This window comes from Pogona vitticeps, chromosome 4, assembly GCF_051106095.1.
Source record: "Pogona vitticeps strain Pit_001003342236 chromosome 4, PviZW2.1, whole genome shotgun sequence".
Taxonomy (NCBI): Eukaryota; Metazoa; Chordata; class Lepidosauria; order Squamata; family Agamidae; genus Pogona; species Pogona vitticeps.
In genome coordinates, this window is record NC_135786.1 from 59,142,581 (window position 1) to 59,246,821 (window position 104,241).

The 104,241-nt window shown below is 42.1% G+C and overlaps 5 protein-coding genes across 8 annotated transcripts; 2 read left to right on the top strand and 3 right to left on the bottom strand.

Moving 5' to 3' along the window:
* Positions 1-2,125: 2,125 nt before the first annotated feature.
* EBNA1BP2 (EBNA1 binding protein 2) lies at positions 2,126-10,748 on the bottom strand. 2 transcript variants are annotated; one of them, XM_020783203.3, is made up of 10 exons: positions 10,652-10,748; positions 10,160-10,277; positions 8,370-8,453; positions 7,569-7,732; positions 7,067-7,190; positions 4,505-4,594; positions 4,247-4,322; positions 3,676-3,772; positions 2,793-2,955; positions 2,126-2,447 (listed from the first exon to the last, which is right to left on the bottom strand). In XM_020783203.3, exons 2-10 carry the CDS (start codon positions 10,235-10,237, stop codon positions 2,397-2,399), a joined length of 927 nt encoding a protein of 308 aa, XP_020638862.3. In that variant the 5' UTR covers positions 10,238-10,277; positions 10,652-10,748; the 3' UTR covers positions 2,126-2,396. The 2 variants fall into 2 exon arrangements, with proteins under 2 accessions (XP_020638862.3, XP_020638863.3); XM_020783204.3 differs by having other exon boundaries at positions 10,599-10,694.
* Position 10,749: 1 nt separating this feature from the next.
* CFAP57 (cilia and flagella associated protein 57) lies at positions 10,750-40,233 on the top strand. Its single transcript, XM_072997501.2, has 22 exons — positions 10,750-11,216; positions 12,440-12,756; positions 13,648-13,937; positions 14,454-14,661; positions 15,973-16,125; positions 17,564-17,703; positions 18,454-18,619; positions 21,398-21,511; positions 22,300-22,512; positions 23,179-23,352; positions 25,978-26,139; positions 27,116-27,271; positions 27,411-27,504; positions 28,204-28,394; positions 32,754-32,927; positions 33,093-33,251; positions 34,020-34,163; positions 34,250-34,366; positions 36,506-36,640; positions 36,717-36,860; positions 38,088-38,220; positions 39,847-40,233. Exons 1-22 carry the CDS (start codon positions 11,060-11,062, stop codon positions 40,044-40,046), a joined length of 3,741 nt encoding a protein of 1,246 aa, XP_072853602.2. The 5' UTR covers positions 10,750-11,059; the 3' UTR covers positions 40,047-40,233.
* Positions 40,234-56,382: 16,149 nt separating this feature from the next.
* Positions 56,383-58,024, top strand: TMEM125 (transmembrane protein 125). Its single transcript, XM_020783194.3, has one exon. The coding sequence runs from the start codon at positions 56,620-56,622 to the stop codon at positions 57,289-57,291; it is 672 nt and encodes a 223-aa protein (XP_020638853.2). The 5' UTR covers positions 56,383-56,619; the 3' UTR covers positions 57,292-58,024.
* Positions 58,025-68,346: 10,322 nt separating this feature from the next.
* LOC110073714 (E3 ubiquitin-protein ligase TRIM56) lies at positions 68,347-73,483 on the bottom strand. 2 transcript variants are annotated; one of them, XM_020783191.3, is made up of 2 exons: positions 73,403-73,483; positions 68,347-70,746 (listed from the first exon to the last, which is right to left on the bottom strand). In XM_020783191.3, the coding sequence occupies exon 2, from the start codon at positions 70,727-70,729 to the stop codon at positions 68,663-68,665; it is 2,067 nt and encodes a 688-aa protein (XP_020638850.3). In that variant the 5' UTR covers positions 70,730-70,746; positions 73,403-73,483; the 3' UTR covers positions 68,347-68,662. The 2 variants fall into 2 exon arrangements, with proteins under 2 accessions (XP_020638850.3, XP_020638851.3); XM_020783192.3 differs by having other exon boundaries at positions 72,663-73,426.
* A 2,278-nt stretch (positions 73,484-75,761) lies between these two features.
* C4H1orf210 (chromosome 4 C1orf210 homolog) lies at positions 75,762-86,832 on the bottom strand. Of its 2 annotated transcripts, XM_072997503.2 has the most exons (6): positions 86,731-86,798; positions 84,773-84,906; positions 84,319-84,419; positions 81,825-82,326; positions 80,456-80,602; positions 75,762-78,939 (listed from the first exon to the last, which is right to left on the bottom strand). In XM_072997503.2, the coding sequence occupies exons 3-6, from the start codon at positions 84,403-84,405 to the stop codon at positions 78,557-78,559; spliced, it is 1,119 nt and encodes a 372-aa protein (XP_072853604.2). In that variant the 5' UTR covers positions 84,406-84,419; positions 84,773-84,906; positions 86,731-86,798; the 3' UTR covers positions 75,762-78,556. The 2 variants fall into 2 exon arrangements, with proteins under 2 accessions (XP_072853604.2, XP_020638849.3); XM_020783190.3 differs by lacking the exon at positions 84,773-84,906 and having other exon boundaries at positions 86,731-86,832.
* Positions 86,833-104,241: the final 17,409 nt, after the last annotated feature.

Genomic DNA, 104,241 nt, shown 5'->3' on the forward strand with positions numbered 1-104,241 from the left:
GGGGAAAAAGATGAAGAAGTCTTATGCTACAACCTTGAACTTGCCTTTCATTCAAATGGGAAATTTTTCCTTGGTGGTGATTCAAGGAATTCAGAATTTGTACCTGGATCAGTGCTCTGTGGACTGGCTTTGTTCATAGGTACAGCTCATGCTGGGGATCTCCAAGAGGTATGTCTTGGCCATTTCTGGATTACCCTGTAAGCTGACATTAGATAGGCCCCATACAATGGCTTCTGCCATCTTTCTATGCAGAAAAACATTCTCTCATCTTGCAGGCCTGAACCCAATCTATGATGAGTGGGGTTTGAGAGATTTCTTTGCCCAAGAAATACTGCTTTTCTCCTGTCTGATAATAGGATATGCACAGATACGCATTTAGCCACTGTACTCATCTCCGGATGATTAAAAGGGGGGATGCTGGCTCATTTTTAAAACTGCCTCTGCAAAATATAAGATTCTCAGTCCTCCAGGTGTGATTATCTGGAATTTGAGTCATGGCAACTGGACTTCTTTCTTGTTAGGTTGAAATATTTTGCTAATTGGATGAGTAGCAGAACATTTCAACCTAACAAGAAAGAAGTCCAGTTGCCATGACTCAACTTCTAGATGCCTCTGGAAACTTTTTGCATCCTTGGGATTATGGTTGGGATCCACTTGGGAAGTTGGGTTTTGTGGAATGGGTGGGAAATGGGCTCTTCAAAGATTCATGTAGCTATTCTCTTCTGCCTCCAAACTTCAAAAGAGGGATCAGAGAGAAAGAGGTAAAATAATTTATTGGCTTTTTTTTCTTGGTAAGGCTTTATTGTAGTCACCTAACTTAAAATAGCAATTCAGCATTAATTTAACTGTCAAAAGAATTCCTCCTCCAACTTAAACTTAACTCAGTTAGATTTGTCAGCTCACTGACAGTTAACTAAACTGTTAAGATTTGTATACTAACATTCCCATTTTGATTTTTATGGAGTAACTGAAAAAAAATACATCCGTTCCACAGTTACTTGCATGAGCATATGGAGTGGCAACCTATAACCTAAAGCAGTGGTTCTTAACCTTGAGTAAACCAGTGTGAATAGGTTCTTCTCTTTGGGGCAGTCCCTCAGCTTCGGCGGGAAAAGACATAAGAGTCGTTTTAATAACTTTCAAACGTTCTTATTTATTTATGCCTACATCCACCAGCATATCACTTATAGAGTCAAAACTTTTTAACTCAGGCAACAACCCACAAGTGTCTGAAACAAAACTCTTTTCGTAGTCCCATGGACTCAGAGGCGGGACCCCCCACGCCATTCCTTGTACTCGGGTCTCAGGGAGTACTCCGTAGGGCACAAATCGTCCCTCAACATGCATGTCACACCCACCCTGTCTCGTCAGGTCTATCGTAGAAACGATTGTGAAAAGTTTGTAACTCAGGCTGGAGCTCAAGTTCACGTGGTGCTACAATCACCGTCCACTCTCTGGTCACATATTGGGTCGGTTTCTCTGGGTCTGGCAGAAGTCCTACTTGGAGGTTAGGAAAGTCTTTCATAAGGCTTTGAGTTTGAATCCTCTCAAACACCTTTCTACACTCTTTTCGTTTCCTCTCATAGTCAGCCACCACTGAACTGAAACATCTCACTCCCTCCTCATTTATATCCTCCTCCCAGCAAGACACTTCTTGCTCCGCCCACTCTCCCTCTATCAATTCCTCCGTCAAACAAACCTCCGTTTTCCCCGGTCTTTCATCTGATTATTATTCTCCTGCCTTTCCTTTAACTGTCACTTCATTTGTCTGAGGTTCCCCTTTATTTGTCTCTTCCTTTTTTATGTCCTCCACAGCTAGGGACGGCACACTTATGTTCTCTGCTCCTTCACACCCAGGTGTTCTTGGACTGCAAATCCCAAAAGGCCCAACCAGCATTGCTGGTGGTGAAGTCTTCTGGGAACTGCAGTCCAAGAACACCTGGATTACCGGAAGTTAAGAACCACTGACCTAAAGGATGTCATGGAGTGGCTGAAACGTAAGAGCTGCTATTTCAGGTGCAGGTATAGCGCTGCTCTGCCTGTTAGAGAATTATAGGACTCCAAAATCCTTCAGAAGCAAACCAGAATGGATCTCTTCCAATATAAGAGTATAGATGAAGCAACTAAGTGTACACAAAAATGTAATTTAATTGCTATTATCAAACAAGGGAGACTCAAAAACCCAAACCAGTATGAAAATGAGGCAGCAAGACACATGTAGTTACTGTTTTCTATAGAAACACTGGTGTACCCAGTGTCTGGTAGAATGAGATGCTGCTTCTATAGCACATTGATTGGCCAGCAAGTTAAAAAGTGGCACCAGTTCATAGCCATATGCTGACATTCTGGATGACTTCTAATCCCACAAAAGAAAAAACGCCCATTCATTTCACTCCTTATCGTGAACGATTCTTCATTTTCTGCCTCATCTTTTTGCCAGGCCTCTTCTGGAAAGAGAAATAAAGACAAATACATAATTGTTTATCATCTTACTACCATCATCGTATTCTACATAAGAAATTGAGAGTAACAATATGTGTACTGGAATGAATGCTCCCCAAGCAAGAAATTTTCAATGCTCATTCATACTTATTATTTGTAGTCTCTATATCCCACTTTCTTCCATTAGAAAACTCAAGGCAGCAAGTATGGGCTTCCAAGGTGATCTGCCCTCAACATACCTTGTATGACATTCCAGCAACAAAGTTTTATGACCAACTACTTAATTAGCTACAACACAGCCACCTTAGCAAGGGCGAATTCCCTCATTTCTGTTCATGGCAGGTACTCACATTGGCACCCTTTTTCCCTCCTTTTCCAGGACCCTTGTAATGGGCTTTACTAGCACGGAAGCTGGACACATCATCATGACTTTCCCGGGTATTCCATTTTGACCCTTTCTTCTTCCCACCAAAGCCAAATTTCTGATTCTTGTAGCGCCGTTTTGCATTTGGTCTGAAAGAAAAACCATTAGTCAGGCATGATGGATACTTGTTCACCTCTCCTTAGGTATTTCTGTATGTGACCTGCACCTCAGTGCTTTTCTCCCTAACAAATGAATGTATTCCAAAATCTGCCTAACTTTACATGTGTAACAGAGTTTCCAGTCTTCCAAATTTATAATAGCAGTGGCTACTCATTCTGGGCCATGCTGGAAATACTAGAAGCTAGCAGTTTATTTGTTCCTTCTGGGTGCAGAAATGTGAGAATACTAAGACACTACATATTAAGCAGGTTGGTGTAACAAGACACATCTTACCCCAGGTAGTGCTAGTCCTAAATGTTCAGAATCATGATAAAGTTTCTTTCAAATGTAATGATTTTAATAATGAAAATCCTTTGTGCCACGCGTTACTATGACACTGGAACATACAGTCCTTACATTTTCAAAACAATGTGAGAACTGGAAACATAACAAAAATCAGAACCAGAAACTGAACTTCTAAGGTTCAAATTGAAAAGATGTTACCTAAAATATACTGTGAGATATTACTATTCCCCATCCCATTGTTAAGCAGGATGCACAATAAAATTAAAGAAAATACTTTCAGATAGATCAAAAGCTGAAATACCAAACTGTAAACAAAACAGAAAGTGATCAACAGGAGGTCTCTTCATTACAAAGCAAAACAAATAAAAACCTTGCTGGAAATTCCCCCACTTCCTAAGTCTTACCCTTTCTTGACTGGTTGGCCTCCACTGCCCTCTTTTTTCTTTCCCAGAGGAGCTGATGATTTATCCCCCTCTAAGAATTCCAGCTTGTCTGAGAGACCTGCATAAAAGGGAAAACAACCATTAAATTGAGGAGAAATCCAAAAGAGGTGGCTGTATGAAGACTGGTCTGATCCCCCAGAACATGCATAGCTATACAGATCTGCTTTTAAATAGGGTGACACACACAAACATAGAACAGTGTCTGCCCAGAGATGGAACTGGATCAGTGGGATAAAAAACAAAATAAATCACTAATGTATCCTCACTGATTAGCAAAGCTGTAGTTTGAGATTTGCATGAGTCTCCTCTCCATTTAGAGATGTGAAACTGCAACAGAAATAGGTGTGTGCTTTCCCCTTCAGTCTATGGCAGCTCTGAGCTTAAAACTGAGGGTCATCATCAACAGTCATACAGCAGTGATACCTATTTACCCACAAACATGAGCTTCTGCATCTCATATTACACATTGATTCCTGTTCATCTGATAAGATGCATGAAGTGTGTGCATGGAGGGAAATAGAGAACATCTTACCTTTCTGATACTTCTTGATGGCATTCAACATTGTGGACTTCTCTTTCTGCCTCTTCTGAAGCACTTCAATTTGCACCTGTCAATGATAAATGAAATGTGGGGCTCTCTTCTCTATATTCCAGTCTTTTTTAAAATCCCTTCTGTACACATGCAGAGAAATACTGTCACATGCTGCGTCATGAATTCAAATTCAAAAACTGCCATGTAGGGCTCCCAACAATTTGATGAAATATCTGCCCTTGGAACAAATGTCCTTACCTTTTTGCCGTACTTCCTGAGAACACGGAGTTGTTTGGCCCTTTCAGATTTCTCCATTGCCTCCTGCTTACTCTTCAGCTTTTGCCGGATCTAATTAAAACAGAGAAATTAATATGCTCTGAGGCAAACAAAAGCAGATTATGAAATTCTCTTCATTCATAACAAAATTATTCAAAACTAAAACCAAGCCTATTTTGACAGTTCTGTTTTCCTAAAAATGAAGTTTCACCATTACTATAGCTCTTCTTCTCGAACAGGATCAAGTGAGATAAGAAATGGTTGTCAGGGGTTTACAACCCATACCATTATTTTTTTAAACACATGATGATCAGAGAAAAAAGCAGTATCAAGCGATCAATTAAGACCATATGGCAGGTAGAGCTTTATTTTATACTGTCATAGCTATCACATGGGAGAAAGAAAACTTTTATGTTCTCATGAGAGAATTAAAGGATAATTCCCATGGGAGAATTAAAGGATAATTTAATATTACTAAATGCTATGGAAAGAGGTGTTATTATTTAATGTGAAGACTGAAAAACACCATACAAAGTAGCACAAAGCAATGAGCTGCTATGAAAGCAATCCCAACAGTGGAAAAGTTCTGATGGATGAAAGCAACAAAACTAGTATTTGATAAATAATCCCTTACATGGAATGTGTGTAAGCAAGGGTACCTTAGAAACTATTATAATTTAAATGCAATACAGCTATCAGACGCCATGACAGCATCTGTCAGCAACATCCAAACTAATAAATATAGCCATTGGTTTCTGAAAACCAGAAGACAGACTCTTTATATAGCTTACAAAAATAAAAAACCAAAAACTCATAATTGTGACATTTTGTTATTTATTCGTTAAGTCGTGTTCTACTCTTCGTGATTCCATGGACCAGAGCATGCCAGGCCCTCCTGTCTTCCACTGCTTCCCGGAGTTGGGTCAAATTCATGTTGGTAGCTTCGATGACACTGTCCAAACATCTAGTCATCTGTTGTCCCCTTCTCCTCTTGCCCTCAATCTTTCCCATCAGGGTCTTTTCTAGGGAGTCTTCTCTTCTCATGAGATGGTCAAAGTATTGGAACCTCAGCTTCAGGATCCATCTTTCCAGTGAGCACTCACGGTTGATTTCCTTCAAAATAGATAGCTTTATTCTCTTTGCAGTCGAAGGGACTCTCAAGAGTCTCCTCTAGCACCACAGTTCAAAAGCATCAATTCTTCGGCGGCCAGCCTTCTTTATGGTCCAGCTCTCACTTCCATATATCACTACTGGAAAAACCATAGCTTTGACTATGCGGACCTTTGCCAGCAAGGTGATGTCTCTGCTTTTTAAGATGCTGTCTAGGTTTGTCATCGTTTTCCTCCCAAGAAGCAGGCGTCTTTTAATTTTGTGGCTGCTGTCACCATATGCAGTGATCATGGAGCCCAAGAAAGTAAAATCTGTCACTGCTTCCATATCTTCCCCTTCTATTTCCCAGGAGGTGATGGGACCAGTGGCCATGATCTTAGTTATTTTGACGTTGAGCTTCAGACCATTTTTGCACTCTCCTCTTTCATCCTCATTAAGAGGTTCTTTAATTCCTCCTCACTTTCTGCCACCAGAGTGGTATCATCTGCATATCTGAGGTTGTTGATATTTCTTCAACAATCTTAATTCCAGTTTGGGATTCTTCCAGTCCGGACTTTTGCATGATGTATTCTGCATATAAGTTAAATAAGCAGGGTGACAATATACAGCCTTGTCCTTTCCCAATTTAGAACCAATCAGTTGTTCCATATCCACTTCTAACTCTTTGCTTCCTGTCCCACATATAGATTTCTAAGGAGATAGATAAGGTCAGGCACTCCCATTTCTTTAAGAACTTGCCAGTAGATGTTTTTCAGGAACTCTCTGGCTTTCTCCATAATCCAGCACATGTTAGCAATTTAATCTCAACTTCCTCTGCCCCTTCGAAATCCAGCTTGTACTTCTGGGAGTTCTCAGTCCACATACTGCTGAAGCCTTGGAGGATTTTGAGCATAACCTTGCTAGTGTGTGAAATGAGTGCAATTGTACGGTAGTTGGAGCATTCTTTGGCACTGCGATTGGGATGTAGACTGATCTTTTCTAATCCTCTGGCCACTGCTGAGTTTTCCAAACTTGCTGGTATATTGAGTGTAGCACCTTAACAGCGTCATCTTTTAAGATTTTAAATACTTGAATGCCATCACCTCCACTGGTCTTGTTAGCCATGACATAATACATATTAAACTTCTGCAACAGCATTCCAGTTGGACCTTTCAAAAATACTAGAACCACAATGTGGTAGTTATTACAGTTTGCAGATTTTGGAATAACCTTTCAGAATAAGGGACAGTCCTGTGTTTTCAAATCTTTTATGGAAGACAGACAAAGCAATAACAGATTCATTTGAATATGTGGCCAAAGGAGTATGTAAAAAGTTGTTCACAATGCAATGAAAGCCCAGACATCAATTAGGACACTAATAAGTGGGGAACATCTACTACTACTGCTACTATTATTAGCAAATATATGGAAAAACTGAGAAGCCATAAATCTTACCTTCTGCATTTGCTGATCAGATTTTGCCATTTCTGCAAAATAGTCATCAGGCCGCCTGGTAAGGATTTTGAGCTGATGTAACCGAGGCAAGGCTTCTAGAACGGATGCCTGGGCCTGACGGTAACTAAGGAAACAAAAGGTCAACATATGAAAATATTTCCATCTGGTTGACAGCAAAATATGATATATTTCTGTTCTATAAGAGGGACAGATTCTGCTTCTAAACAAATGACTAGACTGCTCATCTAGTAAATTTTTTTAAAGGTGCAAAAACATCCCATTCTACTAGGTATGCATTTGCAAAGCAACTGCAACAATACTGATAAAATCAGTCTTCTACTAAGTTGCTTCATTTATGCAATGGCAATTAAAGTGCTAACAGTATCAACACAAAAATATGTAGCAAGCATGAGATGACATTTCTTCTGCATGGATGAAGGAAGTGAAAGACACCAGGTTCCCAAATACACAGAGAATTTATACCTCATAAATACAAACTTACAAGCTCATCTCTCTCTTGAAGTCATCCTCAGGGTCTATAGCATCTTTGTCAAGAGTCTGATTAGAAGTTGTATGTGTAGTATTTGTCAATGGAGAAGTAATATCTAGCCTTTCAACCCAGGCCAAGTGTTGTTGGAATTCGGATAAGCACTGCTTCAATCCATCCTAGGAACGAGTATATTAATTTAGCTCAAATACAACACAAATAATCTTCACTGATTAGGATATATTTCTGCAATCAAGGCCCTCAACCCCAGTCAGACATCCAGAGCTGTAGTTCTACACATCTGTAGAAACTTTGTTGGAGAAGTCTATGTGACCCAAAATGGCATTCCAGGTCTGAAAATTTCCTATCTATCTTCCATCATACTGCCATCAATTAGATCTTGCAGTAATGTTCCCATCCCGTCCAGCAAATTCTCTTTAGATATCTAGCAGGCTTTGTCTGCTATGTACTTGCAGGCTTTGTCTGCCCTTGTTTCCAAAGCTGCAAGCTCTTCTTATTCAACACTTTGCATAGGAATAATAGAAAGTTATCTTTGTTTCAGTAATCACAATAAAAATAAATACAGGCTGCTTCCCTCAAATTTGAAGAGAATAATGTATAATACATGAATATTCAACAGAATATTTCACTTTAGCTTTGACACATTAGACAAGTTAACAGTAATGTTTTTACTTGCCCCCAGTTCCAATTCACTGTACAAAATGATTGAATTATTTCTCATAACTTTATTCTGGCTGAATACTAAGAATCCAACATAAGCTTATTTCAGGATGGTCACAACCATATAGCACTCACCACATTGTTGAAAGGTTTTGGTCGCCCCTCCAACACAACATTTAAGCCTGGCTTTATAGAACCTTTTGAAAATGCCTCCTGGAGCTGTATTAGGAAAGATGATACATTCAATCTCTGGAGTGTTATTGACACAGGCAATTATTAATATTAGTTCACCTGTCCCCTTGGTAATAACAGAATAAACAACGAACAAACAAAACATCAGATGAAAACAACAGGGAATAAAAGTTTAAACCAGGGATGAAGTGCCTGTGATTCTCCAAATATTATTGGACTGCAACTCCCATCACATTTCTGTATTGTGACATTAGCTGGGACAGAAAAATTCCATTTGAACAGAATCTGAAGGGCAACATCCTCACCCTGGGTATAAACAATGGTGCACAAATTGCAGGGTCTCAAAATGCACCTTTCTGACTCTGCTTTAGCACATTCAGGCACTGTACAGAGTCACTGTGGGATGTTACAATATAACTAATACAGTGGTGCCTCGAGTTACAAACTTAATCCGTTCTGGAAGATGGTCGTAACTCAAAATGGTCATAAGTTGAAGCATTGAAATGCAATTAATCCATTCCCACTGAAGAAAAAAATAACCAAATTTAAAAAATCTCTGCAAGACTCATCAGAAACGTGATTAATCCCTTCTGGCCGAAGGGGGGGGGGGAAGAGAAAAACAATCAAGCATGCAAGACCCATTGCAAATGCAAAGAAAGCAAAAAGCAATCAAGTGTGGAAGACCCGTTGCAAATGCAAAGAAAATAAAACAAAAAGCAATCAAGCATGCAAGACCCATTGCAAATGCAAAGAAAACAAAGCAAAAAACAATCAAGCAGATTGTGCAAGTTCGGAAATGGGGGGAAAAAAACCTAAAAAGCAAACTCCCCAAGACCCATGGGAAATGGGGGGGGACTCCAAAAAGCAAGGAAACCCCCCAAGACCCATCAGAAATGGAGGGGGGGACTCAAAAAAGCAAGGAAACCCCACAAGACCCATCATAGCACAGAAACATAACCCCCCAATCCAAAACCACGCTACAAAACCCACCCAGAACAGTTTTTAAAAAGCAGAATGCAGCACCTTACCTTACCAGGCAGCCTCTGCCGATTGCACTCACTCTAACTGTGGGGTGAAAGAGCTACAAAGAAGCAACCTCTTCGCCACCAACAGTTAGCAATTTGAATTTCCCGCCTTTTTCTGTTCGTAACTGGAAGCTCTGGCCGCAAATCAAAGCAAAAGTTTGCAGCTCCGGAGCTGGTCATAACTCGAAATAATTGTAAGTCGGGAGGTTTGTAAGTCGAGGCACCACTGTAGTGTAAATTGAAACTCAACATCTAAAATATATGGAGGATCAAAGGTTGAAAACCACTGCATTGTGTCACCTTTAAAAAGTTGCTGTTGCTTTAGGCTCAGACCCTCAGCTGCAGTATAAAAACAACTATGCTTACTGGGTTGGTTTTTTGTATTACTGAAATTACATAAGACATTTGAAAAAAGGAAAGTACTTTAAATATGTTAAGATGAAATTTCTCTACCATGTATATACAATATGTAACTCCTACTACATTGCAGCAATAAACAGCCTTGTACAACTGTGAATCCTATGAGCAGTCATTACTGCTTGCTCCACAACCAGAAGCAAAGCTTAACAGTACTATTAATAATCACACAAACTGAAGTGGAATTCAGCACTTATTCTTTTAGGTCTTCTCATCTCTAACTTCATATACCACCAGAATCCTGGAGGGAAAACTCAACCTGTTCGTACTGTTATTTAGAGAGAAACTGACCTCACGGTCGGCGATAACAGATTCGTCAGAATCTGACGATAGTGACAAATCGTCCTCCATTTCTACGCGAGACATCATGCCTTGTGTCTTAGTATCACGGGCCTTCACATCCAGCAAACTGTAGAACGAACCAGAAAAGCCACACAAACATGCCATTTTCAAGAACGTGGAATGAAACGGGAGCAAGACCGCGAGTTTCCCGGGCGCACAGCCGGCAGGGTTCGTTCATCGTTAACAAGGCAGCAACCAGCACAAAAATTCAGTACATGAAATATTTCCCCTCAATTCTAAGAAAGTTTCACCAGCTGAATTTCAGCCACTCTGCAAAATCACGTCTAACTTTACATTAAGCCCAACATGAAGTTTCTGTGTTTCCTCAGAACAGGCTCGTGCTAGATAAATGTCTATACGGTCATTTAAAAGTAAATCCTACTATTACCTCCGGCAGATCTGCATAGCACTGGTAAATCCCCCAAGACCCGCTTTACTTACCTCAGGTGTTACCCAGCCACCATCCTAAACCACGAGGAACGGCACGCCACTACTTCCGGGTTCCGGGATGTTTCTCTCTGGTGTTTCCGGTTCCGTTCGGCCTTTTCGGCTATACATCCGGAATGCCGTCTCCATGACAACCAATTCAGTTTTGTTGTTGTTCAGGGAGACCATTGAACCAGCGAGCCCGAGACTTGGAGGGCAGACTTTTGGGTAGCTAACAGAAGACGGGATCGGGTGCGGCAAGCAAAGAGAGAGAAGCGTTTCACCCGCAGACATTTGCGGCCGAGCCGCTTCCCGGGGAGGGGGCTAAGGAAGAAAAGGGCACCTGTCCCTGGAGTGAGACCATTCAACTCATTGCTTTCTGCCGTTTGCATCTCCCGCTTTCCAGCAAAGTTTGCTTGTGCCATGTCGGTGATTGTGGCACAAGCTCTCCACATTTTTGGGTTCCAATCGCGAGTAGCGAACAATATTTGCTTCTTTGATGAGCAGATAATAGTATATCCCGCGGGGAATAACTGTGTGAAATACCATATAGAGCAGAAATGGCAGAAATTCATTCCAGGTAAATCAGCCTTTTCCCACTTGCCTAATTTACAAGAGTACAGTACTGTTTAAGAAAAAAAAGGGGGGAGAGTGCAGATCCCCACCGAAGTGTTTCCACCACTACCCAAAATCTGAAAGGGCACCCTGTGGTTAGAGTCAGTCTTATGAATGTTAGTTCTTGGAATGCAGAAAATAAGCTAAAATGTGTGCAAAATGTCAAAACATACAAATATGTCCAATACATTACTTAGATTTGTAAATTCAGTTTTGGAAGCAGCTGAGAGAATGTACAGATTTGGATTCAAAGCCCACATAACATATTGAACACAGTACAAGTTAGTATGTGCTATGATGCTTTCAAAATCTTAGTGTTTGCAAAGATTTTTGATATTCATAGTCAAACTGGCCTCTTTGCCTCATATGTTGCTCTTACCAGATTGAGGTGAAATGTAGATATTTTAAGCATAGTTTTTTCCTTACTCAAATTGTTTCCAAATTGCACCTATTCACATTGGCCCAGACTAAACAGAATGGCTCTTCAGCAAACTGTAGATAAACTAACTATGGAGTAAAACATACGTAACATTAAAATATGGGTCATTAAAGCAGGAGGCAAGATGTTTTGGTTTATTCTGATCCTGACTGTAACAGAAAAGAGAGACTGTGAAGCTGAGGCTCACCAGGGCTTATTTATACAATGCTAGGTCAGAGGTAGTACGGCTGTTTTTGACTGCCGCTGCACAGTTCCTTACAATTAGCCGCACTGAGTGGAATTAATGAGAGTTCTGGCTAAAACATCTGCTCAAAAGTTTTTTACTCTTGTGGAAGGCCACACTTTGATGTCACAAGTGAACATAGTAACTGATACATAGTGCAGTGATTTGCAAGTGGGCCAGGAACTAACTAATTATCAGTCTCCTAACAGCCTGTGCATTGTTTTAAACTTTTGTGGAAAAAGTAATGAACATAGTTACTGAGCACTGCATGAGCATGGTCTGGCAATGCTTTGTGATGTGGGTTTTCTGGGTGATTACTTTTATAGGTGTTTATTTATTTAACTTATATGCTAATTGCATTATCTCATAGTTATTTTTGAAGATTTTATTTCAGAGCATTTGAAAATTAAAGGAAGATTACATGAGCAAGCATTGTGTAATTTACTGTTGTTGTTTCCATATGATGAAAACCTAATGTTATACTGTAATGTTAAACTCACAGAAGATTTGTATATGTGCTTCATAGGTTCAGAGAAAAGCCAAGGCATGCTTGCACTAGCAATTAGTCCAAATCGACGCTATCTGGCCATTTCAGAGACACTGCAGGATAAACCTACTATCACAGTCTATGAACTGTCATCTGTACCATGCAAGAAACGAAAGATCTTGAACACGTTTGATTTTCCTGTCCAGGAATTTATCAGCATGGGGTTTTCCCCAGATTCCAAATATCTTGTGGCACAAACAGGACCTCCTGAGTCAAATCTTGCCTACTGGATGTGGGAAAAGCAAAGAACAATGGCCATTATTAAGGTTGATGTTCAGAACAATCCTCTCTATCAGGTAAGTTGGGAGAAAAGCATCAGTACACTGGGACAGGCACTTCTTTTTGACCACATACTCTGATATTAAGTCTTAGTTATTATCATAATTCATCATTGCCCCAAATCCTTCTAACTCTGCATTTGGAGATCAGAACAAGAGAGCTTGCCAAGAAATGGTCTTGTTGCGATATACAGTTCACATTCTATAATATGTTTTTATACCAGTGAGACATAGAAAAATGCAAGAATGAATAAGGGCACAGAATTGCAATGCCTCGCAACACAACTGATAACTTATTTTTCTGAATCTGTCTTTATCTGTAGAAGGAAGTAACTTACCTCAACAACAGACACATTAGATTTATGAAATCTGAGATTCAATCCCCAACATCTCAAATCAAAAGGAATTTCAAGTTGCAAGTCTTGGAAGACCCCTGCTTTAAACTATAAACGGTTGAAGTGGCTAAAGCTAAATGTAGCTTACTGTATTATTACTGTACACTACAATATGTTGCCCTTTGTACTCTTTCTCCAGAGAAAGATCTTTGCCAGTTTTTCCCCTGTGTCCAAACCTTAGGTAATCAACCAGTAATTAATACACTGCCATTATGAAGTGGGATTATTCACTGTAGCTGTAGGGGGGGAAAGTCAAAGTTATGATCTGAAATTGTTTGTAGTATCTTGTCATGGGGATACTATTCCCATGACAAGATACAGTACTACAACCAATTTCAAAGATTATTCTGTTTCAAAAATTTACTATTATGTCTCCTTATTTCTTTTAGCTTTATATTTGCATTGTAATGTTGTGATGGCTTTTGGTCTTAGATTATAAATATCACCTGATTATCAATTTGCCAATTATCATACTTGCTAAGTAATCTCTTATTTAGTGGTGTTTTTCTTACAGGTGAGCTTCAATCCACAGGATAACACTCACGTGTGTGTTACAGGAAATGGGATTTTTAAACTCTTTAGATATACAGAGGGAACCTTAAAGCAGACCAACTTTTTACGGGGAGAGCCACAGAACTACCTCTCCCATGCCTGGCTCTCTGAAGAGAAGGTGATCGTAGGCACTGACACAGGCAAGCTGTATTTATTTGACTCTGGTGATCTTCGCTGGGAAACAAGTATTGAGCACAGAGAGCCAAGTAGTGAAGCAATGAAAGAGGAACAACCACAAGATTCAAAAGAAAGGTGAAGACAGTCTTCAAACTGATTCTATGTAGCCTGCATAATTAAATTGTTAACCACCCAGAGAGTACTTTAAATGCTTTGAGGGGTATATACACAGTGCATTTTGGTATAATTCAATAGATGGTAGCTGAGATTGCATTGCTTAGCACAGTGGGTGGCAACTAGAGTAGGCCCATTTGAATCTTTGCAACTTATGGAGGAGTTGACCCCACTGAGTCAATGGGTTTGCTTTAGTTGTGGTTACACCAAGTAACAGAATTTCAGCAGTGAAATTGAAATCTTAAAAAATATTCTGAGCTTACTATGTAAAGCATGTTTACCGAGAAAAAAGTGCCCCCTGGATTTATGTCCTCATATGAGTCTACAAAATTATAACTTTAAAATCATAAACAGGTAGAGTTTTATGTTAAGCAAGTGTGAAATAATCAAAAATAATTTTTCAATGATATGTGATTTTTTAAATCTTACCTGGCTTCTCTCTTTGCTGCTGATTGACTGACATATTTCTTTTAACAGCCTTGTTCAGTTTCCTCCCACCTCTTCTCCTGAGTACTCTAGTGAAAAAGTCTGTGAAACAGAAGCACAGCAGCAGAAATCTCTGCCCCGTGTCTCTGCTATTGCTGCATATTCTAAGGGATTTGCTTGTGCAGCTGGTCCAGGGATTGTTCTGCTGTTTGAGAAGTCAGATGACAAAGAAGTTTACAGAGAAAGCCGAGAGATACGGGTAAGTATAGTTCTGAGATGTGCAGTGCTCACTGTCTCATACATGAGAGTGCAGCATCCAACAAAGGTGATTATCACTTTCATATGTGTGGCATAGCAGCATCCCTCTCTGTATCAAGCAGTAGATGATAGGGGTGGAATCTGCAGGTAAACTCAAATGAAAATCCCATGAAAGAGGCTCATTCTTTCATTTTCACGGTCTTTTGTGGATTCCTGATTGAGAATGTCTGAAATCGTTAAGATTTGGGATTCCAAAAGAGGATGCGGAAATTTCTGGATTTCTTACATACTGTATTTCCTCTGTCAGGTATTTAAGCCATGTATGTAAAGTTTTTCCTGTCCTGTCTCCCCCACTGCCACAATCCCCATTATCATCGTGCAGATATGATGATAATGGTAGTGGTAAAAACTGTTTGCTAAGTTAAGAAAATTATGCTTGCTTCCAGCAAAAGCCAGCTATGCACAACATGAATTGGCAAATGCTGTTAAAATCAGAAAGCTGTCTACCCTCACCCATGTTGAGTGTTTTACATGTTTTAAAATGTTTATACAGTATTTGTGTACAGCTCATCTGAAGTGTGGTTCTAGGGGAGAAGGGCAGGACAGAAGGTAAGGCCAAACTTTTTATATAAAGACGCCAAAGGTTACATAACACTACAATATTGTAAAGAAAGAACACATGTTTAAGTAGCAAAAATGAGTTTTAAAATCATTCACAATCTAAGTCCTTGTTTAAGAGTAGAGTCCTGCAAAATTACACAAGTGACTGAGTCCTCCTTCCTTTATTTTGGAAGCATGCACAAAGCCCTGCAAAACCAGGAAACATGAGATACAGGTTCATCCTTGGTTGGTGGATTTACACGATTAAAGCCTAACTCATTTTTGCATGCTTGGCCAACAACATTTGCATTGGAGTCAAAAGCAGGATGTGAGGAAGCGAACAGAATTAGAATGCACAGTTTGCTTCTTAAAGCTGGTTTCCAAGCTTTCATCTACAACAGGAAACAGAAAGTAGACATGCCAAGGTCATTTGTTATTCCACAACATCCAGTCCACAGGCCCAAGTGGATTGCATGAGAAATTCTAGCCTATGAGCTGTACAAGTACAATATGTAGGAGGTTGCAGGTTAGCCAGCTCAGCGCACAAACAACAGATTAAGAAGCGTTTCAGCTGGCAATGTTTGAGCATAATGTTAATTAAAATAATCTCACTGCCACTGTGTATGGAAAGTTATTTATCCTTATTTTGCAATAGAACTGAATTTAAAGTGTCTGTGGACAAATAACGTAACTGATCTGGTTTATTTCATAGATTCCACAAGATGAGTGCAGCAATGATCCAAATCAGTCAGACAAGCAGGAAGTTGTATGTATTGCCTTCAGCCCTGCAGAGGAAACTCTCCTCATTAGCACAAATAAAAATCAGGTCTATTTCCTCTCCATGTCATCAGCTGAGATAACCAAAGTGAGTTTGTTCTTACCATTGTGTTCTGAGCAATGAGAGGGGGGTCTTGTTTATCATGGCTGAAATCCCTTTGTGCTGCTATGCAAGAGGTGTGACTTTGGGAGACAAATTGCTTCAAGATAAGAAATCTCCAAAGACATTATCTGTTGCATTCTGAGGTGCGCCACTGGACATGGAACAGATTATGGTTGAAATCCAGTAGTAAGTCACAACTAGAGTAGGCCCATTGAATCAGTGGGGATTTAGTGAATCAAACCCTATGTAAGTTCAATTGATTGATGAAGGAATTAGAAAAGAACATCAAGGATAAAGATGTGTCACTGGAGACTAAGATAAGATCGTCCATGCTCTTGTATTTCCAATCTCCATGTCGGGATGTGAAAGCTGGACAATAAAGAAGGCTGACAGAAAAAAAATTGATTTGTTTGAAATGTGGTACTTGAGGAGAGCTTTGCAGATTCCCTGGAGTGCCAGAAAGAAGAAAGACAAATGAATCAGTCCTAGATTGAATAATGTCAAAACTATCTCTGGAGACAAAAATGTTGAAAGTGAGGCTGTCCTACTTTAGGAGCACCATGAGAAGGCAAGATTCTCTGGAAAAGACAATAATGCTTGGAAAGGTGTAAGGCAGCAGGAAAAGAAGAAGAGCAAATATGAGATAGACTGACTCTTTAAGGAAGCTGTAGGCTTGAGTCTAGAAGATCTGAGCAGGGCTGTTGAGGACAAGACATTTTGGAGATCACTCATTTATAGATTCGCCATAAGTTGGAAGCAACTTCACGGCACATAACAACTCTGGTTATGACTTAGTACTGGATTTCAGCCAATGCCTGTGCAGATTTCTTAACCTGGGGCAATTTGAATCCAAGAGCTGTGCCTTTTACCTAGCAGCACAACAGGATTTCAGCCATTGTGTTCAAATACATTTTGTATCCCTGCAATGAAAGGGAAAACACCTCACCAGTCTGCCAATATGGCCAGGGGCAAAAATAGTAGGTCTCCTTGGGACGCGTTTTGCTATTCTGTTGTGTTGCTTTAAACTATGGGTCAAAGCTTGGGATTTTGAAAGTAAACTTTCAGATGAGAGTACCATACTGGCTGAAATCCTGTTGCACTTAGCTTAGAGTAAAGTTGTACCTGCAGAGGTTTGCAAAGAGAAATTCCCAGGAATTTCACATTGTATGCCCATAGCATAATTGGTTGTGCAACTGATTGTGCAAATAGTTGTAGAACTTTCCTGTGGAACTTCATACTGGATATGCCTTCTGCTTTCACAACTGCAACTTACACAGGTCTGCCGTTTATATCTAGTTCTGTGTGAGTTCTGCAAGAAAAAGACTGTTCCATCCTGGTTCCTTTGCTCTAGGAAAAGTCCAATTTTGCCTCGTATTCAGCTGTCACATGAGCGTTTCTGAATAATACAATTATATCTCATTAGGGAGAGACAGCTCACTTTGAATACTTGAATCATCCAATACATTCTTCTTCCATTACTGGCTTGGATACCTGTATTCGCAAGCCACTTGTTGCTACCTGTTCATTGGACAAATCCGTCCGCATCTGGAACTATGAAACCAAGTACGTATGCATTAATAATCTGCTTGCTTACCAAATGATTTTCAATGAATCTGCACCTTCCAAGAGATATATAAGGTTGGCATACAAGTGGCATATGGAAAGGTAATGGTGGCATCCTACGGAATACTGATGTGTGCCTTCAAGCATTTGAATTGGAAAGCAAGCTTTAAAATAATAGAAGTTTGGCAACTTTATGTGTCAAACACCTCTTTGTTAAAATACACTCTATCAAATTAGAAATTATTCTGGCAGCCTTTCAAGTGAAGCAACCAGCTAAGTATCAATGCAAAAATAAAAAAAAATTCTGAGGAAAAAAGGAGAAATATAAAAAGTCTTGCGGTTCCATAAAGGCTATCAAAGCTTATTCTGCATGAACTTTCATAGAGTGCAGCCTGCTCTATTGGTTCCAATTAAAAAGATTTTGCTGCCACAAACTAATAAGGTTACCCCATCACTTATACTCTCAGAAGTAAGTTTCAGTGAGTAATTGATGAATGCTACAGGGAAGGAGAAGTAATGCTAATATTCATTGAATTTGATTGCCTGATAGTGTAGACTTTGCAGTCACTTCAAATATTTCTTGTATGAAATATGACCAAATAACATTCATTCCCTGCTTGTACACATGGAAATGAACAGACACTGCCTAGTTTCCCACTGAGGTTCCATTTCCCAGCATTTTATTCCCCTAGCACTTGTCGAAGAGGAGGTTATGAAGTGCATTGATTGACATGGCTGTTCTCACTGCAGCTCGCTGGATCTATACAAAGAATACCAAGAAGAGGCATATGCACTTGCACTCCATCCAAGTGGCCTCTATGTTTTGGTTGGTTTTGCAGACAAACTCCGACTTATGAATCTGCTTATTGATGATATCCGGGCTTTCAAAGACTTCACTGTACGAGGATGCAGGGGGGTGAGTTCCTCATGTAGAGAACTGACAAAAGAGCTTAAATGGAGACCACTGAAAGGAGAAGAAAATATGGGGCAGTAGGAGAAAGAACATTTTGAGATTTGGGCCAGAGGAAGAGATTGTTTTGTCGTATTTGAGAACATCTGTATTTATACACATGTCTCCCAATTACATTTCTGTATTCAGGAAATAACCTCCTGGCAAAAACAAATGATTGCAGGAAATTTAGCTCAGATATGCAGAGGAGCCATTTCCTGCTGTGACCGTAGTTCTGCTGGATAACACATTCTTATAGAACTGATTTAGAAATCAATACATATTAGATATACAAAAATAATTGTGAGTAATTTGAATTCCAGGCAGAATTCAAAGTTCTATAAAGCCCTAAACAGCTTGGACCCAAGCTATCTCAAGGATTGCATCTCCCTTTGTTGTAACTTACTGCTTTGAATGTGTTGTTCCTTCTGTTTTTTAATATGATATATGTTGATCCTTTTTAATACTTGTATACTCACTGTTGTTAGCTTTAAATGCTGCCTTTTAATTATATAAGACACGGTGCTTTTTTAAGGAGAGAAGTGGGATAAAACATTTTGAATAAATAATAAACTCTTGACTGTGTAGCATCAATTGTAGAGTGCACATTTAAAGTATTAGAGGGGCAAAGGATACATGATCAAAACATTCCAGAAACAGAACTTTACTGGGAAGGCATAGAGGATAGCTATATAATGGCTAATGGCCCCAGAAGGAAAAAAGATAAATAAGAATGTGTGTGAGTTGTGATTACTTCCACTTCTGGAAGGAAAGCAGGATTATAGTGCAATGAAACTGGGCAAAAGAAAGGAGAAAGGACTACATTTTTCTTTCTGCTTTGTCTGAAACACAAAGGCAGAAGTGAGAGATTCCTTAAATTCAAAGTAGATCCAAAACAACAAAGGAAAAAAGAAACTTCTGGGCGATGGCAAGGCTTTATAAGGATTTCAAGTGTAGCAAAAGTCCTAAAGACAGAAGACAAAGATCAGTTAAGCAGAGTTTATCATAACAAGATGTCTCCTGGAATTATTTAGAGGGTAATTCCTTTGGGACGAGGAGTCAGAAGTACAATAATAAGCACCTAGTTTAGATATCCAAAACTTTGGGCAGGCTGAATATATACCAGCAAACTCCAGATAACATTCTGGAGATTTTGAGACTGAAACATTTTAAAAAACTGAAATTTCTGAAGCCTCATCAAAAGTAACCCCCTGTAGAGCACATTGCAATAATCCAAGTGTGCCATAACTAAGGCGTGTGTCACTGTAGCCAAATCAGACTTCTCAAGGAATGGGCACAGATGACACATGCTGTCCTGGCCACTACTGAAACCCATGCATCCAGGCTCAGGGGTGAACCTAGGAGGTCACTCATGCTGCAGTACTGACTTTTCAAGGGGAGCATATCCCCATCCAGTACATGCTGAATCCCTATTCCCTGATCTGCTTTTTCACTGATTTCTGCCATGTCTGGATTAAATCTGCTTGTTCATTTGATTTGTTTAAGACCTAAGTTAGCTTCAGGACATGATGGTTTGATAGGAGGGTTACTCTTTGCCATTATTTATAAGGTGTTCTTTTACTTTTGATGCATGCCTGAGTGTGTATTTTTTTAATTTGTGTTGCGCTAACACCTGCAAATATCTTAAAATAATGAATGCTGAGTGCCCCACTATTTGAAATCCTCAAGGCTAAGAGAATTTATCTTAATAACTAAATCCTATTAGACAACATTGATCACTAAGGAAGAATTTATTGACAAGAATTAAAATATATATCTGAAAGTCAATTAAGGCTTGAATTGAAAAAGACACAAGATAACAATAGGCATGCATAGGATTTAATTTCATACAAATGAATACTACATTAGTATTTTGATACAGCATTTTGATGGGCACTTTTCCCATATTCCAAGAAAATGTTACATTTTCCAAAGTGCATAAGGGAGAAGAGCACAGTGGCTGAAATTATGTTGCTTAACATAGTAAATCCTAACTAGAATAGATCCATTAAATCAGTGGGCATATGGCGAATCAGTATCTCCAAAAATTCCACTGATTCAGTGGGCCATCTCTAGTTGTGACTTACTGAGCTAACCAACAGAATTTCAGCTCGTAATTATGGAATAGTGATCTCTGTGGCGCCCCAAGCAACTGAGACCAGAAACAGATGTTACAGACCGTTCATAATTAAAGCAGATATCATGTTAATGTTGCAGAGAGGTGACTGGGGCAAGCTTTCCTGGCTTGTAAAATCAGGCTTCAAAGGAATCTTGTGTTTAAAGTTATAAAGTCCAGTCACCAAACAAAGTAAACTACAGTAATTTGTATAATCTAGGAAGCTCATATAGTGACACTCAGTCATTTATATTAGTTAAGGATTAGACCCTTCCCATAATGGGCTGTCTCTAATGTCTGTTTCTGGCCAGTTGCAGAGAGTTATATAAATATGAAAAGTTGAAGGCTGCTTTCTTCATGGCCTTCAATTTCTGGATAATTGATGCTTTAAGAAGAAAAATTATCTATGTAGATAACAGTTCGAAAACATGTAAAAATGCGAGTAGATAAATAGGTACCACCTCGGTGGGAAGGTCTAGTCGCGCTGGCCACGTGACCACGGAAACTGTCTTCAGACACTGGCTCTACGGCTTGGAGACGGGGATGAGCACCACACCGTAGAGTCAAACACAACTGGACTAAATGCCAAGGGGAACCTTTACCTTACTGTCTCTTGCATCTCTCTACAGTGTGCCTTCAGTACAGGAGGTCATCTGTTTGCAGCAATAAATGGAAATGTGATACACATTTACTCTGCCATAAGTTTTGATAATGTAATCAACTTGAAAGGACACAATGGGAAGGTCAGTGAGTGATACTTACAATACAGGTAGAATTGTAAAATGAAAGAGGAAGTCTTCAAAATTCAAGAATATCATAGCTACATCTTAAATTAGGTTTGGAGTTTTGGCTAGGGCTGAATTATTTTCTTTACAAACCAATAGTAACTTAAGAGCAGAAGTGAAATATTTGTCCTTATAGTTAAAAGAAGAAGCTCTAAGACTTGGCTAGAGCTGTTTCAGTGTAAATACAGTTTGAGCCTTTTTATACAAATGGCAGTCTGATTGTTTTATCTACTCCATGCAGAAGCCAAAACAAAAGCAGTTCTAACTCTGCAGTCCTGTACACACCTTCCTGACAGTGAGACTGATTAAATTTACTGAGACTTACTAAGTCACTGGTCTCAATGCTATTGTTAATCATAGGTTTGTATGTTTACTGCTAAAATAAAAAATGTGTTTAAAAGTCCTTGGTATTGACTAAATAGCATTTACAAGGACAACAGCTACTACTGTTAATGTTCATTTCATGTCAACAGTATGCTTGATGATCACACTATCCTGGCTTTGGTTTATAGAGGTTATCCCTACTCTTTTTCGTCTTAACAGTTATATTCATGTTCTTGGGAATGCTTATTTTAACAGCTTAGGACAAGGAACGGAACGAGTTGTGTTTTGTGAGTCTGTTTTATAACAGTTTAGATGCAGAGGTAGTAGGTAAATGGAAATAACAGCAAGTGCTTAGCCTTTCAAATGGCTGATGAACAATTGCCAGTACTGTATTCTGCTTATTGTTATCCACCCTACCCCAGGTGCGCTCAGTTGTGTGGAGCATGGATGACTACAAATTGGTCTCCTGTGGCACAGATGGCGCAGTGTATGAATGGAACCTCCAGAACGGCAAAAGGGAATCTGAATGTGTTCTCAAGTCCTGCAGCTATAGTGGAGTGGCAATATCTCAAGATTCAAAAGTCATCTTTGCTGTTGGATCTGATCATTCTATTAAGGAAATCTGTGATTCTGCAGTGAGCATTTCTTTCTTTATTCATATCAGAGCTTTGCACAAAATGATAGACATATGAAATACTGTATAGGTGAAAACAAAAACAAATTAAGATGTTAGGAAAATTACACTATTTTTGACAATCAGCAAGCTACTTCAATGGCATTATCTCAGCCATTTGCTAGATCTTATTTTGTACACACGGTGGGACATAAATTGCATGCACATGTGTGGATATTCTCATTGGCTTGTAGTGAGGAGGAAAGTGGAGCTATTCTTTTTTTTTTTTTTTGGACTTATATACCACCCCATAGCGCTACAAGCACTGATGCTGTGGTTTGCAGCACATATATGTCCTCTCACAGATGGAGAATCTGTCAATTTCTTATACTGCCAGTTGTTTTCATTGCCCCCTTTTCCTTTGCCAGTGCAGCAGTTTTAAAAAGCCTATACATTTTTTATGCCTTAGTAGATTACTAAAATCCTGCAATTTCCTCCTCAGCAGCAACACTTGGTTTGTAAAGTAGGAATGGGTGGTGCAGAGGGAGGGGAAAGAACAGAATATTCTCTTTCTCAGGTACAGCTCCTAAACAGTGAAACCCTAGCCTCTTTGCAGTTGAAAATCAGACCTTTCTCAGCTGTTTGGCTGCATATGAAGACAACCCCAATCTGTAGAACTGTCTTTCAGATTCTCCGAGAAGTGCCAACTTTTGATGTAGTCTACACGTGCATAGTGGTAGCTCATTCTGGGCGCATGGTATTCGCTGGAACCTCCACAGGGACCATCCGCTCCATGAAATACCCATTGCCTGTGCACAAGGAGTTCAATGAGTATCAAGCCCATGCTGGCCCAGTCACCAAGGTAAGGAAAGGCCAGGTACATGTCTCTCAGGTTCTCTAGATTGCCCTCACTTCTGGGAATCTTATATTTTTCTCAGTCTAAAGATGTACAACTTATGTTACAAACCACAAATGACTATTTAGATTTGTCAAGGACCTTTAAGGACCTTCACTCTCGTTCTTTTGGTGTATCGTGCCACCCAGGAAAATAAATCCCTTGCGGGCAAAATCTACTTTTAAGTCTTTCAAAGTTCTCCAGAGGGCTTTGTTCACAGTTCCTGGCAGCTTTTCTGCAATAGTTCAAGCAATCACACACCTGAATGGATGAAAATTTGCTCATAGTTTTTTTCAAAAAAAGTAGAAGCCTCACTGATGGAGAAAAAAACTATAGATGTGTTGGGTGGACAGGAAGGATGACTGTACACTGATTCACATTTCCGTTAACATCATTCAGTCAAAATAAGAAATCCAAATGAGCTTGCCTCAAACCCATAGCAATCCCCACATTCTGCTCCCTCCCCCATTCAGTCATTACCTAAGTCCCTCTCCAAACTTTGCTTCTCTACATATATCTCCTCATCAAGATTCTGGTGGGCCATTTACAAGTAAATTTTGAACCTCTGACCTTTGTAATGGATATATTTTTTCTAAAAAATCCCAATGATCTTCTCTCATTTCCTAAAACCTCCCGCCTGCTCTCTAACACCAGTATGGAATCAGCATGATACTTTTGACCATCATGCTGTAAATTACCCTTTTATTGTTAGCTGAGTTTTTTCTCTGAATTCCTTCACAAGACCTGTCTAAATACATGTCTCATAAATCATGGTAACTTAATGGGAATTGGAAGATGTCAGACATGATATACTTCACTTAAGAGAAAATGATGAGAATATGTTCTAAATGAAACAGAGATGGGCATTTTGTGGCCCTCCAGATAATATTTGAATGTAACTTCCATCAGCCTTAACCAGCAGGGATCACAGTTTCCCTAACCAGTAGAATTAAAATAATCTGCAATTATCTCAGCCTTCAGAATAAACATTGCTTCTTTCTGCTAATTGTGAAGCCTTTCAATTCAGCCAGTCTTTGAGGTCTGAATTCTCTGTGGAAACATATGGTCTAAGATGAAGGACTAAACCTTTCTTACTTTCTGGCTCTTAGCAAGTCTATCACCTGGTCCAGGTGAAATTTAACATGATTATATCATTTAATTTTATTGCCTCATTTTATTATCTCCTCCATTTTACCTGGAACTTCAAACCAACCCTTCCCTAGCTTAATTTTGCCAAACCACCCATTTCCTAGCTTAATTTTGCACCATCTTAACTGGATCAGTGACCTTGAAAGCCAGCACACTTTTTGTGCCCTTTTTACTTGATTGGATAAAGATATAACCCCAATATGAATTTTGGAATATGTTTAATGGACAACAGGTCTACCTCTGCTTTTTTTTCCTCTTTAAGTCAGCATGCTCCCATAGACTGCAACAATAGCAACAATTCTGATTTTGAATTAGCCTGCATAGTCCAAGATTTTGAAAAGGCATGGGAAACACAAATATGTCTCGGGTATCCTAAGAAAACCTCAGTAAATCACACTTCCTTCTTCTTTATTTCTAGAGCAGTGGTTCCCAAGCTTGGGTCCCTAGATGTTCTTGGACTACAGCACAACTATTGGCGAAGGCTTCTGAGAGTTGTAGTTCAACCTTGGAGACTCAAGTTTGGGAACAACTGTTCTAGAGTTACATCAACAGAAGATTGGTATGTCACATCTGTGGTGATATGTGTGAATTCTGCTCATATTCAGATTTCATGTATTTCATCATGGGGAGAATGTATGAGTTCAGCTTTGATGTCTTGCCCTGGAAGTACAGTGGGGTCTCTACTTAAGAACGTCCCTACTTAAGAATAATTCCACTTGAGAACAGCTCCATTTGCTAAATTTTGCTTCTACTTGAGAACAAAAATCCAAGATAAGAACAGGAAAAAAAACTTTCCTGCTCTTTTTTTAACCTTAGGTCATCTTAGGTTAAAAAAAGTTCTCCCCCTAGTGGTAGAGTACGTATTAACCAGCTTTGCATTAGTTCCTATGGGAACTAATGCTTCAATGTACGAACGCACCTCTACATAACAAAAAAACAGCCAGAACAGATTAATTGGTTTTCAGTCCATTGCTTCAAAATTAGCTTCGTCAGAAGTGCTTCTAACACTGTTCCCTGACCTAAGGGTGAAAAAAAAGAAAAAATATCCCCCTCTAGTGGTAGAAGGCGGAATAGCAGCTTCCCATTAGTTTCTATGGACGGAAAAGAGCAGATACAGATTAAATGGTTTTCAATGCATTCCTATGGGAAATGCAGATTCTGCATAAGAACTTTTCCACTTGAGAACCACCTTCCAATACAGATTAAGTTCTTAAGTAGAGACCCCACTGTACAAGAGCAGAAATTCTTGTTTAAATGAGTACATGTAATGACCAAAACCATTTGCAAAGGTAGGAAATTTACTAAGTAGTGGTTCTGTATATATATTTTTATGAATCTAGAAAGGAAATCTCCTGATTCTTCCCACTGTCCTTCCTTTTCTTTTTCTTTGACTACCCAGCTGTACTTTTTTAGGATTCATTTTGACTTCTTTTTTCTTCACAGATGTCTATAACTGCTGATGACCAGTTCTTGCTAACAGGTGCAGAGGATGGCTGCATATTTATTTGGAAAGTATATGACAAGGAGGGACGGGGACTGAAAAGGGAGAGAGACGTTCCATATTCTGATGAAGTGTTGATCACTAAGACAGACATGGAAGAGAAGGTCAATATATAACATTTCAGTATGCATGTTTGTTTATTTATTTATTTAAATAGAATATATATGTATTGCAATGATTTTTTTATTAACTGAATATCATTGATACCAAAGAACCAGCATGGTTTGATAGATAATGTGTCAAACTGGGAAGCAACTTAACAACACATAATCACACATACATGTGTAGTCAATAAACACATATACATCACCTTGACACACTGTGTAAATGTTAAAACTATTGTATGTATTTTATGCATATCTGAAACAAATTTAGGCTTCAGTCCTAGGAATACATTGCACTGAGTTCAGTGGGACATACTTCTGAGCATATATGTATGAATTGCACTGTATTAATTAGTCATAAAATATAATTCTGGCAAGAGACTGAGGACAAGACTGTTATAATATTATATACAGTATATACGGTATTTTAAGCCTTTGTCAATAATGGGGAAGTTAAGCAGGACTGTGGGTTATTTTTCAGCATTTCAGCATTCAGTCAGGCCAAGGGCCATACACTTAGGGAAAGAAGGCTAATGAGTGTGGCTCAAAAGATCAGTTTGCATGTTTGTTTATTTATTTATTTATTTAAATAGAATATATAGGTATTGCAGTGATTTTTTTATTAACTAAAAATAGGTTTAATTTTTTTTTAAAAGTCAGAAACAGAAAATGATCTCTTGTGCTGTCTAGTGGCAATTGTCATTCATTTGTTTGTGTTATTTGTTTGTTTGTTTGTATTGGGACTATGAGGGACCTCAGGAGTGTTGGGGCCTTTCATAACATGGGGAAATTGTCCCAATGCCCCCAAAAGGCACAAGGTGGCCTTTTGAGCAAAGAAGGAAAATGAGTGGGGGTGTGTGGGCATGGGGGACCAGAGATGTTAGGGGTCTCCAAAATAGCTCTGCCAAATGTTACCCATCTCTGACCTATATGAATACTTAGTCACTGACTGCATCTGCTCACATCTCCCCTATAGACTCAAGTCATGGTAGAACTGAAAACACGTGTAGAGGAGCTGAAGATGGAAAATGAGTACCAGCTACGTCTCAAGGATATGAATTATAATGAAAAGATTAAGGAACTAACTGAGAAATTTGTCCAGGAAATGGAGTCACTAAAAACCAAAAACCAGGTGTGGGTCACACAGCAGCTGCATCTCTCAGCAGTGCTGTATTTTTCATTAAAAACCTTTTCCATTATGCTGTCGCTTGAAGGAAATGAAGGTCAGCATGCTTAGTTTCAGATGAAATTTTCATCTCTATGTATTTCAGGTATTAAAAACAGAGAAAGAAAAACAGGAAGCACAGCACCAGGAGCAACTTACAGAACTAATCGAGAAGCAGTCAAGAGAGGTTCAAGACCTAGGTTAGGCTGAATTTAAGTAACAGCTGCCAACAGAATGGGAGAAAGGGCTTCAGTTGTCATAGCAAAATATGAAGAAAGGATTAAAAAACATTTATAGTGCTGAATGTTTTCTGCCATGTGAAAGGAGTAGCTAAGACAAGTCTCAATATGTGTACTGAAAATATTTTTATTAAACTGAAATTAACTCCAATTTTGTTATAATAATATCTCCTAGTACAGATAGCAATAAATGAAAGCAAAATTTAAAAGGATAAAAAGTGTAAAAATTAATCCATAAGGTATGGTTAGACCCATGAACTTGGAGGTTGGAGATGCTTGGTCATACCACATATAGCCAACGTTTTATTCTGCATTATTTCCCTGTTATATCAATCCTGTTTTGGGTTAGGGTTGTCAGTGGGGAATTTATCTCCTACTTTTCTGATTTTGCCTCTAAAGAGTCAAAATGATTGAGTGGGAAGGTCCTGTGCAGACATACATGTGAAAGTAACACAAGCAGGGCTTAAAGATCTGGTGATGGCAAGTATTCGTAAGCAGTTAAAATAATTACAAGGGCAAGTACAAAGAGATGCCCATCTTTGACTGGTGCTAGTCCGGAGATCAAAATTGACCCAGAGAGGAGAAACCATACTATACATCTCCATAGTGCATTATTGTCTTCTTCATTTTTTTCCTCTTTTAACTTCATCCTCTGGTCAGAATCTGGCAACAACCAAAAGCTGTTGCTGGAGTATGAGAAGTACCAGGAGCTGCAAATGAAGTCCCAGCGCATGCAGGAGGAATATGAGAAGCAGCTTCATGAAATGGAAGAGAACAAGAGCCAGGCAATGGAGGAACTGACAGAGTATTATGAGGCAAAGCTGCTTGAGAAGTCCACTATGCTGGAAGAGGTTTGAGCTGATACTCTTCATCCTCCCTCCCTCCTTCCCTTCCTTAAACTGCATTGAATTGGGGGAACATTCCTTCCAGGATTCAGGACAGCTTTCTAGTCAGTACGGAACGCTCTGATTCCTTGCTAGTTCTTCACTGTATGACATAACTTTAATTGAGATAATTAACTGAAATCCAGCTGTGCAAATTGTTGTAAATTGTGAAATATTCATGGATATTATCCATTGCCTGCTGAGCCACAGGACTTCAAAATAAACTCATGATTGTCTGTATCAGAGGGCCCTTACAAAGAAAGCATTTGTGCCTCCTTTGCTGCCTCCCCTTCCTTGTTTTCAGGAAAGCACAGGATTTACTCAAATTTACAGGGAGCCGGTTCCAAATTGTTCCATATAAAGTAAGGATTAGGGAGCTGTGCAGTTCCTGAGGCATTTAAAAACCACCCCTCTCTCTTAAAAACTGTTCTTGCTTCTCAGATCAGCAGGCAACTGTTTGATGGGAATGTCACCTGAATGTTGGAGCTTCTATTAAGATCAGGGCTTAATGGGAAATATGTAAAGAGTACAGATGCCTTGTCAGAGAGAAGATGGTAATAATACAGGGAAATAGGATTCTCTTTATACCTGAAGTTAGCAGTGACACATGGCTTCATCTTCTGCCTGTGACTGACCTTTACTTGTGGTGGTTCTGTGTGCAGTTCTGGCCATGTTTTCCTGATTGGATGAGCATCCATTCCAATTCCAGATCTTTGATCTTGTCCCTTACATTACAAAATTCTGATCAGAAGTCTTTGGTCATGTTAATCTCAATTACAGCTCTGAGCATTCAATATTTGTCTGGTAGGCTTCATTCTTTGTTCATTTTTTGTAAGCATTGCATTGGGAATTTCTCAGAATTTGCCGCAAAAGCACAAGCCTGAAGTACTTATCAGTTACATTTACATACAAAAATATTTGCAGCAGGTATTGATCTAGCCATGCTAACATGCCATTTCTGACTATAGTCAGTGTGAGGTTTGGGCAAGCCCTCTCCTTCCTTTGAACCCTCCTTTTCCTGCACAACATCAGATGTACACTCATTTGGAACAGTTAACAGTTTATTCTTCATACATTAACATGTTTTCATCTTTAGTAAAATATATGTTTAAAATCTCTAGTTGGGTTCCATAGTTCTTCCATAACAGTGTTTATAGCAACATCTTTGGGTCTAATAAAACTCTCAACAGGTAACATTAAATCCCCTGTTACTGGGGCAGAAGTAACCTCAACATTCAAAAACTGGTTTACTTGTGAAATATCCAACCCAAGTTGGGCTCCCAAATATGATGGCCTGGATCTCTCCTAACCTTGACTGGCAACTGGATCTGACTGATCCCAGGGGAGTCTGGACATGGTCTAGTTTCTTCATAATTAGCTTGTCTGGCAAACCTCTGCCTTTCTTTCTTTCCTGCCTCTCCTCAGTCTCTCCCCAGGAGGGAGGTTTTCTTACTGGTTTCTCATTCCACCCCCTTTTGGCAGCTTCTGGAAGTACTATTTGGGTGACCCATTCTCCAGACCTTGGGTCCTCTTTAACTGTTTTGACCCAATCTTTCTCTTCTCCCTTTTCACTACAGTCACCCAGTACTCTTCTCCCTCTACTAACTCCCCTTCCCTCTCACTTATCTTTTTGTCCTCCTCCTTTCCCACCAAAACAGCATCCTGTATTGGTTCACTCTTTCCTAAGCTTTCTAACATCTCCATATTTAAACCCAAATCCCCAGTCATTCATTTGATCTGCCAGTTCCTTCAGTTCAGCCAGGGTAATGTAATTTTCTTTATACAGTGGTGCCTCGCATAACGATGTTCATTGGTTCTGGAAAAAAACGTTATGTGAAAACATCGTTATGTGAAGCACCATTTCCCATAGGAATGCATTGAAAACCGGTTAATCCGTTCCAATTGGAACAGATTATCCGGTTTTCTCCCTCCCCCCGCGGCTTGGATCTGACCCACGGCGGCTACCTCAGCCATGGCTGGACTCCCTAGAGTCCGGCCATGGCTCGGGTAGCCGCCGCGGCTTGGATCCAAGCCGCGGGGGGAGGGTGGTGGGATTGGAATGCCTTTCAGGCATCCCGGGCTTGGATCCCACCCGCCGCCGGTTACCCAAGGGTAACCGGCGGCGGGTGGGATCCAAGCCCGGGATGCCTGAAAGGCATTCCAATCCCACCACCCTCCCAGCCTCCCCCCACGGCTTGGATCCAAGCCGTGGGGGGAGGTTGGGTGCAGACACCCCCCCACCCTGCAGCCGCCACTTGAAGCCTCCCCATGTCGCTTTCCCCAGCCATTCTCGGACTTCCAGGCGTCCAAGAACGGCTGGGGTAGGCGGCGCGGGGAGGCTACCGCCATCGGGGACAGGGGGGGGATCGGGAAGGCTTGACGCCTACCCGCGCCGCTTACCCAGGCCGTTTTCGGACTTCTGGAAGTCCGAGAATGGCCTGGGTAAGTGGCGCGGGTAGGCTTCAAGCCTTCCCGATCCCCCCCACCCTGTCCCCGATGCTTGAAGCCTCCCTGCGCCGCTTTCCCCAGCCGTTCTCGGACTTCCAGAAGTCCAAGAACGGCCGGGGGATGCGGCGCGGGGAGGCTGCCGGCGGCGGGGACAGGGTGGGGGGGTGTCCGGAAGGCTTCCAGGCAAAGGCCTGGAAGCCTTCGACACTCCCGTACCCTTCCCCCGCCGCTGCTGAGAGCCTTCCGAGCTCTCAAAGGCTTTCTCCAATATCGGAGGGCGCCCTTTGAGAGCTCGGAAGGGAGTTGTCAGCAGGGGACGGTGGCTTCGGGGTCCTTCCGAGACCGCAGCCCACTGCCGACATTTTCCCCCAGCTGAGCGGTGGGACTTCAAAGCTCCCGCCGCTCAGCTGGGGGAAAATGGTGCCTATGGGGAAAAATCGCAAAGCGATTTTCCCCATAGGCAAGATCGTAGTGCGATCGCAAAAGCGATGGCAAAAAAGCCATCACTATGCAATTTCTTCGTTAAACGGGGCACTCGTTATACGAGGCACCACTGTATATATAACATTGTATTAGTTTTTCACTATGTCTACATTTGATTCGTGCTTGTTAAACATCGTGTTACATGGGTTTGCTTATAATTATTTATTTTTGCATCTTGGTGATTTAATCTCTTCTCCAATCTTCTAGCCATTTGTAGAACAAATTCCACATATTAAAGTTTTCTGAATCTTCTTTCTCTCTCAGTCTCAGTGTAAGTCTATCCATTTCTGCACAATATAAAATCTTAATTATCTCTTCTTCTTTTGGCATTTCTTCATTTTTCCAATGCTGTGCAAACACAACAATTCTAGCTGCTGTCACAATATGCAGTGTTAGGTAAACCAATTGCTTATCAAAATCCTCTGGTAAAATACCTAATAAAACAGTTCTGGTATAAAATCTATACCTTTTTAAGCATTTTAACCAACCATGTGTGTATTTTAGTCCTTTTTTTTTTTGCTTTTTCACATGTCCACCATACATGATAATAGGTACCTACTTTTTCTTAAGAATAGATGGCACACCTCCCATCTGTATGTCTATCTCACAGTCACTAGTAGTGCCAAAATCTCACAGTTTCATTTTCACTGCACTCAAAGCTTGCACAACTATATGGCTTAGTCTGGATCCTTTCTTCTATACAGTGGTGCCCCGCCTAGTGACGTTAATCCGTTCCAAAAAAAAGTCACTATCTGGATTCCTCGCTATGCGTGGCAAAAAACCCCATAGGAACACATTAAAACACATTTCATGCGTTCCTATGGGGAAAAAATTCACCGCTATGCGGAAATCCTCCATCCGGCCGCCATTTTCGCCGCCCGGTAAGCGAGGAAACCACGCAAAAACGCTGCGGGTGGCCATTTTGTTTACCCGGCGGCCATTTTGGAACCGCCGATCAGCTGTTTTTAAAACATCGCAATGCGAAGATCAGTAAGCGAAATGCTTACCGATCATCGCAATGCGATTTTCTCCCATTTAGAACATCGCAATGCGATCGCTTTTGCAATCGCAAAATCCGCATCGCTATGCGGATTCGTCATTAAACGGGGTGCTAGCTATGCGGGGCACCACTGTATTCTCAAGTCATTGGTGTAACACAGTCAGTGATTTTAATCAGGCCCTTTATTCTAAGCTCCATATAATTCAGATCTCCACCACATCATGCTGGTTCCTTGACATTCCCAGAGCACAGGCATTCCGTTTTATTTCATGCGCATACTAGCTTGGGGTCTTGCCTCTCTCAGACAATCCTAAGTATGCCCATGTAATTTCCCAGCAGTGTTGTTCGGGCTCCTTTCACTCCTCCCTCTTGCTTTTGCCCATCCTAACTTTCAGGCTCAAGATGATGCAAGGCAACAGCTTCGGGAATTTGAGGAAACTAAGAAACAGATCGAGGAAGATGAGGATCGAGAAATTCAAGATATTAAAATCAAATATGAGAGGAGACTTCGAGATGAAAGAGAATCCAATTTACGGTTAAAGGGAGAGACAGGGATCATGAGGAAAAAGGTATGCTGAGATTTTTCTAGGTTATCAGACTTACAGTCCATCTCATGGCATTTTAATAAGATTTAAACTCTTTTTGTCTGCTAGCCATGTGGTAATTGAGACCATATGCCACATGAATATCTGACATGCGTATAAAAATTAATAAGGTTAATTATTTCCTATTAGTTCAACAGTCTCCAGAAAGAGATTGAGGAACGTTGCAGTGACATTGAGGGAATGAAGCTGGAGCAGCAAAAGCTGCAGGGGATCATTAAGGCCTTAGAGAAGGACATTCTGGGCTTGAAGAGAGAGATTCAAGAAAGAGATGAGACCATCCAGGACAAGGTGGGGTGCTTCAGAATCTCTAGTATGTTCTTCACCTGATTTCCTCTCTCTCCCTCAACCCCCACCCCAATTCTTTGGGTAAAAAGCTTCACTATGGCAGGGATTCCCAAACTGTGCACCGCAGCTCAGTGGGGCACTGTGAACCCCAGACCCAGGGTACCATGGGAAAAGGATGGAATGTAAGAGCTACGAAGGCCTTAGAGCAGCTCTTCATAACTCTATGAACAGCTCTTTAATAGCCTTCATAGCTCTGTGTCAAACAGAAACTGGAAATGCAAGCCATGTTCCTGCCTCTCCTTTTGCTATCCCTATGGTTCCTGGTAGAAATGCCTGCTGGGTGGCTTTGTGAGTTTCCTGCATCAGGACCTGGAAGAAGGTGGGCCCTTGGGGATTTTTGGGGGGAAGAGTTGAAAGGGCTTCAAGATCCTGCCTCCGGTGGGAGAGAGACCCCTAATGGCCCTTCCGAGCAAGGGAAGCTGTGACCATGGCCAGTATGTCAAGGGAGCCACAGGCCAAAATGTTTGGGAACCAAGGCACTAGGGAGAAAGTATCAGACTCTCTAAACAACAGTCCTCTGTCTGTGAGCTTATGCTTGGAGCTCTACACTCCTCCTCCAACTTTGTTCTTCTTTTTCCACAATACCATTAACTCATAAATCACTTCTGATTCCATTTTTCCTGATCAGTGGTCTTAAGGAGGGAGGTATGACCAGTATCTCTATGACTCTTTGGATATTGCTTGTTCACATGTCTGTTTTACTTGCCCCAGGAGAAGCGAATTTATGATCTGAAGAAAAAAAATCAGGAGCTAGAAAAATTCAAGTTTGTCCTAGATTACAAAATAAAGGAGTTAAAGAAACAAATAGAACCACGTGAGAATGATATCAAGGCCATGAAGGAGCAGATCCAGGAGGTGAGAATCACTGAGGCAGCCCATCCTTCTTCTGAGCTTTGTTCAGTTTCCTTCACAGTTTCATCAGTTCTCATGTATCTGTGCAGATGGAGGGTGAGCTGGAACGTTTCCACAAACAGAACACTCAGCTGGAACTGAACATAGCAGAGTTGCGGCTGAAGTTGAAAGCCACAGACCGTGAGATGCACAAAGAGATGCAGAAGGTAAGCCTAGCAGGAGCGAAAGAACCGATAGAGATGGTGAAGGATATGAAACAGATAGTCCAATTTTTGTTACCAGAGGCATAGTGAAGTAAATACTTGGATGTTGTTTTTACAACAGAGATTAATATGTGAAAGTTATCATATTCATGGACCTGCTTGATAGGGGTGTGACTAAGCTGTCTGAACCCACCTTTGTTGTTTGTATTTACAAAATAATATACTAACTGATAAATCCCTGAGAGGCAAGACTGCAAGTGATCAGCATCCCTGCGTTTTATGGGTCTAATATTAATTCATTGAGTTTTGCAGTGAAGTCTTTCCCTGTGACTTGGATGCCCTCTAGTTGGTTATGTATTTCACAAATACAGTGGTGCCTCGACTTATGAACTTAATTGGTTCCAGGAGACGGGCGTAAGTCAAAATTGGCATAAGCCAAAGCACCATTTCCCATTGAAATGCATTGAAATACAATTAATCCATTCCGGCCGAAGAAAAAAAATCACCAAAAAAATTACTGCAAGACTCGTTGGAAATGTGATTAATCCCTTCTGGCCGAAAGTGGGGGAAGCAATCAATCAAGTGTGCAAGACTCATTGGAAATGCACAGAAAACAAACGGAGCAGTTCAGAAATGCAAAGAGAACAAAGGGACCAGGTCAGAAATACACAGAAAACAAAGGGACCAGGTTGGAAATGCAAAGAGAACAAAGGAAAAAGCAAGGGAAGCATGCAAGACCCATTGGAAATGAGGGGACCCAAAAAGCAACCAAGCCCCCCAAGACCTATCGGAAATGGGGAGAACCCAAAAAATAAACAACCCCCCTCCCAAGACCCATCGGAAATTTGCAGCCCGCGGGCCATTTGCGGCCTGTCAGACACTTGTTTGTGGCCACCACCTTGCCTGCCCTCCCCTGAAGCGCCCACGCGCCCTCTGCTGTCAAGAGTCAAAAAAAGCCTCTCAAAAAAAGCCTGTGCAGGCTGCAGTTCTAGATGGAGGGTGCAAGAGGCACTGTCTTTGGGGAGAGCTGGTGAGCGAGGTGTGCTGCCGGCCCTTTTCCCTGAGCGCCCGAGCCACTGCCGAGCGATGCCTGAGAGTGGAGCTTGTTCCATCCTGTCCTCGAAGAGCGCCTCCAAGCCGCCAATAGCAGCTGCCACCGCCACCTCTTCCAGGGAAGCGGCTCTGTGGCTCTCTTTCTCTCTTGGCACCCCCAGCACCAGCCCAGCCAGCGGCCGCCTCAGCACACAGCAGTGCTTCCTCCTCCTCCTTCTCTTCGTCCTGCTTCAGCCGCCTTGGCTCTGGAGGCTACCTGGACTCGCCTTGCAAAGTTTGCTCCTCTGTAGTGATAGGGGTAGCTTCTGCTGCTGAGTGTGCCTTTTTTCTTGAGGGGGCCCTCAGAGGAAGGTTGCCGGACCTCTGTGTGTGTGCATGCGCGCAAATGCACATGTGTGCACCTGTGCCCCCCCCATTCTATTTAATTTCGCAGGTACTGGTGCGGGCTTTTCTCCTTTGGCAAGGCAAATTCTGTGAGGGTTTTTTTTTTAATTTTATGTCATGCCCTCCCCCGCCCCCACTAGGCAGTCGCCGACACTCCCTCCTTTCTCCGCTTCTTCATCCTCCTCCTGCTGGTGGTGGTGGTGGTGAAGAAGAAGGAGCCGGAGGGGGTTGTGGCCAGCAACAAGGGCTTGTGTGCCCCTCCTCCTCCTCGGAGCCCCAGCAGGGCTATGGAAACTCCTGGGCGGCTTCTTCAGGCTCTTGCTCCACTTGGCGGAAAATCTGATGTGGCCCAGCCTCATCCAGACTCTGCCTTCAGCGGCCCCCAGGTAAATTGAGTTTGAGACCCCTGAACTGCTGGGGCGAAAGAGCTACAAAGAAGCATACTTGTCGCCACCTACAGTTAGAAATTTGAATTTCCTGCCTTTTTCCCCTGCCTTTTTCTGTTTGTAATTGGAAGCTCCAGTCGCAAGTAGAAGCAAAATTTTTGCAGCCGGAGCTGGTTGTAACTCGAAATGTTCGTAAGTAGGGACATTCGTAAGTCGAGGCACAACTGTAGTATTGTAGGACCGGGCTGAAGCAGTAAGGCCTAGCCAGCAGACAGTGCATTCTGGTGAATCAGGCTTTTTCATTTTTCTCTGGCTGCAGGAGCGAGACATGGAAGCTCTTGTCAAACGATTTAAAACTGACCTTCACGACTGTGTGGGCCTTATCCAGGAGCCCAAGAAACTAAAAGAAAGCATCAGGGATATCTATGAAAAGTATGTGCAGAAGGCAGACATGGTAAGTCAGCAGTCTTCCTTCTCAACAGTGAATCTCAATCCTCTCTCTTTTGAGCTCACTTCCTTTCCTGCTGCAGGTGGAAATTGTTGGAGTTGACACAGACTTGCATCAGGAGTATACAAGGCAGCGAGAGCATCTTGAGCGCAACCTGGCTACACTGAAGAAAAAGGTGGTAAAGGAAAGCGAGATCCATCGTGCAGACTATGTGCGCATTATGCAGGTACCAGCACAAGAAAGGGGCAGGTCTGCTTTTCCAATACGGAAATTCCATCTGTGCACTGGAAATTCCATTTACTCCATGTGAAATGTTTCTGCATGCAAGTATGAAAAGCAATTGCCAAGTATGTCCTGAGTTGGGAGGTACTGGAAAACAATATGGTGGAACTTTGTTTGAACATGTAATAAGAGCAGGCAGTGTAGGGTTCTGAAGGGCATGGGTTCCCTCAAACCCTCATCTCATTTGTTTTTTAATGCTATTATATTGGAAATGATTGACTGTCACACAACAACAACAAAAATTTATTCTGATAGCCAGGATCGCATAGGGGATAGAATGTCAGAATAAGACTCGGGAGACTTGGGTTCAAATGGCTGCTTGGTCATGGAAACTCACTGGGAGATGGCAGTGGTTAACTGTTCCTTTGAACATTTCACATACCTCAAAAATACCTTTATGGTTGCCATAAGTGAAAAGTGGATTTACGGTACATAAAAGTAGCAGTCGTTATTCAGAGCTGTTATATCCAAAACCACAATGGCTGTGATAACCTCGGCCACTGGTAAGAGAGGAGCAAGAAGGAGAAGCTCTTGTTGTTCTGTATATCAACAAACACTTGCCTACCATGCCAGTGGTATTGAGAGGGAAATTTGCTGCATAAGCACTTGTATACTAATTTATAAATATTATTTCACTAGATTAGTGGGAGCCATGAGCACACAAAAGAAAAATATATGCCACAGCCTGAATTACAAACCTACTACTCTGAGAATACCTTATCAAATGTGATAACACGCTGACCTGGTCACAAAAGGAATTTGTGCCACTCAGGATAGTGGCTTCTCCCTACCACCACCTTCCAGAGGGAACGTCTACCATTCCTCCCTGCAGGTTCCATCACAGGGAGGCTAGGCTGTAAAGGCCCTTTATATACCCAAGCCATGATAGCCCATCTACGATTTGAGCAGGGGCCAGTTATCCATGCAACATCTGGCTTGAAGGACCATGCTGGTCTCAAGAGACATCTATGAGGGCATCTCTGTGTTTCCTTTTGTTATATTAAGGCACCACTTGCTTTCTATTTCTATCAGACATAGAGAACATAAGCTCATTGGAGTTGTGACTGGTCAAAAATCTCCAGTTAGCACAGTAGACATCTCTGTAAGATTTTATAGGGATACTTTATGGAAAAGACACCACTTCAAGCTGTGTTGTATCTTAATCATACAGGAAAACGTGAGCCTCATTAAAGAAATAAATGAGCTGCGGAGAGAACTGAAGGTCACTCGCACTCAAGTTCATGATCTCCAGTCTACTTTGGGACTTCTTAGAAAACGCAAGAAGCAATCAGTACAATCCACAGGTGCTTATTTCTTTCTTCAGCCCTGTCCTCTGGTCTTTGATGAAAAGTATTTCTGTCTTTTCCTTTTTTGTTATCTGTTTTTTGGATCTGTGTATGCTGTTTGAATAGATTCAAGCTTTTTGAGTTACAAAATGGAAATCTGGCTAGTACTGAACTGTTAAAAGTCAGATAATTTTACTAATTTAAATACTTATAAAAACTGTATATAATATTTTTACTTAACTCACATATGTCATGGATGGGGAACTTCCAGGCCGTGGGCCAAATAGACCAACCAAACTGGTTCATCCAGCCCAAGACTTAAGTTGTTATACATGCTTCAAAAGCAGTCTGTACAAAACTGTGGGCTGTGAACAACGCTCTGTTGTTGCTCTTGTGATGTGCCATCATGTTACCTCCAACTATGACAACTAGACATAGGCTATTCATATTTGTAACCTGGGGCATATGAATATGAAGAGCAGCACCACAGGTGCCACAGAGGCCCATTCTCTCCACCCAGAACCAGCCAGTGCACTCACTGGTTGCCACGCAGCACTGGGTCCTTCGTTGTTGTCGTTGTGCCAATCTGGTAAGGAGCCCGGCTGGCACTTCCCCACCTCTCTGCACAGCCGACCGTTCAGCTGAGCAGGAAGACTCCCTGCTGTGGTGCTGCAATTTGTATTCATATCCCCAGGGATACAAATACAAATAGCCTATGTCTAATGGCAACATTATAAATGAGAAATCTTCAACATATCCTGTCCTTAGCAGCCCTGCTCAGTTCTTGTAAACTCAAGTCTGTGGCTTTCCTGATAGCATAAATTCATCTCATATTTGGTCTTCCTTTTTTCTTACTGCCTTCAACTTTTCCCAGCATCATTGCCTTTTCCACTTTGCTACTCATCATGTGCCCAAAGTACAGCAGCCCCAGTTTCATCATGTTTGCCTCCAACAAAGTTGTAGTGTACATGAATGCTGTATACTTTGACACTGATGCACTCTTTGATCTAAAGTCAGATGTTAGAAATAGCCTCTAATTAGAACTGAAATCTCAGTACTGTTTTAGAAAGGTGATTGACGAAAAGAGCATTGACACTGTCCCCCTAGGTTTGTGAAATCAAACCTGAAAGAAATGTCATGCTTAAATCCTGATGAGCAATGACCAAACAAAGCAAATTAATCTGCATAATCCTGAAAGTAATAGAAGCTACACTGTGACATTCAGACACTAACCTTAGTGAAGGATTTTCCTCTTCTAGCCAGTGGAATGTAGTAGATAAAGTGAGGGAAAGGGTTCAAGAGACCTGGGTTTAAATCTCTACTCAGCCATGGAAACTCACTGAGAGATTGCCCTGGTAAAACCATTAAGTTGGATGTTATGTGACAGAACATAACAACATTCATAGGCTATTTCAAACTTCAGTTTCTGGCCTAGGTTACATGGAATGGGGACTTTGACCAGGTGGTTTCCATAAGCCCAGTTGATCTACAATGCTGATTCGTGATTTGTTCATATTACCAAGTACATCAGAACACATGTGTTTCCTTTCTGTCAGTTCTCTTTTTCTGGATGTCTCAATCTGGCTTATTTCAAAGCATTTTCTACAGTTACTATCAAACAGGCTGACTTTCCATTTCTTCCAGCTATCTCACCTGATCGTGAGGGTCCAACCATCCAGCGGCTGAATCCAGAGGAAGAAGCAGAGAGGATCATTGAAATGCAACGGTTGGAAATCAAACACCTTAGAGAAGGACAAGAAAAGGCCCTTGCACACCGACCTGTGTCAGGTGGAAGGCTTCCCATGTTAAACAGGGACAGAAAGAGTGGCATACTTACAGAGTGACCTGTGCAGAAGCTGGCCCACACCATAGCTCTACTGATCTGCTCTGCTCTTCATCTGTAATTGGAGCAAGGACTGACCCTGACCTCAGGCCACAGTGGGTTTTTCTTGGGCAGTCTTTCTTTTAAACACCTCTAACTCTAGAAGGAGGTAAATGTGAAAGGAAACAATAAACAAGTCAGACTGCGTTTATCTGTCTCATACTAATGTGTCACCAGTTTCTAAGGCAAAAGAAACAAGTGAAAGAGCATGGAGAGCTTCAAGGAACGAAGGTTGCTACAGATAATTGAAGTCACATCTCTACTACAGTACATAGCATAGTTCTGTCAACTCAGGGCAAACGTGACTGGAGACAGGGGCCTCCTGCATTACATTGATGCAAACAGACATGTCAGAAAGGACATGCTCCCCACAGCATATTCTCATTTTATGGTCTGTCTTGAACAGGTCTGAGAAAGAGAGGACTGCTTGAAAATGGTACAGCTTTTTCTATTTGCCACCGACCTGTGCTTTGTCTACCAGAGTCCCTGTTAGAATACTCTGTATTTAAGTTTAATCAAGCAGCTGTTCTTGTTAATCACAGAACACTGCATCCATGTATAGACTAACTCACATCTGGGTCTCCTTTGTGGCTCATCCTGGAGTCCTTCACAGTTCACTGCCTACTGCTTCTGAATCTACTCTCCCTTCATGCAATCCATCCCTCCAGCTCTGCAACCCAACTTGTGTCTCCCACATGGACCCTATTGTCAGAATGTAATATTGTCTTACTCTTGGTGCTCTCATTCACCCAATGATACACTCCAAAACTGAGAAAGTGCACAAATAAATGGAAACAATAGTGAGGTTTTCCTAAAAAGTGGGCAAACCATCAAGTTCCCTCATACTTTATAGATTCGGTTCCTATCATTTGACTTTATATCAGGGCTTGTATGCATTAGGGAGCATTGATTTGCAGATCTGAATTACAATGTTTAAGGAAATGGTTGTACAGTATAAGTATCAAAATGTTCAAAATAGGGTATGTGGACCCCACCTGATCTATTCCATGTGCAAATTAAAGCATGCACAACCCTGTATACCTCTACGTTCCAGATTGCTCTGTCCCCTACCTCTGTGACAATCTGTGCATTTCTGAATCTCTGTTCAGAAAAATACCCACAAATGGAGGGCAGAGTGTAAATGGCCATGGGCTGGACCAGAGAGCTATCAGTCCTTAATTGTGTGACCTGTCTACTTAGAGCCTATACAACAATGTTCCTTCCACAATCACATGCACACTCAATCCTAATAGTGTAATGGTATTACAGTTTTAGGAAGGCAAAATGCATTGCATCGGAAGCACTGGGAGCATATTCTAAGCACAGGGTGAACCAATCTAGAGCATTTGATTCAAAGGATATCAACAACTTGGATTCAGATCTACAAACTGGCGGCAGAACACTAATTCAAGACTCCTGGCCAGGACCTGATTTTTAATAGACTGCATTTCACGCTGAACAAGAGCTAAGAAACCTTTTTTTTTCCTTTTATCTGCCAGCCAATTCCTTGCAAACTATTCACGGGGGGGGGGGGGGCTTAGTTTAAAGCACAGTTGGGCTGCACATGGCCTCCAGCAGAACTTTTCCAGCCCTCAGAGCTCATCAACCCCGGAAATTTAATTTTTTTAAAAAAATTACTAAGAACCACAGTTTTGCTATGCTTAAGCTCCCCTCCCCAATTTTCAGGATTTTTTTTTTTTTGCCATTAAGATTTACTTAGAGGGCTTATCCAGTTTCAAAACCCATATTTTTAAAGTTTGACACATTTTTCCTGTTAATAACCTATTGCATCAATCTCTTTGCCATGCCCTCCCCTTTAGCCCACTCATTGGGAGTGCAGTCCTTCAGCTGCCAGCATAACTGGAAAAAATATCCTTCAGCCCCACTGAGATCACCCACTCCTCAATTAAAGTTCTTTTTTTTCCCCTCAGCTTACATCAAAGAAGATCTCTTGAGGTACATAATAAAGGCATCCTTAGGATCTGAGACTGTGAGAGGGGTCGGCTTTCCTGGGAGTTAGATAAAGCTCCCAGGCCCCTTGTTGCCTACATCTATAATTTTTTTTATTTATTTGATTTTATTTATTTACAAGATTTTTTAGCCGCGTCATTACCAATGGTCTCTGAGAGGTGTACAACAATATTAAAACTTCAGAAAACATTAAAGTAGGCAATATTATAATAATACCCTGTATTAAAACAGTCAATTTATCATTAATAAATCCTGCTGCTCATATGGCCAGCTAAAGGTTACAATTTACAATGGTGCCTTGCTTTACGATTGCCCCGTTTAACAATGAAATTGCATTACGACAAAGTTTTTGCAATCGCAAAAGATGTTTCCTATGGGGGAGTTTCGCTTTGCGATGATCGGTTCCCTGCTTCGGGAACCGATTCTTCACAAAACGATGATTTTCCAACAGCTGATCGCCGGTTTCAAAACGGCCTATGGAGGATCTTTGCTGGACGGTGAGTTTCAAGCCCTTTGGAACGCATTAAACGGGTTTTAATGCGTTTCAATGGGTTTTTTCTTTTCACATTACGACGTTTTTGTTCTACAGCGATTTCGCTGGAACTAATTAACGTCGTAATGCGAGGCACCACTGTAATTAAAATGCTGGCTAAACAGAAAGGTCTTTGCCTGGTGCCGAAAAGCCAAAAGTGTTGGAGCCGGGCGGATCTCTATAGGGAGGGCATTCCAAAGTTGGGGGCAACAGCTGAGAAGGCCCTATTTTGACATGCCATCCCCCTCACCTCTTTCAGGAATGGCACCTTCAGAAGGGCCTCTTGGCTTGATCTTAGAGTACGGCAGGCTCGTATCTTAACATAAGAAGAGCCCTGCTGGATCAGGCCAAGGGGCCATCCAGTCCAGCTCTCTGTATCTCACAGTGGCCCCACCAGATGCCTCTGGAAGCACACAAGACAACCAGATACCTGTCTCCTGATACCCCTCCCCTACATCTGGCATTTGGAGGTACCTTCCTTTTAAGTCTGGAGATTATACATCCCCATCATGGCTTGTAACCTGCGATGGACTTTTCCTCCAGAAATCTGTTAAATCCCCTTTTAAAGGCATCTAGGCCAAATACCATCACCACATCCGGTGTCAAGGAGTTCCATAGACTAACAACATGCTGGGTAAAGAAATATTTTATTTCGTCTGTTCTTACTCTCCCAACAATCTTGAACAATTCAACAATTAATCACTGGGTCACAAGGACTGACCACCATAGAGACTTTCAGTTTTGAGTATCATTCAGTCACCAGAGTTCCTTTTCAATTTTCAGTAAGTTCTTTAGAGACTCATGAAGACTCGGGTTGCCAAAGTGTCGTTTGAGGGCCACCTAAGATTGTCTTTGTAATCCCCAGCCCACCTTTATCTGGTCATTCGTACAATTTTTTTTACTATTGTTGGGGGGGAAAGGCTAAACATGAAGTTCTCAACAGTAATGAGTCACCTTTTAAAGCATGGCACAGCTGCCACCACTGTTTAAACCAGCTGTGGCTATCCTGCCAGTTTTAGTTTCACTTTTTGTGGCTTCTCGGAGCTCTGTGCAGCCCTGGGGGGTCCCCGGGAAGAAAACGGGCTCCTGGAACCACCAGGATTTCTAGACCGCTGATTCAAATCATCCAAGCTCTGGTTTGAAAATAATAGATACTAACTAAAACATAAAGCTTCAATCTCTGTGCGCAAAGAAATATTCCATAATAATAATTTTTAATAAATGATTTTGGAAGAGAAAATAAGAGATACTTCCTAAATTATGAAAATATATAATTTTTTAAAAAATCTGCACTAATTACAATACCTGCTATCCAAAGTGCTTGGGCTATCCTCTGTAAACTAAAGGTTGCTACATATGCTTCCGAATGCTGGATCATTTACATTTCATCATCAGTTATTCTTGTGATGAAAGCAGATGTGATTCAGTCATTTGTTGATGATTGCCAAATGGCTGTCATGATCTTCCTCTGACAAGTTTTTTTTAAAAAAAAACACTCATTATTTAGGATTAGCTTCATTGAGATGAAATGCTCCCCTTAGGAGAGTAGTTTTTCCTATGATGTGTTCAGAAGTGTATCTACATGCTCATAGGGACACACACACACACACACACACACACACACACACACACACACACACACACACACATTTCATAAGATGCCACTTCAGAACACACTAGGAGGAGTTTGCTTCAACCTGTTTGGAGAATAAAGATAAACAATGCAGAGCGAAACCCATCTCGCTGCAGAACTGGTTATGCTAGAGGGCAGTATTTGCAAGAAGATTGCTCCTGAATTAGAGCTTGTTCATAAAAAGCTGGAAAATGGTAACATTGCTTTTGTTAGACATGTCAACTATACAACTTTCCTTTGGATTCTGAGGTAGCAGAACAAACCTTTACGCTCATATCATGACAGTACTGCAAGTTGTGTTTTCTAAACAGGAAAGTATGTATGCATTTCTGCTTTGTCTCCACGGGACTAAGAAACGTCTCGCTTTTGGAACACAATTTGCATTTTGATGTGTATTCATCCAAGTATTGTTCTAGTAACACCTGTAGGATTTGAGCTGCATTGAAGTGCAGGTACAGTACTGTTGCAGCTCTGTCACCTGTGAAAAGTCATCTATTTAAATCAGCTGATGTCATTTGGTCTGGACTGCACAGATAGTTCCACAACATGAACATCAAGCCCATTCACCCTCTAGGGGTGTCAGTCCAGGAGGGCTCAATTCTTGACACACCACCCTCCTCCAAGGACCCTTCCTTTTTGGGTATATAAACATGGTCCATTTCAGTGGTTCTGCTTCCCCACGTTGGACCTTGAGACCTCCCCTCTCCTCTCCTCGTCCCTCCTTTCATGGTCCCTCAGTGTGCACCTTGGGTGGTGGTCTATATTTCTCTCACCTCTGTCTCTTTCAGTAGGAATTTCCTTTGGACTTTTCACGGGACCAAGGATCTTCCAATTCCAACCATCCCCATCCTATCAGGATATCTTCCTCCTCTTCTTCCTCTCTCATCTTTCTTCCCCTCTCTCCTCCTCCCCTTTTATCTCCTCTTCCCATTCCCCCACCCCCTTCACTGGAAAGCCTTCCATAATTGGTTGAATGCTACCCACCAACATGTTCCCTCTCTGCTCTCCTTCAGCTTTCCTGCCTTTACCTTCTTGTTATCTTCGTTTGGGCTGAGGTGTAAAAGGTTTCAAACCCTTCAGATTTAAATGATGGAGGAGACCGCTCCCTCCTGTGTCCAGCTTCCTTACAGGAAGAAAAGCCATTTGCATTGCTGCTGTCATTTAGACCCTATCAACAAGATACTTAGTACTAAAGCTGGCTAAAAACCCTTAGCCCTTTAAATTATAAATTTTGGCATAGAGATCTGGCCACAGTTACTTATTGCTTGGAGCCCAAGAATTGAGAAGAGATTCCACTCAAGTAGGAATTGCTGGATAGGTCAGTGGTTTAGGTATGTTGCCGTGGAGTCAGAGGTTGGGAGTTTGATTCCCCAGCATTTCTTCTTAACAGGGGCTGAATTTAATGATCCATAGGGTTCCTTCCAGCTCTGCCATTCTATAAGATTATTATTTTCCTCAAGGCCAACAGAGGAATTCATTTTATCCCCCAAGAAAATTTCTTATTTCTGAGAAATAGGTCAAAGATTCCTGATTTACTGAGGGCACCCGATATTTGGAGTGGCACATAAATGAACAGAGTGCTTCAGTCCTGGTGCCCCCTTGTGCGCTAAATATTGCCCTGAGAACTCCTGCTAGCATCAACAAGAAACAAATTGTGACTCTGCTCTTACTGGAGAGGGATGGAATGCCAGCTGTCTTGCAATTAGCCAGTCCTGTGGGGGTTAACGTATGTCTCCGTTAGCTCTGTATTTGCTTACCTCTGCCTGTAATGTATATCCTCTTTCCCCCTGCTCTGCCAGCAATGTTATTTCCGCTTCCCTCGGGCCCATAGTCACCAAGCTGGAATGTTTCCAAGGACAACAGCAGGTTGTCTCTCCACCTCCACCCAGCTCGAGAATGTACCTGCCCGCCTGGGCAAAGGTCAGCACAAGCGACTAGCCTATCAGATGCAGAATCAGGTGGAAGGCAGAGGGAAGGAGGTGCACCTGTTGCTTGACAGACAAATGCAAGCAGGGAAGAAAGAGGATAGATTTTTACGTTGTCCTCAGGCCACATTTTGTGAAATGCCCCGTCAGTCAACTTCAGGAGAAGGAGAATGTGACATAAGCATCCTAACAAGCCCAAGAGCATGGGCAAAAGAAGAGAGTCTTGCTCCAGCAAGGACCGACTATAGGTAAGTAAAGTTCATGTTCCTCCCAGCAAATAGGTGCTTATCTTCGCAACACACTGTTCTCTTCCCTTTTGGTTCTGAGACTGAAAATTATCTTTCTCTCTCTCTCCCCCCCCTCCCCTCCCTCCTCCTTGTACTCTCTCCTGCTTGTATGCTACCACATCCATGCATACACACTACTCAAGGCTTGCTAGCCTTCATTTATTTCTACTTCCTTGACACTCATTTTAGTTACAGTGCTTGTCAAAACTAGGCTCATGAGGGCAGAAACAAATGCATAGGTAGTCTGAGATTAGAGCTGAAAACCCATTAGTGCTAGAGAAACATAATTCAGACAGACTTTCACATTTCAGAAATCAGACTTGGAAGGATTCCTGTGCTTGTGGCTTCAAGCTTCTGCTCTACACTCAGACACTTCTAGCAGTTAAAGACTTCCCTCTTCTAATGACACATCGTCTATAACAGCTTCAGGATAAAAGAGGGAATACTGTATATATATTCCCTCTTTTATCCTGAAGCTGTTATAGACAATGTATATAAGTGATCAGGCAGTTTTGTACAATTTCTCTTCTGCACCACTCTTCCTCTCTAGTTGTCCTTATCTAACAGCAGCCCTACAGACCAGAGTTGAGAAGGAGCATCAGAGAGCCTTTCCCATGTGGGTTAATGCTGAATAGCTGACAAATCAAGCTGGCTCTAGTCCTCTCTCCTAGCTGCAGGCACTCCAGCAGAAACATAGCCAGCAGTATTCTAAGTGACTGCATGTGCCAACAGCAGCATGTCTCCCGGGAAAGTACTTCTTAGAGTTCACAGCTGCTCTTTCAACAGCTTGGCATATAACTGATGGGGATGGAGCCATGGCCTTAAATCGCATGCCACGAGCTAGAGTCCACAGAGCACTGCCACTTGTTCCTTCCCATTTCCGACCTTTACACAGAGGGTACTTTGCTCTTCTTGGTCCTCCCACCAGTGATTTAGTTTTGATTCTTTCATCCATGTGACCTCAGCTGGCAATGTGCCCTGAAACAAGCCTGCTCTCCTTATGGTTTTCACAGTGATCTCATGCTCTGTTCCCACTGGAGAGGGAGACTTGGCTTGACACTGTCAGGCAGTGTCTGTATCAGATGCCTCCTCTCTCTGGCCACCTGCGTCTATCAAGGCAAGGCTCCAGGGTTCACCAATCCAGATATTTACAGAATAAAGGAGATCTGCTATTAGAGGAGAGGAGATATTAAGCTGTCCCCTTAAACTAAACAACCTCCCTATAAACTATTCTGCCTGACCCCATGCATGTTTTTAGTAAACCACATATAAATGTGCATAGAATTGTACATAGATGTGCATAGAATTACAGCTTCAGATTGTGATGGATTTAGCAATGTGTAAGCTTCCAATTCCCTTTTATTGGTTTTAGTGCAAAAGTAGTCTCTTCTTGTGCACAATTTAATCCCATACACAATATATCCAGTAATATAAAAGAATGAATTTATTGGCTAGAATGATCTTATGTAGCACTGGCTGTGCAACAGGAGTGACATCACCAGTCACAGCAAATAGCTATGAATGAAAAAGTTCCTTTTTTGATTTGGGGGTAGTGGCAGTACATGCACCTGTTAACGCTTTACTTAGGAGAAATCTGCCACAGCTGATGACCTCACTGGCATTGCACAGACAGAACTACACAAAATGATGCTGGCCATTGTAGCAATAGCTCAAAACCTGGGGTGGGGGTGCCATTTTCACAATTTCTTTGATACTAAATAAAACATATATTTACTGCACCCCACATTTTCTTTTCTGCTTTTTGTAAGTGAAGATATATCCCCAACTACTGGTGCAATGAGGCTAATCCCCCATAAAGCTGAGTGCCCACTGATAATGTCTCCCACTGGAAAAAAATTGCAGTACATACATCAATTCAACATCCACACAAGGAAACACATCCCAGTCTGGATGTTACTTCTTTGTACCACATTACTTTGCCGGGGGGGGGGGGGGTGGATTTGGGGATGCAAATTCAATTCTTTATTTTCTGTGGCAGCAGAATGAGGAAATACTGTCAGTAAACAAGCATGGGGGAAATTGGAACGGAGTCAAAAGTAGGACACATTTTAAAAACCTGTTATCAACAGTGAAAATATGTCCTCACGAAAATTCAGCAGAGCATTTTGTTGCCCCTATTATGGGTATCTAAAATCCCTTCACATACAGATCTCATAATAAGAGGCTGAGCTCTGTGTTTTGTCCAGCAATACAGTTTAGGTTGCAATTCAATACATCTCTAATCAGTGTGGTGTTGTGATAGACTAGAACTAGGAAACCTGGGTTAGAATCTCCACTTGGACATGGAAACTCACTGTGGTGGGTGGAACAGATAAAACAGAGGTCATTAACCCCTGGTCCGTGGCCCATTGCCGGTCTGTGGCTTAAGCCCAACCAGGCCACCAAGACAGACCTCCCACCACCACCTGCACGCACTTACCCCCGCAAAGGTTGTTTGTGCCTGCGCGCTTGCTCGTGCGCCTGGGCGAACGGCAGCACAGCCTCCCGAAGCCTGGCTGGAAAGCCAGCAGCACGGAGAGACCCTGTGGCAGGAGGCAGGAGCCCAGTGGGGAGGCCATTTGAATTTCCCAGGCTCTGTTGGCCGGGAGAACAGGGCGATGGGGCAAAGGCAAGGGGGGCTCCGCGCAGCCCTCACAGCCCGCCTGCTCTCCTTTGCGAGCCTGCCTCCTCCCCTGGGCTCGCCCAACAGGTGGGCATGTCACATACGAACATGAGGGGCGTGCCACTCATGTGCACAAGCTTGACACGCCCACCCGTGGGGGTGACACACCCACCTGTGAGCATAGGGGTGCCCCCGAACCGGTCCGCGAATGGAGTCCTTACCCCTCAACTGGTCTGCGATCCAAAAAAAAGGTTGGGGGATGCTGGGATAAAAGCACTACCTAAATATCCCATATATCTTTAAAGCCCTGTTGCTATAATTTTAGAACTGCAGAGTTAGAAGGGACCCTATATATCATTGAGTCCAGTAAGATAGTTCTCACTTGATGGCACATAATACACTATTAACTATAGCACTACTGTCTGTTTACATATACATTGTACTATTCTGTACAATGATGCGGAATGATGCCTTAACTAATATAGTTCCATCCCAGCTTCCACTATCCCTGACAATTGCTCATACTGACCAAGGTTGAACAGAGTTGAATATCAACAACATCTGCCAGGACCACAGGCTCTCCAGTCCTGCTCTACAACATGCTAAAAAGTTAATCCTCACCTGAATTTAGAGCACAGAAATATAGATTGGCCTAGAAAGATTAAAAGGAACATATAAATTTAAGAAGTATCACATTAGCTTGTGAGAATGGTTTCCATTTTTATGTCTTCTAGCCAAGGCTGATAACTGCAGAGGCCCTGGAAACCTCCCCGAATTGCCTTGGCTTGCTTGAGAGAAGGCTACCGGCATTAGCACGCCCTTCTACTGTTGTTCCTAAGAGATCCTGTATACTCAGTAGCTACTTCCTACTTTGAAAAGGAGACACTTCCCAAAGTACCTAGAAGAAGAAATTAGATCAGCAAAAGTGGATATAGGCATATGGGAACCTGAGCATATGAATGGTTACATGCTAGCATAGCTTGCAAATTTATCCTATCCTGAGCAATGGCAGAGATCAACAGGGTCTGTTTCTACCATTAAATAGAATTAGGCAGCACTCTTGCACAGAGTTTGGTTAATGTGAAAAGGGAACAATTTATTATGTTTATTGATTATTGTCAGAGATAGCTGCACTAGCAGAATTTTCTCCCTGATGTGTCCACATTAACTTGCTTGTCTTGGTGCACTGTGCACCTTGAGTCGGATGAAGAGTACAGTTTGCTCATCTGTATCAGCCAGAAAAATGTCTTGGAAAAGCAGCAGGCCCTGGCACCCAGTCCAGGTCTCCGTTCTTCCTTGACAAAGATTGTGCCTCAAAGGGTTAAGGCAGCCTTGACGCAAGCATCTATTGTCCAACAAGCTGGAGAGCCAGTTGGTGACAAGAGGCAGATGCTGATGAGGAGCCATGTGAGGCTGATGTGTTGAATGGGGCTTTATTACTGTGTGGGATCTCTGCTTCGCTCACTGTCCTTGATGCCAACACTAGGAGCAAACACTGCTCAGCGGAGAGAGGTCTTGCTTATTTGTTCCAGGAGTTGTAACACAACTATAGTTTGATGTGCATCCTTGTACATAGTACCAGGTGCAAGCTGGCTGAAAGGACCCTGAAGACGGCGGCAGCAGTGAGTGGAACCCCTTGGAATTCCTGGAGGGGGGTCTGGCAGGGCACTGGAGGGCACACTGACCCAACCTACAGCTGGTGGGATGGCACTTCATTAAACTCATGTAGAATATTAGCTCAAAACAGGACTTTTGATCAGTTCTCTTTGAAGCCAGGGATTTACTTTAAGAGTGATCTAGGAAGACAGAAACACAACTTTACACAGATAGAGCAATGTAACTATAGGAGTCAGGGATGTAGCTGGGTATATTAATATTTCTCTAATTGTTGCTAGCTTCTGCTAATGTACTACTTGATAAAGAGCTAAATGCTTTGAATATCTAAGGAGCTGGCTATGGATATTTCCTTTCCCGTACTTTCAGCAAATTTGGCATGTGCTTTGTAAGAAAATAAGTATTAACAGTGTGCTTATTTTCACCAGTTTGACCACTGTTGCAATTAATTCCAAGGATTGTGATCAGAGTTGCCACAGTTAAATTTGATGTATTTTCCATCGTCTACACCAGTGGTTCTTAACCTTTGTTACTCGGATGCTTTTGAACTGCAACTCCCAGAAACCCCAGTCAGGACAGTTGGTGGTGAAGGCTTCTGGGAGTTGCAGTCCAAAACTCCTGAGTAATCCAAGGTTAAGAACCAGTGGTCTACACAACATACAGCTAATCATGAGTAAGATTGGCCTCTTTTTTTCATGGGCATTTGTTGCTTTTTGTTCAGACAACAAGGACTAATGTGGGTTTCTAGTGATAATGCCTACACCACTTTTTAAAAAGAGTTTCTGGCATGCGTTGTCACCTACATCTGTCCAAAGCAACAGTGGCCGATGTGTCCTGGGATGACATTGACAGTGGGGTGTCATCTTTTTTTAAAAGACAAATGACACAGTGCTGAATTGATATAACAACTTGTGAAACTGCAGTTATTATCTGACCTATGAAATTGGAAAATCATAACAAATGCCTTGGAGGAGATATGAGAGGTGCTTTTCTTGCTTCTCCTCCAAGAAAATAAAATAATAAAATATGTTTGTTTGTTTATCCTTCCCAACTACTCTGGGTGGCACACAAATCAGAATACCACGATATAAACAATACAAATTATTATGCTTTTCAAATTTAGCCTTATGTAAGCACTGCAGTTTTGTAAGGGGATGTATCAGTTCAGCTGACTGTATAGCTCAGTGGCTTAAGTATCTGGCTGCTGAGTCAGAGGTTGGGAGTTTGATTCCTCACTGTGCCTCCTGAGAAAAGAGCCATCCTGTGTAGCCATGGGCAAAGCTGCATAGTCTCAGACTCATGCCTTGAAGATTGCCCAGGATAATGAAACATTCTATGTGAATGGTAACAGCAATGTAAGTGTCATGAGAAACCTTGTGTCAACCCAGGGCAACCTCCCTGTCTAGATAAATCTCTATCATATGTGTGTCTGTGTGTGTGTTTCTTAATTTTGACAGATGAGTTTACTACCTAGCCTGCCCACACCTTTCCAATTGTCTTCATTGTATGATGCAAACTGAACATTTTCAGGTTGTCTTTATATAGAAGGTATTTTGTATTTCCTTACTTTAATTGCTCATGTAAACCCCTTCCAATGACCAGGCATGATATGTCACTTCAATGGCAGAGTAGAGTAAAGATGAGTTATTTATTCTTATAGGAGCGATGCTGATGTGTTAGACTATTTTGTGTTTCCTTAATGGATCTATAACACCTGGTTGCCTTTGGAGGGACTAATCGTATGATGTAATGCTTCTGGAAATATCTTTTTGAAAGAGCAGCAAGGGACATGATGTTTATGTTGTGAACCACCCAGACAGAGTTGCCTTCGGCTAGATTGACATATATAAATCAAATAAATAAATAAATAAATGCTTGTGCTCTTTCCTGCACACTACAGAATACTGCATTTGAGTTGTATTTTACCTGCCAATTCTAATTGCACAGTGTAGAATTCCCCAGTGTGGCAGCCTCCAGATATGTTGTTTGCCAACTTGCATCATTTTTAGCCAGTGCAGCTGGCTGAGAATGATGGGAATTGGATTCAACAGCTCTGATAATTTTGAAATCTGATGTAATGCCTCACAGTGCAACGGGTGCACAAAACATCCTTAGCTTTCATCATGTTGTTTGAGTTTTTATTTATGGGACTGTTCTGGGGCTTTGACAAAATACTTTGCTTCTGCTGTTTCAACTTGTTACTGATTGCTGTTCTTAATTATGTTAAAGCTTACTGTAAACAGCTTTAAGAGCCATAATGGTTGAAAAGCAGTATGCACATTTAGTAAATAAATCCCTTCATAATTGTCCCAGGCCATTTGCATCATCTCTTAATGATGCGACTGTGTTCTGCATTCTTTTGAGAATGTTAATGAATGAGAGACCTGGAGGCCAAAATGAAGATCATTCAACCAGATGTGACATTCAGCTGTCTTTTCCCACCTCACCCATCTTTTTTGGCATGGATGCCTCCACCTTCAAATGTCCTGCTGTCTCCAGTGCTTGTTCCCTTGAGAAAGTTCTTGCATAATTACCTGACACCTATAATATCTTGTTTTCCCTACATTAATCCTTATACTTTATTAATGATTTTTCCTGTTCTGCAGAATTGTGGAGCTAGCTTTGATAGTTCACCTACAGATTGGGAAAAAAGAAAAGTAAGCAAAATAGGGGAGTAAAAAATAGATTTCATGTCAAAGTGTGCAGTTGTTCATTGAAATAAATTCAAAGGAGAAACACAACAGATGGGAAAACAGTGAACTAAAAGAACCTCTTGAACAAGTGGTGAATTTGAGAAAGTTATCGAACTGAAGTGCAGAGAGATGTTGGGTAGTTCTGATGGTTGAGTTGCAAAATATGTTGGAGTTAAAGATGGATTGATTGACAGGTACATGAATTCAATGGATTCAATATACATCATTTTAATCAATGAACCACTCCCTAAAAATCCAACCCTTCCTAGAATGGCTGCATGCTTATTAATACATTCCAAAGCACTCCTAGCCCCTTCTAGGACTTTTCCTTGGCCTACAAAAAAGCATAGAGGTTAGTCATGCTTGATCAAACCTCTGTAAGCAAATTCTGTTAGTTTTCACAACCAAGCTGTCTTCTCTAGTTTCCAGAATGTCCCCAGGGTTTTTAACGTCCAAGTCCTAACTGGCTTTCTTACCAACTGAGCCCCACTTGGATCCCTTCCTAATCCCATCCTATCTGGCTGCTTTGCTAATCAAGCCTCTGCCTGGCACTTAAACTCTTATGCCCTGCAATCTAAATCTCCCTTTCTTACCTGATTGGTTGTTGTTTTGTTGATTAGCTAAGATGCCATTAGAAGGCTGTTCAAGACCTGACCAATGGTGAGGGATGATGGGAACTGTCATTCAATAACAGCTGGAAGTACCCAAGTGAACTCTTTATATGCAGCAGGCATGCAAATTAACCTACAATGTACATGCTATTTCTTCCTGTACACAGTTTCTTTGGGCCCAACCTGAATTTGACATATTGCCATATGTCACTTTCACCTCCTCCCACACTGCAATTTAAGCTAAGGCCATCTGTGCAAGCTGTAAGTTTCTTGTGAGAGGAACTGTAAAGGAGGGAGTGCTTAATCATTTACTGTCTTGCTGGTCATATGCTCAGAATCTGCCTGCACACATGCACATGCATGCACACACACATGTGCACACATGCACATGGACACACACACACCGCTATGAAACTGATGTTGATAATGGACTTGATGAAGGCCAACAAAGTGAAACCAAATTCAGACAAGATGGAGATTTCACTCTTGGGAGGATCATCTGACTGGTTAGAGCAGTGGTTCTCAAACTTGGGTCCCCAGCTGTTTTTGGACATCGAATCCCAGAAATCCTGGCCAACAGAGCGAGTGGTGAAGGCTTCTGGGAACTGCAGTCCAAGAACATCTGGCGACCCCAGTTTGAGAACCATTGGGCTAGAGGGACATTTACTTGGGCACAATGGGGCTACACTCCCCCTGAAGTATCAGCTTTGCAGCTGGGAATACTCTTGGAACCAGCACTCTCTATGGAGGTGCAAATATCTGCTGTGGCCAACAGTGCCTTTTATCAACTTCAGTTGATTGCTCAACTGTAATGCCCTTTACATACGGCGCCCCTTGAAATCAATACAGAACCTTCAGCAGGTCCAATACGCTATGGCCACACTGGTGACAAATATCAGCAGATATGAACACATATCCACAGTCTTGGCATACCTTCAGTGGCTCCCTGTTAGTTTCCATAATCACTTTAAAGTGCTAGTTATAACCTGTAAAGTCCTTAACGACTTATGGTGACCCTTTTCAGGGTTTTCCAGGTAGTGAATACTCAGAAGTGGTTTACTATTCCTTTCCTCTGGGGGTATCCTGGGACTGTGCAGCTTACCCAAGGACACACAGGCTAACTCTACTCACAGGAGACTTACTCCCAGCTAAATCAGAATCACATACTTTGACAAAAAGCAGTGGAGGGTTTGCCAGGTATCCTTTTGTATCCTTTCACCCTGATATTCTTTTCTCGGTAGAGCTCATGAAAGACAATGGCCTCTATATCCTCCAAAAACAAACCCATAACTAATACTCCTCCAGCTGATTAATAAGTGTACTGTCTCTGGTTTGGGAACTTGAAAGATTCTACATTCTCAACATCTGGCCTTGATGATTTTTGGACTTTTGCCCACCACCACTGACCAGCCTGCAGAATTCCAGAGGACTCAAAAGCTGGTTTGTTTTTGATATTCAAGTGGTCTAAGTAAATGTGCTGCCCATTTTTGGTTTTGCACATTGTGGCTTTGAACCTTTTTCTTTTGTTTGTGTAACGTTTGATAGAAGTCTCCAGTGTGATCATTTCTTGCATACAGTTACATATTTAAAATGAATATGAATAAGTTAAAGGAAAAAATGGCAAAACTTTTCCCTCAGTACTACTTTTGTCATTTTCCCTTTGAGGAACTGTCCAGCTGTATACACTTCTTCCCTTCTTACTTTGGCACCACAAGCAATGTGAGGTATGGATTATACTTTCCCAGCCCATTGGCTGTGCTTCTCCATCATGTTTGGAGGATACTAGTTTGAACAAGAATATATAACATACTTCCCACTCATGAGAATAGTTGTTAGTCAGTACAGATTAGATTTTAAAATCCAGCATCCTGAGAATACTGTATTAGGGTTCATTCCTGCCACCAGCCCCACTGAAGGCAGGGCTTACAAGAGACTGTTTTCTTCAAACTGTAAAGACAACCCTTATTGACACCATAAAAGCTAGAAGAGAGAGACATGATCAACACTTCCTGAAAAGTCTTTTTCTTCTCTCTGATTAATAAAAACTAATTATGCCAACCCAGAAAATACATCCACAGTGTTTCATGTGGGATATTTCAAGCAGGTTTGTCACAGTGCATAAATTAAATTTAACTTCCCGAAGCATGGAATAGAACAGGCTTGCCTATAAAAAGCAGATTTTACTTGCATGATCCTCATAGGGAGTGGGTTTTTTTTAAAAAAAAAAATCCAAATCACTTCTCCTTGTGTCTCTTTCCTTCAAGACATTCTGGATCAAAACATCTATGGGGAAAGTGTATAACCTTGTTCTTGTTTTCTTTTCAGATGAAATTCAGGAACCTGTTGAGTTTTGAAGCATGTGAGCTATAAGACATAAGACTTTCTGCCCCAAATGGATTGATCTTTTTGTTTATTTGTGTGTGCTGAACTCAAATTACTTGCAGTAGAGCGCACAGATAGAAGGTCTTCCCCCTTCTGACTCTGGCATCACCTATTCTCATAGGAACACAGTAAGAAATACAGACTCTGTCCTTAAGAGAAATGGCCAACCCAGCTGGTTTCCTCTGGACCTAATTGCCAGCTAAACCAACAGCTCCATCCACATTATCCAGTCTTCTTTCTGTATGAGCCTATCCAGTGTCCACCATGCCTGAATTAGAGCCACTCGGTGTACCTAGAGCCCCTATCAATGCTAGTCAGATTCAGAGAAATATCCTGGAGGAACATGTGGAGCTGTGGTGGTTCCAGGAGCCCAGGAAGTCCTCTATTTGTTACGGAGTAGCTGTGGTTCTCATCCTGGCCTGTGGGGTCGGTGGTATTGCCCTGCTTTACAGTACCAGCAGCCGCTCTGGGGAATGGAGGCTGGCAGTGGGCACCACACTCTGTCTGCTGGCACTCTTGGTCCTCCTGAAGCAGCTGCTGAGCTCTGCCATCCAGGACATGAACTGTATCCGCAGCCGAGAACAGGTTGAGCTACTGAAAAGCGGCGGGGCCTCAGACTGCGCTGTGCTGCTGCTGACAGCCCTTGTGCTGCTGGTGTGTGGCACAGTCCTCACAGTGCTTTCAACCAGCAACATGGCCACCAACACAACAACTCCACGCCCCCTTGCCAGCATGTTCGTCAGCGGCGTTGTGCTCACCACCTCTGGAGCTGTCCTCATGCTCAGCCTGCTCTTGTATTTCACATGGACGTCCTGCAGTCCAGCTGCACCTCAAGCCCGGAACACTGGCAACAACAGTACCATCTTTACAATATCGGGACGCACCCCAGCCAACCAAAGGCTTCCTCCTACCTCCAGCATGGCGAATCTCATTTGAGCCTCCAGAAAATGACCTGTGGTTGCCGCGGGACTAGAATCTGACACTGAACTGGCATTTGCACTTTAAATGGACCAACTTGATCCAGGAGTTGCTTCTGAGCCGAACTTGGCAGTGCGATCAGTTTCCTATTGCATAACTGGGGTGGAGCCAAGAGAACAGCCTAGGTTTGCTGCTCAAACTGTACATTACAGATTATCTGTCATTAGAAAAGAGAATGCCTTACATGCTGACAACTGTCACAGGAGCTCTTCATCATGAAGCAATTTGCAAATTACCTTGCATAGTTTTGTGAATGGTTATTGGGATGTATGCGTAAGCTTTTTCTGCATGTCTGATCACTCTTGTCATGAAAGTTTGCCTGTATCACATCTCTGGAACACTAACAGATCTCAGTTTCTAATGATTGTCTATCTGTAACATATAGTTTGGCCTTACAGCTCATAAAGATATTTTATTACCCAGTACTGGGAGGTAAACGTGTGATTGAAGGGGGGCCCAGAATCAATCACTATGAAAGAAATGTTATCCTGTACATCAAAGGATTGGGGGGAACTAACTATGAGTGGTGTGTCAAATATCGGTTGCATCAATTTCACCAGAAAATCTAGCTCAGATATCCACATCACCCAATTGATCTCTTAGCAGTGGAAAAAGCTAGATGTTATAAAAATGTGAGCCATTCTCTTTCAGAATCACAATTTGGTGCCCAATACAGATTGTTTTGCTTGTGTGTTGTGCTTGTGTGAATCACTGGTTACATGTTCCTCTCCATACCAGCTGAAGTGCAGAGAACATCCTCTCTTAAGGGTTTTATCTTGCTCACTAGAATGTTGAAGTGGGAGGCAGAGAACATGCCAGACCTGCCCCTTCACTGCTTGACAGAATAGGTAAATGGGAGCAATACATCTTGATCTGAATACCCTTGGCTATGTAGTGTAAAAAGAACAACCCTAACAATGACAGGTATAATGCATGTATAACTGGTATCAGCCATGCAACCTTATCCTGATTTTTCCTGATATTTATGAGTAACAGGGTTGGTACAGAGAGTTGTGCTTCACAGGATATGAAGAATATCTATTTTGCTTAATTGTATTACTCAGGAAATCTCTATGCAGAAGAAACCACAGTGGCTGGCAAAGCACATTAGAGACTATATTAGCACAAACACATTCTGCTTCACAAATAAGGCTAGCATTACTCTGACTACCCAAAAAGAGATTGTATTTTTCATAGCTGTCATAATAGGAAGAGGAGGAGCTGCTGAAAGGATTACAAAAGGAAGGGAGCAAAAGACTACCCAAGATGAGGCAACAGCACAGGGTCAGAAGTGAGGCTGATCTTTGTATCAAACCCCAAAATGTTTACATACATGCCTGAGTCTGTAGAATAAATCTAGATTTCTGTACCAAGAAACTCCTGCTTATGGGCTTGGATTGAATAATGTCAATAAGGCACAAATAACTTTTCCATTCCAAATACAGTCCTTGCAAATCCAAATGGGAAAGAATGCATGTGGAACACTATGTTGAATAAGGGGATTGTTGTCAGAAATATTAATCCTTAATGAGTCCTAAGTACCTTGTTTCTGCTCATATGAAGCCGATAGCATCAGGTTACATTCGCTCCATTCACTAGTGACTGTGGCCAACCCCTAAATGCTGGATGTAGGGTAGAGATGATGTTGTTTGGGCCAGAACTTCCAAGTTCTAAATCCCCCTTTGATACCTTTGTGGGCATGAAAAACTGATGCAATGTAAAAGATAAGGACCTCAACAGCTTATTGCTTCATCACTAGTGGAGTGGAAGAACATCCCATTATTTCCAAAACTGATTCAAGGCCAAAACCTATGAGTTTTTATGCCCTTCAACTGCAGCTTGTCAGGGCAGATTTTAGTTGAACACCTCTGCAGAGCATACATACATTAGCAGGTTTGTTTTCACCCCAATTGTTTTCACCCCAATAGCAGCAATTTCCCTGTTTCCTCTTTACCAGAACGGTTCACATGTCCCGATGAATTAGAAGTCCATATAAGGAACAGACCTGTATACGAAGGCTGCAGCCATATAAATCGAAAGAAGACAAAAATCATGACTATAGAACTACACAGCTTTAATGTTGACAATGAAGACACTGAAGTGGTGAAATATTTTGTATACTTTGGTTCAATCATCAATCCATTTGGGGGTTGCAGTCAAGAAATCAGAAGACCAAGATTCAGATAGGCAGCAATGAAGGAATTAGAAAAGATCCTCAAGTGTAACAATGTGTCGCTGGAGACCGAGACCGAGATCATCCACACTCTTACATTCCCAGTCACCATGTCTGCGCGTGAGACCTGGACAGCTAAGAAAGCTGACAGGAAAAAAAAAATGTTTGAAATGTTCTACTGCAAGACTGCTTTGTGGATGCCCTGGACTCCCAGAAAGATGAGCAAGTGGGGCCGAGATCAAATCAAGCCTGAACTATCTCTGAAGGCAAAAATAATGAAATGGAGGCTGTCCTACTTTGGGCACATAATGAAAATATGAATTTCTCTGAAAAAGACAATAATGTTGGGAAAGGTTGAAGGCAGCAGGAACAAAAGAAGACCAAATATGAGATGGATTGATTCCTTAAAGAAAGTCACAGTTTACAAGAGCTGGGGAAGGCTGTTGAGCACAGAACATTTTGAAGTTCTCTCATTGATACGGTCACTGTAAGTTGTAGATGACTTGGTGCCATATAACAACACAGAAGGTATACGAAGTTTCCTTACCAACTTACTGCCAAGAGACAATGTGAAAGATCCATGGTTCCTCCTGCCATAAACCATTCTCAAGCACACACAGTATCCAAAAATGTTCTTTCTATTTAGCCTTTTTGATGTACACTTTCAAGACTTGCCTCGGCTAAGCACAAATGTGCATACATATGCTTTGCGTATAGAACACTGCAGGTTCAATTTTAAGCATTTCCAGATCACAGACACTAAGACCTTTGTGCAAGACTTTGGAGAGTCACTGCTTGTTGTAACAGGCAACATAAGACATATGCTACAGAAAGGACTGAAGATAAGTTGCTCTAGTATGGGTGAAAGTCTGGAAGAGAGACCACCTGTGATCCCTTTCTGTGCTAATTTGTTCTCTACTTGGATAAAAAGCAGAATATACATGTAATAAGAAATGCACACAGAGAGAAAGAAGTGAAATGAGGTTTTATTACAATCTTTGCAGGTACCATACCAATTGCACCCTGTGCTCCTGGCTTGTCCTTACATATTTCAAAAAGAAAGCACAATATAAATTTAACATGATGCTGACATATCTTCTACTTAAGCCAAAATACAGAGCCAAAATGAAAAGAGCTAAAATCCAGAGTGTGATAAAGAAAGGGTGTGCCAATATAGTGTTTTTACAGGAAACACATCAAAAAAGGAGGGAGAAAATGAAATTAACGGTAAATAGATCGATATACATGAAAAATCATTTGGCAACTCAAAATTCAGGGGAGTGGCTATAGTAATATCAAAAAAATTGTGAACAAAATTGAAATAAAAGTAGTGAAAAAAGACCAAGAAGGTAGATATATAATGATACAAAGAAGACTTAAAGGAGAAGAATGTACGCTAGTTAATGTATATGCACCAAATCAGAATCAAGGAAAAACATTTTACTACAGTGTTGAAGGAATGGATAAAATTCAGTCAGGTTATGTTGTAATGGCTGGAGATTATAATATGGTTATGGATAAAATTAAAGATAAGACGCAACTACAAAAAAATGAATTGAAATGAAGGCAAACAATATTGAACAAATCAATTAGTAACACTGATCTGAAGGACACTGGGAGACTATTAAAGGGAGATGAAAGAAAATTTTCATATTACTCAGCGGTGCATAAAACATTCTCCAAGTTATATATTTGTTTCAAATGATTTACTTTCACAGGTAAGCAATATAGAAATAGAACCCATACAAATATCTGACCATGCAAAAATTGATACGGAATTTAATACAGAGGCTGATTATAGAGAAGCAAAAAGATGGAGAATGGATACCAATGTATGTAGATTTAAGGAGTTAGTTGACTACATGAAAAAGAATATAGAAGAAATATGGAATATTAATGAGGAAGGAGGAGGTCAATCTGGAATAATATGGGATGCTGTGAAGTGTGTGGTACGAGGCTTAAGTATAAACAAATCATATAAATTAAGGAAACAACAAGGAGAAAGGAGTAGAGTGTTAGAAGAAAATATAAAGAAATTAAAAATGGTGTTTACTTTATCTAGAGATACTAGAATAATGAGCGTATTACAAACTAAAAAGAGGGAACTAGAAGGAATTCATTTAGAAAGAGTTCAAAGAAATTTCATATACCTGAAAAGAGAGTATTTTTAATTAATTAATAAGAATTCTAAACTACTAGCAAGACTTACACAGGTAAAAAAAAGCTAAAAACACAATAGATACTATTGAAAAGGGTATCAGATATAATAAAATGAGGGGGAGATTGAAGCTTTTCAATAATTCTTTAAGAAATTATATACAGGACTACGAATAAGGATTCAAAACACAAAATTAATGTGTATATACAAAACAACATAGTTAAGAAAATACAAAAGGAAGATATTTTAAAAATTGAACAAGAAATAACAGAGGAGGAAATAAAAGAGATGATAAATAAACTAAAAAAAGCTAAGATGCCAGGATAACATGGAATAGGTCCTGAATTTTATAAGATGTTTAAAAATCTGCTTCTACCAAAAAATGAAGAACTTATAAAATATTAATGGGGAAGAAATCCCAAAGTCTTGGAAACATCCAATGATAGTATTCATCTTGAAACCAAATAAAGATTCAATGAATATGGATTCCTATAGGTCAATTTCATTGATCAACCAGGATGCAAAAAATTTTATCACAATTTTAGCAAAAAGTTTGAATTGATTTGTTGATAAATATATAGATAAGGACCAAAATGGTTTTATAAAGGGTAGACAAAATGGAGATTTAGTGCAAAAAGTACTTGATAAAATAGATACTGTATAACTAAAAAGATAAATATAAAAGCAGGTATACCATCATTGGATATTTTAAGGCCTTCGATTCAGTGGGATGGACAGCTTTAAAGATATTAATAAAATAATTAGGGTTTGGAATATGTTTTAGAAACACTGTATAGCAACTATACTCCAAAAACACAGCTACAATTATAGTAAATGATGGAATGACCGAAAAAAATAATGCTAGGCCGAGGAACAAGACAAGGATGTCCGTTATCTCCAATACTGTTTATTTTGGTAATAGAACTATTAGCAAATGCAGTTAGAGAGGATACCAAAATAAAAGGAATATGGAATACCAATAAAATTAAGGTCAATCTATTTGCAGATAACACGTTAACAACTGAGGATCCAATAGATTCTAAAAATAATATTAAAATGCATTTAAAATATTTGAGGAAGTTACAGGGTTAAAAGTAAATTAGAATAAATCAGAATGTATGTTAATAAATTATGGCAATGATGATAAGAGTACAATGAAGCAAAAATTTGAAGAGATTTAAAAAATAGTATTAAATATTTGGGAATAAAAATTACTTGGAAAATGCAAGAAATTATGAAAACAAATCTAGATAATGTGACGAAACAAATCAAAGAACAAATTTGAGATTATTATAGAGTGAAGATATCATGGTTTGGAAGAGTTGCAATATTAAAAATGAAGATCATCCCTAAATTAAACTTTCTATTTTTGAAGCTGCCCATAAAGATAAGAGGATAAGGCATTTTAAAAACTTGCAGAATTTGATTGATACTGCAATGAGAATAAAACAGCAAGAATAAATAAAAAATTATGGTATCTACCTCAAAAGAAAGAAGGATTGGGTATACCTGATATTACTATATAGCTAACCAATTGAGGCATGTCCCAGAAATTATAATAAATAGTAAAGGAATAATATGGATTGACCTGGAACTTTATAAGATTAGGGATAGTATAACAAATATGTTCTATAAGGAAAATATAAAAGAATCGATGAAAATTGTAGATAATCCATTCTTAAGTAACATGTTGGAATGTTGGAAGAAGTATAAAAAAATATTAAGTCCAAAGACTTCCCCACTGATGAGCGTGGTGGATTTCCCTAATTTCCCAGAAAATTTGAGGAAAAATTTAAGTAAGGAGCAATTAGAATTAAGGCCTGGGTAAAGATCTTTGATATAGTGAGAATAAGAGAAGTTTTAAGAGAAGCTTTACTTGGCTAAATATAAGACAGTTAGACAACTGGACTAAGGTTTGGATAAAAAAAGAAAGAGAAGGTAGAGCAATGACTGAATTCAAAGAAATTACTGAGAAAAGAGATGAAAGATCAATACCAAAGAAAAGGGATAATGAGAGTAATATATAAGCTGTTACTTGAGGATGAATATATAAAACAACAGCATTAGAACAGGTATGGCAAGGAGACTTTAACAAAGAAATTAAGGAAGTAATTTGGAATGCGATATGGGGGGAAAGAATAATTAAAAATATGTGAGTGAAAATAAAGGAAAATTGCTACAAAGTTATATGGAGATAGTATTTAACACCAGCAAAACTGCATATGATGAATAGAGGCATTACCTCTATGTTGGAGATGTAAGAAGGAAAAAGGAACATATTATCATATGTGGTGGACGTGTGAAGAAAAACAAAAGGATTGGAAAACAGTATTTAGTGAGATAAGGAAATTATGGGGATAAATATAGAAAAAATGTCCAAGGATAGCTTTGCTAAACATAGTTAGAAACTACCAAATAGAAAAAGGGGGTAAAGGAACTGATTATAATTACAGTATAGTGACAGCTGCAAGATTAATAATGGCAAAGAACTGGAAAAATAACAAGCAGCTGAGTTTAGAAGAATGGCAATATGAAATGTGGAATTTAGCCATCAATGACAAACTGACATGTGAACTGAAAGTTAGAAAAGGGCAGTTGAAAGAGAATGTTTTTAGTCAAATTTGGAACACATTTATAGAACATGTATTTTTAAAACATAAAGGATATACCCCACCAGAAGAATCAATACAGTTTTGGAAGGAGACAGGATGCCTAAGTTAAAACAAAAAATGAAATTCTAAAAACAATTATAAGTACATGTCTAAATATATTGTTATATAATATTGAGGGTGGACGGCAATATAGCACAAATGTGTTGTGGGGAATATATGTTATTTATGTTGTGATTTTATATAATAATATTTAAAAAATTAAAACAAAACAAAAAATACAGAGTCCTCAGAAATACCTACAGTTCCAGTGATAACAATTCTAGGTGTGGCCTGAAAAAATGTGAAGTTCACTTATCTACATTCCATTCAAAATAATTCTGTGTTGATAATGTTTCTAGTAAGACATGGTTTGACATAAACAGAAATATCATAAAACAGGCATTCATTTCATTTTATTATATCAAAAATACTGTATATTCTTACAAACAGTCAACTTTTTCTTAAGACTACAGCAACATATAATGAAGTGGTTCTTAATCTTTTGGTCTTCCAGATACTGCAGACGTCAGCTTCCATAAGTGTGGCCAATGGTTAATACGGTAATTCTGGGATTTGATCTTCAAAACCTCTGGAGGGCGAAAGATAGTGCAAAAGCAACACATGAGGCGGGCCCCTTATTCATGAGCGCTCATGAGGCATCAGAGCATTCAACTAAGAGACACCTCGCTCCTTTTCACCTCTGCAACAGTTTCAGAAAGGTTGGGCATAAAATGGGGAGAAAGGAAAACAACATTGCTCCCTTGAAGAGTGCAACTGTTTTGAAGTACCCTTTTATTGATTGATTGATTGATTGATTGATTGATTGATTGATTGATTGATTGATTGATTGATTGATTTGATTTGATTTGATTTGATTTGATTTGTACCCTGCCCATCTGGTCTATACGACCACTCTAAGCTAGCACTTCGTAAACTTGGGGCTTCAAATGATGCAAGATTACATTATCCAGAATCCCTGACCACTGGCCATAATCGATTTGCAGAAGCTGAAACAAAACAATTTCTGAGGACTCAAGGCTAGGAAGCACTGCTTTGGGAAACCATTTTCTGGATCTGAATAAGGGGGAAAATGCTCTGATAATTTTAAGGACACATCCATTCCTGAAAGAGGTCTATGTGAAGGGAAAGACCAGAAGCTTCGGGTCTTTCTAGTAGAGCCGACTCTCTTACAGACCTCCAAAATGACCCAGACTAGCCCACCTACCTCCCCTGGAAGGGGTGCCGGCGCACAGGAGTCAGGAGAAGCACCACCAGAGGGGAAGGTGTCATGTGCGGTTGATACCAGCGAGTTGGAGGAAGCTCTCAAAGGGTTAATGACACCCGGTCCTTATAAGGAAGAATTGGAGGGAAGAAAGGAGGTGGAGTTAAAGGGGGAGGAAGGAGGGTTAGGGGATATAACAGTGAGGCGGGATGATATCCCCGGTGGTTGGGAGATGGTCTGGATAGAGGATCCGTGGACCAAGCGTTGGGAGCAGGTGCGAGTACCTCGTGAGGAGGCCGAAAGGAGGCGTAAGAAGGGCCTGATGCAGAAGCCCTCTTACTGGGGGGAGACGGAGGCTAAGCTCTGGCGTAAGAAGCTGGCCGAGGCGAAAGAGGCAAGTGAAAGGGAAAGGGCAGCCAGACAGGCATGGCATATCGAAGAGCTGAAGAAGATGGGCTGTTACCTGGTCCCTGGAGTGCCTCGCCAAGGGAAGGAGACCTTTCGTGGGGTTGGATGGGAGACGAAGAAACCCTCCCGTTATTGAACCCGTTGGATTATGAGGGAAAGGACAAACTGTTGGGGGAGGTCCCTGTTGGACCTTGGGACTCTGAACCTGTTAAAACTGTTTTTGAAACTATGTGGGTACCCTTGCCTGACCCTGTTTCAGGGCAAGAGACTAAACCGAAGGCACCAGTTAAAGACGACGTTCCGATTGTTCCGTTTAATAAAGAAAAGTTAACAGCAGAGAAAGCGGTCTCGACTCCTTCTTGGGACGGGCGGGAAGCCCCGAACAGCGAACCCTCACAGTCTAGCATCCCAGCTTAAGTTTAAAACAAAGATGCAAGGGGATGGAGGAGCCCTCTTTATACAACTGGAAAATAATTGGTACAGTAGGAATTAGATACACAGAAAGTATATGATCCCTTAGTACTCAGATTTGTGTCCTCTTTCTTCAGAAAATTCAGATTCAATGACTTTTCCCAGAGAGGGGAAAAACAAATCTCCATCATAACCTGGTCAAAAGCACTAAGAATGCAAGTAGGACTCATCCTGCCCTTTGTGTGGAAAAACAACATCAAAAGTCTGTTTCATTATGTGTGGCTGCAGAAATTAATCTTAAGAACAGTGCCCTTAAAAATAGTTATAAATACACTTTTGGGCAGAAGCACAGAAAGCTAGAACAAATCGAACATTGACCTCTACCATTCTGAAATGCAAAAAGAATGGACAACAAATAATCATCCAGATATCTTAGTCCCAGTACTGAGCAGATGTATGTACAGCAGTTCTTAAGTGACATCTAACATCCTTTTAAAGTCATGGGCCTTAAACTGAGTACTGAAAGAAAGAGAGAGAGAGAGAATGTGGAAACAATCCAAAGCTAATTGTCTGAGTCTCTTCTCTACAAGACTAGAATACTTGGTGACTAGTCTGTTTTTCAACACAGAAAATACAGGATAATACAGAATCAGCTACAAAGGTGCCATAGTTATTGAGCAGAGTAACTCAAGAAATTTTGCAGCTATATGAGCACTCAGGAACTATGTAAAAGCATAATTGCTTCTGGGGAGATAGAAAAATGTGTATCTTTTTAAAAAAACACCACATGGAATGCAAGTTGCTATTTAAGGAAAAGTAAGTTCTGACCACACACCTTCACCTTCACCCTACAGTACTTCAATTTAAACGGGACCTCAAACACATCCCTAAACAAATCCAACCAGTAGCAGGACATAACTGTTCCTAGACCACAGCTGCTGCAGACCAAGAAGATGGAATGTAATAAATCTACAAAAGCTCTATTGAAGCATTATAAATGCTGATTCTATGAACAAGTTTAGAGTAGAGTGCCTAGCCTTGCTCTGTTCTCTTCTTATAATCCATTCCACTTGCTCATGTATAAGCCCAGGGATCAGATCATACTTTTGCACTATTAAAGAGCAGGCCGGGTAGGTGGGGCTCGTCAGCCATGGAAGGCAGCCCATCTAGGAGAAGGAAAACTCCGATTTCAAACCTCCACTGCCTTGTGGCTGTATCCACTCATGGAAAAGGCTTCAGGAGTTAACCTCGAGGCAAAATCCGGAGCTGGAGTCCTGAAGACAGTTCGTGTCGTTCTGCCAACTCCTGCGACGTTGCTGGAACCAGTTGTATTGGCTCTTGCCTTTCCATTGGACCATTTCAGCAATGTGGAGAGGGGGGAATCTGCTGCTTGGGTAACAGCCTATCCTCCATATTACCTTACCCGGGCTTCATGCTCTGGAGAGGACACTCCTCGATTCAGAGCATGTTACCATAGTCTCTCAAGACTGAAGGATGCCTATACAAAAACACACTGAAAACCTGGGTGGAATCCAGCAACTCCAGTCACTACACATAATGCAAGCCCTATTGCAATTTAAAAATGGCACTCAATTTTTAAAACCACAGTAGGGCTTGCATAGCTGCCTGACAGCTGTTTATTTGGCTGCCAAGAAGCCTAACTGTTTAGACAGCTGGACCCCAGAGCGGGAAGGGTATGCAAATGTATGGGCATACGTAGAGAGAAAGGGAGTGTGTGGTGCAGGAGTCACGCCCTCCTCCCCTCCCCAGATGTGACTCTCTGGCAGAAGTGCTTCCATTCCATCTTCTGGCATGTCTTTCATGTCTTTCTGCTGCTGTGGCGGGAAATACTCACCCACTGCCACTTGGTGTCCTGAACCAGCAATACAAAAGCAAAGGCAGGTGCCAGGCTCTCAGCTGCCGCCCCATCCCCAGTGCTGTCAGCAGCCAAGGTCTCCACACATCCACACAGTCTGCTTTAACATATTGGTTTCAGACAAGCAGCAGGGCCCTTCCCCCTTGTTCGCCTCAGCGAGAGATATAGAATGAAACAGCAGCTGACAGTAGAGGTTCTGCTAGGTATAGAGCATCACTGAAAGGCATACTGAGAAGCGTATTCTTTGGCCCACCACTCTCAGGCCAGGTACTAACTGCAATGCGCATTCTATCTGACTGCAACAGCAGCAGCATACGATATCTTCTTCCCCAGCACCTGATCCTGATCAGCAGTCTTGGCTCTTGCATGAGGTAAAGGCCCTCCCAAAATGCCACAAGGACACTCTCCCCACTAATCAGGGAGCTCAGAACTAGCACAAAGAAGCACTTGATCGGTACTCAGCCATCAGGGAATAGACATCAGTGTTTCCATCTTCCTTCACGACAAAGAGATTGTCAGCATCAACAGCAAGGACCCGAGGTCTTCGGCCCTCTCCTAGATAATTCAGTACCACCTCTCCAGTCTCATCTTCCTCTGGAAACTGTATCACCTTGAACTGATCCACCACCAAAATGTTCCCGTCTTCAATGACACAAACGCTGAATGGCCTTGTCAGCAGCGAAGTTGAGGGCTTCAGCACATTCAGAATAATCCCCGATTTCTCCATGATAACAATCTGTTTTTTGATGAAATCTGAGACAACAAACTCCTCCCAGGTACTTACTGCAATAAAGAGGAACTTGCCTCCATGATAGTCATTGGGTTGGACTCTGCCAACACACGACCCAGACGGGCTGTACAAAGAGATGGAGCAGAGCGTCCCTTCACTCACAGCCACGTAAGAGTCACTGTAGGAGGCCAAGGCATAGGAAGACTCCGAGCCTCTCATCGGCAGTTTACAGAGGAAGAGGCCATCGAGGGTGAGGAAAAAAAGGTGAGTCCCTGAGGTACAAGCCAGTCTCTCTGCACACACAGAGATGCCACAGAAGGCAAAGTCAGCAACAGGCAGAGGAACTGATCCCAGAAACTGACCGCTGGGGCTATATCGCTTTATCTTATCATTTGCCTGGTCCAAAAGGAGAACTTGGCCAGTGTAAGGCACAATGGCAATCCCAGTAATATATGGCTTTTCCTTGGAGTGGGGTGGATCCTCAAAGCTATAACAATATTTTGCTCTTATCCTAAAGCCATCGGTGGTGCAGGAGTTCTCAGTGGAGAATTCACACACACTTGTGCAGGAGTTTTCATCAGATTCAGAAAGAGAATCTGTCTCCTCCTCACTTTCCTCCCCAGGAGTAGCGACTGACTGGCTGTCTTGTTCCACGGGCTCTTCTTCTCTCTTGGACTCCTCTCCAGGAAACACAAAACTGAAAAGTGGGTCTTGAGAAAGTTGCTGGGGCTCATCCCAAGCAATAGCTAGTTCTGGGATCCGGCTGGAGACTTGCTGAAGCTGGTATGCCTGAAGCTCCTCAACCCTATTCTTGATCATCTCTTCCAGATGGAGGATCTCATAGTCTTTCCCAACACACAAGACACGCTGAGAAAATTCCTGGGTAGACACTGCTTTGTCCTTCTGAATCTGCAGCTCCTTCCGTGCCAGACAAAATGCTCCCAACTGTTCAGTCAGGAAGGCATCCAGCTCTGTCAAGGCAGACTCCTTCTGGGTGCGGATGTAAGCTGTGACATCTTCCACATACTTGCAGATTTTCTCCTTGCTACGTTCTCCTTCTGCTTTCAGCTTGTCCATGGCCGCTTCCACAGCCTTTTCTTGTTCAGAGATGGAGGTAATGGTTCCCTGGAGAGTCTTAATCAACTGCTCCACTGAAGGCCGTTCCCGCTGGACAGCACTGGCCATGGAGATCACTTTGTGCTGAAAATGGTCCAGCATGCGACAATCCCTGCAGATGGGCATGCTGCAGGTGTCACAGAAGAAGCGGAGTGCCTCCTGCGGGTGACCCTGGCAGCACAATTCTTGCAGAAATCTCACCTCTGTGTCATAATGCCCAGCAAGGAACTCTTCCACATTCACCACCTTATGATGCAGAGTGAGGCGGGAGCAGCAATGACCCTGGGAACAGGTCTGGCACAAGAAATCCTTGCAGTCCAGGCAACGAGAGGTGGCAGCTACGCTTTGCTGAACATTAGAACAGACAGTGCACTGTAGGTCCTTGTTGCATTTCATCTGGAACAGCTCCAACAGACCATTGATAAAAAAGTTGGTCTTCAGGCCAGCAGCTCCTTCTGGGACTTGTATCTGCAGGCGGCACTCAGGACACTGCACAATCTCATTCTCAACTAGGGGATCTAGACACCCAAGGCAGTAGCTGTGCAGGCACGGCAGGATTTTTGGCACCTGATACAGGTCATAGCAGATTTTGCAAGTCAAAAAATCTTCCCGAATCAATTCCTGCAGGGATGTGGAACTCTGAGCTGCCATGATCCTGTCCGGTGAAGCTACAAATAGAGCAAGAGACAGGTCAGAAGGGCCAACTATGTTCCATGCCAAGTTATCTGATTTGAGAATGTTCAGGAATTATGTCATTAAATCTAGCTAGCTCTGCATCTACTACATCTCACACATATTACAACTTCTGGCTGACAGACATATTTTTGTACAGTGGGGTCTTGACTTGAGAACTTAATCCGTATTGGAAGGCGGTTCTCAAGTCAAAAAGTTTGCAGGTCAAATCTGCATTTCCCATAGGAATGCATTGAAAACCATTTGATCCGTATCTGCTCTTTTCCGTCCATAGAAACTAATGGGAAGCTGCTATTCTGCCTTCGACCACTAGAGGGGGATATTTTGTTTCTTTTTTTCTTAGGTCAAGAAAGGTTCAGGGAAGGCAGGGAAAATACAGTCCAGGCAGTACCAGGCAGTCTGAAGACTCCCAATCCACTCTCTAAACGCTGGGAGGAGTGAGGAAGCAGACAGGCACCCTTTTCACTGGCCAACAGTTAACTGAAAGTTCACATTTTGCACTTTCCCTGCCTCCCACGTGGTTTTTTTTCAGTTCTTAACTCAAATCTATGTAAGTCAAGTCAATATTTTCCTATGAGAGTGGTTCTTAAGTCAAAATGTTCTTAACTCGAGCCGTTCTTAAGTCAAGACCCCACTGTAATATAAATAAGGAACTATAAAACAAGGTCACAAAGGAGCTTCAGCTTACTTTGAAAAGCACTAATAACCCACTATGTAGCCCCTGAGTTCTGTGTACAGTGGTACCTCGACTTACAAACGTCTCCACTTACGAACATTTCGAGTTACGAACGGCTCCGTTCCCAAAATGTTGCTTCGACTTGCAAACGAAAAAACTTTTCCTCCCCTTTTTTTGACCTAAATTCATCTTAGGTCAAAAGAAGAAAAAATGTAAAAAATTATCCACCTAGCGGTAGAGTACGGATTAACTGGCTTTGCATTAGTTCCTATGGGAACTAATGCCTCTACTTGCGAACAGCACCTCGACATAAGAACAAAAAACAGCCGGTACGGATTAAATGGTTTTCAATGCATTCCCGTGGGAAATTTTGCCTCAACTTATGAACTTTTTGATGTACAAACGTCGTTCCAATACGGATTAAGTTTGTAAGTCGAGGTACCACTGTACAGTATATTATCTAAGGTTAGTCTGTACAGGATTTCACTATGAATTTTAAAACTGATGTCCAGTTCCAAAGTTTCAGAGAGTTACTTGTGTGACTGCAACCTAGTCTAGAACACAACAGCTAGTATGGCTATTTCTGGGTAGTGAGTGTTATTGAGACATTTATTGCTATCAATCCCACAGAAGTAACACTGCCTTTATTTACTGCTTGATAGAACTACAGTGTCTTTAGTAACTGTGTGACAAGGAAACACTGTATTCAACTGATGCAGTTTCCAGTAACATGGAGATTAGGCCACAGGATGCCTGCCAGATAGCTATTCATGTAGAAGTGGTCATCCGCAAACTCTTACCATTGGCTATGCTGGGTGGATTGACTGGAATTATAGGTCAAAACACCAGGAAACCAAAGGTCTCTATGAAAAAAAAAAGGGGGGGGGAGTGGGACACCACTGCAATTTTGCTCTCCAAAGGAAAAGAGCTGATTGCTTTCTGGCTATGTGCCTACAAAAGAGTAACATTCTCAAGGAGCTTGTAAGGGAGAGTGCCATTTGATTTCCAGCTCCAAAGTTCCTTTTTCCATCTCTCTTCTATCACAGCCAACCAGATGCCACCTTATTATTGCTTGTATGAGCCACGTCTTCTACATACGTTAACGGAAGATAAATAAAGCACCCGTACAAGTAAAAGGTGTCTAGCCTTCTACTTATTTTCTGAGGGTCAGACTCCCCGCCCCCCCCAACCTCGCAATATATTCATCTGAAATACTTGCAACGGCTGCATTCAGCACATCCCGAAGGAGATCCCCCTCGGCGACGATCCACACACGGGATTTACTCTTCTCCCCAAAAGGGAATTTTCTTCCGGTTATGAAGAAACACCCGCACCAGGGAGCAGACGCTTCCGGCCAAAACAGAGGCGCAGGCAAACAGTTCTTTTTCTCTCCCGCGTCAGCATTTCATTAAAAAATTCTCCTCCGGCTATAGTTGCACTACAGCTCCCATAAGTCCTCCTCAGCACTGCCTTTGTAGGCTAGGCCTGATGGGAGTTGGAGTTCGGCGCAAGTCTCCTCCCCGCCCCCCATACCGAAGAAAGCAAAAGGGATCCCCCGTAAACTCCGAAACGAAACGTCACATCTAGCTGAGCTAAACGTTTTGGTTCAGGATCTTTCACAGCCCCACAGCCACGGCGAAGCTGCAAAGCGCAAGAGTGCAGTTGAGAAACGTTACTTTTTCAGACTATAACTCCGAAAAGCTCAAGTAAACAGGGCCGGGCCGGGCTCCTTAAGGATTGGAGGTGTGTGTGTTTCCACTCCAAGAAAAATACATTTGCCAAGCTTTGCATGCGAGGCAACGGAAAGATTAGGCGATGTTTTCCCGCGTGGCGGGAAGGCGCACCTGCCTTAAATCACCCCCCCTTGCAGCCTCCCGTCCGACTAGGATTGGGGGGGGGATGCTGACCCTTCCCACCACTCGCACACAAGCGCCGAACCCCTCCATTTTACATACTTGCGGAGCTTTTCTTCAAAGGAACCTCCGTATTATTTCCGCAATCCGACCATACATGACCATAAGCCCCGCCCTACGACTGGGTTGAAATGTATCGTCAGAAGGGTTAAGGCCCGCCCGTTGTTTCGGTGGGATTCCTGGCAAGTGGGCAGGTTTAGACTACAGTATACCTGCCCTAATTCCCTGGGGCAGGTATACAGTGCTTGGGGAATTCTGAAAGCTGCAGTTCCAAAAAAGCATAAACTTGTGCACCTCCAGGTTCCTCAAAGTAATGTACTGTATTCAGTCGAGCTCTGGCTTCCAAAGAATGGAGAGTTTGGGGTGGTAGTCGGGAGGATAATTTAGCCAGGCAAACCTACACAGTTAAATTTGTTCTGTATGATTATCCTTGGTAACCCTGGCTATTTCAGGATATGAATGTGTGGCCATTTCGAACTACTGTTTCTAGCATTCTGAGCATCTCCAAGTGAACTGACATAGGACATCTTCAATCACATGATTGCAGAATGTCTCACTCTGGAAATGATCAACATTCAGCCCAGAACTAGTGTCAGCCATGATGTAGCACAAGCAGTTATGAGCTATAATGTGATGTCTGACCAGTTTATACTGGTAAGATATTAGGTCTATCAGTATAATTATAATATAAGACCATGCCTCAAGTGCAGATGGTGAAGAAGAAGAAATTGGAGGTTTTTATGGAAGTGTCCAGCAAAAAGTTGCTCACTCACCAAAACAAGATGTGTTATTAACCATAGGTAACCGGAACATAAAAGTAAGAAATAAAGCAGAATCAAGGACTGTCAGAGGATTCCACCTGAGAGTTAGAATCAGGAGAGCAACTCATAGAATTCTGTGAGACCAACAATCTGTCTATTTCAAATACATGCTCCAGGCACTGAAACCAACAATTGTAAATGTAGACATCACAAAATGGCCAATATAGAAATCAAATAAATTATGAAACAAGAAGCAGAAGATGGAGAAACCTGTCTATCCACTTGGACTCTCTAACCTCTATTTCCTCCTGCACCTATTGTTAGACTGATGTTTTATAATCCACCTATCAGTCCCACTTTCCTTTAATATTTCTCTAAGAGGCAGGCATGTAATCTTGATCTGTTAGTGTTACTCTGTAGAAATGTTCCTGCAGCTCAATCCTGTGCACGGCAGTCTGATGGATGTTATCTATTAGTACATGTGTTTTAAATTACTGCCTTGCACACGGTTACTAAGAGTAATTTTTTTAAAAAGTAACTGGCATATTGTAATCTCCAGATTAGACCACTGTAATGCACTCTACGTGGGGCTACCTTTGAGCTTGACGCGGAAACTCCAAGTGGTGCAGAATGCGGCGGCCGGACTCTTTAGTGGAGCGAGAAAATTCCACCATATTTCTCCTATTCTGGCCGTGCTGCATTGGCTGCCCATTCGGTTCCGCGTCGACTTCAAAGTCCTGATGCTACGCATAAAGCCATAAACAGTTTAGGGCCTCGATACTTGGCGGAACACTTACTCCCATCTAGTTCTACCCGTGTCACTCGTGCGAGTCAGGAGGTGAGGCTGAGGAGTCTGACGCCGAGGGAGGCCCGGAAGGAAAAAACAAGAAAACGGGCCTTCTTGGCGGTGGCTCCTCGCCTCTGGAACAATCTGCCTCCGGAGATTCGCGCAGCCCCCTCGCTGGGTATCTTTAAAAACCAATTAAAAACGTGGATGTTTCGGCAGGCCTTCCCTCCAGCTAATTCCTGATGTTTCCCTTTTCTTTCTCCACCGTGACTTACTTCGTTTGCGCTCCATCTTGTTGAATTTGTCTGTTGTATAATAACCCTTTTTATATTTATTCGTGTATTTTATAGTGTAAGCCGCCTAGAGTGGTCGTAATTGACCAGATAGACAGGATATATACACATACATACATACATACATACATACATACATACATACATACATACATACATACATACATACATACATACATACATACATACATACATACATACATACATACATACATACATACATTTATAATAAATAAATAAATAAATCATTTAAAAAACTTTAAGAGCAAGGAGGTCTTTCAAAAATTTGTAGTTTTAGCTAAATGACTATGTTCAGTCTAGGAAAAATATAGCTGGGGGGATCTTAGAAAAACTGAGGACACTAACCTCTGGCAGTGTCTTCAATTGCTGGCATATTCCAATCCCAAGGGTTTCTAGTAGCATAGGATCACCTATATAAACCAAGCTGTACCTTGTTGTCACCTTTGGATGAGGAAGAAACTGAGCACAACTTATATATATAACCAGTACTTCAGCTCTTTAGTTTTCATGATAAAATAGACCAAGGAAAAATGCTCATATCTGTTTAAAAACAACGGAGTGCATTTATTTATGAAACATCCAAATTACTACACACAAATTGGTGTGGAGATCATATCTGTTCATTTATTCAAGTCTTTCATGTACTTCAGCCTAGAGGTAGCTTCATATCATTTAAGTCAGTGGTCCCCAACCTTGGGCCTCCAGATGTTCTTGGGCTACAACTCCCAGAAGCCTTCAACACCACCTCTTTTGACCAGGATTTCCGGGAGTTAAAGTCCAAGAACATCTGGAGGCCCAAGGTTGGGGACCACTGATTTTAAGTGAAACATGCTCTCCTCCTGCAGTTTAGCAATGCTATTTTGCACATTCCACACAATATAGACTGTTGCCTCTTAGCCCACACAATTCACCCAGGAGACATTGGGCTGCAACGGACATATCAGAGAGCAAATGCAGTGACCTTGTTTGTACAGTGGAATTGATTTAAATCAAATTGATTTAAATCACGATTGAATTTAATTGATTTTTTTCAGCTATTTAAATAAAAAATCAATTTTAAATTGTGATTTAAATCAATTTGATTTTTAAAAATAATTGATTTTTAGCCACTCTGCTTGTTTGTTTTCCATTTGGGAGAGATATGATGGATCTCATTTACAGATATAATGCTGGCCCATTATTTCCTTTGCACAATCTTCCCACAAATGCTGTGCTTTCCTAGTGGGGGCAGAAATTGCCAGGCTTTTTTTGGGGGGGGGGAGTGTATTTTAGGGCAGAAGAAGCAGAAATGTATGTTCTACAGGAATGACCTCCTACATGGATCCTTGTCATTTTCATTCAGACTGGCAAATGTTAAACTGGCAAAGTTAAATTTTGCTCTTGCCTTTCCAATATGTCCTTCAGGCTCACCTTATTACAGCATGACACACGTGGCCCTATACAGATTTACTAGGCAGTAAACCCTACTGAACATAGTGGGACTGCTTCTTCATAAACAAGTATACCAGGACACTCTATGAAAAGCATTGCCACCAGCCCTCCAACTTGAAAATGGAATGGAAACGGAAAAAAAGGAGACTCGCGTGTCTCCAAGAAATTTTAGAAAATGGCAATCTCAGTGCTTGCAAAAAGGCCTATTATTGCAACAGAAGCACAGAGGGAAATAGCTGTGCTAGCATGTGCATAGACAGACCCTCTGAAAGGACTCTTGATGCAATGGTATCTGGCTACATTGCAACAAACACATAGCAAGCTGTTTGCTCTTGGATCTGAGCACTTGATCAAACAATGCAAATGGCCAACTGTCAATCAAACAAAGCTCTAGTTATCAGTGAGAAGAATAAAGAAAAGCTCATAAGAAATGCTGCTACAGTTCTCTGCATAAAGGCACTGCAGATTTCTCACCACAGGGAAACAGCTAAATCAATTTTATGAAGCATAAACAGGAAAGGTTATGTAAAGGTATAAAAATTGCATATACAGAGGGAAAGAAATACTGCATTACACAGTCAATAGGCAAAACCTGCATGCACAGGGTGCAGCCAAGGGTGCACAAAACTTTCTGGCTCATTAACATTGTCTTTTTAATGCAAAGATTCTTCAGACAGAAGCTAGCCTCAAGTACTCTCCCTTTGCTAAAGAGTCGGTTTCCAAGACAGGGAAACATACCTCCCTCCACTCAACCTCAGCCTAAGGAGTGTGGTGTGGCTATCACGAGTGATGCTGGTGGTTGCAGCAGGTAGGAGTTACACATTGTGCTACCTGTGTCAAAGTCCTTGATATTTAGTCTCTCCTGTTTTGGAAGTATTCTGGCCAAAATGGCCAAGAGCTGCAAACAAAGTAGTTTGCCTCTCCTATGCCACAGATAGCACTCAAAGGTTTTGGCTATAAATGAGACCTGGAGCAGAATACACACTGCAATAAACCTATATACCTAACACAGCCTCTCCCTCCCACATGTTGGCATCATGGGGCACCCTTTTTTTGCAATCTCCACTCCAACAGCCCCTTATGCCATTTCTGGACATCATTCCATTTCTAAAGTCAAGGTAAAACGAAGAACATTGACATGGGCTGGACAGGCCATCAAGAAACATGGGGCGAGACTGCTGACTAGCTGCCTCTTTCTCATCATTCTTCTCAATCTCCATCCTGTGCTTTAAGGAAAGTCTAGACAGTGCCCTCAAGCATCTTGCATTTTACCTCATATGCTCTTTGTTCGTGCTTTCTTATTATTTTTTTTAAATTCCTTTATTAGGAGACTGGGCTTCCTAATAAAATTATATGAGTTTGTCAGTAGTCTATGACTGCAAGCTTATGGACACTTGTATGGGAGTATAACATAAGAGTAACCAGGGGCTACACAAATGAAAGGTACTGAGACATTACCTATCTATAGGTAGCTCCACCATCCTAGCCTGACCACAATCAATCTCAGCTAATTTTGGAAGATGAGCAGCTTCGGCCTAGTTAGTACTTGGATGGAAGGCCACCAAGGAATGCCAAGAATCTCCAGGCAGAACTAGGAAAGAATCTTGCTTGAAACCCTGGAGAAATGCTACCAGTCAGAGCTGTCAAAGCTGATCTAGATGAACCCATTATCTGACTCAATATAATGCATAGCATTCTTATGTACTTCACTTTAGAGAACAGACAACTTTCGGCAAAGACAATGGCTGGTAAGGCGATTCTTGCTGTTAAGTGAGGTGGATTAAAGTAAAAAAATGGGAAAGAGAAACTAATAAAATCACTGTCTCCTCTTAGAAAATGGAGTAGAAAATTGCTTATCACATACTGGGAGGTACAAAAAGCGGGAGCTTGATTCCTAACAGACCTAGAGTTTGAAATGTGGCTCTGGTTCCTCTTTTCCTGTTTCCATTTCTTCCTCCTCTTCCTCTTCTTGTAAATCTCGATTGGGCTCGATGTAGTTATCCTCAATGAAGCCATCATCATCTTCTGGAAGACAGGCAACTGCTCCACCCATCATCTGGTTCCTCGCATATGCCACCTCCACATCAACTTCCTCAGCATGGGTGCTTCCAAGGGAACGGGAATCAGGCAGCCGTTGATGTTGGTAGCTGGTGCGGTTCCTCTGCATTAATTTACATTTGGCAACCAATGCAACCACAATGGAAATACCAATAGCCAAAAGCACAAATCCAGCAAAATAGGGCCAGCTTCTCCCAGTCTTCACTGGTAGTGGTGTGGCAGTCAATGCTGCAACAGAAAGGAAGACTAGTGAATTCAAAGACTTCTTATAGCAATACCCTCAATCAAGAAAGATCCTAAAATTCCAGTACTTTAAAACAACTATTGCAGAATAATGATACGGAACTTAATGTGACTGGATGAACATGCATAGGACAATGTAACATTGTCTCTGTCTTTTCATTTTAATAAGTATAAAGAAAATAAAGTAATCCCACCACAAAGCTGGTTTCCTTGGCCAGGAAAACAATAAAGGGAAAGGTCTTTCCTGACTCATTTGACAACTCTTTCTGGCAAATGCAATTCCCTCATTGTGGAGTAGACTGAACAAGGAAATTGACATAAGCGCTCTAGTGATTCTGGCAAAAAAATTCATTGCAAGGCTCAAAAGTAAAAACTACCAATATCCCCTATATTAACACACATGGTTCCTCTGCTATCTTCTTTTACTTTTATATACAGTACACTTCCTCTTCCCCCTTTACCCTCCACTGAATTTTTGACTGATATCCCTGTCAGTCTTCACTAACTCCCCCTTCTTTTTTGCTCATGCCTTATCTGTTTTCTGTCTCCTGTAGGAAAGTTTACAATAGAACTTAACACCAAACATAGGCCATAAACTACTGCATGTGAGATGTAACGACACACCCAAGACTCTTAGAGCCAATGATATTTAGAATGTTTTATTTTTGAATTTGGTATTTCATCCAGTATTTCATTCCCCCCCCCCCCCATATCTCTGATGAATTGGGTATGTTCATGAAAGCTCACATTAATAAATAATAGCTAGTCTTTAAGGTGCCACGTGTTTTTGGTTTGTTTTGTTTCTTTGCATTTGCCTTAAAATCTATTGTATCCCATGAATACACTGGGGGATTCCGGGGGAAAGGTTTGGAGCTGCTACTGCTGTTCCCCGTTATTTGCTCCCCATGACAGTTGCCTATTGCCTAAGAGTAAGGCTGACTCAAAATGGAGGCAGGAGTTACTGCCACATGAACATTATTTACTCAGACCTTATATAATTCCTGAAAACATTATGCATGTACTTTGAAGCTTCTCCTTCTCTTCATATGATCACTATTGTGAGAAATTATGAAACCTGTTTGTCAGAATCATCCAATTATTCCAGTCATAAACAACTGCTCCAAGCAACAGGAAGTCTTTCCTGCTTCCATATGTCACTTCAGTGAGCAACAGTTCTGGTAAACAGGAAGTCAAGAAGAAATGTCTCTTGAGTGGTTTTTCCTTTTACCAGGGCATAGAGCTATCTTTACTGTATTATCACAATGGGTTATCTTTCTCTGCTGATCCAGATCTTCCTAGTCTTGTCTGGAGCAGCACTGAATGGAATATAAATTGGCCATCTAAACATTTTGTATTTTGTGGTGCCTTGTCTCATAGGGAACTCTTCTAGAGAAGGACTAGAGTAGGGAGTGGTCTGAAAAATGGAAGGAAAATGGGAATGTTCTGGGACTGGAGAGTTATTTATCTGTACAACTGAGACTTTCTCTCTTGCTTCACTTACTCCCATTCTCTGTTGAGGCTTGACTAGGTGCTGACCCTTCATCCCGAGGAACCCGAAGTTTTCCTTTCTGGCCCAGGTCCTGAAAGTCCAACATTCTAATCTCTTGAACCTGTAGTTCCAGGTGTGAAACAGGTAAGGTCTGCTTATCTACAAGACACAAAAGTTCACCACATATATTATCACAAATATATTCATACTTCCATTTTTGTTTCATCCTAGTTTCATTCCTATGGTCTAATCATAGAATTACTACCTTCTTACAAGGTCCTGTAACAAATACAAAACTTGTCAGCTAATTCTATGCTTGAAATTTCCTGAAGTCATTTTCAGATGACATTTATCCTGTGGAAAATTAGTTTCTGCCCACAAACAACATTTTACCTTTTAGAAACCAAGTTACTACACTTTTGTTAAAAAAACAAGGATAGGTAATGCCTTCATTAGACCACTAATATCCCCAAAACAGCCAGTTTCGAAACTAGTGATTTAATAAATGGATCACCCTCCCTTTGTTTTTGGATTGTGCCCAAGAACCAAATAGCTTTCTTTTCATTTCTGCACCTGTTTTGCGAATGTGTCATGGATGGCAACTGGTTGGTATCTGTGACATCACTACCAAGTTCCCTTCTGTAATAATCCTATTTTTAATTTATTTTCAGTGATATTTCATTTCATTTTTATTTTTCAAAAAGAGGCTGGTATGCCTGCTTTCTCCCAGGGTCTTCAAACAGAAGGGTATTCATAGAAACTGCATGGGGAAGCTACTTTGTAGGGCAATATTTGCATCTTCTTCATACTGCTGCATAAATAGATAGCTATTGTTGTGTAACTATATAGCTATTCAATTCAGCAAGTCAATGCTCCTTTAAAGTAAGTCTTCCCCTTGCTCGTTACATACAGCTTGGGCATGGCTTTACCAACACTAGATCAGTGTCTGCAGTCTAAAGGCTCTATCAGGAAGTTTCCACCCTGAGGTTTTCTTCTGCATCTGGAAAGTGCCTGGTTTTTACCTTTTCCCAGATATATTATTTCATTTCATAAAACTGTGCATATCCCATCAAACCATTCAGGACTCTGATGTAGGGAAAATGTATGTACTGTACTGTATTTGATGCATTATCGTTTAAATCCTGAACTATTTGCAATACAAAGATAATCAGTCATGAAAGCACTGACTGAAAAATATTGGGGTTTACATGTGGATAGGTCTGCTCTCCTCAAAGACAGTAATCCATGAAGCACTGTTTTTCTCCTACCAAATAATATATCACTTTTGCATCATCTAGTGTAGTTTTGCTTTCAGAGGCATTAGAGCCATCTCTATTTCCACAGGCCCTTCACTTGACTTCCCACTTCTTCTTTGCCTCACCTTCTCTATGCACTTGCTGGAAAGGAGTGCTTGAGCCCTTATATACCCACAAGTTCCCTCGCAGATTGATATGGCATCTTCTTTGCACAGCAAACATAGCAAGCTCTTCTGTATAAGGCAGCTCATTGTTTTGCAAGTCTAGATGGACAAGGGCCCTGGAGGCAGAGAAGATGGAGAAGTCCAGAAACTGAAGTTTGTTGTTCTTTAGGAGTAGCGTGTGAAGGTTTTTCAAACCCCGGAAGCTGTTTCGGTGCACATGGGAAATGCTGCAGTTGCTTATATCCAATATCTGGAGAGTCTCAAGATTACAAAAGAGCCAAGGATAGAGAGTAGGGATGGTATTGCTGGAGAGGTTTAGGGAATGTAGAAGAGGGAAGCTGCTCAGAAAGGTTCCATGTCTGGGCATTATCAAAGAATTGAAAGACAGGTCCAAGTTGGTGATGTCCCTGGGAAGGGTATTTGGAACTTGGAGAAGGTTCTTCCCACTGCAGGCAGCCCATCCCTGTGAAAAGTGCACATACAAAAATGAATAAATAATTCTGTTTGATTTTAAGGGGTTTTTTTCTTTTGAATCATCAGGCACTCTATGACAGAATACTATATTTTACAGCTCTTGTAACCCTAACATTAAAAATACTTTAAAATTAAATATTGGAATTGTTTGCAAATAAAAGGAATGCCCTATATTTAATGCTGCACTTGCATTTAACATTTGCAGAGAGACACATTTTACAAATGGCATCAGGTCAGAGAGGAAGCAAAAAAAAAAAAAAAAAAACAGCAATGAACTTAAGACAGACTGCTTTATTGTGATTCCTGTCCAGGTTTCCTACACATTTCCTGCACAGATTTTAGAGATAGTCTAGAAGCTCATAAAGCAGTGCTGGGCAATTCTGTACTTGGATATAGGGAGCTTGTATATTAGGATGTCAATAAGAAACACAAAAGCAAAAAAAAAACAACAACAACATTAGAGCACCTTAAAGACTAAGTGCTACATTTTAACATAAGCTTTCATCAGACATAAGAGTCACAATACAGAGGCTACATGGTAAGACATTAATGCAAGGCTCTGAGATAAAAGGCCCATGGTATTAGGAGTGGTTATTGTTGGATGGTAGCCCCCATCTCCCTCAGCCACTGGCCATGCTGGATGGGAATGATGAGAGCAGGAATCCAGACAGAACTGAAGGGCCACAGGCTCCCCAACTCTGTTGGCCAAGAGTCCTCCACCTGGCCTGTGCTGCAGCTGTGAACAAATTTAAGTCCCCCTGAATTTAGTGATACAGATTCCTAAAGAAAGGTGCACAGCGTCAGGCCACAAGAAACTGACTCCAGAAGATGGAGATTCTACTGTTGGGAAGATAGGATTGGACCAGTTAGAGGCATATTTACTTGCCTTGATGGGTTACACTTCCACTGAAGGATCAGGTTCATAGCCTGAGGATACTCTTGGATCTAGCTCTCTCTATGGAGGCTCTCCTGTGCCCAAGAGGTTTTTTTTTTATTACCTTTGGCTGATTGCCCAGGGGCACCCCTATCTGGATAAGAAATATCTAACAACAGTGGTTCATGTGTCACCAATCTCTAAAATAGATTAAAATAATGCTACATAGGGTTTCTGTGAAGTTAGTACAGAAACGTCAGCAGGTCCAAAATGTGGTGGCCAGATTGATTGCAGATACCACTGTAACTCCTATGAAATAGTCATTCTAAGCGGTGGGACTAAGAAAGAACAGGGCTGTAAGAGATTTACACCTGCACATAAACACATATCTTCAGTCTTGGCATGCCTTCACTGGCTCCCTGCTCCTTTCCATGCTCAATTTAAGGTGCTAGTCATAATCTATAAAGCAGCAGTTTAGGAACTCAATATCTGGCAGAACATTTCTCCCACAAAAAGCCCCACAGAATTTCATCCCACATGTTCCTTGCAGTCCATGATATTAACAATTCTAACACCCTGATTTGGAGGGTGCAGAATCAGCTGCATACCACACATGGCCCAATGTTTTACAGAGGATACACTTACTGACTGAGGACAATTCCAGGAATTGCATTCCAAACATAACAGCTTCTCTGAAATTTGGTCTTTCAACTGAGAGGAAAATACCATTGAAAGGGCCTGTTGCTCCTTCTTTCTACCTAACAATAGGCTGGGCCAGCAGTGGCCTTGGATGCTTTTAAAAGTATGAGCTTAATCTTTTTAAGCAGGTAGGTAAACAGACAGCCATAGTAGTTGCCAACAGTAACATTCATGGCCAACTATATATTCTACAATCAGCATGTGCTTCAGCATGCTGTATACAGTATTAAGTTTTGCTTTAGTTACGTGTCCTGCTTTAACTGTCACCTGCCTCCAAAGTCTGATTCCATGAACTGTGTCCATAGTACAAACATTTAAATAGGCCACAATCTCCCAAAACTGAAGTCTCCTGATCTAGCAGAAAGTTCACATTGTCCTCCACTGCACTCAGATACACTCGTTGCTTACATGTTCATCAATGTTGCAGGGATGTCCTGATACCACAGACCAGGCCAAGAACATACTGGAGATCTGAAGGCACCAAGTATCTTTCATTCTGCTTCAGGAAGCTACAGGGGGAGAAAATAAAAGAGACACTGTCTTTGTTTCTATTTATATCCCAGCTTTCATGACTAATCTCAGGCTGGATAACAACAATTTTAAAACAAAAAGACACCATAAGCAATATGAAAGTAAAAAAAAAAACCCAACATTTCTAACAAAACCAAGAATGACCAGTAAAGGATAACAGATGCAAAAGAGCAAAGATTATTTTATTGTCATTAACCACTCTTATATTTCTGTATAAACGCATGGCTTAGTCTAGCACTAAAATATTAATAAAGTTGGTGCCAAAAGTATCACTTGAGCAAGGGAATCCCAGGATTGTGGCACGTTCTTAGGAAAAAACGCTATATCTTACCAGAAATCAATCTACTTCTGCTAATGATGAGACAAGAAGATAGGCCTCTACACCAGATCTAAGGTAAAGAGCAGGTCAACACTAGGAAAGCTGGACATCAAATCATTTTAGGCTTTGCAGGCCAATGCCAGGATCTTGAAGTTTACCCAGAAACAAACTGGGAAGAAATTAAGTTATTTCAGGAAAAGAATTCTATAATCCTCAGTACAGTATCTGATTTTCTTATGATGACATATGAATCCCAGGGAGCTTACCTAACATAATATAGTGATATACCCATCATTAAATAAAGGTGGTATCTTTCAATTCAGGCAACATGAATGCAGCTTCCATGGTAATACAGTACAGACAAGGCACACACATACAGCATATAACAACACATAGTACAGCACTGATCATCTTTGTAGTACCAAGGCTTTAGACAACACTAGACAATAGGGACCTCAGGATTTAATTTACCATAAACTGATATGCCTAAAGAACTCCACTTGTGCGAAGGACAATGTTCCTTCAAGTAGGCTGTGCCACATTACTGTATCAGTAGAGTATTACATTCTCCTGGCATACAACGGGCTCCTGCCCTTATTCCCAAAGTCACCAGAGAAGCAAAAGTCATGAACTGAGAGAAGGACCAAAACAGCAATAGCAACTGGTGGCTCATTGCACATGCAACACCAAAGACATGCCAGGGTTTGAAAAAGTAACCAATCAGGGCAGAACTAAGACGTTTTGGTACTTGAAGCAAAAGACAAGATGTCCATTGCCTAATCTTAGTACGTATAGGTATTGATTAGACTGGCAGCTAAATCTTTTTTCAACAGTGGCAAAGAGACAATCCACTAGAGGTCAACAGGCTTGCTTAGGGGAGGCAGGCAGGCTGCAAGGCACACCACACTCTGTCTGCCAGCATCTCATTGCTGCTTCCTGTCCGCCAGCATCTTCTGTCTGTGTTGGTCCTGCCCAACCACAGCTTAAACCAGAGTGTGGAGAAGATTCTTTCTTGTACTGCAACTCTTGTAAGAAAGTCCCCTAGCCAGCATGGCCGCCGCTGGCTGGGCAATCCAGGGAGTGGTCCGAAAAGGAACCCGTCCAGGCTGTGGCTCAGATCACAGTCAAAAGGCCCGCAGGAGTGCTGTGTATGATCCCCGAGGACCTGCTGCACATAGCTATGGCATGCTGACAGCACCATATACCCTCTATTAGCAAGCATGTCTTGAAAGATCTTCCGATAAGCTTGAGTTGGTGGGATGCACAACATATGTTATCTTCTCAGAGCCAGAAGCCTGAACTCCGACAGAGCAATTTCTTCCCAACACCTCCTGCCTCAATTTGTCAGTGTCATCTTGGATGACCAAGAACTGGCAGGATCTTTTGATGTCTCTCTTCAGTTACCTACCTATCCTGCAGTGAGGTCAGGCTTGTAATGAGTGGGCTAACCAGAAACCCTGAAAGAAGACTTTAAATTGCAAAGGAGACAGGAACCAATTCTGTTTAGTCTCAGGCAGGTGAGCATATTTCAACACACTGGCTTTTGAGGAGGCAGTGCTCCCACTGGTAAGGGAGCACTGAGTGTCATATGACAGTCACGTTTTCAGATGTGGCCTCTTTTTAGGTTCATTTGTTTATAGAAATCTTGGCTCAGAGTCAGCAAGCTACTTTCACCCACAGAGAAAGCCATTTGCGCTCATTACTGGAGGAAAAGCGCACACAAAATACAGAAGCACCTTATCGATTGCCTTGTGCTTAAAAAAGGAAGAGGAGAATCGGCATCTGATTTTGAAACACAGCCAGGACTATTTCCCCCACCACCCACCTCCAGCTCATGCAACAAACCGAGGCTTTCCCCAATCCGCATACACCAGCATTGCACAGAATCTTTCCATGAGGAAAGGGTACTTGGTTCCCCCGCCCCCATTCTTCCTCCAAATATTCTCTGCAGGGGTGGGGGGGGCATTTACCTCAGGAACGGAACCAGATTGTGTGTGTCCTCTCTGGCTTTCTCACTCCAGTGTGTGCACTCTCTCTCTCTTCCTGTGTCTGTGTACTGTGGGAGTGGCAGGTGCCCAGGAAAATGGAGTTTGAATGTGAAAAAAAGGTGAAAGGTAACAAAGGAAGTTACACATTAACTGGAATCAGCATCTGTTGTCTTTTTAGTAAGGTTAGAGCCAAAACAAGGCCCTGGCACTACAGTGGAGGAGAAAAGGGGAGGGTGCCCATTAGATAGTACCTGTATATATATGCCCACAAAAGCAGATACTGTACTGTAATAGCTTAAATGGTTACAGCCAGAGAAGCTACTACTGCAAAATTATGTGCAAACACTTCTGCATGTTTACCTCATTGTGTGCATTCATTATGAATGACAGATTAAACAAAAGGCACCTGCATATGGAGCATGCCTGTGTTCCTTGTTCAGTGCTGGAAGTTATGCTGGGCATACAAAAGTCTCTGGATTCAACCATTAATTATCACCCTCTGACTCTGTAGCCAACTGTGTTTCCACCTGACAGTTGTTCTATCCAGCCACACCTAGCTAGCTTGCTAATTAGAATAGCATGGGGTAATTTGTCAAAAGCTTTGCTGAAGTCAAGATATATAATACAGTATCTACAGCAATCCCTCTGTCTATCAGGAAGGTTACAAGATCAAAAAATGAGATCAGATTAGTCTGGCAGGATTTGTTCTTGACAAATCTGAGTTGGCTTCTAGTTATTACTGCTTTGTTTTCTATGTGTTTGTATAGTGACCACTTCATAATCTGTTTCAGAATTTTCCCTGGGATTGATGTCAGGCTGACTGGTGTGTAGTTCACAGGTTCCTCCTTATTGCCCTTTGTGTAGATAGGGACAACATTAGCCCTCCTCCAATCGTCTGGCACCTCACCTGTTTCCCATGATTTCAAGAAAATGGACAGTGATTCTGAGAGTTCTTCAGCCAGTTCCTTCAAAACAAATGCAGTTTGTCTGGCCCTGAAAATCTGAATTCATTCACAGGGATTGAGGGATTCCTTGACTATTTGTTTATCAATCTCCAACTTCAATCCTGTCCCCTCCATTTGCAGTTCACATTTCTCTGGAGAATCAAAGCCTGTCCTTTGGGAGAAGACTGAGCTAAAATAGGAATTGTGCACTTCTGTGTGTTCTTGATCTTCTATTATCATTTTCCCATCTCCATTGAGTAGCTGAGCCACTGTTTATTTTCTTTCTTTTTGCTATACAGATACCTGAGGAATGTTTTTCTGTTGCTTTTAGTACCTCTAGCTAACCTCAGCTCATTCTCAGCTTTTGCCCTCCTAATTCTATCCCTGCAGTTCATTGATCCTTGTCTGTACACTTCCTTTGTGGCCTTCCTTTCATTTCCTATATATGCCTCTCTCTCTCTTTTTGTTTGTTTGTTTGTTTCCAGGTCCTCTCTGAGTTTTTTGTGAAGGCACAGTAGCCTTTTTTGCTGTCTCGCACTTTTTTCCTTGTTCGAATTGTTTGTAGTTGTGCCTTTATAATTTCAGAAAAAAGGAAAACAATATGCTATTTTTAAAAAATTATAACTGTATTGATAACCACTTGAAGAGACTTAAAACTCCAATGAATTACTCTTTTAAAAATTAAATAATTAAGACCTCAAGCACTGGCATGACTGAAGCTCTTTAGTCATTAGTTTCTCTTTTCTTGATGAGCTTTCCCATTTCCAGCAACCTCCTCCTGCTAATTAGTTTCATACAAAAGCATTAAAGCAGCTGTAGGGGAAGCTTCTGTCTGGCAACGAAAGGAAACTGCCTAACAAGGAGAACCAGGTTCTCTGAAGCAGACAATATTTAAGCATGTGCAAGTGCACACAGGTGCACATGAGCATACATGGACACACCGATGCACATACACTTCTTCATATGCTATGGATATTTGAGAACAAATGAACCACCCTAGTTAGTCACTAATGCCCTTAAATGCCTCTCACCCTCCCTTCTGTTGCATTGGGAGGGTCTCAAAGGGTGGAGTGTTCTTTGGGTGAATTTACAGAACCTTAGCAAAATAGCTGACACCAGGGCATCATTGGGGTGAGGAGTGTCTTTCCCGCCTTGTGGCCTTACTCCATGCTTTAGGGTGTGACTTTTCCAGCTGCCTGAGAGGAAACAAAGGGCTCCCATAACAATAGAGTGATTTCCTGACATCTCTTGGCAAACCAGTGACAGCTCTTCTGATATAGTTTAGGTCACTTCACTGAGCCCAATTACTGCTTACAGGATTTTTAAATCTTCTTGTATTTGGCCATGCCATGCCAAACACTGTCTGTCATCTAGTCCTGAGGAGTGATTCTTATGTCTAGTACTTTAACAGACTGAGAGTGTGATTACAATATTGAAATAAATTGGGTGAGGGTTTGGAGCTTTTTAATTCGTTTTAAAGTAATGAGGTAGTCATGTCGTTTTTGGGTCAGTGTGTGCATTCTCTTGGGAAAAAAATGTAATCCATTTTTAAACAGTGTTGAAAATAGAGGTCAAGGGGACTATATGGGCTTTTAGAATCATTGTATTTGAAACTTTGTCCTGAGTCCATCTGCCCACACTCACACTGGCCACTCACTGCTGCTGCTGTGGTGTTATTTAAAATGTTATTTTATTTTATTTCAAAGCAGGATAGCGCTAAAAGGGAATGACAGAAAAAAACCATATAGGTTTGTCCTGTTCTCTGCCAGTGGTGCTGCTGCCACTCCTCGGCCCTTCAATGGAATTCGGGTCTTCGCGGCTGGCTGCCTTGCCAGCATGCCTTTGGCTGTTGAGTAGGAGCCACTCCGTAGTTTGTAGGGCATGCTGGTGTAGGCTCAGTTGCCTGCTATCTGCAGCAGCTGGGAGGCTCCTTGTTCCTTCTGCCTGCTCTCTGTTGCAACCAGGGCAGGAGCCCACTACTCACCAGCTCACCCACTTATGCTCAAAAGGAAAAGGTGAGGATGCCAGCAAGCAGCAGGCTTGTGAAGGAGAGAGAGACCCAGTGCTGGCTGAACTTAAAGGCTTGCAAAGTGGGAGGGAGGGGTATGTGTGAAACTAACATTTTGACTAGCTAGGAGGAAGTAAAAACCAAACACACATACACATGGAGTGCAAAAGAGGGGAAGGGACACCACTGGGTGGCAAATCCCACAGAAACAATTTATACCAACGCATGCCAGAACAATTCAATATAATTGTTATATATTAATGTCAATGTAATTGACATCTGAATAAAATAAACACACCTCTGCAAGAAAATTATTTTATGTTGCTTCCCATCAAAATAACACAATTCCCTGGTCAAAACAATCTGTGTTTCCATGTGCATCATGTAGTCACCTTTATAAAAATCTATTTAAAACATGCTAAACCCGATTCAATTATGTTTGTACTCTACTGTAACTGGGATCATAGAGTTATTTTAAAGTGTCTTACAAATCATATTCAAATTTGGATTTTCTGAGCCATACATTGAAATCAGTTAAATTGTACTCAACATGAACATGCCACTGATTTAGTATAAAACTAGAGGCTATGGAGAGCCCCTCACTAGAAGGCCAAAGCACATTGATGTTTCAGGGACACAATACCATTTGAACTTGTGTCTGAGCAATCAGAAAGCAGGAGCTTAGCTCCTGGTGATCAATTGCAAACCAAAACAAACTAATTTGCAAATTACTGGTAATAAGGAAAGCTTGTGCTCAGAGATGTCTCTTCTAAATGTAAATTATATGTAATATTATAGTATGTCTTTTAATGTTCTTCTAAATAGAGAGTTCCTAGCACTACCAATTGTGTGGTCATATTCAATAACCCAGACCATGGAAAAGTTACTTTTTCAGACTGGAGCTCCCAAAATCCAACAGGCAATGTGGCCAGCAGAAGGCCACAGTTGTGCAGGGAAAGACAGAAGGGAACATGAAAAGGGCTAGTACAGAGAGATGCACGGATTTGTTTTTGTGAAAATTTGGTTGACAACTCAGAGTTAAAGAAATGGAAGAAAGCATAATCCAGGACCCTCCAGACTCCAAATCAGGATAAGAATAATGTGAAGAAAACGATCCCAGTTATAATTAAAGAAGCAGCTTCCATCTTGCACCGGTACCTTGGAAGAACTTTTAAAGATGTCTTTAGTTGTTTTTATCTGATTAAAATAAAATTTATAATGGGATGACATTTCTACGGGGCTAAAACTGTTTTAAAATTTATAGTCCTAATCTTGGATTTGATAGATTGGGCATGAGAAAATGTTTCAACATAATCGGTTGGACAGGGATCAAAACTGGTAAGAATGGCAGTTATAGATTTTTTTCTTTCCCTGACAGAAATAGGAAAGAGAAAAGAAGGCAGATCTCTGTCAATGGCCTTTAAATTCCTGCAGCCACCTGGCAATGAAGAAAGCCCTACTTCCTCTTACAGCATTTATTGCAGAATGTTTGGGATTGTGGACCATCCTAATTTTTCCTAAAATTTGAAGACTGGTGAATACTCATCCTCCGCCTCTGTCCTGCTGTTTCCTTCCAAAGACAAACCACCCTTCCCCTTGCTCAGAATGGTTGTTGCTCCCCCTCCCTCCTCTTATGTATAAGGGCACACACCCTTTGCATTCTGCCAGCAAAGGTCCTCAGATGCACTCTTTCCAGGTTCAGACTGCCATTTTTGCTGAGGGCAGGACTCTTGTGCCTTTCACTGTTGCATAACAAGCGAAAAACCAGCAGGCAGTTTTCCATGCAATATTTATTTTTCATGTCATTTACTTGCCTGCTACCCATTCCAGTGGCTTTTAAAACACTAGGTAAAAACTCTTTTAGTTCACCTAAGGATTCAGTAGATTTTTAGTCGATTGATTTTGGCACATAGTTCACATGTTGTTATGTGAGTTTTATTACTGTGTTCTGCTGTTTTTTAATACTGACTTCTAATTTATTTTGTTAAGAATTCTTATAAATCAGGTGTGGGACTTTTGTATTTTTTGGATAACAGCCCCCAGAAGTCTACAAAAACCCTTCATTCAGGATTCTGTGGTTTTTAGCTTAAAAAAAAAAACCAAAATCCTCTCATATGTTTTTAACTGCTTACAGCTGGGGAATAAAAGTTCTATCTGTGATGTGATAAGTCTTCAAGATGTCAGACGTTAGCTGGAGCTAAGATTTGTGGGAGCTGCAAGGCATTAGTGATGTATGGAAGTGAGAGCTGGACCATAAAGAAAGCAGACCGCCGAAGAATTGATGCCTTTGAATTGTGGTGCTGGAGGAGGCTCTTGAGAATCCCCTGGACTGCAAGGAAAACAAACCTATCAATTCTAAAGGAAATTAAACCTGAGTGCTCACTGGAAGGACAGATCCTGAAGCAGAGGCTCCAGTACTTTGGCCATCTCATGAGAAGAGAGGACTCCTTGAAAAAGACCTTGATGTTAGGAAAGTGTGAGGGCAAGAGGAGAAGGGGACGACAGAGGATGAGATGGTTGGACAGTGTCATCGAAGCAACCAACATGAATTTGACACAACTACGGGAGGCAGTGGAAAATAGGAGGGCCTGGCGTGCTCTGGTGCATGGGGTCACGAAGAGTCGGACACGACTAAATGACTAGATGACGCAAGGCATTAGATGTCTGGTAGTTTCTTGAGAAGCACCCTGTATGGAGCATAATGGGAAAGGATGCCATGAGATCCCTAATGCCTTAGCGCTCCCACAAATCTTAGCCCCAGCCAGATGCTCCACGCTGCTCACAACCCAGAATCACTGGTTACCCACCCACCTCTGGTAGTGTACAGAGGAAACAACCCTTCCTCTTCTGTCACCTTTGCTCTGAGCATATTTTTTGTTTTTTAACAGCTTATCTTACCTGATGTAGAGCCATTGCAGATAAGAGCTGTGTCGGATAACCCTAAATGACTTTCCCATTTAATCTCTCTTCTCTCCCCACTTTTCTTCCAGTGTTTGCCTTCTTCTCATCAGGAGCAGCCAAGCCCCCTACATCCTAGTACAGTCACACTTAATCTGAGGTCACTCTGCAGAGAAAGTCTACTGATTCTCCATATGTTTAATTTTAGTTATTTTTTTAAAAAATGTTGAATCAGAAGGTTTAGCTGCAACTTGCTCAGCGTGCATTCTGTTTCATTACATTTTTTTAGTCACACCATATGCCTCACACAGTGATACTCTGCACACGGATAATAGACGTTTCTAGACTGATAGTTCCTAATGTTGCCCATCAAAATACATTATGAAGTGATTCTGCCTTTTCCTTAGTTTTTGTTTGTTTTTGGATTTGGGTGTATTTGGAAATAAAAAAGATGGAAGAAGTGGTGTGATAGGACAATGGCTTATACGTGTGGAAGACAATCATATTTTGAACACGCTCCCTAAAATTCAGTAAATGGGCCAAGAGATTTACAAAATAAAAGTGTTATCTGGAGGCACCCAATGATTTCAAAATGTAAATACACTGTACAGTACTGTATTGTTTCACTTAGCAGTTTTATTTCCCACCACTAGAGGGTTCCATAATCACATACTGTACAATTTTCACACAGGCAGCCATATTGACTACTGTATTTGTTTCAGCATGTATAAAATCAGGATAAAACAACCACCACCACAGTCTTGCAGCATCCTTGAAACTAGGACATTTATTTCAGAGTGAGGAGTCTCTTTGAAGAAATGAATTGTAACCCAGTAAAGTTAGCTCTGAAATAAATCTGTTAGTTGTAAAGGTGCTGCAAGACTTTGGCGGTGGGTTGTTGTTTTTTGCTTTGTTTTCCGTATTTTGTTTTGTTAATTACACATAATCAACACAACATCATTACATAACCTGACTGGCCAAAATTCTTTAAGTGGAAAGTGCGGCAGTTACTACTGTGGGATGGTTTCAGACAGAGGCTTCTCTTGCAACCAACTGAAATACATTTTTCAGCTGTTCGGTCTCTTTCTCTTTAAAACTTTCCCACCCACCACACACTCCAAAAACGATGGAAGAAGTGGTGGGAAAATTCAGGTTAGGAAATTAGAAGGATGCCAATTGGTAAATGAGTACCATTGTTCTATGGTATGGCTTGGTAGGAAACAATGGCTAACAAGAATGTTTGGGAGAGATGAAAACATGCATGTTTCAGGAAGTCTCCCTGCCATTTCTCTCCTTCTGTGTTTCCAAAGCCTAGAAAAATTGTTTTGTTTTGTGTTACACCTGCCAGAATCTCTCAGTCCATGCCTTCAAAACTGACCGTTTTCGGTGTCAGGAGATCTGAGGAGCTGTACTTCAAAAAAGTATGTTTTCCATTTTTCTGCTCATGCATATTTTCTGCTCATAGTAACGTGTTTTTTTTTCACTACACTACCTCAAGCACATTACACCAACATCTGCCTTGTTATTTTAGCAATGAATTTTTGGATGCTCTGAAATAAATCCTGTGTGTTTCTTCCTTGGGGGTTCCCTGTCAAAACCATAGGCAAAGGTTAGCATGAGCTTGTCCAAGAAGACGGTTCCTCTACGTCTTGAAGAAGAATTAGGTCAAGGAGAGGTCAGTTCCTGTCTTTGCCATTGCTATTGTCAGGCTGTAATCAGTATTTGCAAGACTATATTTTTTTGTTGAGGCAGCTGCTCCAGTGTTTATACAAAAGTGTTCTCTAGAGGAAAAGAAAGGAGTGGTGCTTGTGGGAATAACTCTTGGCAGATACCAATGCTGCCCACTCTTTGTGCATTTTTACGGATGAAGCTGAGTCCCTCATGCTCTGTTTGTTATGTGTCTGCATGCTTTCACTATACAATCTGGAAGGGAAAAATAGCATGTACCTTTTATATTTTTAGAAGAAATGTACATGAGGAAAAACAATAACCACTCAGTTAGTGGTTGCTTGGCCTTAAGCCAAAATTATTAGAGGTGTCAAGCAGCAAAAATCCTTTCGATAGTCTCTCATGAGGAGGAGGAACCAGTTCTGAAGGCACATGAACAGCCTCTTTCTGCAGTGGATAAGTTTGCATATCTAGGCAGCATTATCTCTTACAGTGATCTCATGGATTCTGAAGTGACCGCATTAATCTCTAAAACCAGCATTGGCTTTGTTAGTCTTCAGTCCTCTCCTCTATATAGAATCGACATGGAATCAATCTTTCTGTTAAGATGAAGATGTGCAAAGCCGTAATTCTATCCTTTCTGCTTTATGAAGCAGAAACCTGGACTATCTTTCAGTGCCATGCTACAAAGCTCAGTTCCTTTCACTTTCCCTGTCTTTGGAGAATTCTCAGTATCAAATATAGCAAGGGTCATCAACCCCCCAGTCCTCGGCCTGGCACCGGTCCCTGAGCTTGCTGGAACTGGATCGCAGATACGGATCTCTGCCCTCCCCGCACGCACGCGCGGTGGGCGTATCATGCTTGGGGGGGGCAGTGGGCATGTCACACTCACACAGGGGTTGCACCCACACTGGGCGTGTCATGCTTGCGATGGCATGTTACACTCATGCGACACCCCCCCCGCACAGGTGGACATAACGAGGGTTTGGGTCCTTGGAGCTGGACTGTCCACTCAACTCACCTTCCGCTGTTGCTGCAGGCGCCGGGCTCCCTTCCTATCACTCTGGAGCTAGTGGTCGGCTAGCCACTCCTGGCAGGAATACCTGTGCGGGGGTATTCGAATACAAATACCCCCCCTCTCTAGTCACGACTCACTGCATATGTCACAGGGTTGTCCCTGAAGAGACCCCTCACCTCTGTTCTATTTGGGAGAGAATTAAACAACCACACAAAGTGCATAACAGGATAATCAAGAGCATTCCCAATCACACCAAATAAACAGCAGCCCTAGCAGTCTGCCAGGAAGGAGCAAAACACCTTGCAAAAGGGTTGGGATGGATCACTTAAAACACATGTTGATACCGGAAAACTGGGCAAACCATACTGCACCAAATGTGAGCTACAGTACTGTGTTTCCCCGAAAATAAGACAGGGTCTTATATTAATTTTTGCTCCAAAAACGTGTTAGGGCTTATTTTCAGGGGATGTTGTATTTTATTTTTCCTGTACAACGAACTACATTTACTCAAATACAGTCATGTCATCTAGTCCTGGTTGCTGCATAATGGTGCACAATGGGAGAGGACAGGGTTTCACTTATCTGGGGCTTATTTTTGGGGTAGGGCTTATATTACAAGCATCCTGAAAAATCATACTAGGGCTTATTTTCAAGTTGGGTCTTATTTTTGGGGAAACAGAGTATATGCTTGTCTGATTGCCCCCTCTGATCAACAACAAACATTTTTTAATAATTTTGAAACAACAACAACTTTGGTCAGTTGCCATGTCATCAGGATGATGGACAACTGCCTTTCAAAATGTATTTTCTGTGGATAGCTTGTTGCTGGTGCTTGACTGCACAGTGGACAAAAGGAGAAATTTTAGGATACACTAAAGACAGCATTGAAGGAATTTAATATTGATCACGTGAACTGAGAAGACCAAACTATCCACTGAAATGCCATCAAAGAAACAGCTGAAAAATCTGAAATAAAAGAATCAAGGATGTCAAAAGGAAGAAAGAAATGTGAAAGCAAGGATGCAACATTTTGCTAGCCGAACAAGCTCCAAATCAGCTAATTTGCCCTCACCATTCCTGTAACTTCTTGGCTTGGCCTGGGCTAGTTAGACACTTTGTATTAATCAGTGTGATACTGTCAAACCTTAACCAATCACATGCCTAAGCTGCAACACAAAGGACACATGGGAATGTTTTCCAGGCCTTCTGTTGTGCTGGGGCTTGTGGAAGGCTTACTGCCAGCCCATGAAGAGTTTGCTTCCAGGCCCTGTACCATAATAGCTCATGCTCCAGCCTCTGCCTTGACATAAATAGTAGAACAGGCCGAAGTTCAGGCACCAACCAATTCTCGCCCTGGTCCTGACCTCTCACTCCTAGCTTAATGGTGTGCTGATACTGCAAAAGCTTAGCTCGCAAATTCTTTCAGGTTGAGCCAGTGAGTCCTGCTGCCAGTCGGGCATGTGTAGAAATGGGTGCCCAGACTTCAGAGTTGCTTCATATCCCCAAATCAGACTGTTTCTTCCTCCACAAATTGCTCACTCCACCGAGAGATATAAGGAAACATAGCAATTTCCTGAGACTTCAGCCAGCGCCTTGACACCTGGCAACTCTATCTGAAATCCAGACAATTAACACTTCCAGACCAAATGTTTTTTCTTCTCATCGTCCCCACCCCCACTTGTTGACTTTTCTTGCTTTGGGAAGGAGGATGTATTCTGACCACATCAGGAAATCACCATTTACACATGTTCCTATTTACACATTTCTGGGTTTATGTTGTTATTTTTAAAAGCAAAAAAAAAAAAAAAAAAAAAAAAAAAAAAATCCATTTTCTGGGGTACTAGGACTTTTATCATTCTCACTTCCTGTTACCTTTAGGCAATGCCACTGTATGGAGCAAATTCCACCTCAATTCAAAAAATCCCTTTCCAGTATTTCAAACATTTATTAGGCAATGCCACTATAAATTTATGCAGATTTGCTTGCCTGGGAATAAAAAGTTTGCTGCTTATATATACCATCCCATAGCGCTTCAAGCACTCTCTGGGCAGTTTACAAGTTAATTACACAGGCTACACGTTGCCCCCCCCCCCGCAAGCTCGGTACTCATTTTACCATCCTTAGAAGGATAGAAGGATGAGTCAACCTTGAGGCAGCTACCTGGAATTGAACCCCAGGTCATCACAGTTTTGGCTGCAGTACAGCAGTTTAACCACTGCGCCACAAGGTTCCTAAGTTTAGTGAACACAGTGACGCTTATTCTTGGGGAACAATGTGGCATGTACAGTATTATAATAATAAGCCCACCCTCCTTTGCTCTTTGTTTCAATTTCTCCCAGCATATGCCTGATGTAATGAGCTATGAGGCCATCTTGTTAAAATACATGACTCCATTACATAATGAATGTGACAGAGTTGCTGGAAGAGTTCCTCTCTAAATGGCTGGCAGCACTGGCAAAACAGAGGCAGACTCACTGTATTTCACCCATGCCATGCTCTGCAAGGGCACCAGATCTCCCGTGTTTCATATCAATAGTCGGAAACAATGAATGAATTTCCTCTTCCTGCCTATGCTTGCTTTAGATTGCCAAGGGGATAATACGTAGTCTGTGCCAAAGCACCCAGTCCCATTTGGCTTTTTTCCAAATGGCCCTAAAATTTCTGTGGGAACTTTCCTAAGCCATGCTTGTTATTTTTCAGGCTAAACTCATGCATACAGCCACACTGCCTGGAAAGTTTCCTTAATGCCCTTAGAGTGCACTGTAGAGCTGTGTCACTTGTTTACAAAATTTCTAGACGCACCAATCCTGTGATACAAGATTATCACACACAACTACATTAAGGTGGGATTCATATATTTCATGATTCACTGTTAGCACATGGGAAGTGATGCTTGATCCCAGAGCTTTTGAAAGCTGAAGTGGGTATGCAATGCTTACTTGTTTTCAGTGCTTTGCCCTCCAATGTGTATATCTATGACCCAGGCTTCTGTGCAATATTTGAAATAAGTGGTGCTCTCAAACTCAGTTAGTGTTGGTGATTCTTGGGCATTTTGTTGGAAAAATTAATTTTGGGACCAGGTGCCAGAATCTCCCAGCCAGAAAGAATTGTTTTTTCCAAAGTCTGTGTATCGGAGAGAAAATGTAAACTGGCGAAGCACAGAGGTCTTGGCTTAGGCCTCCCAAACATGTTTATCTAAACAGGCAACTGCTATTGTTCTCTGTTTAGCCTCTCCCAGAGTTTAGTCATGTGCACACTGAGTAAATATAAGGGTCCCACAGGGCAGCAGTCTGTACTAAGAGGGCAAATACAAGGAAAGAGCCCTTTCCCAATAGTGTAAGCACCAGCAGCCAGGTAAAAAAGGCGGCATTAACTTTTAACAAGACCACAGGTGACATTCAACATTTAAGACATTTACAAAATAAGCTTTTTACAATTGCACAATTGTATACATAAAGGTAGTTTTGTGCATATATTCTTTAGCAGCGCTGATTTTGTGCAAGCATTTATTTATTTATTTATTTATTTATTTATTTATTTATTTATTTATTTATTTATTTATTTATTTATTTATTTATTCAATTTATATGCCGCCCACACTACCCAGAGGTCTCTGGGCGGCTTACAATAATTAAAATTCAATACAGTAAAAGATAAAATAATTAAAATACAATTAAAATACAATTAAAATTGCCATCAGATCCACAGCTAATACAGTGGTGCCTCGCTTAACGAGTGCCCCGTTTAACGAAAAAATCGCATAGCGATGGCTTTGTTGCCATCGCTTTTGCGATCGCACAACGATCTTGCCTATGGGGAAAAATCGCTTTGCGATTTTTCCCCATAGGCACCATTTTCCCCCAGCTGAGCGGCGGGAGCTTTGAAGCCCGGCTGCTCAGCTGGGGGAAAATGTCGGCAGTGGGCTGCGGCCTCGGAAGGACCCCGAAGCCACCGTCCCCTGCCGACAATTCCCTTCCGAGCTCCGGGGACAGGCTGGGGGGTGGACCGGGAAGCTTGAAGCCTCTCCGCGCCGCCTACCCTGGCCGTTCCCGGACTTCCAGTAGTCCGGGAACAGCCTGGGTAAGCAGCGCGGGAAGGCTTCAAGCTTCCCGATTCACCCCCCAGCCTGTCCCCACCGCTTAAAGCCTCCTTGCGCCGCCTACCCAGCCCGTTCTCGGACACCTAGGTGTCCGAGAACGGGCTGGGTAGGCGGCGGGGGAGGCTACCGGCATCGGGGACAGGCTGGGGGGTGGACCGGGGAACTTGAAGCCTCTCCGCGCCACCTACCCAGGCTGTTCCCGGACTTCTGGAAGTCCGGGAACGGCCAGGGTAGGCGGCGCGGAGAGGCTTCAAGCTTCCCGGTCCACCCCCCAGCCTGTCCCCGGAGCTCAGAAGGGAATTGTTGGCAGGGGACGGTGGCTTCGGGGTCCTTCCGAGGCCGCAGCCTCGGTAAGCAGCGCTGGGAGGCTTCAAGCTTCCCGATCCACCCCCCAGCCTGTCCCCGACGCTTAAAGCCTCCTTGCGCCGCCTACCCAGCCCGTTCTCGGACACCTAGGTGTCCGAGAACGGGCTGGGTAGGCGGCGGGGGAGGCTACCGGCATCGGAGAACAGGCTGGGGGGTGGACCGGGGAGCTTGAAGCCTCTCCGCGCCGCCTACCCAGGTCGTTCCCGGACACCTAGGTGTCCGAGAACGGGCTGGGTAGGCAGCGCAAGGAGGCTTTAAGCGGCGGGGACAGGCTGGGGGGTGGATCGGGAAGCTTGAAGCCTCCCAGCGCTGCTTACCCAGGTCGTTCCCGGACTTCCAGAAGTCCCGGAACGACCTGGGTAGGCGGCGCGGAGAGGCTTCAAGCTCCCCGATCCACCCCCCAGCCTGTCTCCGCCGCTTAAAGGGTAACCGCAGTGGCTACCCCAGCCATGGCTGGACTCTAGGGAGTCCAGCCATGGCTGAGGTAGCCGCCATGGGTCAGATCCAAGCCGCGGGGGGGGGAGGGAGAAAACCGGATAATCCGTTCCAGTTGGAACGGATTAACCGGTTTTCAATGCATTCCTATGGGAAATGGTGCTTCCCATAACGATGTTTTCACATAACGTTTTTTTTTCTGGAACCAATTAACATCGTTATGCGAGGCACCACTGTATTATTTCAATTAAAAGCCTTCTGGAACAGGAAGGTTTTGACCTGGCGCCGAAATGTCATCAGCGTCGGCGCCAGACGAATCTCAGTCGGGAGGGCATTCCATAGTCTGGGGGCAGCTGCCGAAAAGGCCCTTTGTCTACAAACCGTCCCTCTTACCTCCTTAATGGACGGATCTTTCAAAAGGGCCCCCTGTCTAGATCTTAACTGCTGGGTAGGTTCATATGGAAGGAGGCAGTTCTTCAGGTATCCAGGGCCCAAGCCGTTTAGGGCTTTATATGTCAAAACAAGCACTTTGAATTGGGCCCGGGTAGCAACTGGTAGCCAATGTAACTTATACAGAATCGGCTTGATATGTTCCCTGGCGGCTGCACCACTCACCAGCCGCGCAGCTCGATTCTGGACCAGTTGCAGTCGCCGGACCGTCTTCAAAGGCAGCCCCACGTAAAGCACATTGCAGTAATCTATGCGGGATGTTACCAGTGCATGTGTGACTGTCCTGAGACTCCGCTCGTCCAGGTAGGGCCATAGCTGGTATAATTTCCGCAGCTGAAGGAAGGCGCCCCTGGCCACCGAGTCCACCTGGGCTTCCAGTGTTAGACTGGGGTCCAGAAGCACCCCCAAGCTGCGGACCCTGTCCCTTAGGGGGAGTGTAACCCCACTCAGGGCAGGGAAATGGCCCTCCAGCCTGTCCGGTGAAGCACCCACTAACAGCACTTCTGTCTTGTCTGGATTGAGTTTCAATTTATTAACCCTCATCCAGTCCATTATCAGGTCCAGACACGAGTTCAGCACAGAAACTGCCTCACCTGGATTGGTGGAAAACGAGAGGTAGAGCTGAGTATCGTCAGCATATTGCTGACTCCTCAGCCCAAACCTCCTGATGACCTCTCCCAGTGGTTTCATGTAGATGTTGAACAGCATGGGGGACAGTATTGAGCCCTGAGGAACCCCATGACATAACTGCCATGGGGCAGAGCAACTGTCCCCCAGCACCACCCTCTGGACACGGTCAGCCAGGAAAGAGCGGAACCACCGTAAAACGGTGCCCAGCCAGCCTATCCAGAAGGACACCATGGTCAATGGTGTCGAAAGCCGCTGAGAAGTCCAGGAGTATCAACAGGGTCACACTCCCCGTCTCTCTCCCGGCAAAGGTCATCGTACAGGGCAACCAAGGCAGTCTCTGTACCAAAACCCGGCCTGAAACCCGATTGAAATGGATCCAGAAAATCCGTTTCATCCAGCAGCGCCTGGAGTTGCCCGGCCACAACCCGCTCTAACACCTTGCCCGAATAAAGGAGGTTCGCCACTGGTCGGTAGTTGACCACCAGCCTTGGGTCCAGGTTAGGCTTTTTAAGGAGTGGTTGAATTACCACCTCTTTCAAGGCGGTAGGGACCACTCCCTCTCTCAGAGAGCCGTTCACGGCCTCCTGGACCCAGGTGCGAACCTCCCTGGCTGATCTTCCAATTAGCCAGGATGGGCAAGGGTTGAGCGGAGTGGTGGTAGAACGGACAGATCCAAGCACCCTGTCCACATCATCAGGTCTCAACAATTGAAACTCATCCATTAATATTGGACCTAAGCACGGCGCACTGGACACATCCTCTGATTCTGCAGTAACTGTGGAGTCCAACCCACTGTGAATCTGAGCGATTTTCCCCTCAAAATGTATGGCAAACTCATCACAGCGAGCTGATGAGCAGTCCGGGACCTCCACCGGATTTCCCGGTTGAAGAAGATCCCGGACCACCCGAAACAGCTCTGCTGGACGACATTCTGAGGAAGCAATACGGCTGGAGAAATATTGCCATTTCGCCAGCCATATTGCCACGAAATAGGCCCAATAATGGGCTCTAAGTCGTGTTTGATCGGACTCCCAGCGGGATTTCCTCCACCTGTGCTCCAGCCGTCTCCCCTCTCGCTTCATCGCCCGCAGTTCAGAAGTATACCAAGGAGCTGTCTGGGCTCGGCGAGCAGGGAGAGGGCGCTTAGGCGCAATCATGTCAACCGCCCGGGTCATCTCCTATTCCATAGGGTGACCTGAGCTTCGACAGGAGCGCCGACCATATCAGACGGATAATCCCCCAGAGCATTCAGGAATCCATCTGGATTCATTAGTCTCCGAGGGCGGATCATCTTAATAGATCCCCCACCCTTGCAGAGGGAAGAAGAAGCTAATAGACTGAACTTGACCAGGAAGTGGTCTGACCATGACAATGGGGTCACGACCAGCCCCTCCACATCCAAACCACCATCTTTCAGTCCCGTTGAGAAAACCAGGTCCAAGGTGTGGCCCTTCTCATGCGTCAGGCCGATGACACATTGAGACAGCCCCATGGTTGTCATGGTGGCCATGAAGTCCTGAGCCGCCCCAGTCAAGGCAGCCTCGGCATGGATGTTGAAGTCCCCCAGCACCAACAGCCTGGGAGTCCTCAACACCAGGTCCGAGACTACCTCCGTCAGCTCAGGCAGGGAGACTGTTGGTACGCAGCAGGGTGGGCACTACACCAACAGAATCCCTAACCTGTCTCGCGAGCCCAACACACAATACAGGCCCTCGAGACCTCCTCTCAAAGGGACAGGAAGCCTGGTCAAGGAGATAGAACTCCTATAGACTATAGCAACTCCCCCTCCCCGACCCTCCGAGCGACCTTGGTGCTGGACCGAGTACCCAGGCGGACACAACTGGGAGAGGGGAACACCACCCTCCTCTCCCACCCAGGTCTCAGTAATGCACGCCAGGTCAGCAGCCTCATCCAGAATTACATCATGGATGAGGGCAGGTTTATTTTGTACTGATCTGGCGTTCATCAACAGCACTGTGTGGCTCGAGGGTTTGCTGATATGGTCGCCTGATACCATCTGGTTGGGGGCAGGACTAGAAGAGGGGATAGATGTAAGATATCTAACCTCTCTTCTCCTACGCGGGCATGTCCAACCCCCACCGCCATTCCTTCCCCTACCCAGCACCACCTCAATGGCTGCCCCCTCCAACGCCCTCCCCCCTTCCTGTTCCATTAGATCCGCTGTGGGTCTCTTCTTAATTGATGGCTATTAATAACAATTTAAAAACATTTAAAACATATATAAAATAAAAAATGGTCATCTATTGCTCAATAGATGCATGCCCAAACTGCATCATTCAGTCCACATACGCCAAGCTGCCACAACAGTACCAAGGACAGACTGAACAGTGGTCTTGATTGTCTAGTATGTGGATGTGCTGAAATAAATCCTATAATATTCCAACATGGTTTATAACAGTTTGGCTTCACTCAGAGTACAATGTTAAATGTGATTCTTTAGTTCTGTGAATCAGAGTATAGGGCTTGAGTAACAACAGCTCTAACAGGCTCAATCTGACTAAATGTAGAAGATGATTCAGTGTATGAATCCCTCCCAGTGGGCCCGGTTTGCAAGGGCCAAACTGTATTTATAGACAACCTGTCATGAAAAATGCATTAGTTTTCCAGATACATGATTCAGGGAGACATTCTTGATTGAATGGTCATATTGGCAAATGAAACCAGTGCTTACTTCCCAGATTATCAATCACAAAATGCAGCTAGGTACAGTACATTTGCAAACTACGTGAAGTGTGAGAAGCTCTGCATTGACAATCAGACATTTTTCAGCACATGAGGAATTACCTCTTCCAACGACAGGATGTTTTTGATGTGTTGTTGTTGCTGTTTAGTCGTTAAGTCGTGTCCGACTCTTTGTAACCCCATGGACCAGAGCATGCCAGGCCCTCCTGTCTTCCACTGCTACCCAGAGTTAGGTCAAATTCATGTTGGTAGCTTTGATGACACTGTTCAACCA

Bases quoted from the DNA above. Each gene is read 5' to 3' on its own strand.
- EBNA1BP2 (XM_020783204.3), bottom strand. The intron at 4,323-4,504 runs GTAAGGACATTT...TATCATTGACAG, and splicing joins TCAGGAAGTACGGCAAAAAG to GTGCAAATTGAAGTGCTTCA. The intron at 3,773-4,246 runs GTAAGATGTTCT...CCTTTTATGCAG, and splicing joins CATCAAGAAGTATCAGAAAG to GTCTCTCAGACAAGCTGGAA.
- CFAP57 (XM_072997501.2), top strand. From the start codon at position 11,060: ATGTCGGTGATTGTGGCACAAGCTCTCCACATTTTTGGGTTCCAATCG. The intron at 11,217-12,439 runs GTAAATCAGCCT...TGTGCTTCATAG, and splicing joins ATGGCAGAAATTCATTCCAG to GTTCAGAGAAAAGCCAAGGC. The intron at 16,126-17,563 runs GTGAGTTTGTTC...ATATCTCATTAG, and splicing joins CATCAGCTGAGATAACCAAA to GGAGAGACAGCTCACTTTGA.
- TMEM125 (XM_020783194.3), top strand. From the start codon at position 56,620: ATGCCTGAATTAGAGCCACTCGGTGTACCTAGAGCCCCTATCAATGCT.
- LOC110073714 (XM_020783191.3), bottom strand. From the start codon at position 70,729: ATGGCAGCTCAGAGTTCCACATCCCTGCAGGAATTGATTCGGGAAGAT.
- C4H1orf210 (XM_020783190.3), bottom strand. From the start codon at position 84,405: ATGAAAGATACTTGGTGCCTTCAGATCTCCAGTATGTTCTTGGCCTGG. The intron at 82,327-84,318 runs GTAAGCAACGAG...CACTTTTCACAG, and splicing joins CCTGCAACATTGATGAACAT to GGATGGGCTGCCTGCAGTGG. The intron at 80,603-81,824 runs GTGAGGCAAAGA...TGTGTCTTGTAG, and splicing joins CCAGCAAGTGCATAGAGAAG to ATAAGCAGACCTTACCTGTT.